Genomic DNA, 138,436 nt, shown 5'->3' with positions numbered 1-138,436 from the left:
ACGCGGCTTCCAGGGATCAAATTGGAGTTGGGAGGAAGCACCTTTACAAACTGAGCCATCTTTGGTGCCCCTCTCTTTTTGGGATGTGGTATTCTCTCTCTCTCCCAACCCCCCACTCCCAGACAGGGTTTCTCTGTGTAGCCCTGGCTGTCCTGGAACTCACTTTGTAGACCAGGCTGGCCTCGAACTAAGAAATCCACCTGCCTCTGCCTCCGAAGTGCTGGGACTAAAGGTGTGCGCCACCATGCCTGGCTGTGGTATTCTCTTGTTACCCAGGCTTTGAGGACGCTTGCAGCTAGAGCTCTAGACAAGGACCATGAGTGTTTATTCAATGACTAAGGAGAAAAAGAACCACACAACACTGGAGGTTATTGTTAGCATGAAGGAAAATGATAGCATACTATTTAGAACAAGCTGGACCTAATTACAGTAGAATTTATGAAGGCAGAATGTAAATGACTGAGGTCTAGGGAACTGATGTGTGGAGCTCTTGAAGAAAGAGGAAAGGTAGCTGCAGGGGCGGGGTTAACCTACCTTATCCTGTTCCTCTGACTCTGCCTATCCTGTTTGTTTTTCTGTCTTACATGTAGTTTGTTTCCTGTTCCTATGTGTGCTTTCTAACATGTACACACCACCAAGTGCATGTGGAGGACAACCTGAGGAATCAGTCCTGTATTGTAGAGGTCCTGAGCAGCAAAGTAATGCTGTCTGCCTTGGAGAGTGGCTGATACCTACAGAACCATCTTGCCATTCACAGATGATCCTTTAAATCACCTTTAGCACTAACCCTTGCTGGTCCACCACCAAAAGCCTTTAATCCCAGCGTTTGGGAGGCTAAGGCAGGCAAATCTCGGTGAGTTTGAGGATAGCCAAGTCTATGCGGTGAGACCCTGTCTCAAAAAAAAAAAAAAAAAGTCAATTAAAAAAAAAAAGTATTTCAGCCGGATGTAGTGGCGCACACCTTTAATCCCAGCACTCTGGAGGCAGAGGCAGGTGGATTTCTGAGTTCAAGGCCAGCCTGGTCTACAAAGTGAGTTCCAGGACAGCCAGGGCTACACAGTGAAACCCTGTCACAAAAAACAACAAAAAAAAGTATTTCAAGGCTAACCTAGGATACATGAGACCCTTCTTTCTTCTTGTTTGTTTGTTTGGTTGGTTGGTTGTTGTTTTGTTGTTGTTGTTCAAGAAGATTTCTCTGCGCAGCCCTTGCTACCCTGGAAACTTACTCTGTATCCCAGGCTGGCCTCAAACCCTGAGTTGTGACTCCCGGGATTAAAGGTATGTGCCACCAGAGTTTCTCTCTCCTCCCCTACCCCCTCCCCTCCCTCTTCCTCTCCACCCTCTCCCCCTAAAATTTTAAAGGGCTAAGAACATGTCTCTGCAATGAAATGCTTTCCTAGCAAGCTGAAGGCTAGAAGCCCAGTCACCAGTGCTTAAAAGAAAAGCAAATATAAGTCAGGTGTGGCAGTGTATCCAAAGTCCCACACTTGTAGTCTGAGGCAGGAGGATTATTTACCCTGGGCTAGCAACCCAGAGCTGAAGAGGAAGCCACACTGTATAAGACAGACTTTCTGAACAGGTTTTTATTGACTCCCCCCTCTGTCCTGAGTGTTTGGTTTGGTCTCCTCACTGGGCTGGCTGATAACAGCCAGTGCTGAGCCAAAGGGCAACATCTGTCCTGAACCTAACCCGTATGTGTCCACACAGGCCAGTGGCAGCAGAGGTCAGTGAGCAGTCAAAGCTGAGATCTGGCTCATAGGTCGGTGGCCTGCTACAGACGCCCCCTCAGGCTAGGCCACCTCCAGCTGCCTGAGAACTGAATCAGACTTTATTACATGTGTGACTTGCTTGGCCCTGGTATGACCCAATAGGAGGAAGCCTGGCAAGCAGCTCTTTGCAGAATATTCAGCTTGAATATAGGCAAGGCTTTAGATTAGTATCCCCTTTACAGCAAGTATGGAGACCAGAAGAATAAGGTCATTGAAAATAAAAGGCTGGGGATTTAGTTCAGTGTTAGCATCTGCCTAGCATATGAGACATCCTAAACTTACCCCATAGCAACTCAATGGCTGATCTGGTGGAACAACCCTGTAATCCTAGGATTTAAGAGGACAGAGAAGGCAGATCAGTGTAAGATTTGTTATCAGGGAGGGGAAAAAAAATCAGGTTCCACTTTATAGGTTCTAAGTACTTTGTTTGTTTGTCTTTGTTGTTTGTTTGTTTGTTTGTTTGTTTGTTTTTCGAGACAGGGTTTCTCTGTATAGCCCTGGCTGTCCTGGAACTCACTTTGTAGACCAGGCTGACCTAGAACTCAGAAATCCGCCTGCCTCTGCCTCCCAAGTGCTGGAATTAAAGGTGTGTGCCACCACTGCCAGGCTGAAGATATATTTTTTATTTTACATGTATGGGTGTTTGCCTACATGTATATGTACCCAGGGAAGCCAGAAAAGTGTATTGGATCCTCTGGAAGTGATATACACAGATATTACATGTGTTCCTATGTGGAAACTGGGGACCTGATCAGCAAGCACTCTTAATCTTTGAGACATCTCCAGCCTGATCAGTTGTGGATACACAAGTGCCACAGTAATGAAAAAGTAAAACATAAAAACAAAATTCTAGGCCCTTAGGCCCAGGCTTGGTAAAAGTGTGGAGATATTGAGAGTTCTTGAGAGAGAACAAATTTTGAAAGTGGACGCTTTCCTACTGTGGGGACCCTTAGCTTTGTTGTCAGGCTTGGTGGCAAAGCCCCATACTGGCAGCTTCCAGAAACTAAACTTCCTGAGTTGGAACCGAGAAAATGAGCAGGCTTAGCAGAACTTCCCTGCAAAAACTGTAATCAACTGCTTTGGGGTGGGGCTTCTGGGAAGTATATGTAGATTATTCATTAAAAGGGTAATTACCCTCCCTCTCCTACAGATGAATCAACTTTCCTAAGCCCTTGGACTCCAGAAGAGGTGATTGACAGGTGGCCCAGCTGGATTAACTCTTAAAGAAGGAGAGAATCCTTTGTAATGTTCTAATCTTTGAAGCAGATCAGATCCACCCAGGGGCAGAGGTTAAACTCAAATTCCATTCTTTCCACCAGGAGGAAGTAGCTTTCCCCTGAGCCTCTTCCCTCTCTGCCTTTTTATATGGTATTTAAATCCCACACCCAGGCACTTGTGACACTTCCCTTTCTGCTGTGACTGGGGAAACAGGAAGTGGGGCACAATACTAAACACCAGGGAAGTGTTGTTATCAATAGTCTCCAAGACTACTTGCTAATCACTGCCTAGTGACCTAATACCTGTCCCCCAAGAGTTGGGACTAGTTGCTAAAGGCTAAAAACCATGCATAAAGGGCTTCCTGTGTCTACTCTTGTTGATTTCTAGGCCTTGAAGGGTTGAGTTAAATAGTTGCAGGACCATATTGGAGAGAGAGAGAATGAGATTTTTTTAAAGTATTTATTTATTATATGTAAGTACCCTGTAGCTGATTTCAGACTCACCAGAAGAGGGAGTCAGATCTCATTACGGATGGTTGTGAGCCACCATGTGGTTGCTGGGATTTGAACTCAGGACCTTCGGAAGAGCAGTCAGTGCTCTTAACCAGAGCCATTTCACCAGTCCAAGAGAATGAGAATTAAGAGAGCAGTTTAGTGAAGAGCCAAAATGTTCATAGCACCTCTATTAAGAATAACATAACAAAGCCGGGCATGGTGGTGCTTGCCTTTAATCCCAGCACTCTGGAGGCAGAGGCAGGCGGATTTCTGAGTTCTGGGCCAGCCTGGTCTATAAAGTGAGCTCCAGGACAGCCAGGGCTATACAGAGAAACCCTGTCTAGAAAACAAAACAAAAGAGAGAGAGAGAGAGAAGAAACAAAAGGAGAATCTAGAGGCTCCAAGCAGTTCTGGCATCTTTGGCTTCTGAACAAGAACAAGAGCTGAGGATCCTGTCCCTAAACTGTCTGTCCAGTTTCTATCATCTGTTCTTATCAGTTTGAGGACAAATTTATCTGTGTGACACATTCCAGGATAGGAAACACTCTCAAAACAACCAATAAAACAAGAGTGGAGGCACCCACTGTGATCTCAGCCCTCGGGAGACTAAAGGAGAAGAAGCACCAGGCCAAACATCCTGGGTTATACAGCAACTGAGACAAGCCTGAGTCCCATAATGCCTGATCTGCATAAAGAGAAAGGGCCAGGCAGGGGTGGGGCACATCTTTAATCCCAAGCAGAGTGAGTGTATGAGTTAAGGCTAACGTGGTCTATTGGGCAAATTCCAGGGTAGCCAAGGCTACACAGAAAAACTGTCTCAAAAACAAAACAAAAAATAACTAAATAAAGGGAGAGAAAGGAAGCAGGCTGGAGAAATGGCTCAGGGCACTTCCTGTTCTTCCAGAAGACCTGGGAGTTCAGTCCCCAGCACCCATATCTGGCAGTTTGTAACTAGCACCTGTAATAAGAATCCAATGCCTACTGGCTAACTGCTGCATGTGCACACATATGACACATACATACATAATTAAAAATTAAAATAAAAAAATAAGGGCCAGGTCTGGTGAGGCACACCTTTAATCCCAGCTCTGGGGAGGCAATGGGAGGCAGATCTCAGAGTTTGAGGCCAGCCTAATTTACAAAGCCAGTTCTGAGACAGCCAATGCTACACAGAGAAACCCTGTCTGCAAAATAAAATAAATAAATGGTGGGGGCTGAAGAGAGAGATGGCTCAGCAGTTAAGAGCAATTGCTATTTGGGAATTGGAGAGATAACTCAGTGGCTAAAAGCACTATCTGGTCTTCCAGTGGACCTGGGTTCAATTCCGAGCAACCACATGGCAGCTAACAATGGTCTGTATCTCCAGTTCCAGGGGATCCAAGTCCCTCAGACAGACAGACATGCAGGAAAACACCAGTGGCGTGAAATAACTCTTTACAAATATATAAATGAAAGGGCACCTGCTGCCTTTGCAGTGGACTTGGTGGCTGACAACCCTCTATAACTCTAGTTTCAGGAGATTCAACTCTCTCTGGCATTTGCAGGCATCAGGCACATATTGCATATACACTCAGACAAAATACTCATGTGTAAAGATAAAACCTCGGGCTGGAGAGATGGTTCAGCGGTTAAGAGCACTGACTGCTCTTCCAGAGGTCCTGAGTTCAAATCCCAGCAACTACATGATGGCTCACAACCATGTGTAATGGGATTTGATGCCCTCTTCTGGTGTGTCTGAAGAGAGCAACAGTGTACTCACATACATGAAATAAATAAATATATATATATATAAGTGTACACCTGGGGACAGTCTCAGTCTTTTTTTTTTTTTTTTTTTTTTTTTTATTTTTTAAGATTTTATTTTATTTATTATATATAGGTACACTGTCGCTGTCTTCAGACACTCCAGAAGAGGGAGTCAGATTTTGTTACGGATGGTTGTGAGCCACCATGTGGTTGCTGGGATTTGAACTCCGGACCTTCGGAAGAGCAATCGGGTGCTCTTACCCACTGAGCCATCTCACCAGCCCCAAAATGTGTAGCCCAGGCTGGCCTCGAACTCGTGATCCTCCTGCCTCTGCCTCCTTCAGCAAATCCTACCGGCGTGCGCCACCACTACCGGCAGTCTCAGTCTTGCTAAACAACCAGGAATGGCTTGCATTCCTTAATCCTCCTGCTTGAGCTACCTCCAAGCTCCCACTTTCAGGCTGGAATTATATACATACATGCACCACACCTGGCAAGAGGTGGTTAGAATTTTTGGATTGGAACAGTAGTAATTAAAATGTCCACTGACTCCTCCTCCTTATTACAGCCCAGTCTACCTAAGGCCTGCCTCTCCTTGTGCTAGGATTTAGCCAGTTTGCAGCCACTCTCTTCCTTTGTCTCATGAGCTTTGGGGGTTGTGCTAAGGCATGCCTTTTCTTGCCTTTTACCTCAAAGTTTGGTGGTTTGAAGAGAGAAGTAGAAGAAAGCCACTGGCATAGTGTTTTGTAAAAGCTGTTTCTAGCTAGGCAGTGGTGGCTCACGCCTCGAATCCCAGCACTTGGGAGGCAGAGGCAGGCAAATTTCTGAGTTTGAGGCCAGCCTGGTCTACAGAGTGAGTTCCAGGACAGCCAGGGCTACACAGAGAAACCCTGTCTCAGAGAACCAAAACCAAACCAACCAACCAACCAACCAAACAACAACAAAAAGAAGCTCTTAAATTGGCATGGTGGTATACACATTTAATTCCAGCACATTGGAGGTAGAGGGAGGAGGATCTTGACCAGCATCAATAGTGAGCTCCCTATATAATCCAGACATCATTTAAAAAAATATATAGTCGGGCGAGGTGGCACATGCCTTTAATCCCAGCACTCGGGAGGCAGAGGCAGGCAGATTTCTGAGTTGGAGGCCAGCCTGCAGCTTGGTCTACAAAGTGAGTTCCAGGACAGCCAGGGCTACTGTCTGTCTGTCTGTCTGTCTCCCCCTCCCCCACCCCCTTCCTCTCCCTCTCTTTGCATTTTGCTTTTCCTGGCCTGTGACATGCTCTTCCTCTTCCTGTTCCCCCTCCCATTCTCCCTCTCTTTTTGCATTTTTCCCTCTCCCTTGCATACTCTTCCTCTTCCCCTTCCCTTCTGTTTCCTTCCCCATGGCAACTTCCCTGGCTTCCTTCCTTGGAACCAGTCAACCTGCCTGAGAGCAGCTTCCAAATAAACCTGCCTTTATTTACTTTAATTTGGCTTGAATTAGCTCATTTCTCCTGGCAGAGAATAACTTATCAGGAGAAAAGAGTTGGAGGTGGATACTGAAGTAAATTTTATATACATGTATGGAGTTGTCAAAAAATGAAAGGTATTCTAGGGGGCTGGTGAGATGGCTCAGCCGGTAAGAGCACCCAACTGCTCTTCTGAAGGTTCTGAGTTCAAATCCCAGCAACCCCATGGTGGCTCACAACCATCCATAAGGAGATCCGACTCCCTTATCTGGAGTGTCTGAAGACAGCTACAGTGTACTTACATATAATAAATAAATAAATCCTTAAAAAAGAAAGAAAGAAAGAAAGAAAGAAAGAAAGAAAGAAAGAAAGAAAGAAAGAAAGAAAGGTATTCTAAAGAACTAAAGAAAAGGCTGGGCTTTCTTGTACGGGGTTTCTCTGTATAGCCCTGGCTGTCCTGGAACTCACTTTGTAGACCAGGCTGGCCTCGAACTCAGATCTACTTGCCTCTGCCTCTCGAGTGCTGGGATTAAAGGCATACACCACCACACCCAGCTAAGGCTGGGCTTTCTTGATTTGTCTGAATCAAAGGCAGTGGAGTTTGTTTTAGTGTAAAATTTTTCTATTCTTTCTTTTTTTTTTTTCTTTTTGATTTGTTTGTTGTTTTAGTGATGGTTTGTATTGGTTACTTTTTCTGTTGCTATGTAACGCCATGTCCAAAGGCAACTTAAGAAAGTTTATTTTGGCTTCTTGATTCAGAGGGATAGGAGAAGTCTATTATGACAACCAGACAGGCATGGTGGCCAAAGCAGGACGCTGAGAGGACACATCTTTTATAAAAGCAAAAGGCAGAGAGGAAGAAAAATGTAGCTAAGGTGAGGCTATGAATTCTCAAAACTCCACTCCACCAGCAACAGGAGATCTACATCTTCAAACAAGGCCACACAATTCCTAAGTCTCCCCAGACAGCACCACCAACCGAGGACCGAGAGTTCAACTAATCCTTATCCTATGGGTGACATTTCTCTTTGAACCACTAAGTAAGAGCCTAAGAGATGACTCAGCAGTTAGGAGCACCTGCTGTTCTCTCAGAGGATCCAGGTTCAGTTCCCAGCACCCACCTAGTGATTCACAACCCTGTGTAACTCCAGTCTTGACCTTATCTTCTGACCTCTGTGGACACTGCCCTTGCATGATGTGGACAGAAAAAAGTACATGTAGGCAAAATGCCCGTGCACATAAATAGAAACAAAAGTTAAACCACAACAAAGTTTCTTATTTAATGAGAAGAGTCTTGCCCTACTTCCAGTTTGCTATCTCTGCTTCCTTTGTGCAGTTGAAATCTGAGTCCTGTGGTCCTGCTCTGGCTGCCATGCCTGCCTTATGCCTCCCCAGACATCACCTCCCCAGACATCACCTCCCCAGACATCAGGGATGTCTCCCCACACATCACCTCCCCAGACATCAAGGATGCTCCCTCGGGAGCTTTAAGTCAAAGTAATCTCTCTCTCTTATAAATTGCTTTTGGTCATGGTGTTTTATCCCAGCAATGAAAAGTAACTGATCCTATATCCTTTGGGAACCTCTGCTGGAAAAGTAGAATGGAGTCTAAAATAATGGCTCTTAATTAATTTGTAACCTCAATCACTATGGAGATAAGACATAATGTAAAATATCTTGTACCTGCTTTATGATACATTGTGGTGGCTGTGGTATGGCACATCAGAGATGTTTGTAATAATGTTATTTTCTTCTTTTTTTTTCTTCTTTTTTTAAAATTTATTTATTTATTATATATAAATACACTATATCTGTTTTCGGACACCCCAGAAGAGGGCCTCATTAGGAGTGGATGTGAGCCACCATGTGGTTGCTGGAATTTGAACTAAGGGCCTCCAGAAGAGCAGTCAGTGCTCTTAACCACTGAGCCATTTTTTCAGCCCCCTTTTTCTTTTTCTTTTTCTTTTTCTTTTTCTTTTTCTTTTCTTTCCTTTTCTTTCCTTTTCTTTTCTTTTTTTTTTTTTTTTTTTTTTTTTTGTTTTTGTTTTTGAGACAGGGTTTCTCTGTATAGCCCTGGCTGTCCTGGAACTCACTTTGTAGACCAGGCTGGCCTCGAACTCAGAAATCTGCCTGCCTCTGCCTCCCAAGTGCTGGGATTAAAGGCGTGCTCCACCACGCCAGGCTCCGGCTACCATTTCTTAAATTATACTTATCATATAGAAAGCAAACATTTAAAAATAACATTATGGGCTGGAGAGATGGCTCAGCAGTTAAGAACATTGACTGCTCTTCCAGAGGTCCTGAGTTCTATTCCCAGCAACCACATGGTGGCTCACAACCACCAATAATGAGATCTGTCTGATGCCCTCTTCTGGTGTGTCTGAAGTCAGCTACAGTGAATTTATGTATAATAATAAATAAATCTTAAAAAAAAAAAAAAAGAGGGGCTGGTGAGATGGCTCAGGGGGTAAGAGCACCCGACTGCTCTTCCAAAGGTCCGAAGTTCAAATCCCAGCAACCACATGGTGGCTCACAACCACCTGTAACAGAGATCTGATGCCCTCTTCTGGTGCGTCTGAAAACAGCTACAGTGTACTTACATATAATAAATAAATCTTTTAAAAAAAAAAAAAGAAGAAGAAGAAGCCAGAAGCCCGGCGTTCTGGCGCATGTCTTTAATCCCAGCAGAGGCAGGTGGATTTCTGAGTTCCAGGACAGCCTGGTCTACAAAGTGAGTGCCAGGACAGCCAGGGCTACACCAAGAAACCCTGTCTCGAAAAACCAAAAAAATAAAAAATAAAAAAAAGAAACCCTGTCTCAAAATAAATAAATAAATAAATAAATAAATAAAATCTTTAAGAGAAAAAGAAAGGAAGGAAGGAAGAAAGGCAGACACATCATCCGTGTGTATTAGACTTGAATTCTTTGCTTCAAACATGACAAGTAGACTCAGTAATCTCAACACTCAGGAGGCTGAAGCAGGAAGGTGATGAATTCAAAGCCAGCCAGGTATGAAGGCAAACACCAGTAATTCTGCACTTACATGCCACCAAATTCTCACATATGTCAAACAACAACGACAAACCAAGCCTGTGGTCCAAGCCTGTGGACCAAGAAGCAAGAGGATGAGATAGAGGTTTTCCTTCCAGCGCTGGGCCCGCCTCCTCATTGAGGCCAGCTTAGGCTATGTGCAGCTCTGTCTGAACAAGAAAACAAGAGCAAGCAAGATTGACTGGATCCCGGAATCCTCGCGCTCAGAAAGTACAGTCAGTCAGGTCAGAAATTCAATACTCTTAGATCTCAAACTCAGAAACTGTCTCCCTTGGTACCTGTGACTCCGCCCAGCACTACCCACCCCGCCCCCTACCCGAAGCCCCGCCCCATGGGTGTGGCCTTTCTTCCTTTCACCAAGCCTGATCCCCATAAAGCTCATTTTGGCTACCCGGGGTTCTTGGCCCATAGCCACCTCTCAGTAGGTGGTTCCTCTCTTGCTCTCCCTCTCCCTCTCTCCTTTCATGGCCCAGTTTACTCGGCTGGCCATGATGAACCTGAACTCTTCCCTCTGCCTGCTTTCTCCCTATTCTATAATAAAAATATTCATCATGTCTTCCTCTTTTTTTTTTTTGGTTTTTCGAGACAGGGTTTCTCTGTATAGCCCTGGCTGTCCTGGAACTCACCCTGTAGACCAGGCTGGCCTCAAACTCCGAAATCCACCTGCCTCTGCCTGCCCAGTGCTGAGAGAAAGCCGGGCGGTGGTGGGTCTTTAATCCCAGCACTTGGGAGGCAGAGGCAGTCAGATTTCTTGAGTTTGAGGTCAGCCTGGTCTACAAAGTGATTGGGAGGCAGAGGGCATCCAATCTCATTACAGATGGTTGTGAGCCACCATGTGGTTGCTGAAATTTCAACTCAGGACCTCTGGGAGAGCAATCAGTGCTCTTAACCACTAAGCCATCTCACCAGCCTTTTTTTTTTTTTTTTTTTTTCAAATAACATCCTGCATGGTGTGTTCCAGGCCATCATGAGACTATCTAAGACCCTTCTTCCATCAAAACCAACCAACCAAACAAAAAAATCCTGCCAGTATTCTCAGAGATTGTTTCTGAGTGTGGTAGTATATGTCTGCTATCCCAGAATTTGGGAGACTGAGGCAGTGGGGTTAGAAGATCCAGTAGACAATGAGCTACGTAGTAAGTTTTAGCTTAGCCTGGCAAGTTTGTCCAAACTATGTCCCCAAGTCCCCGTGTGGTCAAGGATAGATATGAGTATAGCAGAGCTATATAACTTGCAAAGTTACTTCAAACAATTTGAGAGACTGGTTATGTGACCTAGTGGATTAAAAAGTGCTTGCTGTGTAAACATGGGGGTCTGCATTCAGATCTCTAGCAGTGTATAGAAGCCAAGCATTGAAGAGGGCACCTGTAACTCCAATGCCAGGGACAGGCTGATCCCTGGGGTTCACTGAAGACCTAGTCGAACTGAAAGAATGGGTTTCAGGTTCACAAGAAACTCTGTCTCAGAAAAATATTAGGAAGACAGAGAAAGAAACCTAATTTTAGCCTCTGGCTTCCACAGGCCTATGCAAATGCATGTTTGTGCATGTGTGTGTGTGTGCGCACACACACACACACACACAAATAAAATAAATTTCAGGAAAAGTATTCAGCTGGGTGGTGGTGGTGTAATCTTTTAATCCCAGTACTTGGGATGCAGAAACAGGTTTGAGGTCTAGCCAGGTTACAAAGTGAGTTCCAGGGCTGGAGAGATGGCTCTGCGGTTAAGACTGCTCTTCGAAGGTCCTGAGTTCAAATCCCAGCAACCACATGGTGTCTCACAACCATCTGTAATGAGATCTGATGCCCTCTTCTGGTGTGTCTAAGACAGCTACAGTACTTAGATATAACAATAAATAAATCTTTATAACAAAAACAAAAGCAAAGTGAGTTGTTTTTTTTTTTTTTTTTTTGGTTTTTCGAGACAGGGTTTCTCTGTGCAGCCCTGTGCTGTCCTGGAACTCACTCTGTAGACCAGGCTGGCCTCAAACTCAGAAATCTGCCTGCCTCTGCCTCCTGAGTGCTGGGATAAAAGGCATGTGCTACTAAGCCCGGCTTATTTAGTTTGTTTGTTTATTTATTTATTTATTTATTTATTTATTTACTTATTATATCCTTATTATATATCCTCAGATACTCCAGAAAAGGGCATCAGATTGCATTAAGGATGGTTGTGAACCACCAGGTGATTGCTGGGATTTGAACTAGGGACCTTTGGAAGAGCGGTCGGCGCTCTTAACCACTGAGCCATCTCGCCAGCACCTTATTTAGTTTTTTTAATTACTGCTCCTCATGAATATCTTTAATTCCAGTTTGAGAGAATCTGAAACCTGCTTTTAGCCTCCATGGGCACCAGGCATACATGTAGGAGAAACACCCATACACATAAAATAAAAATAAGGATTTATTCAAAAAGATGCAAACATATAATTTTGATATGTAGTTAGTTCCCTTAGAGATGAAGAATTAGTTCCTTGACACACATTTCTCTTAGACTTCTCCACGAAAGAGGGAGTTGTCAGAAACATCCTTGTGCTTTTTTTCCTTTGGTCTCATTTATTTAGTGATCAAAGGGTTCTGGGGCGTGAAGGTGGGAAGGAACTGAAGAGATTGGATCTAACCTCCCTGGTAGGGCTGATCTCCCTAGCCTCCTCTTTGCTAAAAGTATTAACTCATTTTGTTTGTTTGTTTTTGACACAGGGTCTCATTTTGTTCCTCTGGCTGTCCTGGAACTCATTGTATAAACCAAGCTGGCCTCAAACTCACAGAGATTTTCTTGCCTCTGCCTCCTAAGTGCTGGGATTAAAGATGTGTGTCACCCACCCCCCACCCCCCAATCCCTGAGCTCTCCCCCAGGGACTGGACCACCAACCAAAGAATACACATGGAGGGAACAGGCTGCAAATGTGACAGAGGATGACCTTGTTGAACATCTGATCTAAAGGGAATGGGAGAAGCAAAGAAAAACATCCTGTGATCCCTATAATGGCAAAAAAAACCCCAAAAAAACCCTGGACATCGGTCTTCAGAAGCCCCTCCTCCTGTTTCTTCCAGCAGAGTGGAGACTCTAGGCTCTGCAGACAAATCCACATCCATCACTTTAACAACACCCGGCTGAATCTTAACATCTTTGACATCTCCTTATGGTCTTGTGCGGAATTTGCTAACTCTTAACTGCTATCTGAGAAATGATATTGTTTTAGTGGGGGAAAAAATAAAAAAGATGTGTGTCACAATTCCTACCCTGATTACTTTACTTTTGTGGCAAGGCCTCTCTTATCTCACTGTGTGTCAGAGGATGATTTTGAACCCCCAACCTTTCTCCCTTTATCTTCCTCTTTCCTGGGGTTTATGTGTAGGCCACCACACCCAGTTTGATTTATTTTTTTCTTGTGGTAATTTTTGTTTTTTAAAAAACCAAAGTTGGAGCCGGGCGTGGTGGCGCAGGCCTTTAATCCCAGCACTCAGGAGGCAGAGGTAGGCAGATTTCTGAGTTCGAGGCCAGCCTGGTCTACAAAGTGAGTTCCAGGACAGCCAGGGCTACAGAGAAACCCTGTGTCAAAAAGCCAAAAAAAAAAAAAAAAAAAATCAAAATTGAGGCCTAATAAAGATAGCTTAATATGACCTTTAAACACGATAGTTATAGTTACGGGGCACTCCAAAAGAACGATACATGCATGCATGTAGGGTTGTCTATGAGAAATGAGGTTTTTCTTCTTTGTCTTATTTAGATTTTTTTTTTTCCAGACAAGTTCCCACCATGTAGCTCTGGATGGCCTAGAACTTACTATGAAGACCAGGCTGGCCTTGAAGTCACAGAAATCCACCTGCCTCTGCCCCTTGAATGCTGGAATTGAAAGCATGTACCACCATACTCCACTTATTGCGATTTTTGTTTTTCTAAGAATATGGTCTCTGAGCCGGGCATGGTGGCACACGCCTTTAATCCCAGCACTCGGGAGGCAGAGGCAGGTGGATTTCTGAGTTCGAGGCCAGCCTGGTCTACAAAGTGAGTTCCAGGACAGCCAGGGCTATACAGAGAAACCCTGTCTCAAAAAAACAAAAAAAACAAAACAAAACAAAAAAGAATATGGTCTCTGGTAGCCCAATCTGGCCTTATACTCTACTTGTATCCAGGTTAACTTTGAACTCTTGGTCCTCCTGAGTCCCTCTGAGTGCTGGAATCATAAGAAAGTGCCATCTCACTAAAGCTTATTGGTCCTAGGGATGGAACCCAGGGTAGAATTCCACATGCTAGGTCATTATTCTACCAGCTGAGCTGTATAGTTGTTCAGCTCTGGAAAGAAACTCAAGGAGATGCTCCATAGATAAATGCCTGCTGATGTGTGGAGAGAATCCAGACCAAGCTGACTTCCAACCAGGGAAGCTAATCTTGTCCTTGTCCCCATTGATAGTGAGGCAGGGGAGTGTCTATCTTTGTTCTTTAAACAACTTATCTTAGTCACTCCTTTTTGTGTGTGTGTCTCTTTCTCATTCTCTCTCTGCGGGGTCTATTACGCAGACCCATCTATCTTGGAACTATCTACGTAGACAAGGCTGGCCTCAAACTCACAGAGATCTGTCTGCTTCTGCCTGAAAGCGTGGCCTCCGTTCTCCTATATCCAGCTTCTTCAAATCTCTATTTTCTGAGTTTGAGGGCAGCCGGGTCTACAGAGTGAGTTCTAGGACAGCCAGGGCTATACAGAGAAACCCTGTCTCGAAAAAAAAAAAAAAAAAAAAACCAACCAACCAAACAAACAAACAAAAGAAACAAATCTCTACGCAGTGCTTCCGTATTGTGGAAGTTTACAATATTGAGCTGGGTGTTCACACGTGCGTGGTGATACCAGGAACAAATCCAGTGCTGCCGCATGCTAGGTGAGTTAGGCTCTACCACCGAGCTGCAGCCCGCTGTTCATCTCTGAAGGAAATGCCCTCATCTTCAGGACAAAGAGTCCGAGAGAGTAAGGTAACTCCCTGGTTATCTGATTCCCAAGGTGGTGTACTTACTCAGTATTCAAACTGCTTTCCAGAGTCACGGCCAAGTGCAGTTGTTTACCAAGGTGTCTTCCGCTAGTTTACACATGCTCCCTGTCACACTTCTAGGAAACTCCTGACATAACAATAAGGGCCTCAAGAAATGTCTTTGTAAGGAAGGCAGGTGGGGTAGGACATGGGAACTTTGGACTCTGGCCTAGGGAACAAGATACCTTTGGACCTTTGTCAAGTGAGTCTCTCAGCCAAGACTGTGAGAAGGGCTAGAACCATTACCAAAAACGGTTCCCAGCTCCAGCCTCTGCTTTAGTACCAATAATTCTGTCATTGTCTCCTACAGAAAAGTGCCCCTATGCTGCCCAGTAGACTGGAGGCCCAGAGGATGCCGAAGTGTACAGTGGCAGCGTCTCAGTAGCTCACTGCTGCCACCTGCTGGTGAGGAGCAACATTGTCGATTCCCTAGGACTTCCTTAGGATTCTCCTTCACAGAATGCTTTGGCATTCCTGGTGTTCCTACACGCTGAGCTGATCGATCTGGACCGCAGGAAGTTTTTTTTTTTTTTTTTTTTTTTTTTTGTCTTGTTTTAACATTTCTTTGTGTGTATACACACATTTTTCCGTGTATACACACATTTGCCACCATTTTTTTTTTCTGGTTTTGGGAGACCTGAGTTAGATCCCAATAGAGATTGAACCCTGAATTCCACATGTGCATCTTGACATAATCAATCTCTCTCCCTCTCCCTCTCCTTCTTTCCCTCTCCTTCTCTCCCTCTCCTTCTCTCTCCCTCCCTCTCCCCCCCCTCTCTCTCTTACACACACACACATACCACACACACACACATTACCCCTCCTTCGCTGTTTTTCAAGCTTAGCACCAATGGATACCATTGGGAACTACACCATGAAGGCAGAATACAATACAGACTTTCTCTCACCCAGAAACAAAGAATATTTCTAATATTTCTAATAATTTCTAGCCTACAATCCCTATTTCATCAATAAATTTCCGTATTATATGAATTGGTCTTGCCTAGGATTCTACAGTACAAAAAATAATAACCCCACTTTTTTTTTTTTTTTTTTTTTTTTTGAGACAGGGTTTCTCTGTATAGTCCTGGCTGTCCTGGAACTCACTCTGTAGACCAGGCTGGCCTCGAACTCAGAAATCTGCCTGCCTCTGCCTCCCAAGTGCTGGGATTAAAGGCGTGTGCCTCCACACCCGGCTAGTTAGGGTTTTATTTTGCTTTTTATCACAGGGTCTCACAATGGAGACCTCATGGCCTGAAACACACTATGCATTCAAACTCGGAGATTGCCCAGCCTCTGCCTCCATGGTGCTGGGTTAAGGTGTGTGCCCCAAAACCTGGATGATGTTTTTGAGATAGGATTTCATTGTGTATCTCAGTCTTGCCTCAGCCTCATGAGCACTGGAATTATAGGCTTTTGCTGTAATGGACTGATGGTGTCATTGCATCTTCCCTGAAAGGGACGCTTGCTGGCTCTCTGTACCTTGTCAGAGTTTTGCTGAGTCTGTCGTACCCGTGTCTATGAGTTTGCCTCTCAACAGACACAGTTTCCTTCCTTTTTTCTTCTTTTTAATTAATTAATTAATTAATTAATCAATCAATTTTTGTTTTTTTGAGACAGGGTTTCTCTGTGTAGCTCTGGCTGTCTTGGAACTCACTCTGTAGACCAGGCTGGCCTCAAACTCAGAAATCCGCCTACCTCTGCCTCCTGAATGCTGGGATTAAAGGTGTGTGCCACCGCTGCCCGGCTTTATTTTTATTTTTTTATTTTTGTTTTATTGAGACAGGTTTTGTCTGTATAGCCCTGGCTGTCCTCAAACTCAGAGCTCTGCCTGTCTCTGCATGCTGGAATTAAAGACATGAGCCCTTACACCTGGTTCCCCCCACCCCCATTCTCTCACACCACTCCTGACTGCCCCCATTCTCTCACACCGCTCCTGACTGCCCCCATTCTCTCACACCGCTCCTGACTGCCCCCATTCTCTCACACAACTCCTGACTGCCCCCATTCTCTCACACCACTTCTGACTGCCCTGAGCTCCACGTAGTTTAAGGTGACTTTGAATTCCTGACCCTCCAGCCTTCAGCTCCTGAGTCCTGAGATTATAGGCTGTACCACCAGAATATCTCCATAATGTTTTTGTTTGTTTGTTTTTCAAATCAAAGTGCATTGCCATCTCCAGGAGAATGTTTTCAACTCTAAGAAAGACCTCAAAACTACAGTCTCTACCATTTGTTAAGTTTCTTTTCTAGGGGCTGGTGAGTTGGCTCAGTGGGTAAGAGCACCCGACCGCTCTTCCGGAGTTCAAATCCCAGCAACCACATGGTGGCTCACAACCATCTGTAACAAGATCTGACTCCCTCTTCTGGAGTGTCTGAAGACAGCTACAGTGTACTTACATATAATAAATAAATAAATCTAAAAAAAAAAGTTTCTTTTCTAGATGTCTCTAATGAAGAATAGCCACTTTGAATTTAATAAAATGTCTTTGTAGTAACCACTGAACTGATGTGTTTTTTTTTCTTGTTTAACATATTAATGAAGCCAGGCTGGGCGGTGATGGCGTACACCTTTAATCCCGGCCCTTGGGAGGCAGAGGCAGGCAGATTTCTGAGTTCGAGGCCAGCCTGGTCTACAAAGTGAGTTCCAGGACACCCAGGTCTATACTGAGAAACCCTATCCCGAAAAACAAAACAAAACAACCCCCCCCAAAAAAATCAAGCATATTAATGAAGCCAGCATAAACCAGAACCAAATAGTGTCATGAGTTTGGGGTATCCTGATTAATGTTTCTTGTGCCCATATACTCATCCCTCCCATCCTTCCACAGTGACCTATATCTTAGACTTGTGGAACTTTCCAGTTTCATATACTTCATACTTCCTCTGAACCAATGAGATGTTCTGAGAAACAGGAGACGATGTTTCCCTATTCTCAGCTTTTCTGAGTGTCTGTTCCAGACTCTATCCACAGACCAACCTATACCCAGCCAGGTAAGAGACAAACAGATGGGAGGCATGATAGTACACACCTGTAACCCCAGCATTTGAGAGATGGAGGCAGTAGGATCAGAAGTTCAAGGCCAAGTATACACAGGAAGCTCTATATCAAAACAAAACAATCCCCCAAACAACCAAAAACAAACAGAAAAGCTGGATGTTGTGTGGTGGTTCACATCTTTGATCTCAGCACTTGGGAGACAGAGGCAGGTGACTCTCTTGTGAGTTTGATGCTAGCCTGGTCTACATATTGAGTTCTAGTTTGTTTGAGACTGTCTCAAAACAAACAAAACTACAACAAGACCCATGATGTCACGTGGTGACCCATGCTTTTTCTTTTTTATAATTTATTTTTATTTTATGTGCATCAGCGTTTTGCCTTCATGAATGTCTGTGTGAGGGTGTCGGATTCCCTAGAACTGGAGTTACAGACTGCCATGTGTGTGCTGGGAGTTGAATTTGAGTCCTCTGAAAGAAGCAGCCAGCGCTCTTAAATCTTAGCCCCAGTTCCACACCTTTAATATCAGCACCCAGGAAGTAGAGGCAGGCCAATCTCTGTGAGTTGGCCAGGGGCTACATAGTGAAACCTTGTAAATAAATATCAGAGGACCAGCAAAGAGGGAGGAAGAGAGGCCTGTCACCAGGGAGGTTTCTTGATTTCCTGCCTGTCCTTGAGAGTCAGCCTAATGTTTGTTCTTCCTCAGGAATCAGAGAACTGCTCCTCTTTGCTCTCTTTGATTTTGGCTGTCATATATAAACTTAGTGGATGGATACCCTGCATTTCTATAATGGAACCAGCTAGGAGGTGCCCTCAGAGAAGCAATCTAATACCTTCCTAGGGTGGTATCCCGTTATTTTTGGATCTCTAAAGTCTCCTCACGAAGCAAAAAAGGACCAAGAAGTTAGACGGGGATGGGGTGGGGTGGAGATAGCATGTGGTGATATCTGTGGGTGTGTTGACTTTCTAAGACTCAGCCTGTGGTTCCTGTGTCGCCACGAATGCCCATGAGTGTATGACTGTGGCATGTGGTGTGTGCCTATGTCAGTCTGTGTGTCAGGGCAGGGGCTCCCTGTGGTGTGCAAATGTGTTGGGAGGGGGGTGATGGGGAGAGCCTGGCTCCTTTGCTTCCACCCCCATCCCTGCTCCCATCTGGCCTTGATCAGTGGGTCCCTGGGGAGGGAGCCGCGGTTTCGGATACAGGAAAATGTTCCAGGAAGCGGCCACTGTGCTGAACCCGGCTTGGGCTCCCCCAGCGGAAATTGTTACAGGAAGGAGGAGGGGAGGGAGTGTTGCGATAGGATTAAGGATGGAGGAGGGTGGCTCTTGGCTCCTCTCTGGATGGGATAAAGCTGAATAAGTTGATGGGAATCTCAGGTCAGCCAGGATCCTGGATGCTACCACCTCAATCATTTAATGCAAAACTGGGAACTTGGAAAATAGGGTCCCTTTCCCTTTTTATTCTCTCGAATCCTTTTTATAGTTCTATTACCTACCATGAATGCCAGCTGGGACCAGGATACCTGGGTATTGCCTGAAAATGACTTGGCTTGGTGAGGGGCTAAAGAGTCAGCCCCTCTCCTCTCCGCATTGAAGGGGCTTTGAAGCTCATGTCCAGGACTGGGAGGGATGCCTAATTGGGATAATGGAGGTTAATGGGGCGCCTGGAGGGGGTGGCCACGCTTCTAGATCAAAGAAGCCAGCTCTTCCCAACCACCACAGCTGGAGGTCACAGCTGGAGGGGGAGGGGCAGGGACTCAGAGCCAGCCAGCAGGGGGTGCTCTGGCCTCGGAATGCTTGTCCTCTGGCGTCTCAGGCTCCTTCTTCGATCTGCTTTTGCCCGAGAACGCTTATCCTGAGGTTCTGAGTCCTCTTTTTTGGGTGCTGGGGAAGAGGGAAAGGTCAACAGGATGTCAACTTCCTCAGGTTGTTGCAGGGTCCCAAAGCACTAGCTTTAGATCCAGTTTGGAGAAAGCCAAGGCTGGGAGGCTAAGTTTATAAGGGAGGCAGAGAAAGACCCGACTTGGCATTGGGGGTGTTGGCTAGGATGGAGGCCAAGGGGCACCAGCGCTTCCCCGCCATCGCCCCCCTCCCCGGGGTTGGCGCTCCCTCTCGGGCTCTAATCGGCGCGGCGGCCGCAGCGGGCAGAGTCAGCGCCGCCAGTCTCCGGGACGCGACTCCCAGCAATTGTGGTCGGGACCGCAGATATGCAGCTGCCTCCTGCCCGGGCGCCTGGCCCGGCCGGCCCCGCCTGCGCCCCGCCCCGCCCCCAGCCGGCCCGCCCCTTGCCTGCCAGCAGCACCGGGACACTGAGGCATGCAAGAGGTCCCAGGTGGCCAGCGTAAGCGGTGGAGATGCCCCAGCCCAGACCTCACTATGTTCATTGTCCCTCTGCCCGCTCTGTTTCTCAGCTTTAGCTGGAGGCTTATACTTTCACTGTACGCCTTGCTTCGAGCCTCCTCTTGGAAAAAGTCGAACAGTGCTTTGATGCTTTGAAATGCAGGGGAGGGGAGGGATGTCTGACTGAGATGGAGGAGGAGGGTGGAGATGGGCGCGATGGCGGACTCTCATTGACAAGGGCAGCGGGGAAAGTTTCTAAGTAGAGGAGAAAAGGACGGAATGGGAGAAGCAGGGGCGAGTGTCAAAGGGTAGGAAAATAGTTCTTTAGAGGCACCCCAGCCATTCAGGGGCTTCCTGCTAGAATGCTGAGAGAAAACGCTCAGATACTGCACTGGCCCCTTCCTCAATGCTGAGCAGAGCCACTGACTATCCAGAGCTATTCTCAGCACTGAACTTTAAAACCTGCATGCCTGCTCATTTTTCCTGTGAGGCTGGCTCTCCTTTCCACCCCGTACACTTTGACCTCTGGCTTGGTGTGATGACACCAATTGCCATCCTCATCTCCAGTTTTGTCCTCCAGCAACCTGTGATGAACTAACACGTATCATGTATGAAGCAAGTACTAAGCGGTGGATACTGTTTATAGTTAAGGGATAGAGGTGTAGTCCAGTGGTAGTTATAAGTGTAGTCTGGTAGTAGTTATAAGTGTAGTCTGGTAGTAGTTATAGGTGTAGTTTAGTTATATTATAGGTGTAGTCCAGTGGTAGTTATAGGTGTAGTTTAGTGGTAGAGCGCTTATGTAGTTTGTGTGAGACCCTGTGATTGATGTCTAGCATCGAGTGGGTGGTCCAGCATACATTTCTAATTTTTGTGGGTTTTAAAAAATTAGCCAGGCCGTAGTGGCCCATACCTTTAGCCCCAGAGCTCAAAGGCAGAGGCAGGAAGATCTCTGTGAGTTTGAAGCCAACCTGGTCTACAGAGTGAGTTCCAGGACAGCCAGGGCTCACAGTGAAACCCTTTCTCAAAAAACCAAATAAACCAAATTGCTTTTGAGTGTGTGTGTGTGTGTGTGTGTGTGTGTATGTGTGTGTGTGTCACAATGCATATGTGGTGGAGGTCAGGAGTCAGTGCTATCCTTTTACCTTGTAGGTCACAGGGATAGAATTCAGGTCCCCTGGCACGATGGCAGGTATCTTTACCCACTGAGCACTGTGCACAGTTTCAAATCATTATAACAACCTTGAGAGATGACTGTCTTGTTTCTCCTTTCTACAGAAGAGGAATCCTAGGTTAAACAGTTTGCCCAAGCTTGCACCATACTAAATGGCTGACAGACACAGAACTGTCGGGCTCTAAGACCCCCTTTCATGCTCATCTTTGCAGCCAGGGCTATCTTTTTAATATACAAACATTTCTATATGTTGTCCTGGGGATTAAGGTCACATACCTTGCATAGCTGATGAGACATTTCCCACCCCCACTTTCTCTCTCATGTTCTGGGGTGGAACTCCTGGGATCTATGCTTGTGAAACACTCTACCACTGTCTACAGAATCCAACCCCCACATCCCCTTTGTGTGTGTGGCAGAGCTTCACTAAATTGCCTATGCTGGCCGTGGGCTCTTGAGTAGCCCGCAGTCTCTGGAGTAGCTGGGAATACAGGCCCATTCCACGAGGCCTGGTTCAGCCTTCACCCTATGCTCCAGTCATATGCACAGAGGTGCTAACTCTTCTTACCCTGGAACAATGTGCATTTGCAATATTTCTATTTTGTTGTTGTTTTCTTGGAGGACGGAATGTCGGGATATAGCTGCCTGACCTGGAATTCACAATTCTCTTGCCTTTCTGCCTTCTGTCCCAATTGTCGTAATTGCCAGTGTGTTCAACCTCACCCCGCCAGACCAAGTCTTATTTTTATTGAGCCTTGAGCCTTCCTTCCTTCCTTCCTTCCTTCTTCCCTTCCTTCCTTCCTTCCTTCCTTCCTTCCTTCCTTCCTTCCTTCATACCTCCCTCGTCTCCTTCCATTTTCTTCCTTCTTTCCTCTGGTAGAATCTTACTATGTAGCTCTGGCTAGTTTTAAACTCATGGCACCGCACTCCCTCTACCTCAGCCTCCTAAGTGCTAGGACCACCTTCAGCTTTTTTGGTTTCTTTATATGGTTTTCTTCTAGCCTTCCACTACTGACTTAGATCAATTCTGTCTCCTGTAGCACACACTACTTGCTTTAATTAAAAGGCTTCCTCTTTTTGTTAGTTACAGGATAGTTTGTGAGGCACAGAACTGGATCAGTCATGTTTATGGTTGCAGACCTGTGTGCCTAGCTCTGTGTGCTCTGCATAAAGTAGGTGTTTGCTGAGTGAGTCAACTCTCTGTAGACTTACCCTATATCTCTCATATAGCTGTGATCCTAACAACTAGAGCAACTAGAGCAGGGCTCTGCCTATTCAGCATGTAGAAGATCCTGAGTTTAATCCCCTGACATGAGAGAGAGAGAGAGAGAGAGAGAGAGAGAGAGAGAGAGAGAGAGAGAGAGAGAGAGGAAGTTAGTTAAAGATTGGAATGTAGCAGCTGGACGCAGTGGCACATGCCTTTAATCCCAGCACTCGAGAGGCAGTGGCAGGCGGATTTCTGAGTTCGAGGCCAGCCTGGTCTACAAAGTGAGTTCCAGGACAGTCAGGGCTATACTGAGAAACCCTGACTCAAAACACCCCCCTCCAAAAAAAAAAAAAAGAGCAGTGTATGTTCATTATCACTGAGCCATCTCTCCAGTACTAAAGATGCTAATATATTTCATGTGACATATTTCGAGGCATACTTTTTCTCTGAAAATAAAATATGGAACACTTCATGAACTTGTATATTGTCCTCACACAGGGGCCATGTGGGTCTCTGTGTTGTTCCAAGTTTTAATACCTGTGCTGCAGAAGGGTTACCCAGGGCATTCCCCAGAGACTGAGAGGGTCTTTGTTCAATACTGGCCTGTGGAAACCCAACCAGGGTAGCATCACATGATCCCAGGGTACACACATGTTCCCAGGGTACACACATGTTCCCAGGGTACACACATGTTCATAGGGTAGCATCACATGTTCACAGGGTGCACACATGTTTTCAGGGTAGCATCACATGTTCACAGGGTGCACACATGTTCACAGGGTGCACACATGATCCCAGGGTGCACACATGTTCACAGGGTACACACATGTTCACAGGGTGCACACATGTTCACAGGGTACACACATGTTCCCAGGGTAGCATCACATGTTCACAGGGTACACACATGTTCCCAGGGTAGCATCACATGTTCACAGGGTACACACATGTTCTCCTGTTTCCAGCCTGGTCCTCTCTGTCCTTGCTTCTTCTCTCTCTTGTCATCGTTCTCTCTGATTCTGAGCTGTTTCCCCCAAATCTGCAGTTTCATTTCAGGGCTCAGATGTCAACCAAGGAAACTGAGGTTCAGAGAAGGAGAGAACCAAGACTTGGAGCCCTGTGGCTGCCAGGAGTCAGAGAAACCTGTATTGTGTATGCATACTTGTTGGGGCGGGGGACTTCTTTTCCAAGCTGGATGGAGTTTGTCCCCCTTATCCCTTCCTGTGCCATCAGCTTTGCCTCTGAGCTCCAGATTCCTCAACGTCAAATCAAAATGCTAGATTGGGGCACTAGATTGTGTCCAACTCCTAAGCCCCAAGCCTACGAGTGAGTTCTTCCCTTGACCCAGGGAAAGTTTCTCTGGTTTCCAGCTACTGCTCTTCTGTTGTTAGCAGCTGTTCTTCACAGCTCTTCTCTGTGTCCCTACTGGGTGTCTATGTTCTGTTTTCCTGTCTTTGTCTTTTTTGGGTTTTGTTGGTTTTGTTGGTGGTGGTGGTTTTGTTTTTTAAAGATTTATTTATTTATTTTATTTCTATGAGTACATTGTAGCTGTCTTCAGACACACCAGAGAAGGGCATCGGATCCCATTACAGATGGTTGTGAGCCACCATGTGGTTGCTGGGGATTTGAACTCAGGACCTCTGGAAGAGCAGTCAGTGCTCTTAACCACTGAGCCATCTCTCCAGCCCCCAGTTTTGTTTTTAAATAAATCCTTTATTTCTTTATAAGGTAGGGGCATGTGGAACAGCACACACACACACACACACACACACACACACACACACACGCGCGTGCGCGCGTGGAGTCAGTTCTTTCCATGTGGGTTCTGAGGTTCAAACTCAGGGTATCCGTTTAGCAGCAAGTATCCTTCCTTTCCCATGGAACTGTCTGGCTTATGTCTATTTTGGTTTTTCAGTCTGATGTCACCCTAACTCATATTGGACCAGAACTCAGTATGGAGCCTAGGATGGTCTGGAACTTGTGGCAATCCTCCTGCCTCAGCTTCCTGAGTGCTGTGATTACGACCATAGGCCAGCGCACCTGGCATCCTTTCTTCTTGAGATGTGTTTTTTACCATGTCATCCAGGCTGGCCTTGAACTCACGATCCTTTCCCTCCTCGTAATGGAGATGATAGTCTCAGACCCTGCGTCTGGCTCCTTTTGTCTTCCCATTTTCCTATCTCTGGGTGCCTTCTTCTTTCTTGACCCCTCTAGATTGCCTGTCATTGGAGTCACCATCGGAGGGGAGGGTTGGGCCTGGGTGCTTGGGGGCGGGCAGTGGCCAGACTAGGGGCTTGGGACATGAGTGCAACTTTCCAAGCTTCTCTTCCAGGCCCCTGTGGTTGGGGAGGCTCCACAGAGGGAGAGATGAGTCAGCGGGGCCACAGAGCAGGGGGGCAGGTGGGTGGGGTAAGGATGCCTGGGGTTCCCCAGGGCCGGGGAGTCTGCTAAGGCCATCTGGGTCTCTGTACTCTATGGGTGTGGGTACTAAAGGATCAAAGGTTGCTCCTGTCCTGGTAGGATGGAAAAAGAGCAACATCTTGGTGTCTGTTCTTAGATTTGCTTGTTCGCCTTCTCAGATAGCCCAGGCTAACCTTGACTTCACTATGTAGCTGAGGGTAGATTTAAACTTCTGATTCCCCTGTCTCTATTCTCCCAAGTATGGGATCACTTGCCTATGTGGAGATGCTGTGCTGACAGGAGTTTGAGTGGGTTCACAGGGGAGCATCAAGGTCATTGTATCTGTGCGCATGGGTGTGTACTGGTATGAACAGGAATCAGGGAGCCTTATCGTCAAGTGTTGTACATACAAATGTACAGACGTGAATCACGTTGTGTGTTAGTGTGGATGCCTGTGTATTACACGATGTGAATGGGTTCTGTGTTCTCCAGGAAGTGTGCTAGTGTGTGTACCTGACTGGATGTTATTCATCGGGTCATGTGGGGTTATGTATCAATCTCATGGGTCCTGTCTGGTTCTCTCTACTGAGTTTCTCTGAGCAACCAAATCTATAACAGTCGCAAGGGAAGCACCTAGGGGGTCACCTTGAATTAGCGATTTCAGAGACAGCTCCGCCTAAACAGGTGGGCACAGGCAGAGAGCTTGTGGAAGAAGGTAGCTCCCCGCAAGGAACAGGGCACAAAATGTCCCATTCTTTCCGAGTTTCGTTCCCCCTCCACCTTTCTGAAGAGATAAACAAATCTTTAGAGAGAACTGAAGGCAGGTTCCAGATTCAGCCCCTCTAGCGGAGGGAAGCCCACCCTGAATCTCTCAAGGGAGGGCGAGAGGGAAGGGAGTGGTCCCCGTGGTCCCTGCGGTTCAGCCCAGTGCTGGCATTGGAAGATCAGAAAGGCACCATCCACCCTTCAAGGGACGTCCATCTCAGAGCTCAGCGTCTGGGTGGCCATGGGCGGAGGCTGAGGGGCCCCCAGGGTGGTGGGGGGTGGTGGATAGAAACCAGATGCCTAGGGGGTTTATACTGGAAGGGCCAGAGCCGCAGCCTCTACCCGCCCCTGCCACATGGCGCCTCTGCCTGGGCTGCCCCACCCCCTGGGAGGCTGGGCTGAGGAGGCCTGTGAGAGTGGAGGTAGGTCCTTGGTAAGGGATTTCTGTTGCTGCCCCCAGCCCCTGAGGGCACCGGAGAGGCGGTGGGGAGCAGAACCCAGGGCTACCAGGTCCACAGCTGGCTTGCAATACTATCGTTTAATAGGCATGTGAGAGAATTCAGAAACCAGGGCCTAAAGGCACTGGGTGAAGGTGGCATCTCTGAACTTTAAGCAGCGCTTTGCCCGGCTCCAGGAGGCTTGTCCGTGTACTCTTCCTCCACCAGATTTCTGGCTCTCACATCTTCCTGGGACCCTGCTTCTCCTGTTTCTTTTTCTAACATTGTTCGGATTTGACTGCTTCTATCCTTTCCCACGAGGAAGCGGCAGGGCTGACCCTCGCCTCAGTTCACCCATCTCAAGTCTCTCCTTTCATCTCTTTATCCATCCCTTCCGTGTCCAATCGAGTTTGAGTGCCAACTGCCTTCCTCACTTTGTATGTCCCTAGGGTCTAGATTTGCCTCCTGCCTCAGTTTCCTGACCCACGTATCCTCTGTTCAGCTAGTAATGCAGTAATTTCTGGAAAGCTTCCATTTTTTCTTTCCAAGTTTCTTAGCTAAAGCCCTAGAAATTCAGCTAACACTTTGGCCTCAGACTCCCGTTCCGTACCCCACCCCCCATGGAGGAGACTACGAGGTCATAGGAACATCCCACCACGGGCACTTCCTTTTGGGCAGACGGGTGGGGTGGCCCGTGTAATCATCGGACACAATTATGCCCTATTTATACTCCGTCCCCGCCCCCCACCTGCTGGCAGCTTTACCTTCCACCTCCTCCGGACCGGACCGGGTCACTTTTGCAGCTCCCCCCCCCCCTTGTTCCTCTGAATCATTGTGTCCCATCTTTGTTCCTCTGAGTTTTCTTTTTCTTTTAAGGTGGTTTTTGTTGTTGTTGCTTTTTCTTTTGTGCTCTCTGTTTTGTCTTTTTCAAAGCCAGGTGTCTGGGTTTTTTTTGTTTTGTTTTGTTTTTGTTATTGTTTCTTTTTTCTCCTTTCTCTTTCTTTCTTTCTTTCTTTCTTTCCTTCTTTCTTTCTTTGGGGGGGGGAGGTGTTTTGAGACAGGGTTTCTCTGTATAGCTCTGGCTGTCCTGGAACTCACTTTGTAGACCAGGCTGGCCTCGAATTCAGAAATCCGACTGCCTCTGCCTCCCGAGTGCTGTGATTAAAGGCGTGCGCCACCACACCCGGCTCCGTTTTTCTTTTAAAAATTTGTTTTTAAAATTTTGTTTTTTTCCGTTAGGATGGGGTTTTTCTATGTAACCCTGGCTGTTCTAGAACTCAATGTGTAGACCATTAGACCATATTGGCCTCGAACTCACAGAGATCGTCCTGTCTCTGCCTCCTGAGTGCTGGAATTAAAGGAATTAAATTTCAGCCAGGGCTACATAAAAATACCACACCTGACCTTTCTTTTTTTTTTTATTTTATTTTACTTTATTTTATTGATCTATCTATCATCTATTTATTTACTGAGACAGGGTCTCACTATGTATCCTTGGCTGTTCTGGAAATTGCCATGTAGACCAGGCTGGCCTCAAACTCATGGAGATCTGCCTGCTTCTGCTTCCCAAATGCTGGGATTAAAAGTATGCACCACCATACCCCAGCTCCTCTTCCCTTTCTTACAACAAATACCTTTCAGGTTCTCTTGGACTTGTGTCCCTTGCTCTGGGCGTCCTCTTTTCTGTCTTTTCTTCTGCCACACTCCTTTGCCTGACAGCCACCTGGTTCCAATACTTTCCTTGAATGTTGGGCTCACAGAGTTTCTTTGTGAAGTGTGTGTGTGTGTGTGTGTGTGTGTGTGTGTGAGAGAGAGAGAGAGAGAGAGAGAGAGAGAGAGAGAGGATTAAATTCATCCCATGTATTCTGCCACTGAGTTACATCCTCAGCCTTCCGGGAGTTGGAACCTGGAACTCTTGGATCCTACCTGAACTCTGCTTCTGTTTGCTGATTGAAGTGCCATGTCCCTGAGCCTCTGCCTACCCTCCATCTCTCTAGTTTTTCTTTGAAGAGCGTTGAGGTCAAAAGAACAAGAAAGTGGGTACTCTTCTCCCATAAAGAAAAATTGAGGATTGCTAGAGAGTAAAGAGTGGGCAGGGTCAGGCAGGACTGGCTGAGAACAGAGGGTGGTGGTGGGCTGCCCTGCAGTCGTCCTCCCCAGACTTCCCCTCTGTGGGACCACTTAGCTATCTAGTCTTCTTCCACGAACTTATCCTAGGGCCAAGGTATCAGTTAACTATTTTAGATTTCTCTCTCCACCTCAATTGAGATTCCTTTTCTTTCTCATTGGGATTGCATGCCACAGTTGGAAGTCCTGATTAAGCACTAGTATAGTTCTCTCTGGAGTGAACCGAGGGAGTTGCTGCCATTGAGAAGGGAGCAGGAGGTCCCACCCAGGGAAGCAAGATGATTTATGAGAGGAGCTACTTATTGAAGAATGGAAATTAAATCCCTAGCCAAGAGGGCATCGGGGATGGCACCTGGTGACTCAGAAGGAATGATAGAGGCTAGAGCATTCCCTTTGGGGGCAATTAATCCCAAGAGCCTAAGTGTGGGCATAAATGAGTTGCTCTGTCCCTCAGTCCTGCTTGCCTTAAATCATCTCAGGTTCCAGGTTCTGTCCTGCAAACCGAGGTGGGCCTAGGTCTCATTCCCTAACAGTGAAATCCAGTATGCTCTGCAAACCACAGCAAGCTTTTCCCACTCTCTACCACTTTCTCCAGGCTGCCTCTAGATTGTAACTCATTGAAATTGAAACAATGACATTGCAGTAGAAGAAAGCACACTTGGCACATCATCCCCCTACTCCCACAAAACACACACACACACACACACACACACACACATACACACGCACATACATACACACAAATACATGATCATGCATGCACACACATACACAGGCACAAACACATATATGCACACACATATATACATACATATACACACACACATGCACACACACATACCTAACATACATATATATACACATGCATACACATACACACATCCATACACATCATATACACTCAGGCACACACATTCACATATCCACACAGGCACACACACATGCACACACATACATACATATACACACACTTACACATACATATACACACTCACACATATGCACACACAGATACATGCATGCATACACATACACACAAATGCACACTCACACATACACACATACATATATACATAGGCACACACATACACATATATACACAGGCACACACACATACACGAACACACATACATATACATACATTCACATATATGCACACACATACACATATACACGCATACACGTACACACAAATGCACACTCACACATGCACACACATACATAATATACACACTCTCACACATGCACATACACACATACATACACATACATGTGCATGCACACACACAAATACACATGCATACATCCACATTCACACAGATGCAGACACAAATGCACACACACACACACACACACACACACACACACACACACACACGCACACTGCCACCCTGAACTAGTGGTGGCTAAATGAACAATAAGTCTCCATCACCAGCTTGGGGGGAGGTAGGTGGTAGTGTAGGTGCCCCCATTGTGTGATCATGTTCATTGTATGAGTTTGTCTGTGTTCATTCATCATAGTGACAGTCCCCATGTGGGTAGCAGAGAGTACGTGTGCATGCATCATCTCCGTGTTTGCTCATGAGTGTGTATGTCAGTGTGTTCCAGTCTTTCTGTGTGAGTGTCGTCCCCAATCCCCCATCCCCCCCCCCAGATCTCTAATTAGTGGTTTGGGGTTTGTTCCTTTTCCCTCCTGTTCCTTTCCTCAGCAGCGCGGCAGCAGCGGCGGCAGCCTCGGTGGTAGCAGCAGCAGCAGCAGCAGCAGCAGCAGCAGCAGCAGCAGCAGCAGCAACAGAAGCTGCCGCGCCGCTGAGTAGCAGCAAGGACTCCGAGTCAAGAGTAGGATTGTAGGATTGGATCTGAGTGGGAACAAGAGTGAGCTGGCCTGAGAGAGGAGCAGATCCCTCCCAGCGCCCTCAGGCCACCCATTGCCAGTAATCTTCAAGCCAGACCTCTTGAGAGGAGACGGGACAGCCAACCCTAGCCTACCCAGGTACAGACACTGGGCAGTTCTGGGGGACTGCCCACAGATGCCTATTGGATTCCTGGGGTATGTAGGACTCCCGGGTCTACCAGCCCTTTTCACCTTTCCCCATAGCACCCCCAAGGAAGCTCTGACAACTTGCCCATATTCCTGTTTCCCACCCGTCCCCTGGGCACCCCCTTTTCTTCTCTCCCTCCCAGATCCCTTCTTTGGGGAGCTCAGCAAATGGAGCAGGAAATTTGGACCCTCTGCCTCCCTCTCTCGCCTTCCTCATTGGATCCGGAGTCTTCTCCGCTGGGAAAGCTGTAATTAGAGGGTGGATCCCTACAGACAGAGAGCAGCCCCCCCACCCCCACCCCCCAGTCCCTTCTAACTTTAGATCTCTTCTCTCCCATTCTCCCATTCTCCCTCCCTCTCCCTTCTCCCTCTCCCACTGGCTCCTCGGTTCTCTCCATCTGCCTGACTCCTTGGGACCCGGTCCCCAGCTCGAGGATGGCGTCCTCTCTGCTTGAGGTAACTGTTCCCTTCCTTAAGAAACCAGCTACAATCTTCCTGGTCCTAATCCATGCCTACCCCACCCCCTCGGCTCACATCGACAGGAGCTGCAATGCTAGTCACTTCCAGGGTCCTCCTCATGAAGAGGAGTAGGGTCCTGGGAGGGGCAAGCAGAGGGTACAAGCAAGGAAGGGGAACATAGCCAGGGGTCAGAGGGCAGTCAAAGAAGAAAGCCAGGACCACGAAGGTCAGCTAAGCCACTGGCTGTGGGAAGTGAAAAGGCATTGGAGACAGGAAGGAGAAGAGATGGGCAGGGAAAACAGGTAGGCTGACAGCGGATGGTGTCTGAGTGAGGACGGAGAAGACTTCAGCTACTATTCTTTGGGTTGGGGGTGTACCATGTCTAGGGCTCCCACATTAAGCAAGATCTGGTCAGGTCTGTGTTGAGGAAAGAGCCTGGTCTGTTAGCTGGTGTGTGGGAGAGGAGGAGGGCAGTCCTGCATGTGGGGGGCTGGCCAGGGGAACTGAGCCCAGGACTGAGGGGGAAGCAAGGAGGAGGGACAGGGTCTGAGGCCGCTTGCCCGGCTCACAAATATTTAGCTTTCAGCCAAAGACAAACTAAACTCTATTTTGGGAGTGGGAGGCTCCAGGGAGGACTGGGCCACTTCCCCTCCAGGCTGGGACCCCAGCAGCTTTCCCTTGCCTCCCTGTTTCTGAAGATGAAATAACCAGGGTACCGTGTGAGTTTGGGGTCTTAGAAGCCATGTACTTTGTCGGGGCTCCTGGGGGACCCAAGGCACAGAGTTGGAAGGAAGGACTCAAGCCACTCAGAGCCTGAGTTCTTCCACGTCTCATAATGTTTCCGTGTCACCATCTCTAGGCTGCCTTCAGGGTATCTCTGAAGGAATCAGGGGTGAGATGATACCCCTTGGATGTCAGTGCCCTCCGGTAGCCTCAAATTGTCCCTATTCTTGGGGCCTTATCTCAGTCCAGTGTAGCGGCACAAATCTTTAATCCCAACACTTGGGAGGCAGAGCAGAAGCAGGTGAGCTTGAGGCCAGCCTGATCTACATAGAGAATTCCAGGATAGCCAGAGCTACATTGAGAAACCCGGTCTCAAAAACAAACCAACAAAATCTCTGTTCTGGGTGCCCTCACTCAGGTCCCAGGAGTGACTAGTCTTTGCTGATTGACTCATCAGAAAGCTGACTAGTTCAACCTGAAGGAGAGAGTGTGTGTGTATGTGTACCTGCATGTACATATGCACAAGAGCGCATGCACACACACAAGCTGGATCATCTTAGTACTTAGTCCAGATGAGAAATGGTGTCTGTAAGGCTATGAGATAAGGACTTGATGACTGAGTTTGAGGAAGTGCCATACAAGCCAGTGGGTGGACATGCTCTATAACCAGATAACCCAGGAATATTGATCTACTTTCAGCTGCATTGTTTGCAGATTGTTATCATGCCCCTTTCCCCATCAGACTCTAAATTTATTTATTATTATGTAAATGTATGACCATGGGCACATGTGTGCCACTGCTCCTGTGTGTGGGCCAGAGGAAAACGTTTGGGAATCAGTTTTCTAATTCCACCTTGGATTCTGGGAATTAAATTCAAGTGGGCAGACTTTCCTGGGAAGCTGCTGAACCTTTATCATCATCATCATTACTATTACTGTTGTTATTATTATTAATTATTTTTACTCAACAGACTATGTTGCGCTATCATTAAACAATAGTTTTGAGGAAGCAGGAGGAGAGAGGTGCATATAAGTCTTGGGTCTGCCCAGGGCAGTAATGGTGTCAATGATATGGACAGCATGCCTGCCCTGCCAGCGTGGCACTCGTGCCTGGGGGAGGGGCAGTTCAGAGACTTTCTGGAAAGACACAGGCTTGGGGAAGCATTTGGCAATGGGATGTATCATGGATGCTAGGTTTTCAGGTTCCTCTACTCCCTGTGGTCCACCAACATAAAGACACCCCACTCTCTCCATTTCTTTCCTTTTTCCTTCCTTTTAATCATTTATTATCTATTTATGTATGTATTTATTTATTTATTTATTTTGAGACAGGGTCTTTCTTTATAGCCCTGTCTGTCCTGGAACTTACTATGTAGACAAGGCTGGCTTCAAACTCAGAGATCTGCCTAGCTCTGTCTCCCCAGTGCTGGGTTACCCGGCAGTGTCTGTTTCTTTTACCTAGTTTTTAGGGTCCTGGGTACTTTATCTCCTCCCCAATGCCTTGTGAATCTCTCTACCTGCTATGAGTAGGTTCTCCAGCAGTGGGAGGAGCTTGAGATTCAGAGGACAGCAGCTGTTGGTGGTAAGGGGATCAGGGAAGAGGGAGAGATGGGGAGAAAAGGACACTAGGCAAGAAACTGATAAGCCCCCAGTGCTCAGTGCTAGGGTGGTTGCTCAGCAGGGAAGGGACCTGGGCTCAATTCCTAGCATGCTAAAAGATACGCATGATATGATAAAAGAAACTAATTTAAAACAAACTGCAAAGCTGGGTGAGTGAAGAAAGTGGGGAGAAAGCTGGGAGCTAGGAACAGGGACTTTGGGTGTTCAACTTATGTAGTGGCAGTCCCATCTCCCTCCCTCTCTCCCTCCCTTCCTTCCTTCCATCTAGCCTCTGAGACAGGGTTTCTCTGTATAGCCCTGGCTGTCCTGGAACTTGCGCTGTAGACCAGGCTAGCCTCAAACTCAGAGAGCTGCCTGCCTCTGCCTCCTGAGCACTGGCATTAAAGGCCTGCGCCAGTACTGCCCAGCTCAGCTATTTTCATTTTTTGAGACAAGGTCTCGCTATGTCTGTCCTGGAACTCCGGAATAGAGTTAGGGTTAGACTATTTGGACTAGGCAGGCCTCAAGCTCACAGAGATCTGTCCTTCTGCTTCTGAGTGATGGAATTTCGGGCAGGAATCACCATGCTGGTCTAAGCCTATTATTTTAAAGGGTGGTGGAACAAGAATAGGGACTGGGAAACGGGAAAGTGGGTATCCTGGGTACTACAAGGTAATACATATGATCAGGTATAGGCAGGAGCGCATGCTCAGAACCCTGGACCCTATTCCTCAGTTCTCACAGAGAGAGCAATCAGCCAGAAAAGGAAACTGAGGGTATGAAGGAACTTAACCTCCAGTGCTTGGCTCCCGGAGTTGTCCAGTACTTTGGTTTTTCTTTCTGGCCTCCAGGGGCCGTGTTGGCCTTGCTCCCCAAAGTCGGGGTCTCATGTCAGTCTAGGGTTGGCTGTCTTCTTTCACCCCTCCCTCCCTCCCCACAGCTGGGTGGGGTCCCTGGGCTTGGCTGAGGCCCTTGTGGCCACAGTGTGAGGGCCGGGCAGGCGGGGGACCGCGTCGGCGTTTTTAAAAATAAACCGACCGCAGGGAAGCCACCGGAGCTGGAGCTGAGCAGGGCCATGCTGGGCAGAGGGGGAGGGGGCAGCAGCTAAGGGGAGAAGGAGGGAGGAGTGGCCTGGTCTGGTCCGGGGGTTTTCTGGGGCCCTTTGCCATGGTGGGTTTCTCTTGGGTGGGAACGCTACGCAGTCCTCCTCCTCCTCCTCCCTCTTTCTTCACCTCCTGTGTTTTCCTTAGCTTTTCTGGCCCAGGATCTCATACCACCTCTCCTTTGTTTATTCTGCTTTCCTTGCTCTCCCTCCCTTTTGTTTTTTAACTTTCCTGTCCATTTCTGCCTCTTCATGCAAGCTTCTCTCCCTTAGGGTCCCTCTTGCTCTGTTCTGCGGAGCTTTGCATGCCAGTTCCTCCTCGGGCACAGCGGACTCTGTGCCCCATGGTTTTGGATCTCTTGTGTCTTTGAACCCCCATGTTGCTACCTCTCCTTCATGCTAAGTTCGATTCCTGCCTCCCCCCGCCCCCCAGCTCTCCCTTGGCTTGGACCATTAGAGGGTCCAGGGAAAGCCTTACTGGGAAAGCTCAGGGGTTGGACAAGGTTTTGGTGGCTCTTACTGGGAGCCCATAGGATTGGCAGGATATGAGAGAGAGAGAGAGAGAGAGAGAGAGAGAGAGAGAGAGAGAGAGAGAGAGCGAGAGAGAGAGAGAGAGAGAGAGAGAGCGAGAGAGCAGAGAATTGGGCAGGAGTGTAGTATAGTGATTACACATACCTTCACTGGAACCTTGAGACACCAGTGTCACCTCTAAGACTTGGCATCACATATCTGAGAGCCCTGGATTCTCTTCTCCTTCATATGTTTTTACCAGACAATTATATAATTGACTTTCTTTCTTTCTTTCTTTCTTTCTTTCTTTCTTTCTTTCTTTCTTTCTTTCTTTCTTTCTTTCTTTCCTTCCTTCCTTCCTTCCTTCCTTCCTTCCTTCCTTCCTCTCTCTCTCTCTCTCTCTCTCTCTCTCTCTCTCTCTCTCTTTCTCTCTCTTTCTTTCTGACACAGGGTTTCCCTGTAGCTCTGGCTGTCCTAGAACTCGCTGTATAGACCAGGCTGGCCTTGAACTCAGAGATCTGCCTGCCTCTGCTTCCCCAGTGCTGTGCTCAAAGGTGTGCACACCTTTTTTGTTTTTATTTTATGTATGTGGGTGTTTAGCCTACATGCATGTGCGTACATCATGTGTGCTCCTAGTGTGGTCTGTGGATCCAGAAGAGGGAGTAGGATCACTTGGAACTGGAGTGACACATGGCTTTGAGCTGCCACATGGGTGCTGGGAATCTAAACCCAGCTCTCTGGAAGAACAGTAAGTGCTCTTAACTGCCAAGCCATCGCTCAAGCCCCAATGGTTAGCTTTTAAAAGATGTTTAGGGGGGCTGGAGAAATGGCTCAGCAGTTAAGAGCACTGACTGCTCTGCCAGAGGTCCTGAGTTCAATTCCCAGCAACCACATGGTGGCTCACAACCATCTGTAATGGGATCTGATGCTCTCTTCTAGTGTGTGTCTGAAGACAGCTGCAGTGTACTCATATAAATAAAAAAATAAATCTTTAAAATAAAAAAGATGTTTGGTAAACACACATACACACATAGAGGGAGAGGAAGGGGGGAGAGAGAGAGAGAAAGAGAAAGAGAGGAGAGAAGAGAGAAGAAGTGTGTATGGTAAGGGTACATTTCTGTGAACGCCATGTCAAAGCATCTGAAGAAGTCTGAGGACAACTTCTTTGTGGGAGTTCTCTCCTTCTAGCACGTGGGTTGTGGGGTTGACTTCAGGTCACCAGGTTTAGTGGCAAATGCCTTTACCCATCAGGCCTTCTCGCTGGTCCCACAAAATCAAGCTTTTGAAGGATGTCTTATTCTTTCTCTTTTTTTTTATAAGTCAATTTGGTTGAACCCCAGGACCTTGTACATACTAGCCAAGGATGCTGGAGTGTATTTCTTCACAAGAGGTTCTGATTCTAACCTACAGGGGGTACCAGGAGGTCCTGAGGGTGGTCAGATTGGTCATGGCAGTTTGGTAGGCACTAAGGAGCTATTTCTTTCTTTTTATTTATTTATTTATTTATTTATTTATTTATTTATTTATTTATTTATGAGACAATGTTTCTCTGTTGAGGCCTGGCTGTCTTAGAACTTGCTCTGTAGTCTAGGCTGACCTTGAACTCATAGAGATCTGCCTGCCTCTGCTTCCGGAGTGCTGGGACTAAAGATGTGTGCCACCCCTGCCTATCTACCTCTGTGTTTCTAGCCCCTCTACCCCCAGCCCATTTTCATGTTTTTCTCCGTCCACAGGACTGAGTGGGATGGGAAGGTGCAGATCGACCCCATGCACTACGCCTTGGGAACACTGAAGCTGTGTCCAGGGTCTTAACCAGCTCCCCGTCGCGGGGAGTCCCGAGGACTCTGTATTCTTTCACTGCTCAAAGGGACGCTAGCTGGTGGTGCCCAGTGCCTGCTTAAAAGGCATTCTTGCCTCACCACAACCCCCGGCTTGGCTGAGGCCCTGTTCCCTCTCAATGTCTCAGTGTCTTCTGCTGTCCCTTCCTTGAGCTTCCCGGATTCAGAGTGCATGCCAAGAGATCCCTCATTAGGGACATGTAGACTTGACCTCAGGGAGATGAGAAGACAGCGGCTCCTTAGTCAGGAGCTGAAACAGAGACAGGGAATAGAATTGAGGTGAAGACAGGAAAATCTGGAATGAGGCCGGACATTGTCCCCAGCACCACTTCTCTTTGTGTCCCACACCACTTTCTGTGGAGAAGGTGTGGAAGATGGTGTCTTTGCTGTGCTCACCAAGCTGGTCTCAAAGACTCCTGGGCTCAGCCTGCAGAGAAGCTAGGCTTGTTTGTTTGTTTGTTTGTTTGTTTGTTTGTTTGTTTTTTGAGTCAGGGTCTCTCTACATAGCTCTGGCAGTTCTGGAACTTACCATGTAGGCCAGGCTGGCCTTGAACTCCTGCCATCACACCAAGCCTGCTTTGTGTTTGGAATTTGTGATGTAGCTGAGGATGACCTGAGGTTCTGATCTTCTTTGCCTCTGTCTCCCGAGAGCTAGGGTTATAGGTGTATGCTACAATACATCCAGGCTATAATCCTCTTGGAGTCCCTGGTCGTAGCTGGGTTTCTGTCTGCTTCAGATCCACTTTCCTAGGTCAGGACCTTTAATCTCACCTCAGCCAGCTGGCTGCTTCTTTTATGTCAGCTCTTCCTCAGAGACACTTGTACACCCCTGTTGATTCCACAGGAGGCTCTTCTTCCTGTCGGCTGTACTTGCCAGGCCTCACTGGCATACCAGTCTTGCCTCTATACCCTCTCCTCTCTGCCTCTCCCTAACCTCTGTGCTGGTCTCAGACCTATAGCTATGCCCTTCACTCTATCCTCTCTTCCTCCCTCCTAAGCAGTGCCTCTCTCTCCCCCCCCCCCCCTCTCTCTACAGGAAGAAGCTCACTATGGCTCCAGTCCCCTGGCCATGCTGACTGCAGCCTGCAGCAAATTTGGCGGCTCTAGCCCTCTGCGGGACTCAACAACCCTGGGGAAAGGAGGCACAAAGAAGCCATACGCTGACCTTTCAGCCCCCAAAACCATGGGGGACGCCTACCCAGCTCCCTTCTCAAGCACCAATGGACTCCTCTCTCCTGCAGGCAGTCCTCCGGCCCCAGCCTCTGGCTATGCAAATGACTACCCACCCTTCCCTCACTCATTTCCTGGGCCCACCGGTGCCCAAGACCCTGGGCTCCTAGTGCCTAAGGGGCACAGCTCGTCTGACTGCCTGCCTAGTGTCTACACTTCCCTGGATATGACTCATCCCTATGGCTCGTGGTACAAGGCAGGCATCCACGCAGGCATCTCACCAGGTCCAGGCAACACACCTACTCCTTGGTGGGACATGCACCCTGGGGGCAACTGGCTAGGTGGTGGTCAGGGCCAGGGTGATGGGCTGCAAGGGACACTGTCCACAGGCCCTGCCCAGCCTCCACTGAACCCCCAGCTGCCTACTTACCCATCTGACTTTGCTCCCCTTAACCCAGCTCCCTACCCAGCGCCCCACCTCTTGCAACCAGGGCCCCAGCATGTCCTACCCCAAGATGTCTATAAGCCCAAGGCGGTTGGCAATAGTGGGCAACTGGAGGGGAGTGGTGCAGCCAAACCCCCTCGGGGTGCTGGCACAGGGGGCAGCGGTGGATATGCGGGCAGTGGGGCAGGGCGTTCTACCTGCGACTGCCCCAACTGTCAGGAGCTAGAGCGGCTCGGGGCAGCAGCGGCTGGGCTGAGGAAGAAGCCCATTCACAGCTGCCACATCCCTGGGTGCGGCAAGGTGTACGGCAAGGCTTCGCATCTGAAAGCCCACTTGCGCTGGCACACTGGCGAGAGGCCTTTCGTCTGCAACTGGCTTTTCTGCGGCAAGAGGTTCACTCGCTCTGACGAGCTGGAGCGCCACGTGCGCACTCACACCCGGGAGAAGAAGTTCACCTGCCTGCTCTGTTCCAAGCGCTTTACCAGAAGCGACCACTTGAGCAAACATCAGCGCACCCACGGGGAGCCAGGCCCGGGACCGCCCCCAAGTGGCCCTAAGGAGCTGGGGGAGGGTCGCAGCGTCGGGGAAGAAGAAGCCAATCAGCCGCCCCGATCTTCCACTTCGCCTGCACCCCCAGAAAAAGCCCACGGAGGCAGCCCAGAGCAGAGCAACCTGCTAGAGATCTGAGCTGGGTAGAGGAAGGTCTCCAGCTCCAGGGTCCTCTTGCCAGGCTCTCTTGGCGCGGTGGACCCATTGGTTGCCCCTCGCTCTCTCCTATTGCATGCTATACTCTGGGGGCTCTCTCTGTTCCCCTAGGTTATCTCCTTGCATGTCTCCTCAGTTCTTCTCTCTTTGTCAAGAGTCTTAGCCAAACTCCTCTCAGGCCTTTGCCAGTGCCTAGTTCCTATGCTCCGACCTCCTCAACTTTTTCTTCTCTGCCCCTGTTCTTCACAGCTTCCATCTGGCCTCACATCATTTTCTCATTAACTCGTTGCCATCTAATCTTTCTGCTTCCCAATCCTATTTGCCGTTTTCCCGAAGCTTCCAGGCTGTCGCCTCGATTCCCCCTGAGCTTTGTGTTTTCTTTTTTTAAACAAACACGATGATGATGATGATGATGATGATAATTTATTGCCCCCTGGTGTTCTTCATTAGGAACCAGAGTTAAGGAGATTGGTGTTAGTAACCTGGCCGGGAGCAGAGTGCCAAGAAGGGGGAAGTCCAATGGGGATCTGATCCCAAAGATGGGGTGACCCCAGGGTCAGGGAGGCTGCCCCCAGCCTTGAGTACTTAACCCCTATGCGCCAGGAGTAAAGAATAGTAATAGTAATAATAATAATAATTCTATTTATCTAAGTTATGATGACGGGTCAGGTACAGTGAGCTGGAGAGGGAAAGGGATTCTCCCCGCCCCCAAGGAAATTCTAGTCAAATGCATCTCTGTATAGACAAATGATAGTGGAGACCTTGCTCGTAGATTTCTATCCTCGAGGTCTCCGAGAGTTTCTTTTTCAGTTGAGTTTTGGGTTGTTCGGCCTCTTTTAGAGTTTCTGTGGGTGTCTCTCTGTTAGGCAGTCACTAAGATCCCCAGCCCCAGCCAGAAAGCTGTGAAACTTCAAGTCCTATGGCGGGGAGGACTGGAATGTACCCCAGTCCTCTCGACCCGACTGCAGATCAGGTTCCTCCCCTGATCCTCTTCTCATACCCTGTGACCTCACCAGGTTATCCCCTTGTCGTCATGGTTACAGAGAGCTTGCAGCTGCCATCTTAAACGTGCTCTTTGGGGGAGAGCCCACCTAACAGGAGGATTTTGGTTTGGAGGTGCCCCTCCTGAAAAAGTAGGTGGGCAAAGGCTTTCTCTGGGATCAAATTCAAATAAATCAAGTATTTATTGAATGCTTAATATGTGCAAGGCCTGGTGCCTAGAAGCCACGAGAAAGAATTTATAACAGGACAGAAGTCCCTAAACTAAACATCCACAGGCCCCCAATCTAGGAGGTTTCACTCCATTCCAGTGACTTTTAAAGCCGCTTTGTGCCTTTGAAATGCCTTTCCTGAGATTTTTGGATCTTCCTGTTCTGTCCCCTGCTCCTTCTAGGCCCCAAGATAAAGGGTAAAGCCATGGAGTCTGGGAAGAGCATAACGTCGTTGACGGGATCGTCCCTTTGTGGAATCTTTCTTTTTTTTTTAATTTAATAAATAAAAGTTCGATTTGAAATTGTGTCTGGTGAGAAAGGAGGGAAATGGATGGGCTACGGGACATTTCCTTAGCAAAGCGGGGACTTCCTCTGGTAGATATTTAATCCAGCACGGTTGTGCTTCTCACCAAAGGTTAAAAAAAGCGGGAGGTGGGGGTGGTAACACTTGGTCGGCCTGGCTCTCTAATGGAGTTGAGTTTTTAGTCGATTAGGACAATCTGCAGAGTCAGGAAGGCCGAGTGCTTTCTTCCGGGGCGATTTCTCAGTCCACCAACCTTGGTCTGGGCAATGATCCGGCCGGAGTATGAGAACTGGGGTCACAGTATGGATTAGCGCGCAGCGCAGCCCCAGCGCGGCTGTGGTGAGACTCCCGGCTGGCTGACCTGCCTGGCACCTAACCCGCCCCCTGCCCGGGGCCTGCAATCAGTCGTGCCTGCCTCGGAGTTAGTGGAGAAACAAAAGCCACTCTGTGGCCTACGTCCCCAAGCCACAATAGGGCTTTGTGCGGCCCCTGCCCCAGGGCTCCCCCGCTGGGCTGAGGGGGTGCATGGAGCGCTTTCCCAGGCATCTGCTCTGGGACCGCCGTCCACCCCGCTGCCGCAGTGGAGGCGCGGAACCCGAAGGCGACCCCACCCCGCGCTACCCCTGCTCTTGCCCAGGTGCAAGATCTCAGCCCTCTGGCCGGGCGCGCGGCTTCAAAGGCGCTTTGAAGAAATCCGAGTTCCGAAGAAGTGTCGAAGGAGACCAGGGGGAGTGGGCAGGACGTGGGGATGCCGAGGCGCGCACCCAGAAGGCAGAGGGCGAGAGCGGACCCCGGATCCCGTGGTTCACAAGACCCCCCAAGGGCTGGCCCTGTTGCCTCCCGGGCTCCGCCTGTCCGGTGCCAGCTCCCGCCCGCCGCAGCCTCGCGGTCCTCCCCTCCCAGGCCCCTCGGCCCCTTTCATCTTGCTAGACTCGGCTTGGGGTTTTGCTGGTTTCTGGGAGATAAAAACCGCCTCAAATAGCGGCGGCGCGATGCCAGGACAAACAGGGCCGGGCGGGCCATGTGCGCCTGGTTACCGGCCCGGGGCGCCCTGCTCCGGAGGGCGAGCTCAGGCTCCGGCGATGCCTCCCAGACAGTATGTTGGGGCGGTGTATGTGTGTGTGTGTGTGTGTGTGTGTGTGTGTGTGTGTGTGTGTGTGTGTGTGTGTGTGGTGCCCTTAGAAGTCTCTGACCGCGACTGGAGCGCTGCCTGAGTTTGCTCGCTCAGGTCTCAGGAGGGGCGGTGGTAAACCTAAAGCAAAATGCTCGGAGCCCTGGGGGTGGGTGCCATTGGGCTGTAGTCGCTGCGTCGCCCGGGCCATCGCGCCCTCTAGTGCAGTTAGTGGGGGGCTGTGCTAAGCCTGGACGTTGGCCTCTCTAGAACCCGCAAAAGCCATTTTAAAAAGTGTTAAGTTAGCAGTATGGAAGAGGAGGACAGTGCTTGAAAGAGGCCGAGCCAGGACAGAATGGCACTGTGGCTTTACTCCAGGGCGCTTTAAAGGTTGAATCACAAACTTAGCAGACACATACCCGAGGATGACGAGGGGTGGGGAGCTTCATCCGATGCAGGCAGGAATGATGTCTTGGAGTTAGGGATGGACGGTGATCGAGATTCAAATAAAAACCAGCTTCAACACTTTCCTGTCATCTGGCTGGCTATTTCTTTTCTTCAAGCCTGCCCGATCCTCTTTTTCTCAAAGACCTTTCCTAGTCTGCCAGTTGTTCTCAGATAATAGAGAATTTATCAAGTCAGCCTGGCTAATAAGAAAAGGTTAGCTCTTGGTTAAACTTAAAACAAGATGCACGCTTGTAATCCTACCATATTGGCCTGGGCTACATATTAAAATTTTTTTTTCAGAGACTGAACAAAGTTATTATCTCTGATGATTCTCTGGAACTATAATTTTGAGAACCTAGAATCTGCTTTTATTTTTTATTTTTATTTTTAAATTCAAGCGACGGAGAGATAGTGCACTGGTTAAGAGTTCTTACAACTGGTGCAGAGGACTCAGTTTCCATTCCTGGAACCCATGAGAAGGCTAACCATAACTCTAGTTTCAGGGGATCCTAAACCATTTCTGCATAAAAGCAAATTCATACACATAAAAGAAAAAATAATAAGGGGCTGGGGAGATGGCTCAGTGGTTAAAGGTTAAGAGCACTTGACTGCTCTTCCAAAGGTCTTGAGTTCAATTCCTAGCAACCACATGGTGGCTCACAACCATCTGTAATGGGATCTGATGCCCTCTTCTGGTGTGTCTGAAGACAGCTACAGTGTACTCACATACATAAAATAAATAACTCTTTAAAAATAAAATAAATGCTTTCTTTTTTTTGGGGGGGGGGGAGACATGATCTCTCTATGCAGCCATGACTTATCCTGAAACTGGATATGTACATGAAGCTGACCCCTAGTGGTAAAAAAATCCCCCTGCCTCTGCCTCTTGAGTATTAGGATAAAGGGCGTGTGCTACCATGCCTGAAAAAGTCTTTAAAAGATTCATTTCCTTTTATTTTATGTGATGAATACTCTGAAAGTTGCCTGATGTAAATCCTGGGAACAAAACTAGGGCCCCCTGGAAGAGCATCAACTGCTCTGAACTGCTGAGCCGCCTCTTTAGCTTCACCAGCAAATTTATGAAAAATTTTAAAAAGAGAGAGAGAAAAATCTCAGGTGACTCGGGCATTCCTTAACATTCGAGGGATAAGAGATTACAGGCAAGTCCAGCGTGGAGGGTTTGCTTCCAGCACGCAGGACACAGAGAACAACCACAGCAAGCTCCAGGGCAGCACAGGGAGACCCAGCTCAGCGAAACAGAGCAAAGGGAAATTGAGGCCAACCTCACCTCAGATGAAGAGAACCTGCAGGCTTCGTCCGGATGTCTCTGTCTTCTGACCTGGGAGCTTCTCTGTAAGGTCCTTCTAGATAGAAAGGAGAGGCAGACACAGAAGTTCAGGGCACAAGAAACTATTTCTGCCATTGCCCTTACATTCTTCAGTGAGGCCGGGCATGGTGGCACACACCTTTAATCCCAGCACTTGGGAGGCAGAGGCAGGAGGATTTCTGAGTTCGAGGCCAGCCTGGTCTACAAAGTGAGTTCCAGGACAGCCAGGGCTACACAGAGAAACCCTGTCTCGAAAAAACCAAAAAAAAAAAAAAAAAAAAACCCACCAAAAAAACCCACATTCTTCAGTGAGACTGGGGGTGTGGGGCCTGAGCCTACATACAGCTTTGAGTTCTTCCTTCCTTCCTTCCTTCCTTCCTCCCTCCCTCCCTCCCTCCCTCCCTTCCTTCCTTTCTTCCTTCATTCCTTCCTTCCTCTCTCTCTCTCTCTCTCTCTCTCTCTCTCTCTCTCTCTCTTTCCCTTTCTTTTCTTTTTTCTTTTTTTCAGACAGGCCTAGTCTCTCAGGTTCGCTGTGTACCAGATGAATGACAATCGAGGTTAACTATTCACCACTGTTTGTAATTCTCAGCACTCAGGAGATGAGGCAGGAGGATTCCGGCAAATTAGAAGTCACCCTCAGCCTGTCTCAAAAATACAAAACTAAAATTAATCAAGTGCATAATTGCCACACCTCCCATTCTTTACGCTCCAGTTTTAGGTCCATCTTCCACATTTCTTTTTAAAGACAAGATCTTATGTAGCTGAGACATAGTGTGAACTATGCTTCAGAGGATGTCCCTGAATTTGTGTCTCTAGACATAGTGTGGTTTGTGCTTGTTTGTTTGTTTTTGAGACACCATCTCACTATATATCCCTGACTGGCCTGTAGCTTCCTATGTTAGACCAGGATAGCTCTGAATTCACAGTGATCCACCCATTTCGGCTTCCTGAGTGCTGGGACTAAAAGCATGTACCATTAGGCCAGGCTAATACGTTTAGTTTTTCTTTTTAAAGAGTTAATTTATTGGGAAATGAAAACCAAACTAAGAGCCAGGTGATGGTGGCAGTGGTGGCACCTTTAATCCCTGTACTTGGGAGGCAGAGGAAGATGGAACTCTGAGTTTTGAGGCCAGACTGGGGTACCTATGGAGTGAATTCTAGGACAGACAGGGCTACACAGAGAATCCTTCTATTGAAAAACAAAACAAAGCAAAAAGTTATTTGGGGGCCAGAGAGATGGCTCAGTGGCTAAGAGCAGTTACTGTTCTTGCAGAGGATCCTGGTTCTGTTCCCCAAATCTACATGATGATTCAGAACCATCTGTAACTCCTGTTCCAGGGGAGTCCAGCGCCCTTTACTGGCTGCTGTGGACACTGCATGCATGTGGTGCACATAGGTGCATACAGGCAAAACACAAATTAAAAAAATATTTTTAAAAGCCCCTTATACTCCCTGTATAGTACTACAGGTGTGCATGCACCACCATGCCCAGTGACAAAAGTGCTCTCGAGGAGGAGGGTCAGGCTCAGAGTCAGTTTCAATTAAAGGCTAGGTGAGTCCATTTCTTTGGGTGTCAGGTGAGGCAGAGCATCATAGATTCAGGAGCAGGTGGAAGAGTTTGCTTATTCATAATGGCCAGGAAGCAGAGAGATAGCAATAGCAGGGAAAGGCTAATACCGTTCCTGTGAGTCTCACCATCCCACACTTCCCTCCCATTTGTCTATTCAGATTTTGAGCTCACAATTGAATTAAGTTAGAATTAAACCATCTAAACATCTCTCTGTAGTTCTAGCCCCCCCCCCAACCCCTTCAGTTTCAGAAAAGGTCTCAGGAGAGCATGGTGGTAGATCTTTAATCTCAGCACTCTTGGGAGATAGAGGTATGAATCTCTATGAATTCAAGGTCAGTCATGTCTACATAGCAAGTTCCGTGCTAGCCAGAGCAACATAGCCATACCCTGCCTCAAAATAAAGCCTAGGGCTGGAGAGATGGCTCAGCAGTTAAGAGCACTGACTGCTCTTCTAGAAGTCCTGAGTTCAATTCCCAGCAACCACATGGTGGCTCACAACCATCTGTAATGGAATCAGATACCCTCTTCTGGTGTGTCTGAAAACCATGAGAGTGTACTCATATAAATAAAACAAATCTTAAAACAAACAAACAAACAAACAACAAAGCCTAAATAAGACAAAGTCAGGGTGGTATGTATCTCAAGTTGGAAGAGAACTATGGAGTGGACATTCAGTGATCCTCCTGCCTGTACCTCCCAATGCTGGGATTACAGATCGGAGTCAACGGTATTTGGAGGCAGGGGCTTGCTACGCAGTCTACACTAACCTTTTATTCTTGTCCACATCCTGTAGGCATTACAGCCTTGGGCCAATATGCCCCACCAATGTCTGGTTTGTGTGTATTTTGGTCCAATCTGTGTCATTTTGCTACTGGTAGTTCAACGGTGCACTTTTGGGGTTATTGTAAGGATTATAGAAGCGTTTGTTAGTGATATACTCGGGAAAAGTTACTGTCCTTCCAGTGTCCGTCTCTCTCTTTCAGGACGCCTTACCCTGTGAAGTCCGTTCTGACTGTCCTCTAAAGTCTTTTTTGTTTTTTTTTTGGAGGTGGGGGGGCGGGGAAAGCTCACTGGTAGGATGACATCGTCTGTATATTCCTCAAGGATATTTACGGGGGTTGGAGAGTTTAATTAGGTACTTTCCTAAACCTGGCTTATTTTGGGCTTTTTCCGTACTAAGTAAGTGAGTGGGAGACGCTGCTGGGGATTCAGAGTTGGAAAAAACAGTAGTCTTACAGGAAACAAACCAAAACCAAACCGCGGCGCTCCTTACGCCACAGGTCGGTCCTCGGACGTGTCAGCGTCGTGCCCGCTCCGTACGCAAGGGGGCGCGCCAGGAAGTCCCGGAAGTCCGTCCCGAAACCCGACTCGGAACTTTCTTCCTTGCACTTCCGTTCAGCTTCGCGCAGTCGTTTGTCCTGTACGGCTACCCGTCCTCACACGAATCTAGCCCGGGAACTAAGATTCCGGGGAGCGCAGTCGTCACCAGCCGGGAGCCTGTCGATTCCAGACGCTCTCCGGACTGGCAAGATGTGCTCCCTGGGGTTGTTCCCCCCGCCGCCGCCTAGAGGTCAAGTCACCCTGTATGAGCACAATAACGAGCTGGTGACCGGCAACAGCTATGAGAGCCCGCCTCCCGACTTTCGGGGCCAGGTGGTCCGGGTGGGAACGCTGCGGTGGGGATGCGGAAAGTGGGAATAGAGGCGACGCGGCGGGGCTCGCTCACAAGTGATTGGGAACGGCATGACTCCCACAGGAGACTGGAGAGAACGAAATATATTTTAGGGCCTGTGTTACCCAGTTAGGCATGCCAAGGCATGTGAGGAGGTTCTAGGAGGGGTAGAGAAGATGATGGATGCCGTCCATCAGGTCTTCTCTAGTGTCAACCCTGTGAAAAACGATTGTGGTTTGCAGATGAGGACTGAAAATTTTCTGTCCCACAAGTGTTACATTTGTGGGTATGGGAAATGGGGCCGTGGAATCTCTTATGCCATAGGTTGGAGATGGCAAGGAGTTCTGTTAAGATTTGGGGAAGAGACTGACTGCCTCCCTCTCTTCTGAGGTATAGTGGATCAATCTTCCTGTCCTACACCTGACCAAGGATCCCCTAAAAGCCCCAGGGAGGCTGGACCATGGTACAAGAACTGCCTTCATCCATCACCGTGAGCAAGTGTGGAAGAGATGCATCAATGTTTGGTGAGGCATAGCAAACAGTGGCTTAAATAGGCCATGGTCTACCGAGCCTGCTTTGGGCAGCTCTTGAATGGCTGCTTATTGCAGTCTGTGTCTTCATATTACCACAAATCATATTAGGTGATCCATTTTTATTGTAAAACTCAAGGGTGTACCAGAAACCTCATTTATCCCTAATAGCTTGGCTTGATTTTACAAACCTGCTCTCAGCACCGACCTCATTTGCTTTTATCTGAAGCTCAGGAAAGTTAGGAAAAGGTTGAATTGATTCGTTAATATGTAGGACATGTAAGAATTAAAGCTGTGCTATCTTTTTTTTTTTTAACTGTACGTTTGGAAAAGTTACATAATTACTCTGTCCTAAAGCCAAACCCCTTTAAACCATGGTGACTAAATAGATACAAAGCACATAGAAGCATTTCCTGGCACATTAATCCCTTGATGTGTTTGCCATCCCCATTATTATCATTGCCATTATCTGTAAAAAGAATCCCTGGTGCCGGGCGTGGTGGCTCACGCCTTTAATCCCAGCACTCCGGAGGCAGAGGCGGGCGGATTTCTGAGTTCGAGGCCAGCCTGGTCTACAGAGTGAGTTCCAGGACAGCCAGGGCTACACAGAGAAACCCTGTCTTGAAAAAACAAACAAACAAAAAAAAAACGAATCCCTGGCAATTATGTTCCTGGGTTCATGAGTTTGCTTGTTACTTTGTGAGTTGTTGTCAAATAGCCTTTTATCCAAATTTTACATACAGGACTTGGGGTATAGCTCAGTTGGCAGAGTGCTTGCCTGGCATGCAGGAAGCCCTAAGATCAGTAACTAGCACCATGTAAAACTAGGTATGATTGGTACATGTCTGTAATCTCACACTAGGCAGGAGGAGCAAAAGCACGTGGCTATTCTTGGCTACATTGCAAAATTGAGGCTAGCCTGGACTTCATGAGACTATCTCAAAACCAACCAACCAAACCAAAAGCAAACAAAACAGAAACTGGGCAGTGGTATTGTGGTGATGGTTAAATTGCCTATGGAAGCACCTAGCCCAGTGCCTGGTATGTTATAGATGTATTTGTTGATATAATTACTACTTGCTGTTTCTCAAAATATTACTCAGCCTTACTGATATCTTTTTTAAAAAAAAATTTATTTATTATTTATATTTAAGTACCCAGTAGCTGTCTTCAGACACAGTAGAGGGCTTCAGATGTCATTACAGATGGTTGTAAGCCACCATGTGGTTGCTGGGATTTGAACTCAGGACCTTTGGAAGAACAGTCAGTGCTCTTAACCGCTGAGCCATCTCTCCAGCCCACTGATATCTTAATTATTCCTCCATTCTATGTATTCTGCTCCCTAAGTTTCTCAAACTTCTCTCTTTTATATCCTGAGAGTTCAGGCTACTTCACCTTTTATTCTGAGGAGTCCTTAAGTAGCTTGCTTTCTTTCTTTCTTTCTTTCTTTCTTTCTTTCTTTCTTTCTTTCTTTTTTTTAATTTTTATTTTATTTTTTTATTTTTCGAGACAGGGTTTCTCTGTGTAACAGTCCTGGCTGTCCTGGAACTTTCTATGTAGACCAGGCTGGCCTCAGACAGATCTGCCTGCCTGTGCCTCCTGAGTGCTGAGGTTAAAGGCGTGGGCCACCTTAAGTAGTTTCTTACTTGATCCCTTTCTCCATTCTGGACTCCTCTAATGTCCAAACTGATCTTTCTGAAGTGCTCTTGTGATTATTTGTTTCCCTTGCTGAAGACACTTTGATGACTTTCCATTCCCTGTTTGAAAGTATGGTTGATGCCCCCCTCTCCCTCCCTCCCTCCCTTTCTCCTCCTCCTCCTCTCCCTTTTCTCCCTCATTCTCTATTTGAGACAGGGCCTCCTCTCGAATCAGTTTGTAGCCGTGGCTGGATGAACTCACCACTTAGATCAGTTTGGCTGAGGACTCACAGGGTTCTTCCTGCCTCTGCCTCCTGCAAACGGAATTAAAGGTGTTTGCCCGCACGCCTGGCCAAGCCCTAACTGACTTGCTCAGAAATTCTACCACCTCCAGTCCTTGAAATTTAGTTGCCTCATCTGTAAGTGGGCAAAATGTCATTTAGATTAACGTGATAAATAATCTAATGTCCTAAGTAAGTTAAAGGGCAATATATATAAAGTGCTTGATGCATAGTTGGTACTCACTAAAAATATAATACCTCCTTTTTTGTCTTTGTGTTTGTTTTGTTTAAAAAAGTTTATGTATATGAGTACACTGTAGCTGTCTTCAGACACACCAGAAAAGGGCATCGGATCCCTTTACAGATGGTTGTGAGCCACCATGTGGTTGCTGGGAATAGAACTCAGGACCTCTGGAAGAACAGCCAGTGCTCTTAACCGCTGAGCCATTTCTCCAGCCCCTTGTTTTGTTTTCTTTGTTGAGACAGGTTTTCTGTGTAGCACCAGCTATCTTGTTCCTCACTCTGTAGACCTTGAACTCAGAGATCGGCCTGCCTCTGCCTCCCAAGTGCTGGGATTGAAGCCATGAGTGAATACTACCCCACTTCCTTTTTTTTAAAAAAAAAAAAAAAAAAAGAGAGATAATGCTTCATCCAGCCCTGGCAACTGTGTTGCTAAGGATCTTCAGCTTTTATTATTCCCAGTTTTACCTACCCAGTGTTGGGGTTACAGGCATAAGCTACCACATCTGATTTTATATGCTAGTGGGGATTGAATCCAGGGCTTTATTCATAGCATGTTAGGTACTCTACCAATTGAGGTGCACACATTCCCCAACCCTCTTATCTTTAGTATATGTTTGTTGAATGAATGAAAGAAACCTATTAGAGGGACTTACTACAGGGTCAGAGTAACTCTTTGTCTCTTTCTCCGTGTGAGGCATGATGTGGGCCTTTTTGGCGTCCTGAATGAAATTGCGAATTCAGAGGAAGAAGGTAAGGCTCCCCTCCAGTCCCTTCTGTCTGTAAGCTTATCTCCTCCCCATACTTCCCAACCTCATCCCAACACCTGTTAGCCTGTTTTTTTCTGTCACCTTTTCTTCTAAGTACCCAGATAATCACAGTGGGTACTGGGAGATGGTATCCAAGCCCATTCATTGCTGTGCACAAGGACTGAAGAGCTTTGACTCTGTCCTCACCCAAGAGCAGGGCCAGTCATAGCCCTGTGCATGATGCCATCAGAGCTGTCTTTTACCTCACAGTGTTTGAGTGGGTAAAGACAGCCTGCAGCTGGGCCCTGGCTCTCTGTGGCCGCGCCTCCTCACTCCATGGCTCCCTGTTTCCACACCTCTCTGTAAGTTTGACTTCTTCCCTGCCTCCTTCCTTTGTGGGCGGAGCTGGACGTGATGACTCAGAGGGTGGGTGTGGTCTAACTCCTCTGGGAATGTTGAGTAGGTGAGCTCCTTCTGTATGTCATATCTATTTGCTGTGTTCTTAGCTCAGGAGTGAAGATCTGATTGCTGAATTTGCCCAAGTAACTAACTGGTGAGTGCACAAACTCTGGCACCCTGTAGGACAGGATTCCTGAACTGAAAATGCCTTTGGGGAGAGAGGTGAAGGCCAAAACTCCTCTGTGCACATTGTCACCCCTGTTCTGTTTCCTGTCAGCTTGGTGTAAATAGAGTCATTTGCAGAGAGGAAGCTTGAGGGAAGCTGTGGGGTACCTTCTTGATTGATTGATGTACGATTGATGACCTGAGGGAAGCCGTGGGGTGCTGTGATTGATTATTGATTGATGACCTGAGGGAAGCTGTGGAGTGTCGTGATTGATTGGTGATTGATGGCCTCCTCACTGGTGGTCCTGGGTGCTGTAAGTAAGCAGACTGAAATCTGACCTAGCTGTGATTCTCTTTAACCCCAGCACTCAGGCAGAGGCAGGTGGATCTCTGAGCTGGAGGCCAGCCTGGGCTACAGAGTGATTTGTGGGTAGCTAGAGCTACATACTGAGACACTGCCTCAAAATACAAAACAAAAAATCCACCCAGCTACCTATCCCACCCCATCCCCCCAGAAAGAAAGAAGAAAGCAGGCTGAGCAAGCCAGCAAGCATCATACACCGTAGCTCCTGCCTTGCGTTCCTGCCCTGACTCCCCTGGATGGTGGACTGCGAGCTGACGGATGATGTCAGCCCTTTACTCTCCAGTTGTTCTTGTCATGGTGTTTTATCTACCGTAACTAAGACACCACCCTACCCACCCTCAGCAAGGACAGAAGAAGGCCTGAGCACCCTTTGCTCCTCGTTGCTAGGCTGTTGCCGGGAGGTACAGCTGCCAACTGGGTGCTCATCCCACTGCAGGTCCAGCTGCTGCTTACGGGTCTTTGCCTGGCATCCTCACACCAACAAGTTTGCAGTGGCCCTGCTGGACGACTCCATCCGTGTTTATAATGCCAACAGGTGCGTGTGTGCGTGTGTGCGTGTGTGCGTGTGTATGCAAGCAGGGTCAGGTTCAGACCCGGCTCACTTCCTGCTGGCCTTGGCCCGGCACTTCATGGGCCCGGCACTTCATGGGCTAGTCCATAGGGCTCCTTCCAGAATTGGGGTTGGGAACACAGGATATGTCCTTCCTGCATCTGACTTTTTTTCTAAGGTAGGATCTCTGCTGGCCTTGAACTCAGAGATCCCCCTGCCTCTGCCTCCCAAGTGCTGGGATGAAAGAGGTGCACTATGACTCCTAGTGCATATCTAAGTTTTACTTTATTTATGCTTCTGTCTCACAGTATCCAGTGCTCTTGACCCAACCCCTGGATGGACTCCTCCCTCCCTGTGGTTTTACCCTGTGCTGAGAATCAGACCCAGGACTTTGTACAGGCAGAGTACCAGGGTTACCTCTAAGCTACATCTTTAGGCCCTGAGTTAGATTTCTTCTGTGTTGGTTTTACTTTAAAAAAAAAAAAAGATTTATTTATTCATTTAATGTATGAGTACACTGTCGCTGTCTTCAGACACACCAGAAGAGGGCATCGGATCCCCTTTCAGATGGTTGTGAGTCGACATGTGTTTGCTGGGGTTTGAACTCAGGACCTCTAGAAGAGCAGTCAGTGCTCTTAACCACTGAGCCATCTCTCCAGCCCATGGTTTACTTTTAATCTTTTGTTTTACCGTTTTTGGTTTTTTTAAGATTCATTTTATTTTATGCGAATGGGTATTTTGCCTGAGAATGTACATGAATGTGTACCATGTACATGCCTGGTGCTATGAGAGGAGTTATAGACAGTAGTAAGCTACCATGTAGGTGCTGGGGATTGAACCCAGCCCCTCTAAAGGAGCAGCCAGAGCTCTAAGCCATCTTTCTCAGCCCCTCCCCCCACCCCTTTTTTTTTTTTTTTGGAGGCAGGGTTTCTCAGTGTAGCCCTGGCTGTCCTAGAACCTGCTCTGTAGACCAGGCTGGCCTCACTCAAAGATCTGCCTCCTGAGTGCTGTGATTTAAGGTGTGTGCCATGACACCGGGCCTGTTTTACCTTCTTGAAAATTGTTTTAAATTTTATTTATTTTTGATGTGATTGAGTGTTTTGCCTGCTTCCATGCTAGAAGAGGGCAACTTATCCTCTGGAACTAGAGTTACAGACAGTTGTGAGCTACCATGTAGGTGCTAGGAACTGAGCCCATGCCCTTTGGAAGATCAGCCAGTGCTGTTAATCGCCGAGCCATCTCTCTAGCACCTTGTTTTTTTTTAGTGGGACTTGGGCTCTTTGAGCTCCGTGCCTCTGCTTTGACTTAGTTTCCTGCCTCTGTATCCAGCACTATAGTTCCCTCCCTGAAGCACCGTCTGCAGCGAAATGTAGCAGCCTTGGCCTGGAAGCCCCTCAGTGCCTCTGTCTTGGCTGTGGCCTGCCAGAGCTGTATTCTCATCTGGACCCTAGACCCCACTTCCTTATCTACGAGGTGAGTCATGGCATCCTGTCCTGACCTTTCTGAGGGTCATGCCAAGGGCCCATGGGGTATGCAAGTTATTCTCATGCCGCTTCCTAGGGCTGTGGGAAAAGCGGATCTAAGGTCAGGTGGGTGCTAGGGTGCCCTGTGTAGACAAAGGGACAGATTTAGAGGCCTCTGGGATTTGGGAAAATATGCCTGTGGGTCATACACTTCCAGCCAGCCAGAGGTATAACAGTAGAGCAGGAACAAATACACACATGGGTAGAAACCATAAAAATGGAACAATCAGTAGGCAGTGGTGGCCCACTCCTCGAATCCTAGCACTCCAGTGTCAGAGGAAGGAAGTCGGATCTCTGAGTTCAAGGTCTACAGGCTGTCTGGGACAGTCAGGGCTACACAGAGAAACCTTGTCTCAAAAAAACAAAAACACCCCCCCCAAAAAAAAAAAAAAAACCCAAAGCCAAACAAAAAGTTGGGACAATACCATGAGAAGTAAAATCAAAACCAGAGAATTCTAAAATTATGAATAAATAAAACCTTAGCCAGGTGGTGGTGATGCACAACTTTAATCTCAGCACTGGGGAGGCAGAGGCAGGTGGATCTCTGTGAATCCGAGGCCACCTTGGTCTATGAAAGGATTTCAGGACAGCCAGAGCTGTTACACGAAGAAACTCTTGGGGAAAAAAAAAAAGTACATACAATTATTGTATGTGGGCACACATGTGATAGGTCAAGTGTGGTGGGCGGTTTTGGAGAGTTGATTTCCCCTTACACTGTGTGGGTCCCGGCGGTTGTCTGAGCTCAGGTCTTCAGGCTTGACTGCCGTCTCTGTGTTCCCTCCTGCTCCCTGCTCCATTCCTGTTTCTTTCTTTTCCTCCCCTGCAGCCCTATTTTAGCAGTCTTCCTAGAGAAGTTAGGAAATGACCAAATTTAAGTATGGTTTGGTTTTTTGTTTGTTTGTTTGCTTGTTTTTTGATAGTGTCTCCCTGTGTTGGCCTAGAACTCACTATGCAGACCAGGCTAGTTTTGAGCTCACAGAGATGGACCAGCCTCTGATTCCTGCGTGCTGGGATTGAAGGGTGTACCACTGTGCCCGATGTATTTCATTCTGTTCTCAGCTCAGTGGCTGAGTTGGTGTCTGTGTCACCATGTCAGACTTTCAGAACTGAGAAGCTGATGTCTGCCCATTCTTTTTTTTTTTTTTTTTTGCTTATTTATTTTTGGGGGTGGGGTGGGGAAACAGGGTTTTTCTGTGTAGACCTGGCTGTTCTGGAGCTCACTCTGTGGACCAGGCAGCTGGCCTTGAACTCACATAGCTCTGCCTGCCCCTGTTCCCTAATGGGTTGAGCCACCACCGTCTTGCTGTCCCTTACTGTTGACTATGCTCAGAAATTACTTGGATCTCACCAGTAGTTCCCTTCATGCTTGGCTTGATTTTGTTTTTTGTTTTGTTTTGTTTTTTAATTAATGTTCTGTCTTTTTTTGTTTGTTTTTGTTTGTCTTGTTTTGTTTTGTTTTTTCGAGACAGGGTTTCTCTGTGTAGCCCTGGCTGTCCTGGAATTCACTTTGTAGACCAGGCTGGCCTCGAACTCAGAAATCTGCCTGTCTCTGCCTCCCAAGTGCTGGGATTAAAGGCATGCACCACCACGCCCATAATGTTCTGTCTTGAGTTATAGTTATTTAGGGAAAAAAAGTCTTTTTAATTGTACAGAATGGCACAAAACATTGGCACTGGTAATACTGAGTCATGTGTCTTTGGTTGTTTTTGAGGCAGGGTTTAATTAGGCAACTCTGACCACCAACTTACATATAGATAAGGCTGGCTTTTAACTCTTGACCCTCCTGCCTCTCCCTCTCAAGTGAAAGGAGTGTACTGCACACCCTGCTTCTTTTGGGAAATTTTTTATAGTGAGGTTTATTTTACTTCTTAAAAATGTATGTGTATAGGTGTATGTCTGCATACCATGTGCATGCAGTGCCTAGGGAAGCCAGAAGAAGGTGATGTACCCTGGGGCTGGAGTTGCAGATGGTTGTGAACCACCATGTGGGAGCTGGGAATCAAACCAACCTGTATCCTCTGGAAGAGCAGCCAGTGCTCTTATCCACATAGCCATATCTCCAGCCCCTTTCCTAGGAAATTAGAATTTCTTTTAGGGAGAAGCCAGCAAAGTTTGATGGAAGAGTAACAATTCTTGTAGCAGTGATGCTACAAAAGACAGGCTGCCCTTTAAAATGTTTATATCTGAGGGACTTGGAGTTGGTGCTGGGGATAAGAGGTTCAGGAAACGTGATGCCCCCTTCTGTCCATCATGGGCACTGCATACACATGGGCACTGACAAGCATGCATGCAAAGCAACCAAACATATAAATCAGTAAAAGATGTATTTTTAATTACATATGTGTGTGTGTGTGCACATGAGTGTAACTGCCCACAGAAACTAGTGGAACTGGAGATACAGACATTTATAAGCTGCCAGACATATGTACTGGGAATCAAACTTTGGTTCTTAGGAAAAATGGTACAGACTCTTAAGTGCATCTCTCCAAATTTTTAATTTTTTTAATTTTTTTTTTTTCGAGACAGGGTTTCTCTGTATAGTCATGGCTGTCATTAAAGGCGTGCTGCCATTAAAGGCGTGCTCCACCACCGCCCGGCGTTTAATTTTTTTTTAATCTATGTGTGCACTCATGTGGTGGTCATAGACAACTTTTTGTTGTTTTGTGTTTTTGAGACAGGGTTCTCTGTGTAGCCTGGCTGTCCTGGAACTCGCTCTGTAGATCAGGCTGAGCTTGAATCCAGAGATGCCAGAGTGCAACTTACAGCCCAGAGAGCAGCGTTTGGGAGTGGTTCTATATGTCCACTGTGGTTTCCTAAGATAGAACTTTTATAATACATATACATACACATATATATATATATATATGATCTATTTAATATAATTTTTTTAATTTTTTTTTTTTTTTGGTTTTTTTGAGACAGGGTTTCTCTGTATAGCCCTGGCTGTCCTGGAACTCACTTTGTAGACCAGGCTGGCCTCAACTCAGAAATCCGCCTGCCTCTGCCTCTCGAGTGCTAGGATTAAAGGCGTGTGCCACCATGCCCAGCTAATATAAAATGTTTAACATATAAAATATATTTAAAATACACTTAATATATTACATATTATACTTTTATATAACATGTATTCAGTGCCATATTTTATATAATATATAACGTGTTATAAAATACATATTTATAGATAAATACAATAACAAAGTCAAAGGTTGGGCAATGTGCCATATGGACAATCTAATGTGCATTTGAAGAGGTCTGAGGAGCAGGCTACAAGGAGAGTGGAGCCATTAACAGTGAACTGGAGCCCAGAGATGACTGAGTTTCTGTCAGTGACCTGGGCCTCATGGCAGCTAAAAGGGGTTACTGCTGGGTGGAAAGGGGAGAACCCAGGCCATGGCTCTGAAACAGCACTTGGTGATGGAAGTGCGAGAGGGCATCGACCTCTGGGCTGGACTTAGAGGGTGTGAGCACCCGCAGTGAGTGCTGGGATCAAAGGCAGCAAGTGTTCTCACAGTCATCAGCCCCCCCTCCCCCAATGCATTTGTTTGTTTACTGTTTTCTCACCACATCCTTTTGTTTATCCCTGGCAGACCCTCCTCTGGCTGCGCCCAGGTGTTGTCTCACCCTGGGCACACACCAGTCACTAGCTTGGCTTGGGCCCCCAATGGGGGGTGGCTGCTCTCAGCCTCACCTGTAGATGCTGTTATTCTGGTGAGTTGGTTCCCACCCCTCAGACAAGAGCCTTCCTTACCTGGTGGTAGAAAGTGTGAGGCAGTGTGGTTGTTGTTTGTCTTCAGAGTTTCAGCTGAGCTCTGCCAGCTATCACTGTGATCTTAAACATAGGTCTTTATGTCGAGTAGTCTGGTTTCTTGCTGCTTCCCCTTCTCTGGGGATTTGTGTACATAAATGGGTAGCCCACCATGAGTTGCTTGATAATCTTTTGAGTTTCTGTACTGAGTTCCCTCTATCTCAGGTATGGGACGTTTCAACAGAGACTTGTGTCCCCCTTCCTTGGTTCCGAGGAGGAGGGGTTACCAATCTGCTGTGGTCCCCAGATGGCAGCAAAGTCCTGGCTACTACTCCTTCTGCCGTCTTTAGGTGAGTAGGCGAAAAGCTAGGGGAGTGAGGGAAGAACCCAGAGAAGGGCACTTCACTTCCCGGCCAGTCCAGGGGTGGAGCCTGAAGGCCCTGCTGTAATCTGGCTTTCTTTGGTTTAGAGTCTGGGAGGCCCAGATGTGGACTTGTGAGGCGTGGCCAACTCTTTCAGGGCGCTGCCAGGTAAGTGAGGACTGTATGGATTCACAGAAGCTGGGAGGAAGGGAAGGGAATTCCCCTGGGCCTGGACCTATGGCTCCTCATCTTCTCCCCTGCTTTAGCCCTCCTGTAGATCCATCTCCTATCTTTTCCTTCCTGTCCCCAGACTGGCTGCTGGAGTCCAGATGGAAACCGACTGCTGTTCACTGTATTGGGGGAAGCATTAATTTATTCCTTGTCATTCCCAGAACGATGTGGTGAGTTAGGACATTTCAGAATGCAGACTCTCTGGGGTGGTCAGAGGAAGATAGCAGTTATAGGGCACTGAGGGCTGAAGGGAAGCACATAAGCCAAGAACACTGCTTACAGGAACAGGGAAAGGACATGTTGGAGGTGCAAAGTCAGCAACCATCGTAGCAGATCTTTCTGAGACAACAATTCAGACCCCAGATGGAGAGGAGAGGTGAGTCTGAGTAGCTGTGGGAGGAGGGATGAAGTGGGAATGAGCCACACTCAATGCTTGTCCTGTTACAGACTCGGGGGAGAGGCCCACTCCATGGTGTGGGACCCAAGTGGTGAACGTCTGGCTGTGCTCATGAAAGGTAAGGAGCAGAGAGAATGAATGGGCTGTCTTTCTTTGAGAAAAGGTCACTGTGTAGCCCTGGCTGTCCTGGAATTCACTGTGTACCTCAGGCTGGCCTTGAACTCACAGGTCCACCTGTTTTGTCTGCCCGTGCTGGTATTAAAGGTGTGTGCCAATACACTCAACTAGACAAAGGGCTTTCCTAAGCCACAGCCTAATAGATCTTGACAGCACCCCGGCTGCTGTTCTCTGCCTCTGGGACTCTGTTTCCAGAGTCCCCTGTATTGGCTGATCCATTTCTTACAGGAAACCCACAGGTTCAGGACGGGAATCCTGTCATCCTCCTTTTTCGAACTCGAAACAGCCCCGTGTTTGAACTGCTTCCCTGGTAAGTGCAAGCTGACATTGGGGCTGGCCACAAAGACCTTCCCACATCCAGCCACCTTTTGTCTTCTCACCTCTTCTTCTTTTTGCCGAAGTGGTATTATTCAGGGGGAACCAGGAGCCCAAGCTCAGCTCATCACTTTCCATCCTTCCTTCAACAAAGGGGCCTTGCTTAGTGTGGTGAGTCGGCTAGGCTGTGTGTGTGTGTGTGTGTGTGTGTGTGTATGCACGTGCACATGTGTGTGTGCACGTGCAGGTGTCTTCAGGACAGCTGGAGGCCCAGATGGTGACGCCTTTCTTTCTCATTCTCTGCAGTGCTGGTCCACAGGCCGAATCACCCACATACCTCTGTACTTTGTCAATGCTCAGTTTCCACGCTTTAGCCCAGTACTTGGTCGAGCCCAGGAGCCTCCAGCTGGAGGGGGAGGCTCTATTCATGAAGTGCCACTATTTACTGAGACATCACCAACCTCTGCTCCTTGGGACCCTCTTCCAGGACAATCATCTGCTCAACCCCACTCCCCTCATTCCCACTTGTAAATAAAGTTTTTCTTGTTTCCACTCATTTACCAGGATGTAACTCCGAGTGTATTGCTAGGGTGTAAGATGACCACTGGTTAGATCCTTCAGTCACTCTCCAGCTGGTTGGGAACTTGATCAAGTTATGTACTCCTAGGGTGGTTTCTATTTCTTAAGGATTTATTATTTTACACGTTTGTGTTGCCTGCATGTACAAATGTGTGTCTAGTGCCCACAGAGGTCAGGAAGGGGGTGTTGGATCTCCTGGAGCTGGAGTTACAGTTATGAGCTGCTTTGTGGGTGCTGGGGATGGAATCCCAGTCCTCTCCCACAACAACCATGTTGACTGCTGAGCTATCTCTCCAGCCAACTGAGATGGTTGTCAACTGAAAAGCAAAGCACTTACAAGTCTAAGAAAATTCCAGGTTGGTGGATCAGGGACTGGGTCAGTTAGAGGTGAATACGTTTTATTGGACTACAGCATTTGCAAGAGGCACAGGTGCTGGGCGCTGGGCAAGGGTGGCACGGGCCATGTTCAGGGCACCCTCTCGAGTGTGGTGCCCACCAATGAAGCCACTGGCATGGACGAAGATGCAACCAGGGATCCCACTGACTTGGTCCAGGGCCTTATCCCGAAGTCCTCTCCATGGCTCGGGCAAGGGTAGCCTACACAGAACAAAGGGGGACATGAGGAACTAAGGGAAGGGAGCAGGTCTCACGCATGGGTGGCAGCCCCCAAAAAGTGCTGAGACAGACTTCAAGGTAGGTAGAGTCATTCTGTGGGGACTCACCGGCTTTGGAATGAGTGAGGCTCCTTGGGTACGCACTGGACTCGCCACTGTCCAGCCTGGTCAGTGTAGATAACAAAGGTAATGGCCACTTTGGGGGACAGCTCAGATTCTAGGTGGTATAGATGCTCCTTCCAAGGGCATCCACCTTTTGCGAGTTCCACTATTTCCCCACTTGAATCTACCTGAAAGGGAAGCAGAGTGGCTAGAAGGTTTGGGCAGAGCAAGAGGCCCAGCTGACCAGATGGGTCAGGACCATCCCTGACCCCGAAGCCACCTCCCAGGTCTACCTTGAATCTCTGGGCCAGTGCCTCCTCTACTAAGGCCCGGGCTGGCAGCCAGCTGTGCTGGTAGAAGTTTAGTCTTTGCAGAAACTCCTCTTGTACCAGGTCCATTGCTCGCCTGAACCCTGCCTGGGAAAGGTTGGAATGACAAGACATGTTGAACACTGGCCCAGATTTTACCTCACAGGGATTGGAAGATCAACCGTTTTTACTTTGTCTTCTTCAGCTCTGTGACTCAGGCTCACCTCAGTGTCTTGGTTGGGCTGGTTCCAGGTGGGATTAAGCCGAGCAACCCGGGCACTCAGTGTGGTGGTCATGGCATACCGAGGCTCCCCCTCTGCCCACTGAGAGATCCCATTGTCCACCGCATCCACCTCTTCCACAAAGTTCTCATACATCTAAGGCAGCAGCAGGGGAGAGGCACTTGAGGCTTGACGGCACGTAACACACACTATCTCACATCTGCCCTCGGTGTTTGACAAATGGGAGAGGAAGAACTAGGGAAGGCAGCAGCTTAGTGTTGGGCCTGGAATCCAGTCACCTGCCTTCTAATGCTGTCCTACCAGCATCCAAGGCCCCAGGCAGCACGTGTGGAGGGGCTGCTGACTTTTTAACATTAAGTAATTTTTTTTTTTGGTTTTTCAAGACAGGGTTTTTTTGTATAGCTCTGGCCGTCCTGGAACTCACTTTGTAGACTCTGCCTCCCAAGAGCTGGGATTAAGGGCCTGCGCCACCATTTCCGGCTCCATAAGTACATTTTTAACCAGTGTAGTGGCACATCACTTTAATCCCAGAAGCAGGCAGACCTGTGGGTTCAAAGCTAGCCTGGTTTACATAGTGAGTTCCAGGACAGCCAGAGATACATAGTAAGACTTTGTCTATTTAAAAAAAAAAAAAATAGCCGGGCGTGGTAGCACACGCCTTTAATCCCAGCACTCGGGAGGCAGAGGCAGGCAGATTTCTGAGTTCAAGGCCAGCCTGGTCTACAAAGTGGGTTCCAGGACAGCCAGAGCTATACAGAGAAACCCTGTCTCGAAAAACCAAAAAATTTATTTTTATGTGCATGGGTGTCCTGCTTGCATGTATGCCTATATACAATGTATATGCGTAGTGACAGTGGAGGCCAGAAGAGGGCATCAGATCTCCTGGAACTGGAGTCACAGATGTTTGCAAAGCACTATGTGGATACTGGGACAATGAATTCTGTCCACCTGTGTTCTTAACCTCCAGCCTGGCTACTAAATTTTGAACAAGGATTTTAGTTCCTAGATAGGCTTGTGGGAATGGATTCCTGTGCTGAGAGAGGGAATAGAGAGTAGGTGGGCTGGGTAGACTGCATGGCAAATCAATGAGGCAGTAGATGGTTAAGTGGAGAAGTGTGTGACAGACACCAAGAGCTGAGGTGTGGGGCTTTGAGACGGAGCTCATAATATACCATATATTAGCAGCAGCTGCAACATCCGATCCTGAAGAAACAGTAGGACAATACCTCAGACTCTAGAGCAGAACCAGTATGAGAAGATGAGACACTGCTCTATAAAACGGGCCTCCATCAGTAACATGATGTCAGAGTGGAAATGGAAACTGACCCCAGGTCTCGGCATTCTCAGAGCTCCCAGCCCGTTCACAACTTCCCCTGTGGTACAATCAAATGGGAGCAGACGCTGGAAATCGAAGCCCAACACCTGAGCTCAAGAGCCTAAGCTGCTGTCTCATGTGCTGGGAACTAGGTAGGGCTGAGATTTTACTAGTGAGCCTTACAGGAACAGGGCAGGTGCTGTCCTTGGTACTGCTTGGCTTGAACCTGGAGATGTTTGTGCTTTTCCACCCGAGCCTGCCAAACTGTGTAACCAGTGAATTACGGAGATGCTGAGAGATGCTCTCAACAGCCAGGGTGTCGGAATCTCTGAGCTCAGTGCTTCTTCTGATATAAGCTGTTTATTTAGAAATATTGAGGGGCTGGCGAGATGGTTCAGTGGTTAAGAGCGCCTACTGCTCTTCCAAAGGTCCCGAGTTCAAATCCGAACAACCACATGGTGGCTCACAACCATCTGTAACGAAATCTGATACCCTCTTCTGGAGTGTCTGAAGACAGCTACAGTGTACTTACATATAATAAATAAATAAATCTTTAAAAAAAAAAGAAATATCGAATAATTTTGTTTGGTCTGGTTTTTGAGTCAGGGTCCAGGTTGGCCTGGCATTCAAGGTCCTCCTGTCTAAGCCTCGTAAGTGTTAGATACAGTGTGCTCCACCACACTTGATGTATGTCAAGAAAAAGATGGGAAAACACTTTCAAAGCCATTCCCCAGAATGATGTGATATTGTACCCTTACAGTTTTAACAACAGAGGCAGAACCTATCTCAAAATAACAAATTACTAAGACCTCTTTCCTTAAATTAAAGCCCAGTACCCACTGCCCACTTCAGGGTGCCTGCTGTGGGGAGTGACTGAAAGGGTGGGCTTTGAGGTGTGGCCTGGCTAGAGGAAGTGTGTCACTAGGGGTGGCTTTGGGGTTTCAAAAGTCCAAGCCAGGCCCAGGTTATTTTGTTCTCCTGCTGCCTGCTGATCCGTAGGTAGAGCTCGGCAGCAACTTCTTCGCCACCATGTCTGCCTGTGTGCTTGCCATGCTCCCCACTATGTGAAAGCAGATGTTTTAAACCTCTGAAACCATGAGCCAGCCCCAGTTAAATGCTTTCTTTTGTAAGAGCTGCTATGGTCATAGTTTCTCTTCTCAGCAATAGGACAGTGACTAGGACTGTCCCCTATAGGCCAGTGACTGACCTAGTTCAGGACTGTAGCTGTGCCATTGCTAGCCAGCCCAGCGGGAAGGCACAGATGGGACCTCTCTGTCCTCGGGCCCCTACCTTGTCATAGATGGTATCCACCACGCTGTCCTCTTCACTAGTGCCCAGCAACTGGGCCAGGAGCTTACGTCCGAAGTGCAAATAGACAAGTCCCGCACTGCTCAGCTTGGTCTGCCATGGCTTTCCAGGGCACAGTGAACTCATGGTTTCTGTAAAAGTCCTGAGGAGCATAGGGAGGGGCTGAGGTGAAGGAGTTGGTTATCAGTGGGATGGGGAGACGAGAAACCACTTGAGAAGATGTTAGCGTGTCCTCTGGTGCCAACACAGGCCTTGGCTGAGAGCTTCTACTCCGACATTCCCATACAGCGGTTTGACTCATCATTGTATGTTGAGTTTTGTGTTTTGAACATTATGGAGAAAAATCAAAGATCCTGTCCTTTAAAGTTCATCTGTGGGAGGGGGACAAACAACAGAGCAACTGTCCCTAACTGTCACTGTCTGTGGTTCCTAAGGGCCTGACCTCCAGATGTCAAGTTCTTTATGTAAAATGGGACAGTGTTTGCCTGTAAAGGACACACATCCTCCTGTTTTTGGAGACAGAGTTTCTCTGTGTTGTCCTGGAAATCATTCCCTGCTTTGGCTCTCACCGCCTGGGATTAAAGGTGCAGACTATCATACGGGGCTACATTCTTTTTCCTTGATGGGAATGGGTTTTATGTGATCCAGGCTAGGCTCAAACTTGCTAACAAACAGATGATGACCTTGAACTCATGACCCTCCAGCCTCTACTCAGGAAGTACTGGAGTTACAGGTGTACACCATGCACCTTGCTCCTCCTCTTGTATCTTTTAGATCATCTCTAAATTACTTATAATGCCTAACAGGTTGCAGATGTTAGGCAAGTAGCTGTTACTTTAGAGGACAAGAAAAGGCTATTCACATCCCACACAGATGATATTTACTCACGTATCCACTTTAAAAAGAACAAAAAGATGCCAGGCGTGGTGGCACACACCTTTAATTCCAGCACTCAGGAGGCAAAGGCAGCCGTATCTCTGTGAGACTGAGGCCAGCCTGGACTACAGAGGCAGTTCCAAGACAGCCAGTGCGATAGAGAAAGGCATGTCTCAAAACAAAACAAAACAAACAACAGAAGGGAACCAATTTTCCTAAATTGGAAAGTGGAATTGTGAGATTTTGGACGTAGGAAAAGTGAAGAAACATATACAAGAAGCGCTTATCTTTCAGCAAAGGTGGGGACATGCACCAGAGCCTGGTTATGTGTCTGAGGTGAGGGAGGACAGTGCAGTGGTACTGGGAATATATAACATGTAACAGCCCATTTCCATGTCTGCTGCTGTGATGAGACACCTGACAAAAATCAACTTCAGAGGCAAAAAATGTTTATTTTAGCTCACAACATCACAACATCCCATCACAGAGGGGAAGGTGGGAGAAACTTAGAATGGGGAGTCACATCTCACCCAGACAAGAGCAGAGAGACAAGTGCATGCAGGCTGCTAGTGCTTGGCCATCTTCCTTCGCTCACACAGCCCAGGGATTAGTGCCTCCCACAGTGGGCAGGGCCTTACAGGGCAATCAAAGACACCCTACAAACACGGCCAACCCCATCTGGATACCCCCTCAACGGACCGATTCCCAGGTGATTCTAGAATCGAAATTTTATCAAACTGATAACTAACCATCATGGGGCTGGAGATGGCTAAAAGAGCTGGCTGCTCTTGCAGAGGAGGCAGGTTCAATTCCCTGCATCCACGCGGTGTCTCATGACTTCTTTAACTCCAATTCCAGGGGATCCTGATACCTTTTTTCCGTCCTCCTTGGACACCAATGCATTTGATGTACAGACATGAATGCAGACAAGACACCCCTACTCTTAAAGTAGAATAAAAACAAAGCAAAAGGCCACCTCAGTAGATTATCCTTGAACTAGAAGGATCCAGCAGCTTGTGGCAAGGACAAGTGAATGGAAAACTGCCAGTGTGAAAAAAAGTTATGGCGGGAGGGACCTGAGGGAGGTTCCAGGCCAAGGAGCAGGCTCGAAGCGAGCTTTAATTCCCAGAGCGATAAATTGCTTGACTTCAACGATGAGGAGGCAGTGGTCTTTGCTGTCATGAACTTGGGCAGTGGGTGGTGGGATTGGAGCACTAAAGCTAAATCAAGAAAGTCAAGAGAACAGGCAGCGAGTGTGAACTCACCTCTGGTGATGATCATAACGGTGACTCTGGGGGTTGTACTCACCGCCCACATCCACCACGATGTCACACGAAGCCAACTTTTCAGGATCCCGAGTCCGCACAATCTCTGCGTTCTGCAGGCACAGAGGAAGGGGCTGTCAGGTAGGAGTCAGGATTAAAGTTGGGTTTCCAGGGCGTGCGTCTCGGGGAAGGCGGTTCTCAGGCCATTGCAGCATCAGAGGGGACCGGGTTAGGTTCGCAGGTCCGTACCGCGTACTCGGGCAGGAGGCGGAGCAACGCGCAAGCCAGAGCTTCATCGCAGTGGAAGGTGCCGTTGTGCGTCCCGATTCGGGGCGGTGCCATGAGGTTGTTGCGAGGTCTTTTAGCGGGCGGATCCTGCTCTGAGCCAAGCATGCGGTGCTGGGCTTGGAGAACTGACCGGAGCGGCAATGTTAAGATACCACGCAGGAAACGTCTACCCATATAGTTCCCTCCAAGGGAAGGTCGACCCGGAAGAGGAAGTGTCAGGCACAGCTTCACTTCCGCCCGCCATCCGTCCCCATGGCAACAACACTGTGCACTACTTAGCGCAAAACCTTTTTACAGGTCCCCAAACCTCTGGTTGGAACCTCTATAAGGCCGTGTGGCTAGGGGGCTCTTGGCAAAAGTACACCTCCTGGGCACTCCCAGTTCAGCACCAGGCCCTTGTTTAATGCAAGAATAGACCACCCCATTTGCGCAGCGGTCACATTTATTAACATTAAACACAAAACACTCTCTTCCCAGGCCACTTTCCCAGGAGGCCATTGCCGGAAAAAGTCCCAGGCCCCTTGAAGAAGGGTCCCTCACTCTGCTTCATTTCTGCAGTGCACTCTCAGGCTTTGACCGTGGCCTGCGCTGCCCCCAGGGCTGTGAGCTGCTGAATCTTCTGGCTCATCATTTCCATGACAGCTACAAGAAAAGAAGGAGCAGTCACAGCCTAGTGAGAACCCAGGGCTAAGAACACTGCCGTTAAACTGTGGGGGACACAAACACACAGACTTAGAGTCTACAGGGTTGTCAGTATGCTAACCACTGGAATGTAAAAATAAACAAAATGTTAACCATAAGCAGAAAAGACTGTCAGACTGGAGGCCATATTCAATCCCTAACACCACTCAAAAAATAAATCAGGAGGCTGCGCCAAGTAGACTGGCTATAGAATCTAGGCTATTTTCTTTTCTTCTTTTTTTTTTTACGGTTTTTCAGACAGGGTTTCTCTGTATAGGCCCGGCTGTCCTGGAACTCACTCTGTAGACCAGTCTGGAAATCAGAAATCTGCCTGCCTCTGCCTCCCGAGTACCGGGATTAAAGGCGTGCGTGCCACCACGCCCAGCTTATTTACAGCCATTTCATCCCGAATCATTAACAGGAATCTTTCTTCTCAGTCATTCAAACACTTACATACGTTACATCACTTTCAGAATCTAGATAATAACACGCCAGATATCAAAGAGAAACAGAAACATCTTTCACGTTGTTGCTTGTTTTGAGACAGGCTCTTTACATAGTCCTGGCTGTCCTCAAACTCACTGAGATCTGCCTCCCACAGAGACATGGTTTTAACCTGGAGGAGATGTCCTCAAGTCTCATGCTACAATCCATATTCTTCCTTCATACTTGTATGGGGTGTGGGCATGTGTCCACCACTAGGCATATGTGATGTGTGGAGGAGACCAACGGAGAACATGAGGCGTCTTGTTGTGCTTTGTCGTTCTCTGCCTACCCCTTGAGACAGGGTCTTTATTGAGCCTCACCAATTCAACTAGGCTGGCCAGCCAGTGAACTCCTAGGATCTATTTGTCTCTGTTCCACCAGCATTGGGCTTACAAGTACTTGGGCCATGTCCACAACTTTTATGTGGGTGCTGGAGATTTGAACTCAAGTCCTCATGGTCATGCAGCAAGCCCACTCAGCCATCTCCCAGCCAGACCTTGTTTGTTTTCTTTTTTAATTTTAATATTTATAGTGTGTGTGTGTGTGTACCTGTACATACCATGTTCATGCAGGAGCTACAGAAGGCATTATCTCCTGGTACTGGAGTTATAGGTTGTTGCAAGCTGCCTGTGTCTTCCGCTAGCACATTAAATGCTAGTAACTGCTGAACCTTTTTCTCTGGCCCGTGTTGTTTTTTTTTTTTTTTTTTTTGAGACATGATCTTGGTATTTACCCTAGCCTGGCCTCCAACCCAGATTACTCACCAAGTACTGAAATTACAGGTGTGCCCCACCACATACGAGTGGATTAATCATTTAAATGGATAGTATGGTAGGTCAATTATATATGTGCATATGCACACACGTATGTATGCATACATAAAATAAATTTTAGCTAGTACCCTTACCATTGCGCTATATGTCCCCAGGCCTATTCAACTATATCTATTTGGGGGTAGGGTCTCACGCAGCCTTGAACTGGCTATGTACTAAAGATCATCTCGCTGGGCGTGGTGACTCATGCCTTTAATCCCAGCACTCGGGAGGCAGAGGCAGGCGGATTTCTGAGTTCGAGGCCAGCCTGGGAGTGAGTTCCAGGACAGCCAGAGCTATACAGAAAAACCCTGTCTCGAAAAAAACAACAAAAAAAATCATCCCTCTGCCTCCCGCCATCATCCTAAATGATGGGATTGAAAGTGTGTGTCACAGACCGGGCATGGTGGCACACCCCTTTAATCCCAGCACTTGGCTTCGGAGGCAGAAGCAGGTGAATTTCTGAGTTCAAGGCCAGCCTGTTCTACAAAGTGAGTTCCAGGACAGCCAGGTTTACACGGAGAAACCCTGTCCCGAAAAAAAAAAAAAAAAACAGAACAAAAAACAACAAAAAAAAGAAAGTGTATGTCACAAATCCTGGCTGCTGTTTTCTTTTGAGACAGGGTCTTGCTATGCAGTCCTGAAATTCACAGCAATCCTCCTGCCTTAACCTACTCAGTCTTGGGATTACAGGTATGTACCATCATGCCTTATGCAATGAATGTCCTACCATGGAGGAAGAAAGCATCAGGTGTTTCCTGGGGGCTTATAAAATGGCAACAGATAAAAGCATTTCCTACACAAGCTTGATGACAGTTTAATCTGTAGGACCAGAGTAAAAGGAGAAAAGCAATTTCTGAAAATTCTCTTCCAACCTTCCCATGTATACCACAGCACTTCTATGGCCCTTGTTTGTCTGTTCTGTCTCTGTCTCTCTCTGTCTCTCTCTCTCTCTGTCTCTCACACACACACACACACACACACTCTCTCTCTCTCTCTCTCTCTCTCTCTCTCACTCACACACACACACACACACACACAGAGGAATAATAAATACTACTTTACAGAAAGAGAGATAAGAGTTAGTTTACAAAAGAGGTACCCTAGGCAGAACTTACCCTGCTTCATGGCATGCTTCTCCTGCAGCGCTGGCTGGATTTTCTCCATCTGTTTGGTGAGGAAGTCTATCTTCCTTTTGAAGAAGTCCTTGGCGTCCTCAGCTGTCTGCAAGAGCAGAGGTGAATGAAAGACTAGAGAGACCCTGTCCTACACCACACCTCTCCCCTTAAGCTCCCGTCGCTCACCTCCTCAGAACTTCCCCACCCCCACCCCCGCTCACCTTCTCCACGTAGTAGCCGGTTCCCACATCAATAAGCACATGCTCCACATCGTGTAGCTTCCCGGGGACGTACATCTGAGAGGGCAGGGTTAAGAAAAAACTGACCCAGCATGCGGCATGGGTTTGTCAGCCAGGGTACTAACCCCAAGGTGTCCTTTTCTAAAAAGCTGCAGCTGGGAGAACCAAGAGACCGGAAGCCTTAACTTACGGGTCACTGTAACTGGAGGGACACAACAGAAGCTGGAACACTTTCTGGTCCTGATCCCATCTCTCCTCTTTAAAGGAGCCCCTGTATTTTTCCACTTTCCAGAAGGAACAGATCAGATACTTAGGATTCTTTCCTAAAGCTCCAGAATAGTGTGAGTGAAAAGCCGGCCTCACTTCCCCTGAACCATGAATCCTGATGGATTATTACTAATTTTGATTTAAATATTTAATTTTAGATTTGTGGTTCGAATATGCTTGGCCCACAGAGTGGTACTATTAGGAGCTATATAGCTTTGTTGGAGGAAGTGTGGCACTGTGGGGGTGGGCTTTGAGACCCTCCTCCTAGCTACCTGGAAGATGGTCTCTTCTCCTGGCTGCCAATTGGATCAAGATGTAGAACTCTCAGCTCCTTCTACAGCACCATGTCTCCCTGGGTGCTCCCATTCTTCCAGACACAGTGACAGTGGACTGAGTCCTCTGACTCTAAACCAGCCCCAAATGAAATGTTTGCCTTTACAAGAGTTGCAGCCGGGCGTGGTGGCGCACGCCTTTAATCCCAGCACTCGGGAGGCAGAGGCAGGCGGATTTCTGAGTTCGAGGCCAGCTTGGTCTACAGAGTGAGTTCCAAGACAGCCAGAGCTAAAAGAGAAACCCTGTCTCGAAAAACCAAAAAAAAAAAAAAAAAAAAAAAAAAAAAGAGTTGCCTTGGTCATGATGTCTCTTCACAGCAATGAAACCCTAAGACAAAACTATGTGTATGTGTATGCATCATGTGCATGCCTGGTGCCTGCAGAAGTCGGAAAAGGTTGCTGCATCCCCTTGAATTGTTGTCACCTACACCATGTAGATGTTCGGAACCCAATTGGGTTCTCACTGAGAGCAAGTGCTCTTAACTGCTGAGCCATCTCTCTAGTTACAAATTATTACTACTTTTAAACTTACATGTATTTGGTCTGTGTGTGTGTTTTCACAAGTGTGCATGCCATGGAGCACGAAGGTCGGAGGACAACTTCTGGGAGTTGGTCTTCTCCTTCCACCCCATTAGTATCAGAAAGTTAGCTCAGTGTGTATGTGTGGGTTTTACGCTCTGCGTCGTCACCTTGCCGGCTCTATTGTTACTTAAAACAGTCTTCACCACTTTGCTATTCTTAGGTTTCTCTTTCGACTGTCATTTCCTGGTGGAAATGACAACAGGTCATTTCAACAGGAGGAAACAATCTACCTTTCACTATTAGAGATGAGCGGCAATTAAGGTGAAATTGAAAAAAGAGGCAAGTTCCCAATTTCAATATCCTAACATTTTTTCTACTGGCTTTAGCCAAATGCCAGCTTTGTCTCCATATTGACATCTCTAAACAAAGAGAAACACAACATTTCAATTCTTCACCGAACTCTGATACAAAGTATTACATGGACACTGGTGCAACGTTAGACAAGTGAGCTACGTTAAGTGTTCGACTGTTCTTAAAATCAAAACTCTCCCCGCTTTTGGGAAAGACTGTGGAAGAATGTAAGGTAGCATTTCCCGTGGAAAGGATACAGAACTCGTCAGTGGGACCAGTAATTCTTTTCCTGTGAAAGTAATAAAGACAAACAGCTGGGGAAGGCTAGCGGCTCCCACGCGAAGACGTTAGGGGAAGCTCCCAACAGGGCTCAGTGTTCACAGACAGTGAAAAGAACACAGCAACTGAGGAAATGTCTTGTACATTTTAGTTTTCTGTAGGCAACATGCGGGGGCTCCTGTGGCTACACACACACTAAGTAACAAACAGTTTTCTTTAACGAAAACTGGAACTAGGAAAAAGCGAAGGAGAAGCCGGCATCCCCAGGCGCCCTCACCCGCCTAGCCCATACCCTCGTTGCTCTTGTTCAGCACGTTCAGACAGTCCTTGGCTTCCACGTACTTGGTCTGGACCACCTTGAGCTGAGCAATGGACGTGGACAAAAACTCCACTTCCTACAGAAGCCGGGAAAAAACAAGGGGTCAGCTCAAGAAAGCGGGGCCCAGGCTGAGGGGGCGGGACCCGGGACCGGATAGGGGTTTCCCTGGGAAAGGAAGCCTCCCCGACCGGGCGGGCGGTCGGTCGGAGGATATGAAGCGCGAGGAAGGTGCTGGGACAGGTCCTCACCTGGTCCAGCTGGTTCTTGAGCATTTCCAGTTGTGGCAGATTCAGCTCCGTGATGTTAATCGACTGCGCCATGTTGGGAAGGAGGACTGCCGAAGAGGAAGCCGCCTGGGCGAGTGACGCTCTAGCCGCCCTCCGCGTTACCTCCGTGGTGCCGCCAGGGGATACGCTCTGCGCCCGTCGTCTCTATGATCCTGTGTTTCGGACCCGCTTTTCGGATCTCAAGCTTAATTAGAGAACGCAAGTTTTTCTTTTCTCAGAGTACACTAAAGCTAGCACGGTAATTTTGGCTTCCTGTCCCCATAACTCTAGGTTCTGCTGGCCTAGAAGTTTTGGCTCCAGAGAGGGGAGTGCTCCTACCAGGAGCTACAACAAACATTCCATTGAACTGGAAGCTCAGACTTCCCCTTGGTCATTTTGGGCTTCTAATGCCCTTAAACCAACAGGCTAAAAATGGAATAACAGTGTTAGGAGGGGTGATAGATCCAGATTACCATGGGGAAATTGGATTACCTCTTCACAATGGTGGTAAGCAAGATTATGTCTGGAGTGTAGGAGATCCCTTAGGGCGTCTCTTAGTACTACCATGTCCTGTGATTAAAGTCAATGGGAAACTACAACAGCCTAATCCAAGCAGGATGACAAAGGACACAGACCCATCAGGAATGAAGGTATGGGTCAATCCTCCAGGAAAAGAGCCAAGACCTGCTGAGGTGCTGGCTGAAGGTGAAGGAAATACAGAATGGGTAGTAGAGGAAGGTAGTTATAAAATTAGTTAGCAAACATGGCTTGGGCCTTCAAGGGACTCGAAACTCTCGGACTCACGACACAACCACAAGATTGTAAAGCGGTATAAGCTACTGCGCGTTGTTGGGACAAGCCCGCGACAGGACAGCAGGGAACCTGTGTTCTGACAGTACCACTAACGCGCTTTAAAGGATAAAGTGCAAGTGCCAAAAAGGAACAACTGCCAACCAACTACATTTATTTTTATGTCTCAGTATATATGCAGGCAAACCAAACCTAGGTCCTTTGAAAGAGCAACCTAGTGCTCATAACTGCTGAGTGTCTGTCTAGCCCCACCATTGTGTGTTGGATAGGAAGGGTCTGTGTGCTTCCCAGCAACTTTTTTTTTTTTTTTTAACAATATCAGCCAGATATTGGTGGTGCACACACACTTTTATTTATTTATTTATTTATTTATTTATTACATGGAAGTACACTGTAGCTGTCTTCAGACGCACCAGAAGAGGGCATCAGATCTCATTATGGGTGGTTGCTGGGATTTGAACTTTGGACCTTCGGAAGAGCAGTCAGTGCTCTTACCCACTGAGCCATCTCACCAGCACCCCCCCCCCTCCCAGAAACTTTTAAAGGTGTAGTTGTTGCAACAAACCATATGAGTAGCAAACCCCATTGAATCTGCTGCTGCCATTGCCAAAGTGTAGCAGCCTTGGTGGGAAGGGCAATGGTTTCTAAAATCATCCAGGATTCAAAGGCAGTGGAAGGATTAAAAACATCAGCATAGCCCTATCACTACCTTTCCTTTCTCCAGTGTGAACACTTTAACTGCCAGGGTATTGTTTTGTAGCACTGGCTAGCTGAAACTCAAAAGTAAAGACTCAGCTGGCCTTTACCTCATAGGGATGTTTGCCTCTCACTCTGTACATTTTGTTTTTGGACATAGGGTTTTCTCTGTATAGCCCTGGCTATTCTAGAACTTGCTAAGTAGACCAGGCTGGCCTCTGCATGCACCACAGGGCCACTTTCAGTATTTTGATGGCCCTCTATTCAGCTTCATCACCCAAGCTCCAGCAGCAAATTCTGTCCTGCTTATGTAAGCAAATTCTCCAATCTGCTTACATCACAGAGCAGGAGTGAGGGAGTAGCTTCAACTCTCACAAACTGAGGCTTGGAATATCTTTATTAAGGTCACATTAAAGAAAATATTTCATACAAAACACCAGGGAAAATCACTTTAAAAATTCTAAATAATCAAAACCAAGTTTGGAGGTAGTCACACAGCTTCTACCATAGACAAGACAGCTTCAGGGTGTCTGCAGAGAGATAGGTAGGCCGTAGGCTACAGGTGCAGCACCAATGAGGTACTTGAGTCGAGGGGCCTGGCGGGCTTGGCTGGCATAGTAGAGAAAGGGAGCCCCTGGGCCTGCTCCCAGCCAGCCCTGCAGCAAAGCCTCTGTGTAACGGTCAATGTCACGGTCAGTCACATCCCAGAGATTACCTAGAAACAAGGGGCTTGGGAGAAAGAGTGAAGAAATACAAAGTAAGGGCTCTGTAACAAGAAACTTTGGAAAACATTACTGGTGTTGAGTGAGTAGAGGCTTGAACGAGGAGCTTCCCTGGCTTAGAGGTGCAGGGGAGCCGAGAGAGGAGGAACACTGAACATGGGGGCCAGGATTAGTGCCCCGAGGGCAGGTCTCATCTGTTGGTCTTACCAGCCAGCCATGATGTACTTGAGCACGATACCAGCTCCCTCCAGGTTTCCATGCACGGCAAGGGCTGCACTGCTGCAGCCGAACAGCAGGGCCACCGCCCGGCAGCTCAGCCGCAGGACAGCCTGCCCATCAAGGAAGCGGGCACCGGCTCCGTGCCCTGCGTAGCTAAGGCAGAAGAAGTGAGACAGCACTCAACACCTGCTTCGAGGCTCTGAAATGCCCAATCAACCATAATGCATGGTCCCCTCCCAACTTCCCTGCCCCAAACACTCACATATATAAATCCCGCTCTGTCAGGGCAGCCTGCACCTGATCGAGGCTTGGCACTTCCCCAATCACTCCTTTCCAGCCAGTTTCACTGCAGGAAGAAGCTGGGAAGTCAGTACCTGGCAGACAACGATAGAGCAGAGGGAGGGAGCAGCTGACAGCAATGAGAAGCAGCCACTGATTCTGGAGCAAAAGCACTCATGGTCGCCCTTGCTTATGTGAGGGAACCTCTGCCCTTCCCCACCCTACTAAACCCCTTCATCACCTGACCTGCTAAAACTGGCTCGAAATCTCTCCTCTGTGCTCGACAGGTTACTGTGAGGGTTTAGCACATAGAAGGTATTCTGTGGATCAACACCTTGGCTCAGCACTGATGAGGCTCCAGCCTGAGGGACAAGCACTGACAATTAGGTTCTTGGTCAGTTCGTGAAGCCCAGCCCCAGCATACTCTAAGCCCTTTCCATAACCGACCCATTGTTCCTCCCCTCCTGTCTCCCACGGTGCTAGCCTTCTTTCCTTAGGCTTTACCCAACAGCCAGTCACTCAGGCCCTGTGTCCTGTTGCCCACCTCTTTAGTGACTGTGTAGCTGAGCAGGAAGCGGAAGGAGGGCAGCCGGGTGACCGGCTGTGCTTGGAGGATGGGCGTGCTTTCCCAAGGCAGCTTTTGCAGGTCCTGGAAAAAAAGCACTCCATGGTCACAGTCAACAGCCACACAAACTCAAATGTCTGAAGGGACCTAGAGGAGACCCCATGCTCATTACCCTTGGGACACCGTTCATGCCCCAGCTCTTTACCTTGTCTAACACCAATACAAGATGTTGACTTCGAGGGGCCTCCTGGCTCTGAACCTGTCCTACTGCCTCGCTCAGGAGCACTTGGGCTCGGTCAGGCTGGGCTGGGCACAGCCCACACGCCAAGGCCTGAACATCCTGGCTGGTGAGGATTCTGGCCCCACTAAGGATGACCTACAGGAGAACAGTGGTTAGTGGGTGTGGGTGCCATACTCCACCACTATGGCTGGTGGGACAGAACTATTTTCCCCTTCATTTCCTGAACTCACTTTCAGGAGAGTGGAGTCAGGATATTCCCAGCCACATTCCCGCAGCAGCTCTTGTAGTTTGGAGGCCTCCTGGGCAAGGCTGGGGTCAGCACTGCATGGCAGCAGCAGCCCCCTCCAGCAGCCCAGCACCTGTTCCTCCAGGGCGGTGATGAGTGCCTAGGGCAGGGACCGATCTCTCAGTTAGACAGAAAATGTTTTATAAATCAGGAAATTCTATTACTCTTAGATGTCTATAACGTCTTTTCCTTTTCTGAGACACTCAAAGGTTGGAGATGTCACTATGTTGTTGTCAAATAAGAACAGTGGACAACGGGTCTACATCCTTCAGGCTGACTGTTTTTTGTTTTGTTTCTTTTCTTTTCTTTTCTTTTGTTGAGATAGGGTCCTCCCTATGTAGCTCTGGGTATTCTAGAATTCACTAAATATACCAGGCTAGCCTCGAACTACGGGCTCCTAGGACTAAAGGTGCACCACACCTAGTCTTTTCTTTTGAGAGAGGACCTCAGGCTGACCTGGACCTGGCAGCAATCCTCCTTTCTCAGCTCCCAGGGCTGGGACTGCAGGCTTGTCTCACTGCACTCACGTCTTCAGTATTTATTTATTTTTTATTTTTGGGGGGCTTTTCAGGACAGGATTTCTCTGTATAGCCCTGGCTGTCCCGGAACTCACTTTGGAGACCAGGCTGGCCTCGAACTCAGAAATCATCTGCCTGCCTCTGCCTCCCGAGTGCTGGGATTAAAGGCCCGTGCCACCACGCCCAGCTCATCAGTATTTATTTGTTGAAATACAATTTTATATTTCCCAGGCTAGCTTTAAATTCCCTATGTAGCCAAAAGTCATTCTGAAGCTGGTGGGCATGGTGGCACTTGCCTTTAACCCTAGGGGAGGCAGAGGCAGGCAGATCTCTGAGTTCAAGGCCAGCCTGGTTTACAGAGTGAGTTCAGGACAGCAAGTAATACACAAAGAAACCTTGTCTCAAAACAAACAAAACCAAAACCAAGACTTTGAACTTCTGGTCCGCCTGCTGCCATTTCCTAAGTGCTAAGATTACTAGCTGGTATAAGCACACAGGATTTTTTGCTGTTCTGGGAATCAAACTAAACGCAGGGGTTCCTACATTCTAAGCTAATACTCTTCCAACTAAGCTATATTCCTGCCTTGTCATCATAGAGGAAGAAGGAGGGAGAGGGAGGAAGGGAGGGAGGGATGGATGGAGAGAGGGAAGAAGGGAGGGAAGAAACGAACCCAGGATGGCCTCAAACTTGCTATGTAGCTAATGATGTCCCCAAGTCCCACTGTCCTGCCTCTGCCTCCCGAGTGTGGGGATTGAAGAAGGGGCTACCACACATCAGAGTATCTTTAAGCATTCCATTGCCATACCTCCTTTTAAATCTGGAGCTCTTCTTTAAAATTCCCCCTCATATGATATAACTTGTTTTGTTTACTTTGTATTTATGAAACAAGGTCTTACTTTGTGGCCTGGTACTCACGATAGCCCAGGCTGTCTTTGAACCTGAGATAATCCTCTTGCCCCAGCCTCAAGAGTACTGGGATTACTGGTGTAAGCAACCATGCCCAGATCATAATTGTATCGAGCAAAGAAAGGGCTCGAAGTAGCTCAACACTGACCTGGACCTCTGCTCAGGAGGTACTGCCCCCTACCCTCTGAGCCTTTCTGTGGCAGGACTCAGCTTCTCACCCCAGGAGCACACACCTCCATCCTTTGGTCCAGTGCCAGCCGGCCCGTCCACCATACTCGTTTCTCAGTACAGCTGCTGTTTTCTTTTTGGTCCTTCTGGATGGCATCAAACTCTTTCAGCACTGCGCTTAGAGGGAGCTTTGGGAGGAGAAGATGTTGTGAGTTTGTCTCCCCTGGGATCCTCACCTCCCATCCCTTACCACAGAATCTGGAACACTAGTCCTTGGTACAGGAACCCTACCTTATTTTGGGCAGTGGGGATCTTCACAGTAATTGGGGGGTTGTCCTTTTCCAGGCGGGTCAGTAAAAGAGTGTTGCTCAAGGTTCCAGGCTGGAGGGTGGCCAGAGCCAACACACAGACAGTCACCCCTACCAGACAGAGAAGACACACCCAGAGTCATGTAAACTGTCAGGAGGTACCTGCAGCCTTGTCTTCTGCAGTGTCTTCCCTGGACAATGGAGCAACAGCTAAGCTCTTTCTGCTACAGCTCCCAACTGACAGGCAACCAGTACTTCTGCAGGCCCCTCTCAGCAATTAACAAAGGCTTCCACTCAGAGTAAAATGCTCACACCACCCCTTTCCACACCAAGAGAGTCCAGACATTTCAACACACGCTGAAGAAAGAACAATTCTGAACTGAGAAACAAATGCTGTGAGAAACAAATGCTAATATATAAAAAGGCGTGACTAACAAGAGAGGTAGTGATTCACGCCTAAAATCTCCGCACCCAGAAGGTGGGCTACACACAAAGATCCAGTCTCAGAAAAAAGGAAAAGATGACAAAGGGCACAAGGCCAGGTAAACTAAGCAATATCTTAAGCTCATCTACTCAGCCCTTCAACTAAATGTATAAAAGACAGGATACAGGCAAAAGCAGATACTATACCACTAGGGATCAGAGCCAGGCGCTCCTGGAAACTCTCCTTCTCTGCCTGGGGGAAGCAGCCAGATCCCAAAGCCTTAAAGGAAAAGAGGCGCTGGATACGGGCCAGTGGGACACCTCCGGGCCTCTCCTTCAGGTCCAGCCTCTGCAGATGCTCTGCCAGTTCAGGTGATTCTTGCTGCTTCTGGGCCTTGCTGTAGACAACACAAGAATGAGTCTGGCTCCTTTCAGGCAGTTTACCCATTTTACCCAGCAGACGGCAAGCCCTCACCTGAGCTGTCGGTGCAAGTGGGTGAGCAGCTGGTGACGGCAGGTGATGGAGATAGACTCAGCAACAAGGAACGCAGTGGCATAAGGATCTCGGTGGCCCAGACACAGGGCCAAGAAGCGGCAGAGGTGAGCATAGAGCCCACTTGGAGGGCAGTGACTAACACCACGGAAAGCAATGCTCAATGAGTCAGAAATGGAATCCAGGGTAGAAAGATCTAGAAAGAAGTCAGATTATTGCTACGATGGGCATCCTGCTTCTTCTTCTTCTTTTTTGTTTTGTTTTGTTTTTCGAGACAGGGTTTTTCTGTATAGCCCTGGCTGTCCTGGAACTCACTCTGTAGACCAGGCTGGTCTCAAACTCAGAAATTCGCCTGCCTCTGCCTCCCAAGTGCTGAGATTAGTGGCGTGAGCTACCACACCCAGCACATCCTGCTTCTTTTTTTTTTTTTTTTTTAAGATTTATTTCTTATTATTATATATGAGTATACTGTAGCTGTCTTCAGACACACCAGAAGAGGGTATCAGATCTCATTGCAGATGGTTGTGAGCCACCATGTGGTTGCTGGGATTTGAACTCGGGACCTTTGGAAGAGCAGTCAGTGCTCTTAACCGCTGAGCCATCTTTCCAGCCCGCATCCTGCTTCTTAATTACTAGGAACTTCCAGGGAGTCCCAGCCCCACCTTCCATGAAGAGCAGATGCTGCATCCAAGGGACTGAGCCAGGACATCTCCTCACTGCTTCACTGCGCCCTGTCCTCCCCAAAGACCCTTTGTACTAAAAAGACAAAAGTGCAGGCAGACTAAGTCTCTTACATAAAATGCAGAATCCAACCAGGCTCAGAGGCTGCTGGATCTAGACAGTTTGGGAGACACAGGGATGGCTGAGCCTCTAATCCCAGCACTTTTAGAAACTGAGGATCAATATTCTCAAATTCCGGGCCAGCTGGGACCACAGTGACATAATGCCTCAAAAAAATCAGAGGAAAGGGGCTGGAGAGATGGCTCAGCGGTTAAGAGCACTGACTGCTCTTCCAGAGGTCCTGAGTTCAATTCCCAGTAACCACATGGTGGCTCACAAACATCTGTAATAGAATCTGATGCTCTCTTCTGGTGTGTCTGAAGACAGCGACAGTGTGTATGTGTGTGTGGTGTATATATATATAAACTAGAGGAAAAAGAAAAAGCCTGGCATAGTGGTGTAGGCATATATTCTTACCATTTGGTAGATAAGCCTTGGCTACATAGAAAATTCCAGACCAGTGGAAGCTATATTACACCTTGTCTCAAAAAATAAATTTTTTAAAAGCTGAGCCTTTGGGGCTGGAGAGATGGCTCAGCGGTTAAGAGGATGGACTGCTATTCCACAGGTCCTGAGTTCAAATCCCAGCAACCACATGGTGGCTCACAACCATCTGTAACATGATCTGGCCCCCTCTTCTGGAGTGTCTGAAGACAGCTACAGTGTACTTATTATAAATAAATAAGTAAATCTTAAAAAAAAAAAAAAAAAAAAGCCAGGCGTGGTGTTACACACCTTTAATCCCAGCACTTGGGAGGCAGAGGCAGGCGGATTTCTGAGTTTGAGGCCAGCCTGGTCTACAAAGTGAGTTCCAGGACAGCCAGGGCTACATAGAGAAACCCTGTCTCGAAAAACCAAAATAAATAAATAAATAAATAAATAAATAAATAAATAAAATGAAAAGAGAAAGTCTTTAAAAAAAAAAAGCTGAGCCTTTGGGGTGTGGTAGTACATGCAGGTTAGTCCCAGCACATGAAAGGCTGAGGCAGGAGGATTAGGAGTTCAAGGCCTGCCTGAGCTACATGAGATTCCATCTCAAAAGCAAAGCAAGGATCCCCAACCAGATGATTCAGTGGGTAAAGAGGAGTACCGCGACTCCCAAAGGTGCCCTCTGACCTCCTCAGGTCAGACAGGTATGCAAATGCCACTTTCTTCCCAAATAAATGAAAAGCTGAGCCTTCAATCCCAGCACTGGGGAGCCAAAGGCTTAGATGCTCAGCAGCCAGGCACAGATATAGTTACACCTATAACTCCAGTGCTAAGGAGGCAGAAACAAGTACAGCCCCGGGGCTGCAGCCACTCCATCAGCGAGCAAAAGCAAGCGAGAAAGACACTCCATGTCCCCTTCTGGCCTCTACACACGTGTGCACACAAATGACACACATGCAGCACCCCCCAACAGAGAGAGAGAGAGAGCGAGAGCGAGCGAGCACGAGCAAGCGCTAGATGTGATGATACCTGTAATCCCACAAGCCACCCTGGACTACATGAGATTATATGTCAAAAAAAAAAAAAAAAAAAGTCCTTTAAAAGTGTGCCTCCTGAAAAAGGATAGAAAACTAAGAGAGCTGGCTCAGCCCTCTGGGTAATCTAAGCTCAGTAGTCCGCATACTCACCAATGGGTGCAGGAACTGAGAAGGGTGGGAGCCAAGGACTAGGGTCACTATTGGCCTCCGTGTCTGAGTACAAGACAGGTCTCTCTGCCTTGCTGGAGTCCCGTCTCAACACCTCACACTCTCCTACGGGTAGACCAGTGTCTGCAGCTGCCGCCTTCTCACCTGGGGAGACACCACTGCTTTTCATGCTTCCTCCCCAGAGGTAGCAAAGGGTTTTCCTTCTGGGCACTGGTACTGTTATTTCTTAAGTTTTGGTCCCAGGGACACCCGACAAACACTTCAGAACACGTGCCTTCTGCTTCTTGCCCTTGAAGTCCTACCTGAGGCCGAGTCTTCCCCATCAGAACCCCTGAGAATCTCGAAGCTTTTTTCCAGATGGTTGTCCACTGGCTCCTCTTCAGGGATACTTCTCATGATCTCGGGTCCCTGGCTGGCCCAGACACAGAGGGGTGCTTTGGGACTCTCTTCTTCACAATTTCTTGAAGCCACCTTCCTGGCCCTCCGAGTCCTCCCACTGACACTGGAATGTCCAGGGGTACTTTCTATAGCAACCACCGCATCTGTCTTTAAGCTACGTCCCTTCCTAGTTTGGCCCCGGGTACGGGAAGCAGTCCCTCGCCTCTTAGGCTCCTCTACAAGTTGTGTGTCAGCTGAGACAAGGTCTTCCAGGTCACTGTCATCACTGAAGATCACCTGTGACAGAAGGAAAGGGAGAAACAAAGGCCATGAGATGCTCAACAACAGGTTCAAACAGCAGGTGGCACTATGGAGGCACTCGCAGGCCTCTGATGAGGTCAGAACTGACTTCCCACAGCACTTGCCACTCAAAAGCCCATGGTCTCAGTTTGCAAGAGGAAGCAACAGAAGATGGAGAGGAAGGACAACAGAGGGACAGAAGGAAAGGGAGAAACAAAGGCCACAACTGAGAGGGACCAGGGTGTGGTGTGCTGCAGACAGACGACCCTCCTCTTGGCTGGGAGCTCATCGACAAGGCCTATGCTCTGTACAAAACCATCCTCATGCCACAATCCTTACCTTGAGGCGAGTCTGGGCCCGCCTGTGGACCCTGGGAGCCAAGGGAACCTGGAGCTTGCTCTTGGTGGGGTGGACTTCTTCAAATATGGTGAAAGGGACACGAGGGCCAGCTTGCCTAGCCCGACCTGGAGGCTTAGGGGTACAAGGTGGCCCTTCCTCTTCCAGACCTTTCTGAGAGCTGTTATGGAGGGGTGGGGGAACAGAGGCTATCCGCCGGCGGCCCCGTCCAGAGCATTTTTGTCTCCGAATTTTAGCAGGCTCTAAGACTGGCAGACTTTTTACTAATGGTGGGTGCCAGCCCCAGGAGCTTGCAAAGAGTTCGGAAGTACAGCAGCTGAAGTGGGCCAGCTTTGCAAGGGCCTGAACCAAGAGCAGGTGGGCTCTCCAGATCTCCAAGCTCTGTATCCGTGTTGCCACAAACTTCAGCCCCGACGCCAGGACCTTCCCCAGGCTCTTTTCAGATGTCTGATTCAGGAACTCCAATGCCAAGTGCGTGTACACTTGAGCCATGATCTCATCAAAGAGGCTGGGAACACAAGAGGGGGTTGTTCTGTGATTCAGAGAAGCTTGGAGACTCTGTGTGAAGCGCTTGGTGGCTGCAGGGCAACGCGTCAGCACAGCTTGCAGCAGATCCAGACCCTGAGCTTTGTGACCGGTGGCCAGCCTCACTCCGGCAGTGACCAGCACCCAGCGCAGACAGACTGCTGAGAGGGCAGGGCTGGCACACAGTAAGCAGTCACAGCTGGGCAAGTGAGACAGGAAGCCAGGGTTGGGTGGTGGCTTGGTTTTCAGGACTGGGGAGGAGTTTACAGAGGACTGGATGGGACCAGGTTCGTTGAGCACAGTGTCCACCAGCTCAAGGGCAGGACCTTTCAGGAAGGGCTCCTCCTCTGACAGGGGTGGGAAACATGGGCCTTGAGCCTTATGCTTCCCTTTCTGCGTGTGCACCTTCTTCACTGAGTCTGGATGCTGGGTCACAACACCAAACTCTAGGGAGAGGACAGATCACAAGTTACAACACTGAGAAATGGTCTCAAGAGCTCTACCTACCTCAGGGCTCAACCCCACAACTGTATGCACTATTTACTTACAAATTACTCAGAGTACCTATGTAACATACAAAAAAAGAAAAACAAAAAACCAAAACCCTAGTTTTTTCTTCCCACTCAACAAGGGATCAACAGTCTAGTCCACACGCCACTCCTATACCTCAAAGCTGTGTTCCTACCTGGGTTAGAGAAGGTGCACACAAGGTGACACAGGTAAGAATATGGACAAGCTGGGCATCGTGGCACATACCTTTAATCTCCAGCCCACAAATAATCCTTTGTTAAAAAAATTAGTGTGTGTGAACATGATCGTGCCACACATACATGTAGGAGTTAAGAGAACAGCTTTTAAAGAGCTTTCTTCATCCCACTACGTGGCTCAAGATGTCAGGCTTAATGGCTCTGAGCCATCTTGTCAGCCCTAAAATAGTTATTTTGCTTGGTTGTTTTTTGAGTCAGGGTCTCCTTACAAGGCTTTGGCTGGCCTGGAACTCCTAGAGATCTGCCTCCAGAATCATGGAATAGAAGACATGTGTCACCACACTGGGGAGACATGTGTCACCACACTGGGGAGACATGTGTCACCACACTGGGGAGACAGAGACAGATGTGGTTATCTCCATGAGTTTAAAGCTCATGGTTTAAAGCTCACTAGCTGGTTTAACTAGTGAGTTCAGGCCAGCCAGGACTACTCAGAAAGACCTTGTTTCAAAAGAAAGAAAGAGAGAAAGAACAAAAGAAAGAAAGAGGCCGAAGTCATCATAGTAGCAACATGAAAATTCAGCCTGTGCAGATTTGCTCTGGGGGGGGGACCACTGGGGGTTTGGGGGACCACTGGGGACTTGGGAGGGCACTGGGGGTTGGGGGGGGGGGGGGAGACACGACACAGACAGTAATGGTCGAGCTGAAGTCAGTATTGTGTAGAACCAGAAAACCTGTCTGACTAGAATGCATCCAAACCTTTCCATATATTGTAAATGCTGTAATATGAACTCTCCCCACCAAGTTTGGGAGAGAACTTGGTAGCTTACCTGTGGAAGACTCGAGCAAGAAGAGAACCTGCTGCAAGTCTGACTGACAGAGGTCAATGTCACCCCGGGCCAGCTCCAGCTCACCCTTCAGTACAAGGAACAGGGCACACCTTGTGAGGAGGGGATGAGAACCAGTCAGTGGACTACCGTTTACCTCGAAGTCTCTCCTTACCCTTTCCCAGGCCCAGGCCTCCACATCTTTTGCCGAGTCCATAAACTGACTTACAGCCTCTCTGGTAGAAACGTTCTATACCAACAGTTCCCAACCTTCCTAACGCTGCAGCCCTTTAACACAGTGCCTCATGTTGTGGTGACCCCCAACCATGAAGTTATTTTCATTGCTACTTCATAACTGTAGTTTTGCTACTGTTATGAATCATAATTTAGATATCTAACATGCAGGATATCTGGTATGCTACCCCTATGAAAAGGGTCGTTCAAGCCCACAAAGGGGTCAGGACCCACAGTTTGAGAAGTGTTGCTCTAACAGTCTCATCCCAAATCACACTTCAGGTAATCCCAACCGAGCTCCTTACCAAGCCGCATGAGGACGAACGCTTAAGCAAAGGCAGAGAGTATACTAGTTGTCCTTTACAGATTTATCAGGCATATGAGCTTCTAACCTTGATTATCTCAGCATTTCCTGCTTAGCCTTCTCCCACCAATCTCTCTAGATATAACATGGAGTTTCTATAATCACTGGGGAATCCACACTCAAAAGCACATGGCAGGAGCCAGCACTGGTCCTCGTACTCACTGTCGAGGTATCTGCAGCTTAGTCGTAAGTTTTAGGGCCTCCAAGCAAAAGGCCTTGGCCTCACTCACGTTCCCCAGGCGACCCAGGCGGCCGACCAGCCTCTCCGAGCAGGTCAGCACCTCTGTGAGAACCTGCCATTTTTGCACCAGATTCTCACCTGCGGTGAATGAAAGACAGACATCAATGTGGAGCCACAGTCGGATTCACCGGAAACACAACAGCCATCACAACTGGTGTGTGCAATCCCACAGGGACCTGCTCTCCTCCTGACTCACCGTAGTCCAGAAAGGGCGACTCGGTGGCTGCTTTCTGAATGGAGAGCACATCACTTCCCATGAGCAGAATGATGATGCTTCTGAGGAGCTTGTGGGCATCAATCAGCGCCGTCTCCGGGGTCTGCCAGCCTGGTGTGGAAGAGGTGGGCAGAGATGATTACAACAGCAAGCCTAGACCTTCAACTAAGATAGCAAACACAAGGCACTCTTCCTTCTGCACCATGGGTAGACAGAACTAATTGAACACAGAGCTCTTTCCCTCTAAGATCCCTTTTATTCTAACATTCCAAGCAGCTGCTGGCCAAGGGATTATTACAGGGAGCAGCTGAGGTGAAAACGTTTGCTGCCACAGGCACAGGCAGGTTCCAGGTAGGTGGCTTGACAAGCTTGACAGCACGGGCAGATGGCTGCAAAGAAAAATCACCAGCACAAGAAATCATGACCATACCCAAGAAAGCCAGCAGCCCCATTCTCTCACCTTGATCCCAGAGCTGCTCACGCAGGGCACTTGAGAGGAGGTTGGACGAGAGACTGAGGTAAAAAGCCAGAACTTGCAGGGCCTGGACACGTAGCAAGTACCAAGCCTTAGATGACTTCTGGAGGGCAGGATCCCGAAGCACAGAAAGCAACAAAGAAACGCCTGCAGTTACCTAGGAAGGAAGAAAGAAAAGTCACATAAGCTATAGATGCCCCTAGAGGTCTGGGGTGCAAATCTCTGCCTTCAAGAATGAAAAACAAGCCAGGCGTGGAGGCGCACACCTCTAATCCAAGCACTCGGGAGGCAGAGGCAGGCGGATTTCTGTGTTCGAGGCCTGGCCTATAAAGTGAGTTCTAAGACAGCCAGGGCTATACAGAAAAACCCTGTCTCGAAAAACAAAACAAAACAAAACCCCAAACAAACAAACAAAAAGAATGGAAAAACAACAACAACAACCCCTAAAAAAACCCTAGAATTTGGGGCTGGAGAGATGGCTCAACAGTTAAGAGCACTGACTGTTCTTCCAGAGGTCCTGAGTTTAAATCCCAGCAACCACATGGTGGCTCCCAACCATCGGTAATGAGATCTGACACCCTCTTCTGGTGTGTCTGAAGACAGCTACAGTGTACTTAGATATAATAAATAAATCTTTAAGCCGGAGCGAGCAAGCAACCGTAACCATCAGCACAGCGACAGTGCACTCATACATACATATACATAAAGTTAATAAAAAAGAAAGAAATGTATAAAAAAAACTAGAGCTTGAACAGAAGTAGAGATGATCAAGGCTCACAGGTGATTTGGAGCAAAATTGAGAATTTTTGGAACCTACTGGATTTTCCTAGACCACTGTCTCCTCCCACCCAAACCACTATTTCCTCTTTTTGAGATAGTCATCCCAGGCTGACTTCAAAGTCTACTTCCTCCAGCCTCAGTCTCAGAATTACAGAAATGGCTACCACATCAGCCTGTGTTGCCCCCCCCCCCCAGCTTCTAACCCCCTTTTATGTATTCTGCCAATGCAGAAACTGGCAAAGAAAAAAATTAGTATCTTTACTACTAGGTGAGGAAATTTCTACTGCTCTTCATGGTCCTGAACATTCTGCCTAGATATGGGAAAATCTCAGAGCATAGATAAATATCATGAAGATCCCAAAAGATGTCCTGAGGTTGAGAGCCTTGGAATGTTCAAGTGAGAGGTGAGTTGGAGAGTAGCTCAGTGGCAGGGCAGCTGTGCAGCCTGCAGGAGGCCTGCTAATCCACAGCACCACAAAACAAAACAAAACAAAACAAAACAAAAGGGGTTGGGAAGAGGGGATAGACCGCCATGTAAACACCAAGCTTGAAAAGCAGCCTTTTGGGCTGGCGAGATGGCTCAGTGGTTAAGAGCGCCGACTGCTCTTCCGAAGGTCCCGAGTTCAAATCCCAGCAACCACATGGTGGCTCACAACCATCCGTAACGAAATCTGATACCCTCTTCTGGGGTGTCTGAAGACAGCTACAGTGTACTTACATATAATAAATAAATAAATAAATTAAAAAAAAAAAATAAAAAAAAAAAAAAAAGAAAAGCAGCCTTTTGGTTTCAATCACCAGGATCCATATAAACACTAGCTGGGCACGGCCACCCTTCCTAAGGGTGAGACCCTTCAATACAGTTCCTCATGCTGTGGCAACCCCCAGCCAAGAATTGTTTCTGTTGCTACTTCATAACTGCTACTGTTATGAATTGTAAATATCTGTGTTTTTCAATAGTCAGGATAGCCCTGTGAAAGAAAGGGTCCTTCAAGCCCCCAAAAGGGTTGTGACCATAGGTTGCGAATCGGACAAGCCTAGGGCCCGCTCTGGGCTCCATCATGAGAATCACCTTCTGGCAAGCCCAGCAGAGCTGACTTCCAAGCAGAGCACAGGTCAGGGACAGCAGCTGGCACGCGTCACTTGTCTGGTCCAGGCTCCTCAGGCTTGACTCCGCCTCTTCCAGATACAACTAGAGGGAGACAGATGACACCACCCACATGCTAGTCAAGACTCTTCAAATTAAGACGGAGTGAAGCATTGGCAAGCAAGGCACTGAATACTGTATTATCTCTAATAATATAATCTGCAAAAGCTATTCATTTGATGCTTAAAATACTTTCAGTTAACTACCACACCAGAAAACAAAAACAAACAAAGGACAATAGAGAAACACCCTCAGCCACCTGGGAGAGGCAACAGTCAGAGGAGAGGCACATAAGGATCTCTGGTGCACATCTCTGCCTTTAGGAATGAAATGAAAACCCAGGCAGTGATGGGGCTCGCCTTTGATCCCAGCACTTGGGAGGCAGAGGCTGAGTGTGAGGCCAGCCTGGTCTACAGAATGAGTTCCAGGACAGCCAGTACTCATACAAAGAAACCCTGTCTCAAAAACAAACAAAAACAAACCCCAGAGACGGAGCTGTACACTCTGGGATGAGGGACTAAAACAACTACAGACGGGGGCACATACAGGAAATGAAGAGTAAGGGGTACACTCTGGCTTAGGTTCACAGAAGGAGGTGGCAGGAAAAAAACTGAACCAAAATATAAAAGATGGTGACGAGGCTAGGGAGATGGCTCAATAGTTAAGATCAGGTTCCTGGCACTCACACTGGGTAGTTAATAACTACCTACAATTCCAGTTCCAAAGGATCCAGTACCTTTCTGACCTCCACGGGTCCTGCATACATGTGGTACACATATGGACAAGTAGGCACACACATGTAAATAAATACATGATGTTGGCATGTAAAGTGAGTACATTCACGAAAAAAATCATTTTTTATTAAAAATGTTTTATAAAGTCAGAGTAGTTTCAGATTGTCAGAGAAGCCGTGGAGTCTTTTAGGAGGGATCAGATCTGTGCTGACTTCGATGAAATACAAGAGAAGGCCTGGGCTTGAGCATAGTGGCAAAGCTCTTATCCAGTCAGTGTGCCTGAAACCATGGGTTCAACCACTACCGATGCCACGAAAGAAAAGGGGTGGGGGAGACACTGAAAGCCAACAGTATGACAAACCGCACACAGGTAACAAGGCATCAACTAAGTCAAGAGGGACAGGTGGGAAAAGAGGTTTGAGCTGCAGAACTCAATGGCCAGGAAAGAAGCTCCTGTTCCCAGGGCCGCCTCCAGAATTCCTCCTGCTAATTAATGCACTACAGCCAGACCTTCTCAAGGAAAGGGGCCTTTAAAGCTACTGGCCCTGCGGCCTCGGACTCAACAAACCAGTACTCACCTGCGCATAGCTGGGACAGCCAAGGTTCAAGAGTAGCTGGGTAAGCTGGCAGGAAGAGCTGGCTGCCTTTGCGTGGTCCTGCAGTCTCTTAGATACAATCTGCAGGAGCAGGAGGGTCTCCAGAGCCTGCAAGGGCTGGTCAGCCAAGAGCAACATGTTGACTCCGTTCCTGTGAGCGCCTGTATGTCCCCTAGCCCCCAGGCTTCTGAAACCTGGGACCTTGGGGTGTTCATACATTCCCAGAACTCTATCGACCACTCTCAGGAGGCCTACAACAACCCGACACACTTTGGGCCTTGGAGGCAGGGTGTCATGTGACCCAAACTAGCCTCGCTCGAACTTGCTATGTAGTTGGAACTGGCGCTGAGTTGGGGGGATGGGCTACAGGCCTTTAGTCCTAGCACTTGAGAGGCACAAGCAGGAGGATCTCCATGAGGTTACGGCTACCTTGGTCTACAGAGGGAGCTCCAGGACATGCAAGGCTACACAGAGAAAACCTGTCTTGAAAAATGAAAAAAAAAAAAACCAGACCCTCTCAAGCCGCCATCCCACAGACATAGATCACGTAACGCAGTCTGTAAAGGACTAGATACAGTTGGTTAAAAGATGCACCAAACCCGACAGGAAAGAATTCCAGGGGATCGCCATGGCACTAGGATTTGAGACCATGGGATTCACTGACTTCTCTGTGAAACGGATCCATGTCCCTATAACACTGTGGGTGGCTGTGTCCTTTCTCCCCTGGGAACTAGTGAGCAAATGAGGGTGTGACAAGATCAAGGGGACAGCTGCCACCTGGGCACTGTGCTCTTCCCTTCCCTCTTCCTCTGAGGGTTTTTGTTTTTATTTTTTTAATTTCTAAAAATAATTTCAAAATAAACATTAAAAAAAAGAAAGCAACAGTATAAATAAAATAAATAAATAAATAAATAAATAAAAAGACAGAAAAAAAAAAAATGGCCTCGAACCTGCCTCTACTGCTTAAATGCAAGTCCACAGGCCCTTCTGTTTCAAAAACAGCCACAGTGGCACGCATCCCAATACTGAGGAAGCAAAGGTAGGACCATAGCCGTGAGTTTGAGGCCAGTCTGGACTACATAGCCAGACCCTATCTTAAAAAAATAATAATTACAGAATAACAATTTTGTAATTAAAGGTGGTAACACCTTTAATGTCAGCTTTCAGGAGGCAGGCAGGTAGATCTGAGTTTAAGGACAGCTGGATCTACAGTGAAGTTCCAGGCAAGCCAGAAACACATAGTGAGACCCGGTCCTAAATAGGGAAAGCAGTTCAGTTACTAGACTACTGTTTGCCTAGAGTGTACAGAAGTCCAGGATTTGATCCCCAGGACCATACAAACTCAAGACCTCGATGCTACTCACCACTGGAAAATGGGTATGCACTGGAAGCCAGCACCGTGCAGACAGTTCCCATGCGCCCGCATATGAATTCTCATAGTGATTCTAATCTCAATAGCATGGAGCAGGAAACTAAGAATCATTCACAGAGGTCCCACAATTTATCTAAGTTCTTGTAAGTGCTCATGTGGTCCACCCAAGACTCAAATCTAAGTCTGAGCTAGTGTTTCAGCCTCCTTATGCTGGACTTTTCAAACCGTATCTAAATAAACTGTGTTTTAATCTTTTATGGTAATTGGGGTTGAACCCAAACCCTGAACATGCTCAGCAAGTGCTCTACTATACTGAGCTACCTCCACAGCCCTCTCTGAATTTTGGAAAGAGTGCCATTATGATTAAGGCTTAAAGTCAAAACTACACTGGCCTGGCCTGCCCAGGCAGCTGGGATTGCACGTGTAGCCACCAAATCCACCTTGCATTCTGAATATTGTTCTGAATATTGGATGGGTCTAAGAAGAGCACGAGGGAGTCTTTGCAGCCCCTTAAAGTTATACATAAAAATACAAAGTTGGCAGACTGGCAAGATAGCTCAGCAGAAAAAGGCACCTGTCACTTAGCTTCATAACCTAAGTTAGATCCCTGGAACCACAGGGGAATAAAGAACTGAACCCCAGCTGTCCCCAGACTGACTAGTAATCCCAGAATTGGGGAGGCAGAGGCAGGTGAGTTCCAGGCCAGTCTTCCACTAGCAGCCTTTGGATGAAGACATAGAACTCTCAGCTCCTCCTGCGCCATGCCTGCCTGGATACTGCCATGCTCCCACCTTGATGATAATGGACTGAACCTCTGAACCTGTAAGCCAGCCCCAATTAAATGTTTTTTATAAGACTTGCCTTGGTCATGGTGTCTGTTCACAGCAGTAAAACCCTAACTAAGACAGAAGTTGGTCCATAGTAAGTTCTAGGACAGCCAGGGATTAAAGAAATGGACCAGTATAGCCCGGAACATCTAGTCATTCTTTTTTTTTTTTTCTTTTGGTTTTTCAAGACAAGGCTTCTTTGTATAGCCCTGGCTGTCCTGGAACTCACTCTGTAGACCAGGCTGGCCTCGAACTCAGAAATCTGCCTGCCTCTGCCTCCCAAGTGCTGGGATTAAAGGCGTGCGCCACCACGCCCAGCACATCTAGTCATTCTTAAGGTTAACATTTGAGTTTTCCATTTACACAAAACATCTTCCATGCATCACTGTGTTAATGTTATCAATGCCATTAGATAAAACTGCTCACCACCTGTTTGTGACACTGGGGACTGAATCCAGGACTTTGCATTATTGGCCAAGTACTCAACCACTGAGTTACAGATTTGCTCCCCACCCCCATCTTAAAAAGAGGATATCACCATATAATGCAAGCTGGCCTGTAACTCATAATTCCCCTTCCTCAGCCTCCCAAGTGCTAGTGTTGCAAGCGTACAGCACCACACCCAGCAAAGTCCATACTCAAGCCACTCGGCTTCTCTGCATGTACACAGGTCAAAGGTGAGGGTGCTTGGGTTCTAGTTTAACCCTGTGGCAGAGCCATCCCATCCAGCCATCCCATTACCTTTGCCACCAACTGATAGACGGCCGCTAGGATTTGCAGGGAGGCTGCAGTCTGCTGGAGACACCGCACAGCTGGGGCTCGCCCCTTGGTGAGCACTTCTTTCCACAGAGTCAGGGCCTGGTCCAGGCATTTGGACTGAGCTGTAAATCGGAAGAAGGTGACCACTTTCCCCACCTGGCCATCTTCATACCATGCCGTGCCTTTGTGCCTGCCTTCTTCCTCACTGCCCCACATATCCAGCACAAACCCAGCCTGTGGCACACTGGTGGCATTTGTTATGTATACGCTCAGGAAGCCTCCAAGATGCCTGTGCCACACACACGGCTGACTGCCCTCACCTGCATCAGCAGCCAGATTGAAGGCAATGCTACTATACAGAAAACGATCTTCCTGCAGTTTATCTTCATAGTTCAGGTCATTGACTTCAAATTCCTCCAAGTTACTAGGGGCCTGGGCTCTCCGATCCCGCTCAATACCCTGGTTGGGAAAGAAGAGAGATTGAAACAAAACCCAGGACTGGTACCAGCTTGGTGGGAGCAGCCCGGCTGGACTCAGTTCCACATACTTCCTGCATCTTGGCCTCTAAGGTACAGATGTAAAGCCATAACAAGGCCTGTGCTTTATCATCCAGAAGTCGATCCTGCTCCTGGGCCTCAGGACTCACGGACTCCAGAAGCTGCAGGGCTTCCTGGACAGCATCCAAGGCAGAGCTGTAGAAAGATACACTTAAGCGGGGTGTAGCTGGCCTTTGCTACTTTGTGGGTTCTTTGTTCCCCACCTTTATGATCCTGGTTTCTACCCTGTCACTACATAGGAGAGAAAGGATAGAGGGGAGGGAAGGAGGAAGAGAAAGAGAGAGACTAAGATATTTTTGAACCTGATTTCTTCTTTGAGCACCACTAACAAACTGCCACAACCCCCCAAATGACCAACAAGCACCAGCCCCACCTCTCGGGGCCCTAGCATTTAAGCAGCCTGTGAAAAGTTCCCAAAATTCTGAAAGGCATACAATCGGAGAAACTGTCTGCAGCTGGCAAAACCACGCCTCTGCAGAACACGAGGCAAATCATAGTCAGCTGCTGCGCACAGTCTGTTTTTAAAGAAATGTGCTTAAAATGAAGGGAGCACTCGGCAACAGAGCGGGACTGATCCCCGTATCAGTAACACTGGGACAAGCAGTCAGAGGCCTCCTCAGTTCTCCTTCCTCACCAGTTGGTCTGCTGGGTAAAGTTGTGGTAGCACAGCACTTGGGCCAGTTCCACCAGGTAGGTAGCTCGTGCCCAGGCTCCAGCTGCTGTCTCTTCAGGGCTCAGCTCGAGCAGATCACAGATGATGTTGAAGCGCTCCTGCCCAGTGTCAGCCCGTACTGACTTGTAGGCCCGCAGCTCCTCCCTGAGAAGCAGAGACTGTGTCTCTGGGTCCCAGCAGCTTAGGCTGTCTCGCAAAGTCCTGAAGGGCAGATCAGCACCAGGATGAAGACCTTGAAGACAGTCTGCATCTTACTAGGGAGCCTCAGCCCAACTTAGTTTGGCATTTGCTGTGCATCTAATTGTGTAATCAGGTCATGTGGCTCCTCTAATGTAGGGAGCTCCGTGAGGAATCACATCCAAACCTGTACCACGGCCTATAAAACCCTGTGTGGCCTGGCTTCTAACCCTTCTACTGGCAGGCTACACCCCATCTTATCTCCCCTTCCTCTGTGCCAGCTTTCTCAAATCAGTTTCCATTCCCGAGCTTGTTTCCCACAACATCACCTTTGTATTCTGTGATTAGTTCTTTAAGGCGTTTAATGATGGGTTTCTCCACATCTTCAGGCCTTACATACATCACTTCTCAAAAAAAAAAAAAGACTTGCCTAAATGACCACCACCTAAAGTTTATCCCCCTTTAGCAGGTCATGGATGTTCTGTCTTCATGAAAAATACATACAATGCACTTGGTGGTATTTCTCCAAGTAGAACAAAAGCCAAACAAAACAAGAACACTGCTTCTGACCACTGTGTGCCTTATACCCAGAATACTCAATGCATAATTGATGAAGCAATCACTCTCATAATAAGGATTGAGGAGGTCGGGCCTGGCAGCACATGCCTTTAATTCCAGCACTAGGAAGGCAGAGGCAGAAGGATCTCAAGGCCAGCCTGGTCTATACAGAAGGCCAGGACTACACAGACTGTGTCAGGTTAGGTGTAATGGGCAAAATGATGGTCCTCCACCCCTCCAACTCACTGAAGTTGTAGCTCCTTGTCTCCTGCCCTGGATGCATCCATTTTGACTCGAACCCAGAAAGTGACTGGCTCGACCATGTGTTCCAGACTGTAGGGTTTCAGAGCTGCCAGCCATAAGGTCACCATCTTGCAGCCCTGGGCCTGTTTACCCAGTTTCTTCAAACTCTCCACATGCAGCCTGAAGCACCTATGTAGCTGATCAGAGACAGGAGAAAGCTGGAACATGAAGCCACTGTTGTGCACAGCACAGCGAGCAAGCAGTCAGTCAACACATGGAGGAGAGATAGCAGGTGGCCCTCCTGCCTCTCAATAATTCCTGAGAACTAGGCTTCTAGTACCCTCCAATTCTAGAGTCCCTCTAAGGTCAACATCCACAAGCTGAAGGACCTGTTCTAACTCCTGTGATTCTTTCTTGGCAAATGGGACTGTCTGGTTGTGACCGAAATGCAGAGCCTCTCTTCTTCTTTCTTCCTCCTTCCTAGCCAGTTATACTCAAGATGAGGGCCCTGTACCATCCACTGCTTTCTACTACAGCTGTTCCTGCCCAGGCTGCCACAGGAGCCCCACTACCCAGGCTAGTGCCCTCTACTGTTTGCCACAGTGACACCCACCCAAGGCCATAGCTCCATCTTTATCCCTCAGCTCCTTGACCCTTACTTGAGATACAGTCCAAGGCCCCTGTACGACCCATGTCACTTACCAATGCAGCCAACCCATCATTTCAACCCATTCTGAAGGCACTGCCTTTTACTCTGGCTGTGTAAAGAATGGCCCGGGGAACGGGTGGGTAAAGGATTTTTAGAACACGTAGATGCCTGAGATCTAGGGCAAGGATCTGACGTAATTAACATGAGGCAAGCATTACACTAGAATGTCCCTGAAGTTCACTCAGATGATTCTAATGTGAAGCTAGGATTGGAACTGGCTTAGGAGAACACCAAAAGTAAAAGAAGGAAAAGAAAAAAGAATAAGACCCTGTATCAAAAACAAAAAACAAAAAACAAAAAAACAAAAAAAAAAAGGAAAGGAAAGGAAAGGAAAGGAAAGGAGCTAGAGAGATGGCTCAGCAGTTAAGAGCACTGACTGCTCTTCCAGAGGTCCTGAGTTCAAATCCTAGCAACCACACGGTGGCTCATAACCATCTGTAATGGGATCCGATGCCCTCTTCTGGTGTCTGAAGAGAGCAATGGTGTACTCAGATACATAAATCTTTAAAAGAAAAAAAAAAAGGAAAGAAGGAAGGAGAAAGCAACAGCCTAGGCAAGGTTGCTCAGGAAACACTCCCCTAGGCATGGTGCCAGCCCTACAGTCCCAGGCTGCAGGCTGACCCTTCCACAACCCCCCCCACACACACACACACACATAACCTCCCTTTCCACACCTCTCGCTCCCGCCTACCTTCTCAGGAGGCACTTCAGGACAAGCACCCGACGTTGCCGAGCCCAAGTGCTGACAGACTGGCTCTGAGATGACGCAGGCCTCCTCATAGAGCTTCTGACTAAAGAAGCTGTAGGCCAAGTTGCTGGTGTAAGAGGCTGTAGGGAGAGAAAGGACAACTGATGTCAGAGTTGCTGTTTTCTGTCTGTTTTCTTGGCAGCTCACACCTGTCTGTCTGTAAGTCCAAGATCTCACACCCTTACACAGACATACATGCAGGCAAAGCACCAATGCACCTAAAATAAAGTATTTAAAAAAAAAAAGTAGGGGCTGGTGAGATGGCTCAGTGGGTAAGAGCACCCGACTGGCTCTTCCGAAGGTCCAGAGTTCAAATCCCAGCAACCACATGGTGGCTCACAACCATCTGTAACGAGATCTGACTCCCTCTTCTGGAGTGTCTGAAGACAGCTACAATGTACTTACATATAATAAATAAATAAATCTTTAAAAAATAATAAAAATAAAAATAAAAAAATAAAAGTAAACTTTTTATTATTTTTTGAGACAAGGATTCTCTGTATAAGAAGGCCTGGCTTGTGGTGGCACACTCCTTTAGTCCCAGCACTCAGGAGGCAGAGGCAGGCGGATTTCTGAGTTCGAGGCCAGCCTGGCCTACAAAGTGAGTTCCAGGACAGCCAGGGCTACACAGAGAAACCCTGTCTCCAAAAACCAAAAACCAAAAAAAAAAAAGGCCTGGCTCTCTGGAATTCACTCTGTAGACCAGACTGGCCTCAAACTCAGCAGACACCCCTACCCTCCCCACCCCTCCCACTCCCACCTCTGGTTCCCAAGTGCCAGGATTAAAGGTGTGTACCACCACGCCCAGCTGTTTGTTCTTCAAAACAAGGTTTTTCTGTGTAGGACTGGCTATCCTGGAACTCTGTAGACCAGGCTGGCCTTGAACTCAAGAGACCCATCCACCTGCCTCATCTTCGAAAGCACTAGGATTAAAGGCATGCACCACGATGCCAGGCTGGTTTATTTACTATTTTATGTGTGTGAACTGGAGTTACACACAGCTCTAAGCCACCACATGGGTCCAGCCCGGGGCCTCCCTTTCTGATTCTATTCTACTCCTTGCCTCCCTTTTTTTTTTCCATTACTTTTCTTAATATTGTATTCATTTTGTGTGCCCACATGTCACACATCACAGTGCATGTGTGACGGTCAGAAGACAGCCTGAAGGAACTGGTTCACTTTCTACCCCGTGGATGCCAAGGATCAAACTCAGGTCACCAGCCTCAGCAGCGAATGCCTTCACTGGCCGAGACATCTCCTACGTCCCCACTTTTGATTTCTGAAGTGGGGTCTCACTCTGTGGCCAAGGCAGACATTGAAGGCCTGGCACTCCTCCCTCAGGCTCCCTGGAGCCAGGAGCAGAGGTGGGTCACCAGGCCCAGTTATTATCATTGTTGTTGGTGGGTTGTTTTGTTTTTTTAGATTGTGACTCAATGTTTGTGTGTATGAATGTTTTGCCTGCATGTATGTGTACACGTGTGTGCAGGTACCCACAGAGGTCAGAAGAGTGAGAAGATTCCCTTGGACTGGAACTGAATTGACAGGTAGTTGTGAGCTGCCATATGGGTGCTGGGAATTGAACCCAGGTCCTCTGCAAGAACAAGTGCTCTTAACTGTTGAGCCTGCCTCTCCAGCCCTCTCACCTTTATGTGAATGTGTTAGTAATTCATTTATTCAGTTATGTTTCCCCCAAACTGGGATGAGGTTACAGTGGGACAGGAATATAACAATGCCTGGCAGTTTTCTTGAGTGAATAAATTTTAGTGAGTAATTTGTGGAGGTGGAGGGGAAGAGGCAGTTCTAAGGCTAAATAAACTCCAGACGCAGGGCTGGAGAGATGGCTTAGTGGCTAAGAGCACTGTTCTTCCAAAGGTCCTGAGTCCAAATCCCAACAACCACATGGTGGCTCACAACCATCCCTCTTCTGGGCTGTCTGAAGACAGCTACAGTGCACTTACATATAATAAATAAATAAATCTTAAGAAAAACAAACTAACAACAACAACAACAAAAACTCCAGATGCTACACAAACTAGGCAAGTACTCTAACCACTGGGCTACATCCTCCAGCTAAGCCAATTCCTCAAAATAGACAGCTGTAGTCAGGTGTGGTGGTGTACATCTGGGCTCAAGGGCTTGGTCTATTGCAAGTTCCAGGACAGCCAGTTATATAAATAGAACCGGTATTAAAAAATTTAGAAAAAAAAAAGGTGAAATATAATTTGTGATCCCAGACTTGGGAAGCTGAGACAGGAGGACTGCTATGTGTTTGAGCCCAATTTGTGCTACATAGTATGACTTTAGCTAAAAAAAAAAAAAAAAAAAAAAAAAAAAAAAAAAAACTAAGAAAAATAAAATCTGGCCGGACGTGGGCGCACACGCCTTTAATCCCAGCACTTAGGAGGCAGAGGCAGGCAGATTTCTGAGTTCGAGGCCAGCCTGGTCTACAAAGTGAGTTCCAAGACAGTAAAGGCTATACAGAGAAACCCTGTCTCAATAAATAAATAAATAAAGTCTGTAATGTTGCATACAATGCACAGATATTTTTTAAAACAATTACCAAATCAAACTGCAAAATATAATAAGGAAAAAAAGAATTCTCTGTCCTAAGCCTCACCCCGTCTCTCCTGCATTAATCAGATCCTTCCACATAAGTCTTTTCCTGTCTCTTTAAACCTTTGACACTCAGCTGTCAGAAAAGTACACGTGCTCTCCTAGTCAGCATGACAAGTGATAGCCATCCCCTAGAGCAATGCAGCGAGCCCCAAGGCACTAACCAGTCATGCTCAGGTAGTCAGCCAGCTCTCCACCCGACAGGCCCTCTAAGGCCTCCAACATCCAGACAGCAGCAGATCTGCAACCGTCCACTAGCTGAGCAAGCTCAGTTGCCTGAAAGGAACAAGAAGGTTAAAGGATTAAAAGAGTCATGCAAGGTCCACTAGGACTTCCACCTCATCCCATGTCCAAAACCAAAGCTTTGTTTGTTTGTTTGTTTGTTTTCCAGACAGGGTTTCTCTGTCCTGGAACTCACTCTATAGAGGCTGGCCTTGAACACAAAGATCTGCCTGCCTCTGCTTCCCAAGTGCTGGGATTAAAGGCGTGCACCCCTACCACTGCCCAGTTACCCAAAGGTCTTCTAAGAAGCAACCTCAGAATGTCCGATGGTACCTGACAGCCTTGAGCAAAGTCATACACAATCCCGGTGAAGAGGTGGAAACCCTGGAAGTGCATCTGAAGCAAGCACTGCTGCTGCTTGGAAGATGCTTCAGAGACCTGAAGGAGAGATGAAGGAAGAGGCGTCTGATCTGAAACCTGGAGAGGGTGAACTTTGTGCTGAGTACTGCCTAGAGTCCCTCAAGCCCGGCACAGCCTAGAGAGCAGCTTACCAAGGCTCCAGAATTTCCAGTTATTTACAGAGCCACTCCCCACCCTACTGTAGGTTCTTAACTCACTTCTCTCAGGTGCCGGACAAGGGAGCTGTATCCCCCAAGAAAAGCAAAGAGACTCAATATGGCATCAAGTCCACAGTGCCTCCTGATGCCTCTCTCCAGGCCTGAAAGGAAGAACTGGCAGCTGTCGTACAATGCCCGGAGCGGGGGCGACGGCGCCTCGATACTGTTGATAAGAACGGCTGCTGCCTTCCTCAGAAGCTGGGCCACTGCCCCTGGTCTTTCTTCTACAGCTTCCAACAGCTCAACCCCCATCTGGCATAACTGGAGGCTAGGAGCTACACTGGTCTTCTCTAGGTGATTACGAGCCCTCTCCACTGCTCTGGCAGCCTGGCGGTGGTGGTGGTTCCAGCAGAGCCGACGGCAGTGTTCCAGGGTGATTTCCAAGAGGCAGAGGGCCCTCTGAGGCGAGAGAGGACCGGGAGAGCTACCACCCTCACCTACTAAGACTCTGATCAGGTGCCTAGAAAGCACTTCATACAGGAAGTCGGCATCAGCTTCATCTAGACCTTGTCCTGTAGCATCGTACAGCTGATAGGCGGCAACTAAACGACAGGCGGTTGGAGAAGCAAAGTGAGGGACCTCACAGGGGACACTGCCATCCTCCAAGAGCACCAAGAAGCTCAAGGCATTCAGCCGAGTTGAGAACGCAGCTCGCCGCTCCAACAGTGCCTCTGCTCCCTTCCAAAACAGAGAGAAGCTGCCCCGGGTCACGGCCTCATAGTCCTGAGGGGCAGCCTCTCCAGAGTTCTGAACCAAGCAGGCATGGAGAGGCTGGGCAAGGCGCAGCACAGTGTCTGGGCTTCCCTGAGTGGAACCATTGCGAAGTAGGATGAAGAGAATGCGTTCCAGGTAGAGGGGAGGGCGCTGTGGAGTAGACAACAAATAGCCATCACAGGCCAGCTCTGCCAGGTCCAAAATACTCCTCAGGTGCCCAGGGCAATCGAGCTTGGCAGTCAACTGCTGGGTGCAAGCCCTCAGGATGGTATCGCAAATTTGTCTTCTTTCGGCATCTGTTCGGCTGCTGGGGAAATCAGTCCGGGATCTGGACAGGAACTCCTAGGAGAAAGAATCAAGCCGCGTGAGCAGAAAAGAAAGGGGGGGGGGGGCAGAAACAGGGCCCCACAGGTTCTCATGTATCTCTCTCCAAGTTACGGCAAAACACAAGCCAGGCTTGGTGACACAGGCCTGTGTGAAGGCAAAAAGACAGAAGAAAAGTTCAAGAGCTTCCTGGGCTTGAGCGAATGAGCACTGTCTCAAAATAAAAAAGTGAAAACAGGCCGGGCAGTGGTGGCTCAGGCCTTTAATCCCAGCACTTGAGAGGCAGAGGCAGGTGGATTTCTGAGTTCGAGCGAGGCCAGCCTCATCTACATAGTGACTTACAGGACAGCCAGGGGCTATGTAGAGAGACCCTGTCTCAGAAATCTTTAAACATATATATAATATTTAGATAATATATAGCTTACATATTTCATACTATATATTATATATGCTTGTATATAACATATGAAGACATAGATGATATGTTATTTTTAAAAGTGAAAACAGATATAGAGATATAGCTCCGTGGTGAAATATTTTCCTGAATGCATGAGATCCTGAGTTCAATCCCCAGTATGGAAAAAAAAAATTTTTTTTAATTAAAAATTAGAGGGCTGGTGAGATGACTCAGTGGTTAAGAGCGCCAACTGCTCTTCCAAAGGTCCTGAGTTCAAATCCCAGCAACTACATGGTGGCTTCACAACCATCCCTAACGAAATTTGATGCCCTCTTCTGGAGTGTCTAAAGACAGCTACAGTGTACTTACATATAATAAATAAATGAATAAATAAATAAATAAAATTAGAATGTAAAATTTACTATAAGGAGAATGATAAAACGTAAACAAAAACCGATGTATAACTCTCCCAAACGGAGAACATAAACCAGAGTGTCCTTAGGAGATGATCACATTAGTAGCCCTAGGGGAAAAAAAAATTTTTTTTTTCAAAGACAGGGTTTCTCTGTGTAGCCCTGGCTGTCCTGGAACTCACTCTATAGACCAGGCTGGCTTCGAACTCAGAAATTCACCTGCCTGTGCCTCTCAAGTGCTGGGATTAAAGACATGTGCCACCATTGCCCGGCGGAAAAATAATTTTTTAAATAAAAATAAAAACAATAAATAAAAAGGAAAAGGAAGCCGGGCGTGGTGGCGCAAGCCTTTAATCCCAGCGCTAGGGAGGCAGAGACAGGTGGATTTCTGAGTTCGAGGCCAGCCTGGACTACAAAGTAAGTTCCAGGACAGCCAGAGCTATACAGAGAAACTCTGTCTCGGAAAAAAAGAAAAAAGGAAAAGGAAAAAAACACAGATAATCTCAGAAACTAGGTGTGTCCTGAGCCATAAAGGGTCCCACCTTCAAGTCAGGCAGCAGCTGCTGGGTCTCCTCCTTGCTGCAGAGCAGAGTGGCGAAGTTGACTCCTTTGAAGTTCCTCATGGCAAAAGTCTAGATACAACGAAATGGTTTGTAGAAGCCTGCGAAGGGTTGTAATGGAAATAACTGGAGGAAAGAAGGGATTGAAAGTTGTAGGAGGATTCAAAGGATGAAGCAGGCAAAGAATCCCACCAGAAATCCTATGCGGGGAGAGGCCGATATAAACTGGGCTCCCGTTACAAACTGACAAGTCCACTGTTCCTTCCTCCAGGACGCTCCTTGTCCTCAGTGTCCCACCAGGCCACCGCAGGGGTCTCCACAGGGTCCTGGGCGCCGAGCACACCCTTTCGGGGGCCGCCGAGCCTCCGCAGAAACGCCCCGTTTCTTCCCAGGTCAGCAATGGGAATGTCACTTACCGCGGCTTGAGCGCGCGCTCACCAGACCCTCCGTGCCTTAATTCCCTCGAAGCTGCCGTTCCTCACCGGCCTAGCAGCGTCCTCCAGCCCGAGCTCCACCAAGCACCGGGTGGGCACGCTTCGTTTTCCGCGCCAGCACCTCCTTTCAAATATCCCTAGTGACCAATCAGCGAGAAAGCGTAACGCAGGCCGGCCGCGTGGCGCTCTGGGAGTTGTAGTTTATCTGCCGCGCTGTCTGTCACGTGTTCCTGGAGGGGCGGGTACAACTCTGGACCGGAAAGACTCTGGGACACAGTCTCCTTCTTCAACCTCAGTCAATTACAGTCATTTCGCAGTTGGGTGGTCAATCACTAAGTCTTTCTTGCCTTTATTCCCTGAGCTCAGGCAGGATTTTAAATTTCAAGAGAATTAAAATAAGAAACCCACATGGCTTGCTTTGCGTTACTAGGAAAGAAAAGGTGTAATAGCCTTTGATGTATTTTTTTGTTTTTATTTTTGTTTTTTGAGACTGGTTCTCACTACGTGATCCTAGCTGTCCTGGAACTTGCTAAATAGACCAGGCTGGCCTCTAAGAGAGATCCACCTGCCTAATGCTGGGGTTGAAGGTGTACACCACCACACAGGGTCTTTGGGATTCTTTAAAACTCTGACTTTGTGGAGAGGGACACTGAAAAGGGTGCAGGGACAACCTCCGGGTTCTCCTAGGTTCTCCTCCCTCCCAAGTTTGGATTCCAGCCTACATCTTACATGGGTTGTATAAGAAAGGCTATAGAGTTGAGTGAAGAGTAAAGGGAAGAATTCATTGTGAACGTTCACAGTCTTTTGTTTTGTTTGTTTTTTGAAACAGGGTTCAAAATACTGAGCGTAGGGATTTCTGAGTTCCAGGACAGCCAGGGCTACACAGAGAAGCCCTGTCTCAGGAAAAATCAAAAGAAAGAAAGAAAGAAAGAAAGAAAGAAAGAGAGAGAGAGAGAGAGAGAGAGAGAGAGAGAGAGAGAGAAAGAAAGAAAGAGGGAGGGAGGGAGGGAGGGAGGGAGGAAGGAAGGAAGAAAAAGAAAGGGGGAGACATAGGAAGGGGAGGGAATAAGAGAAAAAACTGACATCTCCCCCACTAGAAAATTTCAGCGTGGGAATGGCAATATTTAATGCAGACACTAACAATGCCGAGCTTTTTTCTCAAGTCAGGGGCATAAGGAAGAAGCAGCCATCCTGGAAATTGACCACCTTTATCTCCTAGCCATGGCCCCTCTCCCTTATCTGCCTGCCTACCAAGTAGTCTAACTCCTGCTCTCTCAGATGCACTATAAAGTCAAGGGTGGTACCAAACATCACCCACCACCAGAGGGTAGGGAATACTTACTAAGGAGGCTGAGGAGCTAAAAAAGCTTAAAGTTCAAAGGCAGCCTGGGTTGTCTAGTGAGACCTCGTCTCAAAATCAAAACAAAACAAAAAATCTTTTTAAAAGCGGGCCTGGGGCTGGAGAGATGGCTCAGAGGTTAAGAGCACTGACTGCTCTTCCAGAGATCCTGAGTTCAATTCCCAGCAACCACATGGTGGCTCACAACCATCTGTAATGGGATCTGATGCTCTCTTCTGGTGTGTCTGAAGACAACTATGGTGTACTCCTACACATAAAAGAAATAAATAAATATTAAAAAAAAAAAAAGCGGGCCTGGAGAGATGGTTCAACAGTAAACAGCAATGGCTGCTCTCCCAGAGGGCCTCTGTTCAATTTCCAGCACCCACATGGTGGCTCACAGCTCTCTAACTCCAGTTCCAGGGATCTGGTCCATTTGGGTAGCAGACACAGACATGGTACCCAGGCATATGTAGAGACAAAAACACCTATAAACATAAGTATAACAAATTAATTTTTAAAACGAACAGTATTTGTTACAAGGTGGGCCTGTTAATTCAAAACTATGATCCTAGATACTGGGGAGCCTGAAGCAAGAGGATCTTGGGTACCAAGAGTGAACTACAGAGGGAGTTCAAGGCTAACACAAGCCATTTAAACCATTTCAAAATAAAAAGTAAGAGGACTAGAGAGATGGGTCAACAGTTAAGAACACTTGTAGCTCTTCCTGAGGATCCAGGTTTGGTTCCCAGCGCCCTCATGGTGGCTCACAACCACCTGTAACTCCAGGGATCATATGTCCTCTTCTGACCCCTTCTGGCACCAGACACATATGGTCATGTATGCACATGGAGACAAATAACTCATAAAAAAATAAATAAACAGGCCTTTAAAAATAAATGAATAAAAATTAAAAGTGTAAAAGAGGGCTGTGGATGTAGCTCAGTGATTAGAGCAGGTGCCCGACATAGACAAGGCCCTAGGTTCTAATAATAAGTGCCACAGTAAATCAATCAATAATGATTATAGACATTTCCAGGATACTCCCTGTAGGATAAAGGACCTAGGAGAAAGGAGGTGAGCCATGAGGACATCAATTGCCTCAGTACTAACTTCCTAAACACCATGCTCACCTGTATGTTCTTTACTGAAAGCTGCGCAAAGTGGAAGTCGGGAATATGGGACCCAACACTTAAGAGATGGAGGGAAGATAATCAGGAGTTCAAGGCCAGCCTGCGGTATGTGAAACCTGGTCTCAAAACAAAGTCAGGTGTGGTGGCGTTAAGCCCAGCCTTTAAGCCCAGCCCTCTGGAGGCAAAGTCAAGTAGATCTCTGTTACTGAGAGGCCTGCCTGGTTTCCATAGCAAATATCAGGTCAGCCAGGACCACCTAGACAAACTTTATCTCAAAAACACAACAACAACAACAAATGTGCCTGATACAACTTGACTCATGTCATTTATTTGTTGGGTATGCATTCATAGGGACATGTGCTGGTACACATGGAGGTCAGAGAACAACTCCCAACTTGAAGATGTCTGTTCTCTCTCAACCATGTGAGTTCTGGGGATTGAACTCAGGTCACCAGTCTTGGTGGCAGGAACCCTTAACTTCTGAGCCATCTCGCCAGCCCTAAGTCATAGAGTTGAATCTTACATCTGAATACTAAATGCATAAAAGAGGCAGCGCAGACGGTGGAAAGAGCTTTGAACTTGAGACTGGGCAATGAAGACAGACTCTAGTCCCAGCTTCATTTGTTCAGTTTCTGTAAAAGGGGTTACAAACTCCCAGCACTCAGGAGGCAGAGGCCAATGGGCTCTCTGAGTTGGAGGCCAGGGTCTACATAATGGGTTCCAGGCTAGCCAGAGCTACATAGAAGTACACTGAGATATTCCTAGCTCAAAAAAAAAAAAAAAAAGAGGATCTGGAGATGGCTCAGTGGTTCAGTGGTCAAGAGCACTGTCTGTTCTTGTAGAGGATCTGGTACCTAGCACCTAGCACCCATGTCTGTTCGTGTAGAGGATCTGGCACCTAGCACCTATGTCTGTTCTTATAGAGGATCTGGCACCTAGTACCTATGTCTGTTCTTGTAGAGGATCTGGCACTTAGCACCTAGCACCCAAGTCTGTTCTTGTAGAGGATCAGGTACCTAGCACCTAGCACCCATACCGCAGCTCAAAACCAACTGTTACTCTACATTGATGTACCTGCTGACCTTCTTGGGCTCGTGAACACATGTTGTATGCATGTATACATTCAGGAACACACATAGACTTAAATATTTTTAAAAGGAGAAGGGGGCATAGGAATATGGGTTGAGTCAAATGTATTAGAAATAATTAGGGATGTATAATATAATTAGGAATTATTAGGAAGAATTAGGGTTACATCCCTTTTGTGTTGTTTTGTTTTGTTGAAACAGGGTTCCTCTGCGTATTCCTGGCTGTCCTAGAACGCGCTCTATAGACCAGGCTGGACACAAACTCAGAGATCCCTTTGTCTCTGCCTCCCAAGTGCTGGGATTAAAGATGTGCCCCACCACCACAATCAGCTAGGGCTACATCCTATAATGAATCCTATGGAAGTAAAGTTTTGTGTGTGTGTGTGTGTGTATAGCATATATGCTATACACACACACACATATATACATACACAGCATATATATATATATACACATATACATTTACACAAATGCATAACTAAATATGAATATATACACATATGTGTATATATATATGTGTGTGTGTATGTATGTGTATATATATACACACACACACATATATATATATATACATGATGTCTTAGGGATAAGACCAATACACAGTGTACTAGCTGGTTTTGTGCATCAACTTGACCCAAACTAAAGTCATCAGAGAAGAAGGAGCCACAGTTGAGGAATGCCTCCATGAGAGCCAGCTATAAGGCATTTTCTCGATTAGTGATCAATGCAGGAGGGACAACAGCCCATAGTGGGTGGTGCCATCCCTGGTCTGGTGGTCCTGGCTTCTATAAGAAAGTACACTGAGCAAACCACCACGTGGAGCAAGCCAGTGAACAGCACTCCCTCCTGGTCTCTTCATCAGCTCCTGCCTCCAGGTTCCATTCCTGCCTGAGTTCTTGTCCTGACTTCCTTCAGTGATGGACTATGATCTAGAAGCTGAATAAACCCAGGTTGCTTTTGTGTCATGGTGTTTTGTTGTAGCAGTAAAAACTAAAGAAGATACATAGATTTCGTTTTTGTTTTATTTTGTTTTGTTTTTAAGATAGGATCTCCTAGGCCATCCTAGAACTCACTGAGCTTAAACTCCTGATCCACCTGTCTCTGCCTCCTAAGTACTGTGATTACAGATCTGGAGCACCACACTTAATTACAGAACTTATGTATTTATTTATTTATTTGCAGTGCTATGGATTAAACCTAAGGCATTGCTCATGCTAGGCAAACCCTCTATCACTAAGCTATACTTAAATTTTCCAACATAATATTTTTAGCCAAACCTTGGATTTACTTTGTTTGTTGTTCTTGTTGTTGGGGGGGGGGTGGATTTTTTTGAGAGTTTTTCTTTTTCTTTTTTTTTGGGGGGGGGTGTTTTGTTTTTGTTTTGGTTTTGGTTTTTTTTTTTTTTTTTTTTTTTTTTTTTTTGGTTTTTTGAGACAGGGTTTCTCTGTATAGTCCTGGCTGTCCTGGAACTCACTTTGTAGACCAGGCTGGCCTCGAACTCAGAAAATCCGCCTGCCTCTGCCTCCCAAGTGCTGGGATTAAAGGCATGCACCACCACACCTGTCTGAGAGAGTTTTTCTACAAAGCCCTGGCTATCCTGGAACTCACAGAGATCTGTCTGCCTCTGTCTCTCTAGTGCTGGGATTTAAAGATTACAACACACCTGGTTCGTCTGTGGTTGTGTTTTTTGTTTGTTTGGTTTAGTTTTTTGAGACAGTGTTTTTCTATGTAACAATCTCTGTAGACAGGCTGGCCTTGAACTCACTGAGATCCACCTGCCTCTGCCTCCCAAGTTCTGGGATTAAAGGTGTGTGCCACCACGTCCATCTTGCATCTGTGGTTTTTGTTTTTTTGTTTGGTTTTTGGTTTTTGGAGACAGGGTTTCTCTGTGTAGTCCTGGCTGTCCTGGAACTCATTCTCTAGACCAGGCTGGCCTCGAACTCAGAAATCTGCCTGCCTCTGCCTCCCAAGTGCTGGGATTACAGGTATGCGCCACCACTGCCCAGCCTTGTTGTTGTTTTTTAAGATTTATTTATTATGATATCTAAGTACACTGTAGCTGTCTTCAGACACCAGAAGAGGGCATCAGATCTCATTAAGGATGGTTGTGAGCCCCCAATGAAGGAGCTAGAGAAAGTACCCAAGGAGCTAAAGGGGTCTGCAACCCTATAGGAGGAACAATAATATGAACTAACCGGTACCCCCCCCCCCAGAGCTGGTGTCTCTAGTTGCATATGTAGCAGAGGATGACCTAGTCAGCTATCAATGGGAGGAGAGGCCCTTGGTCTTGCAAAGATCATATGCCCCAGTACAGGGGAATGCCAGGGCCAGGAAGCTGGAGTGGGTGGGTTGAAGAGCAGGGTGGGGAGGGTATAGGGGACTTTCAGAGAGGAACCTAGGAAAGGGGATAGCATTTGAAATGTAGATGAAGGAAATATCTAATTAAAAAAAAAAAAAGATGGTTGTGAGCCACCATGTAGTTGGTGGGATTTGAACTCAGGACCTTTGGAAGAGCAGTCAGTGCTCTTAACTGGTGAACCATCTCTCCAGTCCCATATATATGGGGTTTTCTTTGTTTGTTTGTTTTTGTTTTTTCGAGACAGGGTTTCTCTGTGAAGCCCTGGCTGTCCTGGAACTCACTCTGCAGTCCAGGCTGGCCTCAAACTCAGAAATCTGCCTGCCTCTGCCTCCCAAGTGCTGGGATTAAAGGCATGTACCACCACCGCCCGGCGCATCTGTGTTTTTAAAGACTTATTTTATGGATATGAATGAGTGCTTGTATGTGTATATATGTAGCACATACATGTCTGGTGCCCAAGGAGACCATAGGAGTGGGGTTGGTTCATCTGTAACTAACATTACAGGAGTTGTGAGCCTTCTTGTAAGTGTGGGAACTGAAACCATCTCTCCAGGTCCTCCATTTTAACAGTGATGACCCATGGGGCTGGAGAGATGGCTCAGTGGTTAAGAGCACTGACTGCTCTTCCAGAGGTCCTGAGTTCAATCCCCAGCAACCACATGGTGGGTCTCAACCATCTGTAATGGGATATGGTGCTATTTTCTCGTGTGTCTGAAGGTCAGCTACAGTGTACTCACATAAAAAAAAAAAATCTAAAAAGAAAAAAAGATTACCTTGCTGGCCCTGACAGTAATTTACATACAGTTCTTGAAAAGCTGCTTTCTTATTTTGCTTTTGAGACAGGGTCCCACTGTGTATCCCTGGTTGGCCTAGAATTCAGAGACACTTCTGCCTCTATGACCCCAACCTCAGGGCTAGGGTCAAAGGTGTATGTCATTATTCCTAGTGAAAAAAAGTGTTTGGCCTAAGAGAGCATCTCAGTGGATGGACATATCTGTTTAGAATGACAGGTCCTGATTTGAACCTCAGAACTATAGTTACAAAAAGCTTGCCAGTAAGCTAGAACCATAGCTCAGTTGAGGCTAGCATGTACAAAGCCCTGGGTTCAATCCCCATCACCACATAAAACTAGAAATACTAGCAAATGTCTCCCAGCATTTGGGAGGTAGAGGCAGAAGGATCAGAAGTTCAAGGTCACGGTTATTATACAGAGAATTAAAAATTTGCTTAGGCTACATGAGATGCAATAAAAAAAAAAAAAAAAGCCATGTGGGGCCTGGACAGATGATTCAGCAGTTAACACTGGCTGCTCCTCCAGAGACCAGGATTCAATTCCCAGCACGCAGGTGGTAGCTCACAACTATAACTCCAGTTCAGGGGGATCTGACACACTCATACATGTTGAAGCCTGCCCGGCTAAGCATAGCTTTTATTACTTTGTTCCATGCATGCCATTCTTTGACAGAAGAATAAGTTGGCCCAGCAGGATCAAGCTGACCACATACCCAGTTATGTTATAATGATGATGATGATTGCAAATCCCCCAGCTGTAGCCTTCATTCAGGGCAAAGCAAGATAGAGGGCAGCTTAAACTGTTATGTCTAAAGGACTGAAGAAACTTGGAAGAAGGCCGACCACCCTGCAGCCCCCACTGTATCTGCTTATGAGCTCCTTATGTTTCTTCCCTATATAAACTGACCCTGGATAGAGTTCACCCTTGTTGCTTTTAGCTCTCGAGTCTGAGCTATGGCCCTGATTGATGAGTCTTGGAGTATGTGTTCAATAAACTATCCCTGTCTGACTGACATCAATGTTCCTCTGGTTTGTAGGGTGACTCCTGGACTCTAACAATACACACATACATGCATATGCAGGTAAAATACAACCAATGATCATAAAATAAGTAAGTTATTTTTAAAAATCACGTCAAGGCTGGGATGTGGCCAAGCACTTGCTGAGCATATAAAAGACCGGGAGTTCAATCTCCAGCACCACACTCATACACAGACACACACACACAGCAAAAAAATGAATAATATGATATGTTTATTTTTAAGTTATGTGTCCAGGTGTATAAGCCACATTGCTGGCAGTGGAATGACAGACAGGTGGTCGAACCTCTGTGCATGGACACTAGAGATTGAACTTAGGTATTCTGGAAGAGCAGTGTATGTCCTTGACCACCAACCTCTCCCTCCAGTCCAGTATAATCCAGTTTTTCTTTAAAACATTGCTGGGTCCAGCACTCACTCAGGAGGCAGAAACTGACAGAGTTCAAGGCCAGCCTGGACTACAAAGCCAGTTCTAGGACAGTCAGGCCCATACAATGAGATTCCATCTCAATTAATTTATCAATTAATTAACTGACAGATATGGTGACACACAAACTTAATCCCAGCACTTGGGGAGCAGAGGCAAACAGATTTCAGAGTTTGAGGCCAGCCTGGTTTACAAAGTAAGTTCTATGTCAGCCTGTGGTATATAGTAATTCCCTGTCTTAAAAAAATAATAAAAATTAAGGCAAAGGGAAAAATAATATAATAATAAAATAATAAATAACGACGGGTCTGGAGAGATGGCTCAGCAGTTATGAGCACTTGCTTCTCTTGCAGAAGACCTAAATTCAGTTCCTATCACCCACATGGCAGCTTACAACTGCCTGTAACTCCTTCTCCAAGAGATTTGATAACCTCAGTTGACCTACATGGGCTCCAGACACACATGTGGTACACATACATATATTCAGGCAAAATATTCAATACACATTAAAAATAAAATTATTAATAGGGCTGGAGAAATGGCTCAATGGTTAAGAGTATCATCTGCTCTTCCAGAGATTCAATGGCCAGTAACCATATGTTGGCTCATAACCATCTATTCTGGGATCTGCTGCCATCTTCTGGCATGCAGGTGTACATACAGATAGACTACTCATACATAAAATACAAAAAAAATCTAAAAAAATTTAAAAATACATTTTAAAATATTTATTTACTTTTATGTACATTGGTATTTTGCCTGCATGAATGTCTGTGTGAGAGTGTTGGATCCTTTGGAACTAGAGTTAAAGATAGTTGTTAGCCACCATGTAGGTGCTAGAAATTGAGCCCTGGTTCTCTGAAAGAGCAGCCAGTGATCATAACCCCTCAGCCATCTCTCCAACCCCTTAAATACATTAAAATTTTTTTTTAAATAGAGGGCTGGAGAGATGGCTCAGCAGTTAAGAGCACTGACTAGCCGGGCGTGGTGGCTCACGCCTTTAATCCCAGCACTTGGGAGGCAAAGACAGGCAGATTTCTGAGTTTGAGGCCAGCCTGGTCTACAAAGTGAGTTCCAGGACAGCCAAGACTATACAGAGAAACCCTGTCTCGAAAAAACAAACAAACAAACAAACAAGAACACTGACTGCTCTTCCAGAGGTCCTGAGTTCAATCCCCAGCAACTGCATGGTGGCTCACAACCATCTTTAGTAGGATCCAACACCAACTTCTGGTGTGTCTGAAGACATTGACAGTATACTTATACATAAAATAAATAAATAATCCTTTTAAAAAATATCTTTAAAGAAAATGTTTCTCTATATACCCCTGGCTGTTCTGGAACTAACTCGTGGAGTAGACCTGTCTGGCCTCAAACTCAAAAGAGCTCCCTAACTTTGCCTCCAGAGTGCTGGGGTTAAATGCATGCACCTTCACCACCCAACAGAGATAAGACATGTTTTTATAACTGTAGATCTGACCCCCAGCATGACACTCTAGGCCATTTAGTATTTTTATTCTGTGTTTTTTTTTTTTAGAAATTTATTTATTATATATAAATACACTGTAGCTGTCTTCAGACACTTCAGAAGAGGCATCAGATCTCACTAAGGATGGTTGTGAGCCACCATGTGGTTGCTGGGAATTGAACTCAGGACCTCTGGAAGAGCAGTCAGTGCTCTTAACCACTGAGCCATCTCTCCAGTCCCTTATCTGTGTTTCTATAGAAACATGGTAACAGACAATAATAAATTGGGTTTAGTGCTCACTGGTAGACTGCTTGCTTCATATGAGCAGTCAGGACACGTGAACTCCGTCCCGGGTACTATACAAAGAAGGCAGGGAGAAGGATGTCGTGGTGAAACCTGTAATCCTAGCACTCAGGAGGCTGAGGCAGGAGGATCACATTTGAGGCCATCCTGGGCTACATACAGTTTCAGGATATCCTGAGCTATAGAAATAGAATGAGATCTAAACTGAAAAGCACCACACGCCTTTCATCCCAGCACTGAGGAGGCAAAGGCAGGCAGATGTCTGAGTTCCGGGCCAGCCTGGTCTACAGAGTATGTAGCCAGGGCTATATAGAGAAACCTTGTTTCTCAAAACAATCAAAAAAAAATCAAAAGGATAAATGTAATACACACCTGTAGTCTTAGTACTTGGAAGGCTGAAGCAGGAGGATCAGGACTTTAAGGTGAAGTCAGAAAGATGGCTCCACGGGTAGAAAGGTGCATGTTGCCAAACTGACAACCTAAGGTTTATTTCTCTGTCCCTCACGATGGAAGGAAAGAACTGTCTCCTACAAGCGGTCCTCTGACCTTCTCACTCATGCTATGGCAGCCCCACCCTGCTGCACACACATTACATACACACAAATAAACTAAATATAATAAACTAATTTTTGAAGATTTTAAGATCATCCCTGGCTACCTAGGATGTACGCCTGCCGTGATGAAGCACACCCTCTGTTGTTGGCTTGCTTGTTTTTCGAGACAGGGTTTCTCCGTGTAGCTCTGGCTGTCCTGGAACTCACTCTGTAGGCCATGCTGGCTTCAAACTCAGAGATCTATTGCTTCTGCCTCCCAAGTGCTGGGATTAATGGCGAACATCCAACACCTTTAGTTCTAGCACTTGGTAGGCAAACACATGTGGAGCTGTGTAAGTTCAAGACCAGCCTGGACTACAAAGTGAGACCCAGCCACAAACAACAACAAAACAGAGAAAGAGAGGAGAAAGGAGAGAGATGGGAGGGAGGGAGGGATTGGGTTAGGGAATGGAATGCACAGCCTCTCTCCAAGAAGACTGCCAGCCAGGCCTATAGGACCACCCCCAGTCCATTAGGTTCTGTGGGGGTTTCTCCCCCCCCCATCTCCCAGAGAGAAGTATTGTGCCTAGATGGATGGGAAGGATCGGGAGCTCTTGAGGGAAGACTGTGGTCTGCATCAAGGCTGACCCCAAACTGACCTTCCCACTTGAGGAAGAGGAAAGGAGTTCAAGTGGAATGCACTGACAGTCCATCTGCGCGCACACCCAAAGCAGAGGGTCACTTGGATAGCCTGCTTCTTCCATCTGGGCTAGAACCAAGAATAAACACTGCTGGGAATCCCCTGGCCATGGGGATGCGCTGCAAAGCTCTGCTTCTCTTACGGCCCCCATGACTATTCACTCTCATCCCCCAAGCCTGATAAACTCAGCTGTGTTACAAGAGTCAAGAACTAGGATGTGAAAACAAACAGCTGAGGTTGGGGGTGCAGTTCAGCAGCAGCGCACTTGCTCAGGGTGTGTGAAGCCCTGGGTTCAGTCTCCCAAATCGAAAAAGATAAATCAAACACTTAGGCAGTACTTAAAATGTGGGCCAAGTACAAGGACTTAAGCACAGTAATATTTAATCTTCCCAAGAGCCCTATAGGGTAGAAACAACCATGCTGTTCTTTCCATTTCACAGATAAGGAAACTGAGGTGGAGAGTGGGGGAACTAGATTTGAACCAGGGCTCTCTCCCACCCCCTCGTTATTGTTTGTTTGTTGTTTTTCAAGACAGGGTTTCTCTGTGTACCCCTGGCTGTCCTGGAACTCTCTCTGTGGACCAGGCTAGACTTGAACTTAAGAGATCTTCCTGTCTCTGCTGGTATTAAAGACACACACTACCAGTGCCCAGCTTGCTTTGTTTGTTTGTTTGTTTGTTTGTTTGTTTGTTTTTGAGAGAGCCCAGACTGGCCTTCAATTTGCTTCATAGCTAAAGATGGCCTTGAACTCCTGACCCTCCTACCCATACTCCGTGAGTGTTGGGATGTCTATGCTACTTGACCTCAGTTTGTTTGTTTGTTTGTTTGTTTGTTTGTTTGTTTGTTTGTTTTTTGAGTAAGGGTCTTGCTACATAGCCCAGGCTGGGTTCCAAGTTGCTATGCATCTTAGAATGACCTTGTAATCTTGATTGCACAGCTCAGCCTCCCAAGTGGTAGGAACACTAGCATGAACTACTATGCAAAGGATCAGTTAGCTCACTGTACAGGCTCAATACAGCGCACATGTGGGGAGTTAGCATCTCATCGGAACCATAGGAACCCACAGATGGATCAGACTGCAGAGTCTAAATGCTCTCACCCTGGTCTGTCTCCTGGGGCAGAGCTTGGGACAGAGGAGCAAGACTAGAGACTAAACCACAAGTGTGTGAGAAACCATAAGGCATAAGCACTGTGTGTCAGGTGAGGGTCACAGCCTGGCAAGAGGCAGGTTTCATCTGTTTACCATTCATTTGCTACACAGTTTTAAGCCAACTAACAACCTTTCACATGTACTTTCCTTTCAGCCTTAAAAAAAAAAAAAAAAAAGCTGACAGTGACAGGGTCCTTAAACTTCCTTCCAGAGCTTTGGGCAGAGTCTGACAGGAAAGAATACACCCTACTCTTATCTGACCCTTTGACACAAGCTCATCAGGGACAAAATTAAAGGAACTTCGTAAGTTTCCCTTCTACAGGACTTCCTTATCATTTAAAAATATGAGCCCCCCCCCCCCGCCCCTTTATAGCTCCAGCGGTAAATACTACTGTCATCTATAAAACAAGTCACTAGCTAGGCATCTGTAATTCCAGTAGGCAAGGGAGACAGGCCTCTGAGACTTCATGGCCAGACTTGTCTACAAAGTCAGTTGAAGGCCAGACAAAACTACATAGTGAGACCCTGTCTTTAAAAACAGAAACTAGGGGCTGGAGAGATGGCTCAGCGATTAAGAGCACTGACTGCTCTTCCAAAGGTCCTGAGTTCAAACCCCAGCAATCACATGATGGCTCACAACCATCCATACAGCTACAGTGTACTCATATACATAAAATAAATAAATCTTAAAAACAAAACAAGAACAAAAAACAGAAACCAACAACAACAATAAAGCCAAATCATTAACTAGGCTCTAGATTCCCATCTAATAGGCTTCTGCATGGGTGATCCCTGACTAGGTGGATGAGAGGGAGGCTGTTTCGTCTCCAGGCATGCTCTAGGCATCAGCTTGTTGTACACAAGTGGGAGGCTCAAGTGAAAAGAGATTACATGATAGGAAAAGTCTACAGATAACTATAAAATGCATCTCCGTCTAGCTCAACAGGGTAGAAAAAGGAAGTTAAATGATTGCAACAGACTTTGTTTTGTTTAGCCTTGAGATAAATAATGGAGGGAGGGAAAAATGATACCTGTTTTTGTATTTATCCTCAACTTCCACAGCCTGGGTGGGGAGACACTGCCTTCTGCTGAGTGTACACTTGTACCCTGGTGCAGAAACTCCTCCCCCAGTTTACACTCTCTCTCCACACAGGCTGGTAGAGGACCTGGAACATCCTGAATTCTTCTGAGACCCAAGGAGAGGTAGTGAATTCCTTCTAGAACAGGTGGGTCCTCCAAACCCATCACAAGCACATTCCAGGACACACCCTTATGCCACTGTCCTCCCGCGGTCCTTCACCCCAATCCTTCTTAGAGAAGGCTCCGATTCCCTTGAGAAGCTTGGGTTCTGCTGGGAGGAGGAACGACAGATATGATCAGAGGCGAGGCAGGGAGGGGCCCACAAAACTGGTGTTCCAACTGGTACAGTTTCCTGCCACGATGACTTGCTAGCCTTTACCTAGGCTGGGTGGGGAAGAATCAGGTACAGACAAGACATCTCAGTCCCTCACCCTTTACCACTCTCTTCTTGGCAGCTTTTTTGTTTTGTTTTGTTTTGTTTTGTTTTGTTTGGAGACAGGTTTTCTCTGTATAGCCCTGGCTGTCCTGGAACTCACTTTGTAGACCAGGCTGGCCTTGAACTCAGAAATCCGCCTGCCTCTGCCTCCCGAGTGCTGGGATTAAAGGCGTGCACCACCACGCCCGGCTGCTTATGTTTCTTGAAGGAACTCAGGACCTAGTAGGTCCGGATGGCCCTGGACAAATGGGGCATTTGGGTCATGAAAGCAGAAAGCAGAGAAGCATGCATGCTCAGAACAGCAAGCTTATTCCTACAGGAAAGGCTTTTGTTTACCGTCATGGGGTAGTCACCAAAGCAGCCCAGAACACTGGAATCTTTGTTCAAGGGCTGAGTATATTGGGCACTGGATACATGCTTTAAGATCATTTTCCCTTTTTGAGGTAGAGAGAAGGCTCAGTGGCTAAAAGCACTTACTGCATAATCATGAGGACCAGAGATCAGATCTCAACATGTGTAATGAGTGTCCTGACTCTAAGCCCAACTTCAAGAGTCCATCTTTCCCCTGCATGTGAACTGAGGATTTTGCTTGCAAACTGGAGAGGGTACCTGTCCTAGCCAAGAGTAAGGACTTAGGAGCCTCTGAATCTTTCCACCCAGTTCTGTTGACAGGCATTTCACAGCCCTCAGTTTAGCTGGAGACATTTGACTTGAAGACATCAGAACCCCACCTGTACCTCAAAAATCTCCAGTTGCCCCCTCACCAGCAACTGAGGTGGGTACAGGAGAGGACAAGTGAGTCACATCCATTAGAAGTGTTTATTTTTACACAGCAAGGAGAAGGGAGTACACTGTCAGCTTTTGGCACCTTTCCAGTCTGTCACCCCCATGTCCTTCCCAATACAGAGCACTGGCAAGAGGGGCTGCAGGACAGAGTCACAAAGCAAGTCATGGGTAGGTGGGTGTGTTCCAGAGCCCATCTCAGACCCCTTGTCCTGGAGGATCAAAGTTCAGGGGCGTAGGGCTCCCCGGTGGGTGAGGGCACCCGCAACTCAGCGTCGTGTCTCACCACGGTGAAGAGTCCTGCCACTGCCAGCAGAGTCGTCACCATGACGGCAGAGCAGATGCTAAACATATTCCTGGTGCCTGTTTTCCGATCGCTGTCGTGGAGGACAAGGAGCCCTAGACAGGCCAGCAAATGCAGGGGCACTCGGAACCAATTGAGAACCCCGGCCTGCTCTGTCTCGGGGATCACTTTCCTTCGCAGGAAGCTCATACTGGGAAAGTAGAGCCCGCAGGCCAACTCAATAAGTAAAAAGGCAATGAAGGACTCCACAGGATTTTCTTGGCCTGGGCTGGTGGAGAAAGTCAACATGAAGAGAGAGAAGACGACAATGAGGACAGCAAGGGAAAGCAGGTGCATGGGCTGAAGGTGGTACCTCTTGGAGGTAGCGATGCGGTACAGCGAAGAACCCAGAAGGCTGGCAGCCATGAAGCTGGAGAACACAATGCCCAGTGGGGCTCCGTGTGGGTCTAGCACAGGTGTCCAGAGGAAGACAAAGATAAAGATGACACTCTCAAACAGCGCTTGTATGACACCCAACAGCAACACCCGGCGGTCAGACAGCAGGCAGCGCAGGCCTCCAGCACAGGTCTTGGAGAAGGCACGCTGACGGTCATAATTCTCTCCCCAGTTTCGTAGAGCCAAGGCCCCAGTCAGAGCCAGAAGAGGGATGGCAGCCACAAAGGGTGCGACCGGCCCCAGCCCTATCCAACTAGCCACGGCCTCCGCTGCCACACCAGCCGCCACAGCCAGCACGTGGTTCCAGAAGGCGGCTCGGGCAAAGGTGGCTGGGATCCACTCGGCGGGGAAGTCATGCCTCTCCACGTGCTCGTGGATGTACCAGGCCTCAAAGGCTGAGAAGAGGAGAGCTGTGGACAGCCCACCGAGTGCTCGGCCCACCAGCAGCACGAAGTAGTCCTGAGAGAGCTTGGTTATGCAACATAGAGAGTAAGTGAGGGAGAAGAGGACACAAGACTTCTTACGACCCAGCCAGTCCACAAGGGAGGAGGCCACTAGGCCAAAGAGGACCGTGGAGGCAAGGCCACAGACGTAGAGGATAGCAATCTGACCCTCCAGGAAGTGGTAATGCTGATAGAGTTTATACAGGTAGGGAGCTTGGAGCCAGTCCGCTGCCAGGGCCAGAAAGTAGACTTGATAGAAGTCTAGTTGAAACTGAAGGAAGGAGGGGTTGCTGCAAGCTCTTCCAGGGGGCCTGGCTCTGCATCTTGACAGCTCCAGACCCAGGCAGGAGGCCAGGAGGCCCACAAAAGACAAATAGGCAGTCACCAGCATGATGGGCCCCCGGACGACCTGGGGAGAGAACGATGGCCACAGTCACATCCATAATCCAGGTAGCACAGTCGAGGAGTTAGGTGTCTAAGCAGAGGGCAACTCCACCCAACTGCACTGTCAATTTCTCTCCCCCAGAGCTGAGACTGGAGGGACCAGTTGGGTGGGTGGGAGGAGTGGCTGTCTCCTAGGACTCAGTGGGGCGGGGGAGGGTGACAGTGGGGAGAGGCCAGAGCACTCGCTCCACCCTTGCCTGGTACAGCAAAGGGGACTCCTTTCAGTAATCTCGGTCCCTCAAGTTCAAAAGGGGCTACTGCCCATCTCCATGATAGGTTCTGCAGGCTTCTTGTACCTCCCATCCTCGCTGATAAGCCAGTTTTGGAGCTCAGTGTCTCCACATCTATTCCCGAGCATCCCTTCCGCCCGGGCCGGCCTCTCCAATGCTTCGCGGTCACGCGCGCGCACCGCAGGTTCCCCGGCTATGGGTCACGGCTGACCCTCCTTGCGCCCCCTAGCCTCAGCCGAGCGTCCCCTCATCCGCTCGCACCTCGCCCGGCCCCCATCTCACCTGCTGCCCCGGTCTGCCGGGACGCTCCGGACACGTCCGGCTCCAGGCCGCCGGGCCGCCCTCCCCGCACTGGCTCCGGCTCCGCTCGGGTTCCAGCAGCGCGCCCGCCCCTCACAGCCTGCTTCCGGGAGCCGGGCTGGCTCGTGGCCGCCGCCATGATAGCCCCGTCACGTGACGGGGCGCGGCAGGAAGCCACTCCCCCTCGTGGCGCCCCGCCCAGGAGCGGAAGAGCCTATGGGGCCCGGGATGCTGGAGCGGTGCGCTGTTCTCTTGGGCGCCTGAGCAGGCGGGTACCATAGGGTCCTCCAGCTGGCCAATATCCGCGGGGTCGTCCGGAATGAAAGTGTATTTTCTGTTTTCCTCCAGGAGGAGAAGGAAAGGTGCCGGCAGTCCCTCAGAGCCAGCGGATACCACGTGCTAATGAACTCCGCTGCCCTAAATTGAGCTGCCCTAGGGTTTGGACCTCCCCTGACCTCCCGGCCAGCAGTCAGTATTGTCCAGACACCTGAGGGAGGCGGTGTGGTGTAAAGCCGGAGTCCGGCTGCGGAAGCAGTGACAAAAACTTAAGCCCTGGAGCTGGACTCCCACCTCCTGCTACCTAGGATCTGCTTTTTCTTGGAATGTTAAGTTTCAGTATTCAATATTATGTCCTGGAGACCCCTGCAATGGCTTCCCTTTTCACTAAGGATAGAATCCAACATCTTTCAAAAGACATGCAAATGCATCTGTCCGGGACTTTTTGCTATGTCCATGACTTTATCTGCTACCACGCGGCCTCCTGTCTACACCGGCTCCCACCTGGGCCTTTGCACACTGCTTCCTGCAGAGTTCCCCCCCAAGATAGTTACCTTCTTTACCGCCAGAAGTCATGTTATTATTAGAGAGGACCTCTTTCTTTCTTTCTTCCTTTTTTTTTGGGGGGGGGGGGTTCAAGACAGGGTATTTCTGTATAGCCCTGGCTGTCCTGGAACTCACTTTGTAGACCAGGCTGGCCTCAAACTCAGAAATCCACCTGCCTCTGCCTCCCAAGTGCTGGGATTAAAAGCATGCGCCGCTGCCACCGCCTGGCCAGGACTTCCCTTTCTTTCATGGTGTGGTGGCTCATGTAGTCCTTGCGCTTGGAAAGCAAATAAATAAATAAATAAATAAATAAATAAATAAATAAATAAATAAATAAATCCTAGCGAAAATGCTCCATGATTAACAGGTTAAGAGCACTTGCTGTTCTTGCAGAGGAGAGGCAGAGGGGTGGAAGATCACTTGTTACTGCTTTTGAAGAGTAATATGCAGAGTAGTTTTCACAATTGCTTGTAGCTCCAGCTCCACCAGGGGAGCTGACTGACCTCTTCTGACTTCTGAGACCTGCATGAAACTAGTGAGAGTATAGTCACTTAGGCACACACTCATGCACATAAAATAAACTTTTAAATAAAGTAAATCTTTAATAAATTAAAAAAAAAAAAAAAAGCAGGGCTGGAGAGGTGGCTCAGTGGTTAAGAGCACTGACTGCTCTTCCAGAGGTCCTGAGTTCAATTCCCAGCAACCACATGGTGGCTCACAACCATCTGTAATGGGATCTGACACCCTCTTCTGGTGTGTCCGAAGACAGTGACAGTGTACTTACATATATGAAATAAATCTAAAAAAAAAAAAACAAAACAAGCAAAGACCCTAAGAAGTCTTTTTTAGCCATCCTCTTTTTCACAAAAAAGGGTATTATTTTTTTTGGAAGGATAGGGTGGGGAGGAGTTCCCTCGATTTTTTTTAGATTTCTTTATTTTAATATGTAACTGTTTTGCCTTCGTATGTGTCTGTACATCATGTGAGTGCCAAGTGTCCACGGAGATCAGATCACCTGACACTGGAATTACAGACAACTGTGAAAAGAAAAGACCTGTGTGCTAAGGACCAAACCCTGGTGCTGCTTTGTCTGGGGCGATGGGGGTCTCATGAATCTGCAGGTTTAAAGTTTGTAGCCCGATTTGATTTTTGGTCTTAGGAGCCTGAGTGCTGAGCCTTGTATGTGCTAGATGAGAACTTTATCAACTGGCCCACATCTCTAGTCCCCTTTTGGGGGGTTATTTATTTTTTATAGACTAGGTCTTGTGTGACCAGTCTGGTCTTCAACACAGTATGTAGCCAAAATTAACCTTGAACACCTGACCTTCATGCCTCCACCTCCCAAGTACTTGGCTTTCAGAGACGCACCACCACCAGGCTTAGTGGCTTGCTCTCCTTCCTTCTGTCTTTCCCTGTTAGCTGAGTTTTCTCCATAGCACCTAACACCATCTGGTGGGCTTTTCCTATTTGCTCATTTGTTACTTCTCCCTGGAGATTCGTATTTGTTTCTCCACCTATATTCTCAATATTTAAAGCAGCCATTAATTATGGATAAGTACTCTATAGTTATTCACAGATGGATGAATTTATAATTTAAAGGTTTATTTATTTATTTTTTATGTTTGTGAGTAATTCTGTCACTCTCTTCAGACACACACCAGAAGAGGGCATCAGATCCCATTGCAGATGGTCATGAGCCATCATGTGGTTGCTGGGAATTGAACTCAGGACTTCTGGAAGAGCAGTCAGGGCTCTTAACTGCTGAGCCACCTCTCCAGCTGATTTTATAATTTAATCCATGTAAATTATTTTAGAAAGTCCTGATTCATATTAAGTTATCATTTATCACATAATTATTATTTACCTAATCTGTGTGTATATCTCTATCTATCTATCTATCTATCTATCTCTATATCTATATGTATGTATGTATACATGTTTATACATACATACACACACACACACACACACACACACATATATATATAGGTTGTTGTTGTTGTTTGGATTTTTTTTTATGTGAATGTGTGTAACGCTTCATAAGTTTATGTGCACCACTTGTGTGCAGGTGCCTTTGAAAGCCAGAGGCTTCAGATTGCCTAGAACTAGAGTGGCAGATAGTAGCAAATTACCTGATGTGGGTGCTGGGAACAAAACCTATGTTCCCTGTAAATGAGAAAAGTAAGTGTTCTTGACCTCTGAGACATCTCTCCAGCCCTGTGTGGTTGTATCACATAGGAAGACCCCATCTTGGCTGGCAATTTACTTGGTTCAGATGTCTGAAGGAGATATATACATACATATATATATATATATATATATATATATATATGTTTTATATGTGTATATATATTTATATATGTGTGTTTATATATTTGTTTATATTTATATGCATATATATGTGTATATATATTTATGTATATATACAATAAATATATAATAAAAACATAATAATAATGTTAATGTTAATTAACTTTAAACAGGTATCCCTCTGTAGCCCAGCCTAGACTAGAACCTTCCATCTTCTTTTTTTTTTTTTGGAGACAGGGTTTCTCTGTATAGCCCTGGCTGTCCTGGACCTCACTTTGTAGACCAGGCTGGCCTACGAACTCAGAAATCCGCCTGCCTCTGCCTCTAGAGTGCTGGGATTAAAGGCGTGTGCCACCACACCCGGCCCTTGCATCTTCTTGTCTCAGCATCTCTGTTGCTGGTATCATCATGCCTGCCATTTCTTTCTTTCAGTGTTTGTTTGTTTGGTTTGGTTTGGTTTGGTTTTTTGAGACAGGGTTTCTCCGTGTAACCTTGGCTGTCCTGGAACTCACTTTGTAGACCAGGCTGGCCTCGAACTCAGAAATCTGTCTGCCTCTGCCTCCCAAGTGCTGGGATTAAAGGTGTGTGCCACCACGCCCAGATGTTTGTTTATTTTTGTATGTTTTGCCTACATATATGTCCGTACACTATATGTGATCAGTGCCTGTGCAAGCCATAAGAGGGCATCAGATCCCCTGTAACTGGAGTTACAGTTATTAGCCACCATGTGAGAGCTGGGAACTAACCCTGGTTCCTCTAATCTACTGAGCTGTCTGTACAAACTTTCTGTTTCTTTCTTCCTTTTTTTCTTTCTTGTTTGTTTGTTTTTGAGACAGGGTTTCTCAGTGTAGCCCTGGCTGTCCTGGAATTCACTCTGTAGACCAGGCTGGCCTTGAACTCACAGAGATCCACCTGCCTCTGCCTCCCAGGTGTTGGGATTAAAGGTGTGAGCCTCCACCACCCAGCTTTTCCTTTCTTAAAAATCAACTCCACAGTTTCCATTATTTCTTATAAAGGTTTGGCAAATGGGTCAGGGTTGTTAAAAAGAAAAGAAGGAAAAGAAAACAAAAACAAGAATACAAACATCATTCCTTTTACTCGGTTGTGGGGATGTCTCCACATCGAGCACAGCAGCTACCATTGTTAGAAGCCTAGACATACTTCACACCCACGGGAACCACACAAGTCTTTTATAATCTCACCCATGGATTATGTAGATCATCGATAGAACATTTGCCTTCCATGAATGAGAGCCTTTGATCCCTAACACTGAAAAAAAAAAAAAATCTTGGCCAACTGCTATGGGATGGCATTTAACTGTTAAAGTAATTCATAAGGTAGGTGCCATTAGCCCACAGGGTTGAAGAAGTTTATCCAGCATTCCACAGTAAGGGATAAAGCAGAAATTAAGACTACAAAATCATTGTGCACAGTTCCTGGGAAAATGAGATGGATGTAGTACCCATATAATCTATTTGTAAATGTAGATTTTTGTGTGTGTGTGTGTCTATTTAATACCTTGGAGAAGGGCTGGAGAGATGGCTCAGCGGTTTAGAGCACTGACTGCTCTTCTAGAGGTCCCTGAGTTCAGTAACCACATGGTAGCTCACAACCATCTATAATGGGGATCTGATACCCTCTTCCGGTGTGTCTGGAGACAGTGACAGTGTACCCACATACATGAAATAAATAATAAATAAATCTTAAAACAAAACAAACAAACCTTGGAGAAGCCAGGCAATGGTGGCACATGCCTCCCAGGAGACAGGGGCAGGCAGATATTCATGAATTTGAGGTCAGCCTGGTCTGCAGAGTGAGTCCCAGGACAGAGAGGGCCATACCGAGAAACCCTGTCTCAAACAACAACAACAACAACAAAACCCAAAGCAACAACAGAACTCCAAAGACTTCTTTATTTTGATTTTATATACCCATGTGCTCTCAGTTCCTTCAGACGCCAGAAGAGGGCATTAAAATATGCAGAATCTGGGTTCCAGAGGCTGTGAGCATCCTGGGGATGCAGGTAACCAAATGTGGGCTCTCTGTGAGAGCCATATCCACTCTAACCCATGGTGCAATCCCTCCAACCCCTGCATTACTTTGTATTATTTTAGGATCTGCTCAAAATACGTATACTCTTAAGGTTGCTATGACCCCTTGGACTCTGAGGTACAACTGGGAAAGATCTTGTTGGGAAGTTTGCTAGCAGGTGACTAGAGGGGCCTGTCCATTCAGTCTGTCTCCAAGGCAATCTTCCAGTAGCTAGGATCTGTGTATAAGAAGCCATGAGGAAGTATTAGCTTTCAGGGGGAAGTGAGGAGTGTTGCTAGGAACCAACCTTACCAGAGGAGTTTCATTCAGTATTTTATTACTAAAATGTTCACGATCCCGTTCACATTTAATCCAACAATGATACAGTCTGCCGCTCCCACTTCTGCCCTCTGCACTGAGACATTTTAAACCAAGTAAGCTAGTTCACTAACAACCCCAGAGTAAAATTTAAAACTATAGGACACAAACTGGGAATGATGACACATTTAACCCTAGCACTAGAAAGGCAGAGGCAGGTGGATCACTGTGAGTGATCCAAGACCAGCTAGATCCATATAGCAAGTTCCAGACCATCCAGGACTGTATAATCAGATCCTGTCTCATAAAGAAAAACTACAACCCAGTCTACAGTTAAATGTTCTCGACTTCTAAGACATCTTTATGGTTCCCATCCCCAAGTCTTGAACGAAAGAGATCCATACATTCCATGTGGTTGTCCACACCCTCACACCCTATGTGTAGGGGGCTTTATGGCCCTACATATGGGCTCTGTCACTGAAGCATATTCTCAGCTCTGTATCTGTGCTTTGAGCTCCTTCTCTTTTCCCCCACAGCCAATGACTTATTTAGGTAACTGGGTCAGATTCTCTTGAACATCGCCCACAGTTTACCGGAGTCGACTTGCTTCCTCGTGTCATTTATGCTTCTCCATCTCCTGCATCTCTCATCAAATAAGGGACTGAGGAGTTACTTGAGGAAGTAAAGCACTTGTTTGGCATACAAACAGGATATGAGTTTAATCCTCAGAACCCGGATTAAAACTGTGGGCATTGATAGTGGCAAGAGTGTAATTTCAGAGCCGAAGATGCAGAGACAGGACCTAGTGAGAGATTATGTTATAAATAAATAAACAAATAAATAAAAAGGTAAAAACCGGGCTGGCGAGATGGCTCAGTGGTTAAGAACACTAACTGCTCTTCCGGAGGTCCTGAGTTCAAATCCCACAGATCTCACAACCATCTGTAAGGGGATCCGATGCCCTCTTTTGATGTGTCTGAAGACAGCGACAGTGTACTTACATATAATAAATAAATAAATCTAAAAATCAAGGTGGACAATGCTCTGAGGATTGCTCTCCAGGAATGCCTGCACACACACACACAGGATGTGCACGTGCCACACTCAAGAACACGCACACACAAAACAGCCCTGAGGGTTTGATTTAATTCATGTTGAGAGGCTTGTTTGCTTCTTTGGCCAGCATCTTTTCTAGGCAGTGTTGGATGCTTCAGACTGCATCAATGACAGCAGGCAAAGGGTGTCTGTGCCCGGCTCTGTCACATTTATAGATGCTAAGCTTCATCAGTGGACTCAGGTGGTGGCATCATGATTCCTCCACTGTAAAGTTCTCCATGAATCACAGAGGCACTGTGGTACACATCTAACACCCCCAGCACTGGGGAGGCTGTGGTGGAAGAAGACAGAGTTTAAGGCCAACCTGGAGTAAGAGTCTGTCAAAAAGAAAAAGCAAAACAAGACAAACAAAAGGAGAAAAAAGAAAAGAATGAATGAAACAAAAAGAAAAAGAAACCCAGAAGGAGAAAAAAAAAACAGAGACTGGGCCTGGCAAGATGGCACAGTACCTGCTACCAAGCCAGAGGATCTGAATTTAATTCCTGTGTCCTACATGGTGGAAGGAGAGCCAGACTCCCAGAAGTTGTCATCTAGCTTCCACTGGTGAGCTGTGGCAGGCCAGTGCCCACACCCCCACACGAAGTAAATAAAATATAACGATGAAGAAAAGGGGGAGGAATTGAGGAAAGTAGTAAATTAAAAGACCAAGGGAGAGTTAGGTGTGATGGTACCTACTTGTGTCTCCAACCCTTGAGAAATAGGAGCAGGAAGAACAAGAATTTAAGGCTAAAATTGGCTATACATAAGGCTATATAAAACTCTATCTCAGGGTTGAAGATTTAGCTCAGTGGTAGAGGTTTTGTCTTGTTTTGTTTTGTTTTTAAGATTTATTTATTTTATGTACACTGTAGCTGTCTTCAGACACACCAGGAAAGGGCATCAGATTCCATTACAGATGGTTGTGAGGCACCAAGTGGTTGCTGGGAATTGAACTCAGAGGACCTCTGGAAGTGCTCTCAACCACTGAGCCATCTCCCCAGCCCAGTGATAGATAGAGTTCTTGCCTAGCAAGCATAAAGTTCTGTCCTGGTTCTGTCCTCAGCTCCAGAAGAAAATAAAAAACAAAAACAAAAAAACAAAGCAAAACAAAAATAACAAAAAACAAAAAGCTACCTCACTTGGTGGCTTTTTGAATCTCTCCCCGCCACCCTAACAGGGACCTTACAACCACCCTTGTGTGTGTGGGTAGGACCCTTGAGAGCCTGAGGGGAGGGTACCCAGCTCCTCTCTTCCTCAAGACAGAGGAACATGGCTGTCTCAGACAGGGCCATGATTACTGCTGCAAGATTGAGGTCATGAGGCTAAGTGAGTGCTTAGAAATTTCCAACACAAAACATCCACATCCGGGTGGGCAGAAAGTTCCTGGATGGACACAAAAGACCAGGAAGGATGTCAAAGCCATCCCAGGGGAGGGAGAAACCAAGAGCCCTCTGCTCAGACATCTCTTCTAGTCCGAGGGCTGCTCTGACTGTCTTACCATAAGAGATTAGGAGGCCAGAGACAATGGGGGTAAAGATGGAGGTTCAGGGTCAGAAATGACTTCTGAACAGAGTGCTTCCCGCCCCCACCCCACCCCCATCCTCTAGAAAAGGAACCTGTCATACCCTTGTGTACTGCAAGAGGAGACAAGCAAAGGTCTCCACTGGAGGCTGAGTGGGGAGGAAGGAACCATGAACGCGCTTACCTTTAAAGAACTGCAAGCAAGGCTCTGAAGACACTTTTGCAGGAGCAGGTTTTGGAACCAGCAGGATGACACACAAAATCAAATGTCCAAGGAGCGGTTCCCTGTCCCCATCAGTCAGGGGTCTGCCTGATTCCATCCTGGCTCTGTTCAGAGCCTTTGTCTGAGGAAGTAACTCCCGGGCCAGTTGAGCCACCTTTTGTGGGACACAACCTCTCAGCCTAGATTATCTGACAGAGCCCTCGGGAAGCCCTCTTCTGACTCCTGAAGCAGACACCGCAGTAGCCCGTGGAGTCCCGAGGCCCCCATGCAACACCACGGCTGCAGCTGCAGCCGCTACTGCAGCCCAAGTGGGAGCTCCGACAGGCAGTTTGGCTCCCGTGACAAGAGTAAATGGGGCAAGGCGAGGGGCGACAGTAGGTCATAGATGGACCCGAGCAGAGGACGCAGTAGGTATGCGGACACATTGAGGGAGGACACGCAGGGCAAGGAGGGCAAGAACACGTGCAGGGTGGGCCAGGGAGGCCTGGACAGGAAGGGCAGGTAGCAGCGGCGGCATCTGAGGGACAAGCAGTGCAGGAACATGGGAGAGGGGGGCAGCTGGGACAGGGACAGGCACAGGCAGTAGGGGGACAGGGCAAGCAGGGAGAGGTAGCTGGAGGTCCACGCCCAGAGGACGGAGGGGGCTCCTGGTAGGTAGCCTTCTTATTCCGAGGCCCCAATCGAAGGCCCAGAGAGAAGTCCATTTGGCTGCAGGAGGCTGCTTTGGGGGCAGGGTGGAAGGGAGGGCTGGGTGAAGTAGGAGGGTACACTGTGGGGGCGGGGGCGGGGGTGGGGGTGGGAGGAGGCGGAGCAGGATTAAGCCTAAGACACTCTGAGCTTCGCTGATCCTGCAGGGAGCTCAGACCTTCCCACCTGGCCATTCTCTTCTAGATGCGCCTGTCATTACATTCATCAACCCTCCCTTCTGCTGACAGTCCTTTACCTGCCCCAGATCAGGACCCGAACTTCCGGTCAGCAGTCACTCTGACAGTTCCTTCTGCCTGGAATACCTTTCCTGTCTTAGACTGGTCTTACCTTTCTGAAGTCTTCCTTCCTTCCCTCTATTCAAACCTAAGGTACTGCTAGCAGTTCTAGTCCCTGATACCTGCCTGAGTCTCTCCAACCCCAATGGCCAGAACTAATACTTCAGGTTCTCCAATAGCTGCAGAGGGGCTCAGTGAGGCAGTACCAGCAATAGAAGCAGACCAGGACACTGATTCAGGGGTGTTGCTGGGAGATGGTAGAAGTCTTGGGGTGTCTGGGTTCTGGGAGTTTCTGGAGAGAGTGTGTCCCAGTGTGGGTGTGGGGGTGCCTGGCTGTCTATGGGAAACCAACAACTGGCTTGGACAACTATTATTTGCTGGTTTATTATGGATCAGGCGCTTGCTGCTGGGGCGAGCTAGACAGCTGACTTTCCTCTCTTAAAAAGGGCCCTTAAAGTAAGGGGTAGGGCAGGGTGGGGACAGAAACCCAATGGGTAGATAGGTCAGTATTTCAGAGCTTGAGTGGCTATGTTCATCATCATAGGGTCGGTCATCAGATAAAAAGTGGTTTGGAGAGGGGAATCCAGACAGCACCCAGTACTTAGGATACTCCTTCACGATTCTGGGCAAGTTTTCAAATCCTGGCAGAAGTGAGGAGCTGTCTGAGGCTGAATGAACCCAAATAACCAGGTAAGGAGAAAAACAAAGTTAAGAATAAGGGAACCGGGCTGGCGAGATGGCTCAGCAGGTAAGAAAGAGCACTGACTGCTCTTCCAGAGGTCCTGAGTTCAAATCCCAGCAACCACTTGGTGGCTCACAACCATCCGTAATGAGATCTGAAACCCTCTTGTGGTGTGTCTGAAGACAGCTACAGTGTACTTATGTATAATAATAAATAAATCTTAAAAAAAAAAAAGAATAAAGGAACCTGGGCTGGAGAGATGGCTCAGTGGTTAAGAGCGCTGATTGCTCTTCTAGAAGTCCTGAGTTCAATTCCTGGCAACCACATGGCGGCTCACAACCATCTATATAATGAGATTTTACTGTGTAGGCATGCAGGCAGAACTCTGTATACATAGTAAGTAAATGAATCAAAGATAGCGGCTGGAGAGATGGCTCAATGGTTAAGAGCACTGATTGCTCTTCCAGAGGTCCTGAGTTTAATTTCCAGCAACCACATCCGATGCTGTCTTCTGCTGTGTCTGAAACGTGTGTGTAGTGTATCCACATATATGAAATAAATATGGCCGGAGCGAGCGGAGAAAAAAAATCTTAAAAAATAAAATAAATAAATCTAAAATAAAAAAAAAATAAAGGAGCCTCCAGGTTTGGTCCCAGCACCATATTAAAGAAGGGGAGCAGGGGGCTGGAGAGATAGCTCAGTGGTTAAGAGCACCCACTGCTCTTCCAAAGGTCCTGAGTTCAAAACCCAGCAACCACATGGCCAGCAATCACATGGTGGCTCACAACCGTCTGTAATGAGATCTGACTTCTGATGCATCTAAAGACAGCTACATTGTACTTAGATATAGTAATAAATAAATCTTTTAAGAAAGAAAGAAAGGAAGGAAGGAAGGAAGGAAGGAAGGAAGGAAGGAAGAAAGGAAGGAAGAAAGAGAGAGAGAAAGGGAGCAGGCAGAAGACTTAGGTTACAAGCACTTGCTGCTCTCCTAAGGGCCTGGGTCTAGATCCCAGCACTCACATGTCCACAACCATCTGTAACCCTAGTACTAGGGAATCCGATGCCCTCTTCTGACCCATGTGAGCACTAGACATGGCTGTGGTGCAAGCAGACCATCATACTCATAAAATAAAAACAAATAGATCTACAAAAAGTAAATAGAAGGAAGAGAAGCCGGAGAGATGGTTTACCCAGGAATGTTCTTGCCTGCAAGCCGGGCAAGCTGGCACTGGTCACCAAGCCCACATAGTGGAAGGAGAGACCCAATTCCTGCAAACTGTTCTCTGGCCTTCCTATGTGTGCTGTGGAGTGGGTGGGTGAAACAAAGTGACAAGTAGAGGAGAAGGGGACAGGCAAGGGAAGGACCCGGGCTACTGGAGATTGCAATATTAACAACAAAAGATACCTTCAGGCCAGGCGTGGTGGCACACACCTTTAATCCCAGCGCTCGGGAGGCAGAGGCAGGCAGATTTCTGAGTTCAAGGCCAGCCTGGTCTACAAAGTGAGTTCCAGGACAGCCAAGGCTATACAGAGAAACCCTGCCTCGAAAAAAAAAAGATTCATGGCCGGTGGTGGCGCACGCCTTTAATCCCAGCACTTGGGAGGCAGAGGCAGGCAGATTTCTGAGTTCGAGGCCAGTCTGGTCTACAAAGTGAGTTCCAGACTATACAGGACTATACAGAGAAACCCTGTCTTGAAAAAAACCAAAGAGAGAGAGAGAGAGAGAGAGAGAGAGAGAGAGAGAGAGAGAGAGAGAGAGAGAGAGAGAAAAGATTCATTTTAACGGAGGTCAGAGATTAAGGTAGAGGCCCCACCAACCAGGGCTTGTGAGCAAAGGTAGGGACTTGGTTTCTCTGTGTATCCCTGGCTGGCCTGGAATTCAGAGATCCACCTGCCTCTGCCTCCCAGGTACTGGGATTAAAGGCGTGCACCACCACCTGAGGTGGAGGGAACTTGGATCTTATTCAAGAAAAAAAAAAGAATAGATGGTTAGAGATAACAAAGGCTGTGGGGCTTCTTGTTGCTATTCTTGACCCTGTTAGAACTTATTGTTCCCTATGTCTTTTGTTTTGTGTTTTCTGTTTTTTCGAGACAGGGTTTCTCTGTATAGCCCTGGCTGTCCTGTACTTCACTTTGTAGACCAGGCTGGCCTCTAACTCAGAAATCTGCCTGCCTCTGCCTCCTGAGTGCTGGGATTAAAGGCGTGCGCCACCACCTCCCGGCTTGTTTTTGTTTTTTGAGACAGGGTCTTTAGTAGCCTATCTAGCTTCAAACTCATTATGTAGCCAATGACTTGAGCTTTTGAACCCCCTGTTTTGACCTCCCCAGTTCTAGAATTATAGGTGCTAGCCTACACACTTGGCCTAGTAGAACTGTCTGGTAAACAACACGGCATTGTCAGATACAACTGAACCTGAAGAATATGATGATACAAACTTGTAATCTCAGCACTAAGGAGCTGAGGCAGGAGTACATAGTCCCTGTTCAAAGCCAGTTTGGGCGACATATCCAAGGCCCTGCGTCAAACAAAACTAAACTAAAACCAACACCAACAGAAAAAGAAAATTGAATATACAGTTTGGTTTTCTCGAGAAACTGATGTTCAAACTGGGCTGGAGAGGCGGCTTAAAGGTTAAGAGCACTAGGTGCTCTCCCAGAGAACCTGGATTCAGTTCCTTGCACTCATAGAGTGTCCCACAACTGTCTGTAAGTCCCATCCCAGGGGGATCTGACACCCTCTTCTGGCCTCTGTGGACACCAGACACATACATGGTGCCCATACATGCAGACAAACCACCTATATGTATAAAAAGAAAACAACAACAACAACAAAAAAGATGATACATAGACATGTTGTTTGTGATGGTCTAAACTGAATCAACTTGAGAGAGTGAATTGTGGCACAGGAATGCAGGGTTATGCAACAATAAAAACAATTCTGCATAGACACTTCTCACAGGAAAACTGAGAAAACACAACAGAAAATAGTCACAATATCATTCTATTATAAAAGCCTAAAATCAAGGAAAATGAAGAGAAGACTGCAAATGTAATGCCATGTGATGCTGTCCTTTGAGTTTGAGGGTAGCCTGGACCACACAGTAGGGGGGAAAAGACAAAATTAAGTTTTGTTTTAAATATTTATTTACTATAAAGTATGTATGTAAGTACACTGTCACTCTCTTCAGACACACCAGAAGAGAGTATCAGATCCCATTACAGATGGCCGGGAGCCACCATGTGGTTGCTGGGAATTGAACTCAGGACCTCTGGAAGAGCAGTCAGTGCTCTTAACCACTGAGCCATCTCTTCATCTCCAAAATTAAGTATTTTAGGGAATCATATATAGGTGCTAAAGTAGAGCAAATGGAAAAGGAAGGTTGAAGTGCTAGCTCACTCAGTCAAAGATTTGCCTTGTGAGCCGTGAGCCTAAAGGCCTGGGCTCCATCCCCAGTGATGGTACTTGCTGAAGACTCCAGCCCTGGGGAGGCAGAGACAGGTGTGTCTCTAGCGCCCACTGGCCAGCCAACTTGGCCTACTTGGTGAGCTCTCAGCCACTGAGAGACTCTGTCTTAAAAACACAGAATGGAAGCTGAGTGGCGGCTCACACCTTTAATTCCAGCTCTTAGGAGGCAGAAGCAGGCAAATCTCTGAGTTCGTGGCCAGCCTGGTCTACGAGTGAGTTCCACGATAGCCAGAAGGACACAGAGAAACCCTGTTTCAGAAAACAAAACAAACAAAGCCAGGACAGAATGGTGCTGGCGTGATGATGGCTCGGAAGCTGAGAGCATCTGCTGCTTTTGCAGAGGCTGTGGGTTCAGTTCCTGAGTCCCACATGGTAGAGGACAGCTATCTGGACTCTGGTTTCAGGGGATCAGATTCCCCCTTCTGGCCTCTGAGGGCAGTGCATGAATGTAATACACTTATGTAAGTGCATGAAAACACTCTTACACATAACTCAAAAACAAATGAAATCTTTAGGAAGGAAACAAACAAAAAACATGGAAAAAATTATTCCTGATGAACACCGCCTAAGGCATACACACACACACACACACACACACACACGCAAATGCACATGCACATCCAATATGCACACATGCACACGCACCTACACAAACACACACGCATGCGTACACATACACACACGCAGATATACACTTGTATACACACATACATGTATACACTTATACATACACATACATATATACACTTGCACACACACATGCATATGCAAGACTCCACATATAAGCAGACTGTCATATACCCCACACATAAACAAACCATCATACACCAAAATAAACAATAATAAAGGAAATTCCTTGTTTATAGTTATTACAAGGGTCAGGTAGCTGGATAGTTCTCTCCTTCTATCATGTGGGTCAGGGTAGAAATAAGGTTGCTCAGGCTGACAGGAAGCATCTTCACCCACTGAGTCATCTCAGCAACAGATCCCATTACAGATGGCTGAGAGCCACCATGTCAATGTTGGGAATTGAACTCAAGACCTCTGGAAAAGCAGTCAGTCTTAACCAGTAAGCCATCTCTCCAACCCCCTGTTTTTTTTTTTTTTTTTTTTTTTTTGTTTTTTGTTTTTTTGAGACAGGGTTTCTCTGTGTAGCCCTGGCTGTCCTGGAACTCACTTTGTAGACCAGGCTGGCCTCAATCTCAGAAATCTGCCTGCCTCTGCCTCCCGAGTGCTGGGATTAAAGGCGTGTGCCACCACTGCCCGGCTCCCTGTTTTGTTTTTTATTGACATTTTAAACACTCTGTGTGTGTGTGTGTGTGTATGTGTAAATGTCTCAAACATGTCTGTGGGTGCTCACAAAGGCCAGAAAAGGGTGTCGGATCCTCTAGTGATCCTCTAGAGCTAGGGTTGTAGGCAATTGTGACCTGCTAACTTCAGTGTTGGGTCCTTTAGGAGAGCAGCTGGTACTCTTGACCACTGAGCTGTCTCTCCAGCATCCTTTGCTGTTTTGTTGTTGTTGTTGCTTTGTTTTGTTTTTGTTGTGTTTGGTTTTTTTTTTTTTTTTTTTTTTTTTTTTTTTTTTGAGACAGGGTTTCTCTGTATAGCCCTGGCTGTCCTGGAACTCACCTTGTAGACCAAGCTGGCTTCGAATTCAAGAAATCTGCCTGCGTCTGCTTCCCAAGTGCTAGCATTAAAGGCGTGCGCCACCATTGCCCGGCTGGCTTGTTTTGTTTTTTAAGACATGGTCTCTGGTATTCCAGGCTGGCCTCCAACTCACCTCACAGGCAAGGGTGACCTTCATTTCCTGTTCCTCCCACTTCTGTCTCCCAAGCACTGAACTTACAGGCAACTCATGCCTCACCATGCCCAACTTGTCCTCAATATATTCATACCTACCCTGACACACACACAAGACAAAAAGAAAACGACTCTCCTGGGCTGGAGCCTCCTCAGTTGGAATGTATAAAGCCTTGGATTCCTTCTGGTCTCTAGCAGCGCATAAACAGGTGCTGCATGTCTGTAATTCTGCGTTCAGGATCAGAAATTTAAGTTCATCCGAGCAACACAGCGAGTTCAAGGCTCGAGGACGGTGACCCCTTTATTTTTGGCACCTTCCAGTGCCTGGGTATATAAGATGCTCAGTAAATGTCTGCTGAATTAGGTTATACTTAATTTCCAAGTCTCTTGTCCCATGGAGAGAGGAGTGGGAAGCTAAAGGAAAAGCACAGAAAGCCTGCTATGGTCAAGGGAGCGCGGGACTACCGATACCTGGTTACTGCACGTTGGCTATGTCCTAGCTATGAGACGACGACGGGGCAAAGCATTCAGACCTTTGCTTCTCAGCTTCCTCATCTATAAAATGAGAATGACAAACTATGAACTCTCTGGATCATATTGGTGTGCAGTGCATGAGATGCTGTGCATTGCCTAGACAGTGCCTGGCGCAGAGTAAATAATCAACAAGGGATAGCTTCCTGCAAGCCAAGCCCTGTCTTCCTTACCTCACATCTCCAAAGAACTTTTTTCAGCTGTGCTTTCCCCAGCACTCAGGAGGCAGAGAGGCAGAGAGGCAGAGAGGCAGAGAGGCAGAGAGGCAGAGAGGCAGAAGGATCTCTGTGAGTTCAAGGCCAGCCTGGTCTACATGAGTTCTAGGACAGCCAGGGCTACACAGAGAAACCCTGTCTTGAACCCCATCCCTCCATACACAAAAATCTGCACATGGGAGGCAGCCAGCCATCAAAGAAGGCCCTAAAGGGTACACCCACAGGGTTGGGATCCCTTGGTATGGGTATCAAGATGTAGTTTGGCATGTAGAGTAATGGAGATCTGACTCAAGGTGAGCAGAACCCAGGCAGTTGGTGAGATTTGGCAGAGCAGGCAGGAGGCCTGGGTCTCGGGGCTTTCCAATCAGGGGAAGTCCCAGGTGTGGGTATAGGGGTGCCAGGCTGGCTCCACCCAACACCCTAGCCTCAGGGGATGTGGGCACAGGTAGAAAAGTAGGTCAGATCAGGGATGGCGTTTAACCCCATTGGTCCCATGACCTGTGCCACCTCCAGAGGTGGCATGGCTTCCCTCCTCCAAAGGGCCTTCCATTCTTTTCTTCAGAAAGGAAAACCTGTGCAACTGGTATGCGGCTCCATGGAAAGCCCTTGCTAAACGCATCTAAAGCCCTGGGTCTGATCTCAAGCACTGAATTAAAAAGCAACATTTGAAGGAATATCCTTAGAACTTTGGTACCCGGGGAATGGATGGAGGTGAAGGAAGATCTTCCCTCCCTAAGCAGATTCTGTGCAAAACAGACAGCTGCTCCCGCCTACACACTGCTGGCAGACACCTGGAGCGCTCACCTCGTGCACACTGTAGCAACTGTGGAGGCAGACATGCTAGCTCCAGGGAGTGGGGCAGGTCAGGGCTGGATCTGCAGCAGGGCGGAGTATACAGGGAGGAGAAAGCTTTCTCCCCAAGAGGCTCCAGCCAGGCAATGCAAGATTCTTCATGCTGGAGAATTTGCCGGTTTGGAGCTTTGACTTTAGCATGGTAATCTCAAGCCCGAGCCTGTAATGCTTCCCCTTTCTGTGTCTCAGTTTCGCTCTTTGGAACAGGAGAAGGAGTAAATGGAACCACTCAGGCTCAACTGACCTGGAGGAGGGTCTTACTTGGGGCATACTGGACACAGGAAGGGCACGGGAATAGGGACCCCTCTCTTTTTTTGTCATAGGGATGTGTTTGAGAGCTGGGAGATCAACCCCAGGATCTTTGAACATTTCTCTTTCATTACCCTTCTCTCTCTTTCCCAGAAAGCTCTCCTAATGCCCATGGCTGGGTATAAACACACCCTTCTACACCACGTCTCCATCCTGATTGCCTGGTTAGTTAACACCTGACACCACCATCAGACTTCCAGCCAACAAGGGCAGGGACCATGTATAGTGTTCCCAGGGCTTAGCATACCAGTTAACACATAGTCTGTCTAATTCAAATCTGCTGAATTAATGAAAAGCGCACGTCGGGGGAAAAAATCCTCAGAACACGTAAAACGTTGTGTTTGAAAACCAAGGCATTATTCTACACGGAGGTCTGGACAACCCTGGGGCTGGTTAGGACCTTCCACATACAAACTTACACATCAGCAGAGCCAAGGAGGTGCTGGCAAGCACAGAAAGACCTGGTACAAGGGTAGAACTGAATAAGCACCAGCCTTGGCACAGAGCACGCCTGGAGGGAGGAGGTGTCGAAGGAGGTGAGGAAGGACGAGGAAAGCACACGTGTAGTACAAAACATGTTTTCATCATGTTCTCCCCGGGTGCCCTGGTCTCTAAGCCCCTCTAGTACTTCTGTGCCTTAATGATGTCCTTGGGGACTGTAATCCAGCTTCCCCCAGCCCCCACAGACATCTGCCAGCAACCTCTGAGTGTGGACCAGACTGAGAACATGACCTAGTCAGTGTCTTGAAGCTAGTGGGATTACAGGAGAAATATAGAACTGAAAGGACATTCCTGAATCTTCTTTTCCCTGCAATGCTTCTTGGTCTTTGATCTGTTATGCAGATAGTGAGGGGGCTGGAGGGGTGGCTCAGCAGTTAGTTGGCCATGCTTGTTATTCTTCCAGAGGACCAGGGTTTGGCTCACAACACCACCATATAGTACAACTGTCTGGAACCCAAGTTCTAGGAGATTCAGTGCTATCTCTCCCTCCCCCTCTCCCTCCTCCTCCCCATTATTATTATTATTATCATTATTATTTTGTTTTTGTTTTTGTTTTTGGTTTTGGTTTTTCGAGACAGGGTTTCTCTGTATAGCCCTGGCTGACCTGGAACTCACTTTGTAGACCAGGCTGACCTTGAATTTAGAAATCTGCCTGCCTCTGCCTCTCGAGTGCTGGGATTAAAGGCGTGCGCCACCACACCCGGATATTTCTTTTTTAAAGACAGGGTTTCAAAACAAAAAACAAAACAAAACAAAAAAACAAAAAACAAAAAACAAAAAAACTCGGGAGGCAGAGGCAGGCAGATTTCTGAGTTCGAGGACAGCCTGGTCTACAGAGTGAGTTCCAGGACAGCCAGGGCTATACAGAGAAACCCTGTCTCGAAAAACAAAAAACAAAAAACAAACAACAACAACAACAAAAAAGACAGGGTTTCTCTCCAGGCAGTGGTGGCACTCATCTTTAATCCCAGCACTTGGGAGGTAGAGGCAGATGGATTTCTGAGTTCAAGGCCAGCCTGGTCTACAGAGTGAGTTCCAGGACAGCCAGGGCTACACAGAGAAACCCTATCTTGGAAAAAAAAAAAAAAAAGAAGGAAAAAAAAAAGGGGGAAAAGAGATGGGGTTTCTCTGGAACTCATTCTGTAGACCAGGTTGGCCATCACTGCCCGGCTGCCCAATACTTTCTTTCTTTCTTTTCTTTTTTTCTTTTTCTTTTTTTTTTTTGGTTTTTCAAGACAGGGTTTCTCTGTGTAGCCTTGGCTGTCCTGGAACTCACTCTGTAGACCAGGCTGTCCTCGAACTCAGAAATCTGCCTGCCTCTGCCTCCCAAGTGCTGGGATTAAAGGCGTGCACCACCACTGCTGGGCTTGCCCAATACTTTCTTTTGACCTTCGCTGTTACATGCACACACACATACACTCCTATAAAATAACTATTAAAAAGCAAGGGTAGCAAAGGAGGAAGCATGACCCTCTGACCTCCAGGATATCACTTTTCTGAGCTGCCACAGTGAGCAAGCAAAGCACCTATAAATACAGCCAAAGCTAGAAGCAGACTTAATGCTGGAGAAAGAAAAGGGGGCTGAGTCCTCCCCCACTGGGATAGAAACAGAGAGTGGCAAGATGGGGAGTGGCAGAAGGGACATGCTTGAACTCTTAGGTTTTTCTCCCTATCTGCTGTGCCTATTAATCTTTACACTGCTGGGACCTAAACCTAGGACTTTATATTGCTAGTCAAATGCTATACCTGAGAACTGACCTAGCCAGCCCTCTTTTTCCTTAATTTTATGCACATGAATATCTTACCTGTATGTATGTACGTATGTGCACCCAAAGCCTGGTCCACAAGGAGATGATAAGATGGCAGAGGTGCTGGAAACTGAACCCAGGTCCTACTGCTGAGCCCTCTCTCTTGCTCCAAGGCGATGGGGTGGGAAGGGATTTCAATGCACACTGGATTTGCTTTTTTTTTTTTTGACTACTATCGAGGTTGAACATATTTTCCAGTGTTTCTCGGCCATTTGTATTTGTCTTTTGAGACTAGCCTGTTCATTTCATCAGCCTGTTCACTGTTGAGTTCTTTCTCTAGCTATTCCTCTTGTTAGACACATGGCTGGCAAAGGCTCTCCTGCTGCTCTGTGGCTGTCTCCCCACTTGGTTGATTACCAGTCTCCTTTGCTGTATAGAAGCTCTCTGCTTTCATGAGGGCCCTCATGCTACAGCCTGCTGAGTAGCTGGGATTAAGGCCCCTGCCACCAGGCCCTGTCTGTTGTGGCTAATTGATTCTGTGTACAACTCCAGTGACTGGGTTTGGTGAGGGGGCAGAGACAATTACTGGATGAGAGGGGTTGGCAAGTATTCTTGGACAGCATCACCTCTCCCCCCCCAACACTTCCCCCTCCAGTCATAGGAACGAGGAAGTTTCGAGGAAGTAGTTATAGTAACCAGGATGGATAATAAATGAACAAACCCACCCACCACAGAGACAGAGACATATGGACAGATCAAGACAAAGGGAACAGGAAAACAATGGGATTTTAAACTTATTGTCCTCTTGGATGCTCTCCCATATTTGTCCCCCCTCTCATCCCACTAACTGTTCCATCCCTATCTGCTACCCCAAGCTGCAGTCTCAGGGTTCCGATGCTTGGTCTCTGGGTCAAGTCCCTGAAGGGAAGAACCAGTGCAGAGAGCTGAGCAGGGTGGTGCCTGGGTCTGTGTCCCAGTGCCTGGGCAGGAAGGGAATGGTGCCCAAGCCTGGTTCATGAGGACAGGAGACTCATTCACTGTAAACCAACTACAGATGTGCCGGGGTGGGGTGGGGAGGGGGATTAGGGCCACATTCCCAAACCGCAGCTGGGCCCGCCCCTCCTTCCGCCAGCCACCACCAGGGCAGGGCAGGAGGGGTTAATTTTGCAGCCTCCTGGCAGGATCCCTGCCACACAGGCAGCTCACTATCCCACCCCAGCCTGAATGCCAGGGTCCAACTCCCGGACACACACCCCTCCCACACTGCTAAGAGCTGCTCCCAGGGTAACCGGCAAAGTCAACAGCAGTCAGGCCACCTGGGGACGGGACCCTGGAGTACCTATTCCCAGCCCTGGAGCGAAAGGCAGAGTTTCGTCTGTGCTCCCCCCCTTCCTCCCCCACAACGTCTCTGGTCTCTTGGGATTGCCACAGCAAGCCTCTCTTTCCCCTTCTCCTTTAGCTGATAATGGCTACCCAGAAAAGCCTTTCCCAGGAGGGGGATGCCTGGCCCCTAGGGTGACAGCAAGACCAGAGCTGAGTAATTCCAAAGTGGAAAATGTGATGTGATTCAGGGGCCCATTCCCCAGGTGCTGGCCACTCTGGGAGCGTTGCTGAGGATGGTCCTTTGGGCTAGTGCCTGGCCCAGCCCGTCCAATGAGCTTTCTCCTCTTCTGGAGTCGTGACCATCCCTGTGAGAGTGCATAGGACTTCACTTTTCTCTGGCTCTGTGCTCTGTGG

The 138,436-nt window shown here is 47.6% G+C and overlaps 6 protein-coding genes, 2 long non-coding RNA genes and 1 other non-coding gene across 18 annotated transcripts; 2 read left to right on the top strand and 7 right to left on the bottom strand.

Moving 5' to 3' along the window:
* The first annotated feature begins 29,868 nt into the window (after nt 1-29,868).
* Nucleotides 29,869-40,301, top strand: Sp7 (Sp7 transcription factor 7). Of its 4 annotated transcripts, XM_006520518.4 has the most exons (4): nt 29,869-30,186; nt 30,378-30,482; nt 30,663-30,690; nt 37,502-40,298. In XM_006520518.4, exons 2-4 carry the CDS (start codon nt 30,403-30,405, stop codon nt 38,765-38,767), a joined length of 1,374 nt encoding a protein of 457 aa, XP_006520581.1. In that variant the 5' UTR covers nt 29,869-30,186; nt 30,378-30,402; the 3' UTR covers nt 38,768-40,298. The 4 variants fall into 4 exon arrangements, with proteins under 4 accessions (XP_006520581.1, XP_006520582.1, NP_001335134.1 ...); XM_006520519.4 differs by lacking the exon at nt 30,378-30,482; NM_001348205.1 differs by lacking the exons at nt 30,378-30,482; nt 30,663-30,690 and having other exon boundaries at nt 29,936-30,186; nt 37,502-40,301.
* A 1,463-nt stretch (nt 40,302-41,764) lies between these two features.
* On the bottom strand, nt 41,765-46,077 carry Gm36246 (predicted gene, 36246). The gene is made up of 3 exons (NR_155425.1): nt 45,992-46,077; nt 43,147-43,222; nt 41,765-42,054 (listed from the first exon to the last, which is right to left on the bottom strand). It is a non-coding gene; the product is annotated as a predicted gene, 36246 (long non-coding RNA).
* A 67-nt stretch (nt 46,078-46,144) lies between these two features.
* On the top strand, nt 46,145-58,657 carry Aaas (achalasia, adrenocortical insufficiency, alacrimia). Its single transcript, NM_153416.2, has 16 exons — nt 46,145-46,408; nt 46,824-46,951; nt 49,813-49,868; nt 50,135-50,226; nt 50,371-50,417; nt 51,229-51,327; nt 52,672-52,815; nt 56,453-56,573; nt 56,836-56,960; nt 57,080-57,140; nt 57,283-57,373; nt 57,486-57,579; nt 57,651-57,718; nt 58,006-58,087; nt 58,179-58,263; nt 58,399-58,657. The coding sequence occupies exons 1-16, from the start codon at nt 46,286-46,288 to the stop codon at nt 58,621-58,623; spliced, it is 1,641 nt and encodes a 546-aa protein (NP_700465.2). The 5' UTR covers nt 46,145-46,285; the 3' UTR covers nt 58,624-58,657.
* Nucleotides 58,658-58,764: 107 nt separating this feature from the next.
* On the bottom strand, nt 58,765-65,195 carry Myg1 (melanocyte proliferating gene 1). Of its 2 annotated transcripts, XM_030248679.1 has the most exons (8): nt 64,951-65,176; nt 64,702-64,814; nt 64,186-64,378; nt 62,543-62,702; nt 59,920-60,072; nt 59,681-59,803; nt 59,394-59,575; nt 59,049-59,268 (listed from the first exon to the last, which is right to left on the bottom strand). In XM_030248679.1, exons 4-8 carry the CDS (start codon nt 62,684-62,686, stop codon nt 59,070-59,072), a joined length of 801 nt encoding a protein of 266 aa, XP_030104539.1. In that variant the 5' UTR covers nt 62,687-62,702; nt 64,186-64,378; nt 64,702-64,814; nt 64,951-65,176; the 3' UTR covers nt 59,049-59,069. The 2 variants fall into 2 exon arrangements, with proteins under 2 accessions (NP_068359.1, XP_030104539.1); NM_021713.2 differs by lacking the exon at nt 64,186-64,378 and having other exon boundaries at nt 58,765-59,268; nt 64,951-65,195.
* Nucleotides 65,196-65,413: 218 nt separating this feature from the next.
* On the bottom strand, nt 65,414-70,788 carry Pfdn5 (prefoldin 5). Its single transcript, NM_027044.3, has 6 exons — nt 70,644-70,788; nt 70,369-70,471; nt 70,055-70,086; nt 68,308-68,382; nt 68,087-68,192; nt 65,414-65,631 (listed from the first exon to the last, which is right to left on the bottom strand). The coding sequence occupies exons 1-6, from the start codon at nt 70,713-70,715 to the stop codon at nt 65,555-65,557; spliced, it is 465 nt and encodes a 154-aa protein (NP_081320.2). The 5' UTR covers nt 70,716-70,788; the 3' UTR covers nt 65,414-65,554.
* On the bottom strand, nt 68,195-68,256 carry Gm51296 (predicted gene, 51296). Its single transcript, NR_162787.1, has one exon. It is a non-coding gene; the product is annotated as a predicted gene, 51296 (primary transcript).
* Nucleotides 70,789-72,546: 1,758 nt separating the features above from the next.
* Espl1 (extra spindle pole bodies 1, separase) lies at nt 72,547-100,650 on the bottom strand. 5 transcript variants are annotated; one of them, XM_006520258.4, is made up of 31 exons: nt 100,265-100,650; nt 100,055-100,173; nt 97,665-98,720; nt 97,381-97,485; nt 96,990-97,101; nt 94,156-94,292; nt 92,759-92,952; nt 91,739-91,978; nt 91,095-91,239; nt 90,868-91,006; nt 90,530-90,669; nt 87,572-87,706; nt 86,185-86,304; nt 84,318-84,489; nt 83,840-83,968; nt 83,565-83,721; nt 82,808-82,917; nt 80,728-81,716; nt 80,013-80,385; nt 79,693-79,854; nt 77,279-77,492; nt 77,011-77,201; nt 76,364-76,491; nt 76,138-76,260; nt 74,424-74,579; nt 74,158-74,328; nt 73,932-74,036; nt 73,634-73,749; nt 73,371-73,454; nt 73,097-73,261; nt 72,547-72,896 (listed from the first exon to the last, which is right to left on the bottom strand). In XM_006520258.4, exons 2-31 carry the CDS (start codon nt 100,133-100,135, stop codon nt 72,689-72,691), a joined length of 6,357 nt encoding a protein of 2,118 aa, XP_006520321.1. In that variant the 5' UTR covers nt 100,136-100,173; nt 100,265-100,650; the 3' UTR covers nt 72,547-72,688. The 5 variants fall into 5 exon arrangements, with proteins under 5 accessions (XP_006520321.1, XP_006520322.1, XP_011243698.1 ...); XM_006520259.4 differs by having other exon boundaries at nt 100,489-100,650; NM_001356312.1 differs by having other exon boundaries at nt 72,548-72,896; nt 100,055-100,198; nt 100,489-100,611.
* A 14,509-nt stretch (nt 100,651-115,159) lies between these two features.
* Mfsd5 (major facilitator superfamily domain containing 5) lies at nt 115,160-117,448 on the bottom strand. The gene is made up of 2 exons (NM_134100.4): nt 117,275-117,448; nt 115,160-116,727 (listed from the first exon to the last, which is right to left on the bottom strand). Exon 2 carries the CDS (start codon nt 116,707-116,709, stop codon nt 115,357-115,359), a length of 1,353 nt encoding a protein of 450 aa, NP_598861.1. The 5' UTR covers nt 116,710-116,727; nt 117,275-117,448; the 3' UTR covers nt 115,160-115,356.
* A 5,327-nt stretch (nt 117,449-122,775) lies between these two features.
* On the bottom strand, nt 122,776-126,385 carry Gm9918. 2 transcript variants are annotated; one of them, XR_168542.4, is made up of 2 exons: nt 125,574-126,385; nt 122,776-124,206 (listed from the first exon to the last, which is right to left on the bottom strand). It is a non-coding gene; the product is annotated as a predicted gene 9918 (long non-coding RNA). The 2 variants fall into 2 exon arrangements; XR_875681.2 differs by having other exon boundaries at nt 122,776-124,160.
* Between the last annotated feature and the right edge of the window lie 12,051 nt (nt 126,386-138,436).

The sequence above is a fragment of the Mus musculus genome, chromosome 15 (genome assembly GCF_000001635.26).
Source record: "Mus musculus strain C57BL/6J chromosome 15, GRCm38.p6 C57BL/6J".
Taxonomy (NCBI): domain Eukaryota; kingdom Metazoa; phylum Chordata; class Mammalia; order Rodentia; family Muridae; genus Mus; species Mus musculus.
The sequence above is the reverse complement of the archived record's forward strand: the minus strand, read 5'-3'. Positions and strand labels throughout refer to the sequence as shown.

Bases quoted from the DNA above. Each gene is read 5' to 3' on its own strand.
- Sp7 (XM_006520518.4), top strand. From the start codon at position 30,403: ATGGAGCAGGAAATTTGGACCCTCTGCCTCCCTCTCTCGCCTTCCTCA. The intron at 30,483-30,662 runs GTAATTAGAGGG...CCCGGTCCCCAG, and splicing joins TCTTCTCCGCTGGGAAAGCT to CTCGAGGATGGCGTCCTCTC. The intron at 30,691-37,501 runs GTAACTGTTCCC...CTCTCTCTACAG, and splicing joins TGGCGTCCTCTCTGCTTGAG to GAAGAAGCTCACTATGGCTC.
- Aaas (NM_153416.2), top strand. From the start codon at position 46,286: ATGTGCTCCCTGGGGTTGTTCCCCCCGCCGCCGCCTAGAGGTCAAGTC. The intron at 50,227-50,370 runs GTAAGTTTGACT...CTGTGTTCTTAG, and splicing joins CCCTGTTTCCACACCTCTCT to CTCAGGAGTGAAGATCTGAT. The intron at 52,816-56,452 runs GTGAGTCATGGC...TATCCCTGGCAG, and splicing joins CCCACTTCCTTATCTACGAG to ACCCTCCTCTGGCTGCGCCC.
- Myg1 (NM_021713.2), bottom strand. From the start codon at position 65,163: ATGGGTAGACGTTTCCTGCGTGGTATCTTAACATTGCCGCTCCGGTCA. The intron at 60,073-62,542 runs GTAGGGGCCCGA...CTGCTGCCTTAG, and splicing joins TGGATACCATCTATGACAAG to ATGTATGAGAACTTTGTGGA. The intron at 59,269-59,393 runs GTGAGTCCCCAC...TGTTCTGTGTAG, and splicing joins CCTCACTCATTCCAAAGCCG to GCTACCCTTGCCCGAGCCAT.
- Pfdn5 (NM_027044.3), bottom strand. From the start codon at position 70,715: ATGGCGCAGTCGATTAACATCACGGAGCTGAATCTGCCACAACTGGAA. The intron at 70,472-70,643 runs GTGAGGACCTGT...CGGCTTCTGTAG, and splicing joins TCAAGAACCAGCTGGACCAG to GAAGTGGAGTTTTTGTCCAC. The intron at 68,383-70,054 runs GTATCCTTTCCA...CTGCCCTCTCAG, and splicing joins TGGTCCCACTGACGAGTTCT to ATGTACGTCCCCGGGAAGCT.
- Espl1 (XM_011245396.3), bottom strand. From the start codon at position 100,135: ATGAGGAACTTCAAAGGAGTCAACTTCGCCACTCTGCTCTGCAGCAAG. The intron at 90,670-90,867 runs GTGAGGGCAGTC...TCCGATTTACAG, and splicing joins CAATCTGGCTGCTGATGCAG to CTCAGTCCAAATGCCTGGAC. The intron at 80,386-80,727 runs GTAAGGATTGTG...CTTCTGTCACAG, and splicing joins GGGCCCAGACTCGCCTCAAG to GTGATCTTCAGTGATGACAG.
- Mfsd5 (NM_134100.4), bottom strand. From the start codon at position 116,709: ATGCTGGTGACTGCCTATTTGTCTTTTGTGGGCCTCCTGGCCTCCTGC.